The 136,829-nt window shown below is 39.8% G+C and overlaps 1 protein-coding gene across 1 annotated transcript; it reads left to right on the plus strand.

The window, feature by feature from the left end:
* Positions 1–25,595: 25,595 nt before the first annotated feature.
* SLC36A4 (solute carrier family 36 member 4) lies at positions 25,596–85,169 on the plus strand. Its single transcript, XM_045790758.2, has 11 exons — positions 25,596–25,768; positions 42,205–42,328; positions 43,455–43,545; positions 44,991–45,079; positions 46,140–46,235; positions 48,085–48,169; positions 52,975–53,202; positions 55,360–55,458; positions 60,891–61,060; positions 76,955–77,124; positions 82,110–85,169. The coding sequence occupies exons 1-11, from the start codon at positions 25,717–25,719 to the stop codon at positions 82,415–82,417; spliced, it is 1,512 nt and encodes a 503-aa protein (XP_045646714.1). The 5' UTR covers positions 25,596–25,716; the 3' UTR covers positions 82,418–85,169.
* The last annotated feature ends 51,660 nt before the right edge of the window (positions 85,170–136,829 follow it).

A 136,829-nucleotide genomic window follows, 5' to 3' on the forward strand; every position in this document is an offset into this window, starting at 1 on the left:
AACATTAAAGTAAATCAACAAGTTTGGAGAGAGAAGCCTAGAAGTGAATAAAGACAGTAACAAAACTAACAATATAGCAGGCAAAAAAGGAGAATGAATCCAAGTCAGCTGAAACATGGTACTCAGACATATATCCTGAATCTAAAGGGAAAAAGAAATACAAATGTTTTGATAGTGCTATGGGTGTAGCGATTCTGAAGCTATTTTGTGTATATTTTAGGATTGAGCACATGAACAAATATAATGATGCTTCTGGAATCCAGGTTTTTCACTGGGGGAAAAAGGTGATACAACTTACGGAATAAGGGGAAATAAGGAAGAACCTATGATATTTGCTTAGGATTAGAGGTATCAGTATGAAATCATGATTTTTTTTTTTAATTAAGAAGTAAGGGCACCTGGTGGCTCAGTTAGTTAAGTGTCTGACTCTTGATCTCAGCTCATGTCTTGATCTCTCAGGATCATGCGTTCAAGCCCTGCATTGGGCTCCATGTTGGAATGTATTTGAAAAAAATTTAAAAAGTAATATATGTGCATGTGTATCTATTCCCTAGCTCTGTATGCTGAAAGTGTCCTAGAGTAACGCTACCCCAGCAGCAATTGAACAACCTAGCCCTAGATCTTCGTGTGTAAATATCACTCCCCGTTTAAAAAAAAAAACAAAAAAAAAAAGCTGATTTTAAAGTACCAGATAAGACTAGAACCTTTTTTGTGCTAGAAAATAATGAAAAGCTTTAAGAAAAGAAGGTGGGACAGGTCAAAAAGGCAGGAAAAATATTTGAAGGGATTTCTACTAGCCAAATTACCGACAATTTGAGCAAAATAATAATAAAGAATAATGACAGAAATGAATTATGGCACTGGAGGGGGAAAAAAAACAAGAATCCACAAGTCCTTAATGATACTGAAAAGGGGGAAAAACAAAGAAATGAATAAGGATGACAGGATAGCTTTTCTTTATAATAGAACATGAACTAATAAATGTAGAAGGAATAATAGAGTCAGAAAATCCTCATCTTTAAACCATCATAGTAATATTTGGTTCAGATAAGAATTATCAAGGAATTTACTGAAACCATTAGGTGAACGTTTGTTGGGGATGAGCATAGTTAGACTCTGAAAATTGTTCCTCCTAGATGCTTTTTAAAAAAATTTTATTTATTTAATTGTCAGAGAGAAAGCACAAGTAGAGGGAGTGGCAGTCAGAGGGAGAAGCAGTCTCCCTGCTGAGCAAGGAGCTCAATGCAGGACTCAATCCCAGGACCCTCAGATCATGACCCGAGCTGAAGGCAGATGCTTAACTGACTGAGCCACCCAGGTATCGCTATCCTAGATTCTTAGCTCCGAGGAAAGAAAGTTCTTTTACAGCAGACAACATTGTAGCTAAGTGATCGCTGACCAACTGATAACATGTTTCCTGAGAAGATATACTGAAAAGGACACAACACCACTGATGTAACATTCTTGCCAAAAATGTATTACCTGAATCTACAGAGTTTACGAACTGGTCTGGGCTTTTCAAAAATACCAATGAGAGACCAGACAAAGAGAGGCTGGGGGAGCCATTACAGATTAAAGGACATTAGAGCTAAATGCAAAGCATAATTCTCTAATGGTTGCTCAATTAGGAAAGAAAAACCCAACAGAGCTAACAAAGATATTATTGGGACAACAGAAAAAATGTAAATGGACTATATATTACATAATACTATTATATCGCCATTTAATTTTCTAAATGATGATTGCTCCCTGTAAAAGAATGTCTCTTTACTTAAAAAATAGACGCTGAAGTATTTAGGAGTGAATGGACATGATGTCTGCAACTTGTTCCAAATGATAGCAAAAATAACAACCGTAACATAGTTGTATATGGAGAGAGAAGCAGCAAATGTGGCAAAATATTAGCAATTGGCGAATCTCAGCGAAGGCTATACACAGTCCAGTGTTCGAATTTTGCAACTTTTTTATAAGTTTGAAATTTTTGCAAATTAAATATGTGAAACAAAGTTTTTAAGTCTGTAGGTAAATTTCTCTTCCTAACTAGCCAGCATAAAAAATTTTTTTCTCCCTTTAAAATCAGTTTTTTGTTTTGTTTTGTTACTATTACCTTTTTCTGTTAATAATAACTTTTAGTTCTGTGGCTTGGGCAGCCCAGATGAGTAGCAGGATAGAAATGGGTACAATTTGGAATCAGTGCACCTGAGGAGTCTCAGGGAGGTCCTGAGTCTCAGGGAGCTCAGAGGAGAGGTCTAGGCCAAGAAATGGAATTGTCAGGTGGTGTTACTCCCTTGAGAGTTCTGAAAGGAGCATGGAAAATAAGAGTGATACTGAGAGTGAATAGTGGGAGAACCTGGAGAAGCCATGTCCTGGGAGAACCTGGGGTCAGAGGCAGAAGCGGTGGAAGGACAGCATTTCAGTATGCATGCCATGGTCAAGCCATGGGTGTGAAATGCCCCAAGGAGTAAAGCAGACACCTGCAAAGTCTACTGATTCGGCAAAGAGGTGGTCCTTGGTGACCTGAGCAACAGCAATTTCCAGGGGGAGGGGAGCAGGGTCAGTGATAAAACCACGCTGTGCTGCGAGAAAGGGTAATTAGTGGGGAATTAAATGTGCTGAGTCCACTCTTCTGATAAAGTCTATTTTAAAGAATAGGAGAAAATGTAATAGCATCCGTAGCAACAGTTGGGTGAAGGCAGTGCTTTAATTTAGATTTTTTAAAAAGATTTATTTATTTATGAAAGAGAGAGGGTGGGGGAGGGGCAGAGGGACAGAATCTTCAAGCAGACTCCCTGCTGCATGTGGAGCCCCCTTTGGGGCTTGATCTCAGCACCCTGAGATCATGACCTGAGCTGAAACCAAGAATCCCATGCTTAACCGACTGAGCCACCTAAGTGCCCCTAATTTTCATTTTTAAAGCTGTGAGTGATTTGCCTGAGGAGAGGTGGAGGTAGGAGAAGAAGAAAAGGGAGATGCTTGGATTGGCAAGAGCCCAGACGAGCTAGTGAGCCTCGGATCTGGACACGGTGGTGGGCCCAGGCCTAGGACGGGGAAGAATGTCTCCTCCCACCCAGTGGCCTGCAGAACCTTGCTTCAGTGGTCTTTCCTTCCCTACAGAGCTCCCCTCTCCCCAGAAACAAACCAGAATGTTCCCCCTCCTTCCTACAATCTCCCTTGATGAGCCACCACAGGACGGACCCTGCAAAGCAGAGAACTGATGTGGGTAGAGCTCAGAATTTAGACAGGACAGCTTTGATTGCGGGTGTGCGGTGGGGGTTTTTTGTTTTGTTTTTTGCTTTGTTTTGTTTTGCCTTGTTTTGTTTGCTTGACTTCCTGATGTTATCTTTTCCAAGCAGCAATTTTCTCATCTTTAAAATGGGAAGATGTGCCCTATATTTCACAGGTCTTTCTGAGACTAAATTAAGGTAATCTATGAAAACATTTGAACAACTAAAAGGAAACGTGATTAGGTAGCTTTTGTTTTTCATTTTGCTGTTGTCGTGGTCGTGGTGTGTGGGTTTGTTTGTTTTGGCCCGTTTGTAACTACTGTGGCTAGGATTCATTCAGCCGTTAGTCATCAAGACCTACCATGTGCCAGATCCTCCGCTCTGACCGTCTGGCGAGGTTCCAGGGGCCAGGACACCTGACGGTTGCCAAGGATGTTCTCTACAGCTGCGGTTTCGGGCTGGGCAGCTACACAGGACCACGTGCTGTTTGCTGTTTGGGGGGAGGGGCGGGGAGAGGGGTGGAAGCACATCAACACAGGCATCCTGGACTCTGGCTGCGTTTGGAATTGTGATGAATTACACAACGCGAGTCAATGGCAGTCAGTTGGCAATGTTCACAGGGAGGTCATTATTGACAACAGTTTTATCAGAATCTAAATTTCCACTAGGTGACAGCAGAGCCCATAGCATTATCTTAATCATTGTTCCTCTAGAACAAATTGTGTTTGTGAACCTTCTGAAAGAAGACCCCGCCTTTCTGGAGAGAGTACTTATTGCTAAAACTAAGATACGTGGCCTTGAGATGTCATTGTTGCTCTCTCGAGATAACTAAATCCCAGATTTTTAAAATGGATTTTAGTTTTTGACATACTGAGTCACTTGAATTTATAGAAACAACTACAACAATATCAAAAAGAGCTAACATTTATTAAGCATTTACTATGTTCTGGCCCTGTTATAAATATGCAGGGCCCCTGAGACACCCTGCTTCTTACAGACGTCCTTCAGCGAAGGGCTAAGCCTTCCCCAGGCCAGCTCCTGTCACCGTAGCACTAACTACGGCTTAACCGCCCTGCCCAGGACAGAAGCAAGTTGATAAACTATGTTCATAGTTTAGTCAAGGGCCTTTGACAAGGTTTTATAAACAATTTTCAGTTCTAATTGGCCTTTCTCAGAGGATTTATCTTCTTTTGTAAAAACTTTTTTCTTTTCAGACTCATGTCAGTCTTTGTTTGGGTCTCCTGTGGATGGTTCCCTTATCTTGGGAACATCTCGTGAGTTTCTGGGTGACCCAGTCGAGTCTTTTTTCAGGGCCCATGGCTGAGAAGCCAGGCCGAATGAGTTTGATCCTCATGGTACAAAGCCTTAACCATCAGAGGGCAGTGGGCCTCCGGCTCTGTCCCCAGGCCCCCTGAAGGCTTGCCTTGGTCCTGAGCAGAGCAAAACCTGAGGAATAAAACCACAGAGCTGTCTGCAACATGCTGATATATAAGCATGTCTGCTTTGGGTTTTTTCTGTCACAATGTTACATAGAAAACAGAGAGCTATTCCCGCTGGTTCCCACGCAGCGACCTACACAGCTTTGTAAATTGTTAAATTATTCCTATTTCTGAAAGAAGGCTACAAGAACATAGACAAAATTTCAAAAGGGCATAAAGTTAAAAAGTAAGGTTTCCCAGGCACCTGGCTGGCTCAGTGGGTTGAGCGTCTGCCTTCAGCTCAGGTCATGATCCCAGAGTCATGAAATCGAGTCCCACATCGGGCTCCCTGCTCAGCAAGGAGCCTCTACCCCTCTACCCTCTACCCCTCCCCCTGATCATGATCTCTCTCTCTCTCACTCTCTCTCTCTCAAATAAATAAATCTTTTTTTTTTTTTAAGTAAGGGTTCCCTCCTACACCTGTCTGCCATAGGAATCCACTGTAACCACAGTTACCAGTTTCCAGTGCTGCCCAGCTTTGATACCCTGTGTTATCAGAGGGATACTGAGTGCACTGAGTATACTCTGCTGTGCTTGGTGGAATGTCCATAAAGATGTTGGCTCCTGACACAGCAGCTGGGGTAGCTTGGTTAGGGGAGTTTGTTAAGCATGTGAGACCTCTTGATGATTCTCAGGGGCTAGGAAATCAGACCATGTGGGAAAACGAGCCATGGAAAATTGGAAATTAATGACAAGGTGTTCTTATTGGTGGTACCCATAGACCAGGGCAGCCCAGGGAAATTCACAGTACTAATATTCTAGAAATGGCATATGTTCTCAGCTGGAAGTTTAAAAATACAGGTAAGTATATCTCCTTCGGTAAGTACATAGATGTGCACGTATCCATATATATATGTGAACGTATCCATATATATATATATATATATTTGATACAGTTTTTCTTCCTTGCAATATGGAGCCCAAACTCCAGTCTGCAAGTCTTACAGCAACCCAAGCACTAGCAAACAACGTCTCCATGAGAGAGAAGCGGAGACTCCTAAAGTCCCCCAGAATCGTAGCCCACTATGTCAGCTGGGACCACAAGAAGGAGCAACCATTGCCATGGCAGCCAGCTTCGGGCAGCATACCCCGGGCCCTGGCACTGGCCCAAAGTGCATTCACAAGAGTGAGCACGCATGCTGCTTGACCCAGAAGGTCTGAGCTGACACCTGCTGTAATTATTAACAGTCCCATTCCAGTCTCAAAAAAGGTGCCACGTTTGTCAATAAATTATATCGTCATGCTAAATACAGTTCCTCTGTGCTTCAGCGCCCCTCGCACAGCTCCTTCAGGGTGTTCGAACAATTATAGACCTCAGAGCCTGGGTGGGTTTTCTCACCCTGGGGCCTCTTCTGGACCTAGAAATCCCCTGTTTCTGGGGCCATTGACCACAAAAGGACCATTTCACCTGAGGTCCAGACAAAGGAACTCCTTGGCCTCCCTTCTAAGATTGGCGGCCCTCAATCCCTATATTCCTTTTCTTCAAGCAAGATCTGCACTAGGTGGCACAAAGGCAAGTTACCGCTGGGAAAGGTAACTTCTCAGGATAGTTATTTCGGCCCCTCCCTAACCCCTAGCATGTCATCTGCCACACAAGAAAAACAAGAAAATGAAACTCCCTCATAATCCCCAGTGAGAAATTCCCAGTAGTTACTATTGTTAAAGCATATCTTCTGGATATAGATGTAAAATCTTTTACTAGAGCGAGCAGTTTTCCATTTGATTTTCATAGCTTTTCTGGGGGAGACAGCCAGGGTTTGCAACTAAATAATTATGTTGACACTTTTCCAATATTTATTTATTTAATATTTTAAATATTCTTATTTTAGACTCTAAAACTTCTAGGATGAAATTGAATAATAACAGTGACAACGAGCTTGTCTTCTTCCTGATTTAGTGGAACACCTTGAGTAGTTTACTATAAAAAATGATGTGTTCTGTTGACTTAGGATAGGAATTTGGGTGAAGGGAGTATCCTTCTAAATTTACCAGAATAATTGTCTGGTTGTATTTATAGCAGACATTGTCAGTTTCTTGATTTTCACTTTGTCCAGATAAATGGCAGTGGAACTTGACTTCTCCGAAACACTCAACTTTTTCATCTCTTTCTCTTTTCACCTAACATAAAATATTAACTCCATAAATAATAAAAAGAATGGGGTTTGGAATCAAACATACCAGACTTTCATCCTGGCTGTGGGACTTTGTTAACTCCTCTGGATTTCTGTACCTGAAAATGGGAATACTGACCCTGATTTCACAGCATTGCTGCATTAGTTTATCACATTGCCTAGAATGTAGCAATTACTCAATAAATGTGTTAGTATAGCTGTTGTTAATAATGATTATTATCGTATCCTTCAGTGGATTACAGAATGGAAGATTTCTTTAGAAAAGACTTGAATGAATAAAAATGTTAATTCCAAGACTATCTAATGATAATTCTAAGATCACTCTCTTTTCTTTTGAGGTGGTAGGGTGACCCACTGTCCCCAGTTGCCCACGATTGAGGGTCTTCTCAAGATAAGGAACTTCCAGTACTGCAGGTGGGGAAGTCCTGGGCAAATCAAGACAAGTTAGTCACCCTTACTCATGGTGTTATTGGTTCCTTGCCTGTTTTCTTCTGATCAGTCAGGCTTCTCCAGAAGACAAAAAACACATTCAAAGAAAATCATTAAAGCCCTGCTGATTGAATAGACATCACCATCATCCTCACCCTCATCTTAACCACAACAACAATAATAATAAAAAAAAACATATTTAGAAGGGAACTGCATTTCTCTAAAGAACTTCCTAGCAAATCAAGGAAAACACTACTGGAATGGTTTTAACAGAAAAATCAGAGCACTAAGGATTAGCATCTGGAAGCTGGCTGTTCCAGTGGGGAAGGAGGTGGGAAAGAGAAGCTGGGCTGCTTGACATACTCCAGGTAGTACAAACCTGGTGCTGCTGATCCCCAGAGAAGAGTGTGGTGGCCAGCCCCACAGCTGTGAAAGGAACAAAAAGGCTGTAGAAGGGTTGGGGCAAGCGTGGAGGGGCTACTGGCTTCAGGGGCTGCAGTCAGGACACTTGGTGCCCACCTGTGCCCAGCCTGGACCCAGATGAGTCATCCCCAGACCACTCTGATGGGTGGGAGTAACCACGGTTGAGGAGATTCAGAAAGGTCAGGGTCAGACCTGTATTCCTGGGCTGTGGACCTGCTGGGAATGGACGGTGAGCAGCTAAGATCAGGAGCACCGTAGACATACAGGTCACAGCTGCGTAAACCCAAAGGGTTTAAGACACAGACTGTTGACATGGCCAACGTACCGAAGCTTATTCTTACCGGGTACCAGACACGTTGTGGCACGAGTCAATTAGATAATGCAAATAAATGAATACTATTGTCCATGGCACACAGTTATAACTTAATATATGGGAGCTATTTTTAGTTTTTTGTACCTTGAAAATTGAACAATTAATTTCCCTTGGGACAGAAGGAGGAGCATAAACATCAAGGATTTCTTTACTCATGTTTGTGTTGTGTTCGTCCCACCATTTTCCATCCATCCAAACAGGCAGTCTGGAAAGATAAGCACTTGTGCCCACAGTGGCTATTGCAGAGAACAGGCAATGATGTCAAGAGCATGTCTGCCAGGAAAAGCCACTAATGACCCTTTACAGGCCTCCCAAGGTGGGATCATGACCTCAGTACACCCACACAGATCAAAAACCCTAATTTTGTCCATCCACAGAGAGTTTATCTCTAAGAATTAGTTCCCTACATTAGTCAGACTTACTAGAGAGATACACAAACCAGTGTATCTTCTATCTGCAGCTTTTAATTTTAATTATTTTTATTTGTCAATGGTGTAATAAAACGAATAAATAAAAGAGGGCCAAAAAAAAAAAAAAAAAAAAAAGAGGGCCAAGCATGGAGCAATGGTGACAGTCTGTCACTAAATGAGGCTATTGCAGAAGAAATTAGCCATGTCTCCTCCAACAGGGTGCTCATTAATTTCTGATGAGAAATTACTATAAGAAGGCTGGGGTCCTTATGATTAGTAGCAAATTCCATGAAGTGTCCTATCAAAATCAGAAGCCTGTTAGTCCACTCACAAGAAAGGATTACTGCATAGGGACAGAAGGCAAAGTTCCATTACCAACACAGACTTCTTAAGACAGAAGCTTAGACATAATAAAAAAAAAAAGTTTGTTTCAAATGCAGAGCAATAGGAACTAAGAGGGAAGTTGACATCGGGTCAACGGCAATGGATGAAGAGTGCCTCACACACAGAACCAGAAATACTGGCCAGGTCACTGCCTCTCTTGTACAGGCTGAGATCAGTGTTGCTAATATCTGTCTTAGTGACTTTTTCTGTTTTTTTTGTCTACACTTTGCTAGCTCACAAAATCTCTTTCTCACACGTGCATTCTCTGTTTAGCCAAGTTAATATATTCATTCCTGTGACAGACAAGTTTTGCAAGCCCACAGGTCTGTTTGCCCTTGAAACAGCTGTGTAGCATGGGGCTGTTTCCCTATCCTGTATTCTTACCTTTTTTTGTTTGCTTAACCTAACTTTTATTGGTGATATTTGTTTAGCACAGCTCTCCAACTGTTTCTGAGCACTGTAAAGAGGAAACAGTTCACTGGGTGACAACAGCAGGTACTCAAGTCTTCCTCTGAGCATTCAGGAGCAGAGCTGTTGTGCAGGGTAGAATCTAAGACTTATGTGTTAGCAGTGCTCTCTGAAAATACAGTGCACTGTTAAAACTAAAAGTATCCAGATAATTTGCCATTATTATCAGCCAGGTGTTTGTTTAAATGGTTTTATTTTTTTATTTTTTATTTTTTTAAAGATTGTATTTATTTATTTGACAGAGAGAGAGACAGCCAGTGAGAGAGGGAACACAAGCAGGGGGAGTGGAAGAGGGAGAAGCAGGCTCCTAGCAGAGGAGCCTGATGTGGGGCTCGATCCCAGAATGCTGGGATCACGCCCTGAGCCAAAGGCAGACGCTTAACGACTGCACCACCCAGGCGCCCCTGTTTAAATGGTTTTAGAAAGACGGTGAATTTCAAAGAGCAGCAGCCTTACCAGATCCACGACTCCTCCAAAATGTGAGGGTACCGGCTCATGGCATTATATCCCCATGAACAGTACCAGAGATGTGGATCTGCTTTGCTGGAATAAGGGACAAGAATGTCTCTCTGGGCACAAGCTCCCATGTTGGAAGGAAACCAGCTCTATGAGTAGGGTGGCCATATGATCTACTGTTCAAACTGGGACACCTGAAACAAGAGTCAATTGGGACTATCTCTGGCAAACTAGGACCTCACCTATTAGAGCACGGATCACACCCCTGGGAATGAAGTCAGCAACAGATACTTCTTTTGACTCCAGATGAGTGACAAAAGAGAAGGAGTGAGTGCTGAGAGCAAGTACAGAGATACTCTGATGGGCTAAATTAATCCTGAAGTGACTGATTGGGATGAATCCAACAGATCCCTGAACTAAGATTGATTTTAAGAGCAGACTTCTCAGTTAGAAGAGCAAGTCGTGCTTTCCATTGACTGAGAGTCAGGCCTCTCCTGTAAATACTGCGCTGTGATGATGGGTAGGCATAGCTCTGCCTGAACTGGGACCGATAGCTGACTTGGAAGTCCATTGAATGCATCCAACATTTTCTTGGCTTTCCAGCCAAGGGGTTATCCCAGGGCCTCTCCAAATCCTGCCTTATCATCAAGGCTCGCTCAGATGAGCTGCTTTGTGAAGTTGTCACACTGTCCTCCAAACCCCATTGCTTTCTCCTTCCTCAGAACTACTGCTCAGCCTCCTCTAATACGATTTTGAGATTTGAGCTGAAATTCATCAGCAGCCCAAGTAGAAGGTATCTCTACTCATTTTTAACCCCTGTAGCATTGAGAAGTTGTTCAATCCAGTTAGCCTTTGGCATGTATGGCTTTACATCGTTCTTTTACAGGGACTGTTTTGTTTTCCCAAATTCAGTGGACATGCAAGTCATATATGATTGTCCCTCTTCCCATCCACATGATTCAATTATCAGTGAATACTTACTGATTTTTGAAAGGCTTATTTTACATGTAGAACTGTTCTGGTTTTGTTCCAAAGGGAAGAGCTATTTACTTTAGCAAAACTTACCTGGGCTTCACCCTCATTTCTGAATATATTAGCAGCCTCCTCCCCCAAAAAAACCTTTGTGCTAACCTGGATAGGGGTATTCAGTCAATATTTTAGCCCACAGGCTGACACTGAAAGCCTTAAGTACGCAGTGGAAATTTTAGAACGAGTAGAAGCTTTGAAATCCATCAAATCAGAGTTGGGGTCCTGGGTCTGGTTCTTACTGACTATGGGGCTTTGAGATTCATTTGCTCTCTGAGCCTTGGTTTATTTGTAAAATATTGATAGCAATATCTATTTCGCTGGGCTAGTGTGAGGATTAAATGAGATAACATAGAAGAAAGTACATAACACAATGCCTAGAACAGAGTAAGTGCTCATAAATGTTAGATAATTCTCAAGCTGAATGGGCCACTGATGTAGTTTTACAGGATGCCAAATCCTGTAATTCTAGGACCGAAGGACAGGAGTAGCTGTGCGGCAAAGAGGAATACAGGATCTTAGTGACTATACGTGATGCCAGATGCCTGGGAAGGAGTGTCGTAAAGAAATAATGATTCTGAAGTTTGAGTTGGCTTCTCTGGAAACTTTCAGGTTTAATGTAACAAATCACAAACTGTATCCTCAGCCTGAAATTATTTCAGTGATTTTGGGAAAGTATGAAAGAGCATTTCCCAAAGTTTGGTCCATTGAACAGTAGTCCTAAGAGCTAATTCATGAAAATGTCAAGTAAGTTTGTGAAATGCTGCATCTATGTCACCCTCTTGGAGACAGCCACGCATATTTACATGTTATAGACTGAGAAACTGCATTTTAAACCGTTTTAACTTGGCGTTTCTCAAACTTGTTTGACCACAGAACCTTTTTCACATAAAATCTGTCTACAGAGACCTTACTCTTTCAAAAAATAAGTTGCAGGAAATACTGCCTTAAAACAGCAACGTGCATCAGAACCGCCGAGGAGGGCTTGTTAGTGCACAATTGCGGGGACACATCCTCACTGTTTCTGAGTCAATAGGCCTGCATTAGGGCCCAAGAATTCGTCTTCCTTTTTTTAATTATTATTTTTCAGATTGAAGTATAGTTGACATATATATTAGTTTCAGCTGTACAACATAGTGGTTTGACAATTATATACGTTACAAAATGCTCCCCATGATAAGTATAGTTACCATCTGTCCCCATACAAAGTTATTACAATATTATTGTCTATATTCCCAGCATAGTGTATGCTGTACTTTTCATCCCTGTGACTTACTTATTTTATAATTGGAAGTTTGTACCTCTTAATCCTTTTTTTACTTATTTCACCCATGCCCTCAACCTGCTTTCTGGCAACCACCAATTTATTCTCTATATTTATGAATCTGTTTCAATTTTGTTGTTGCTATTTGCTCATTTGTTTTGTTTTTTTGATTATGCATATAAGTGAAATTATGTAGTTTTTGTCTTTCTCTGTCTGGCTTATTTCACTCAGCAGCATACTCTCTAGGTCCATTCACGATGTAAATGGCAAAATTTTATTCCTTTTTATGGCTTCTAGTGTGTGTTCGTGTATGTGTGTGTGTGTGTGTGTGTGTGTATACATATTACATCTTCTTTATAAATAATGCTGCAATAAACATAGAGGTGCATATATCTTTTCAAATTAGTGTATTTGTTTTCTTTGGATAATTTCCACCCAGAAATGGAATTACTGGACTCTATAGTACTTTTATTTTCAGTTTTGTGAGCAACCTCCATACTGTTTTCCAGAATGGCTGCACCAATTTATACTTCCACCAACAGTACACAAGGATTCCTCTTTTTCCACATCCTTGCCAACAATTTTTATTTCTCATCTTTTTGATACTAGCCATGCTGACTGGTATAAGGTGATATCTCATCATGGTTTTGATTTGCATTTCCCTGATGATTTTTAACGTAGAACATCTTTTCGTATGTCTGTTGGCCATCTGGATGTATTCTTTGGCAAAATGTCTATTCAGATCATCTGCCCCTTTTAAAATCAGATAATTTGGTGTGTGTGTGTGTGTGTGTGTGTGTGTGTGTGTGTGTGTGCGCTGAGTTGCATGAGTTCTTTATGTATTTTGGATATTAACCCCTTATCAGATATATCACTTGCAAATATCTTCTCCCATTCTGTAGGTTGTCTTTTGGGTTTTTTTTTGGTTGTTTCCTTTGCTGGGCAAAAGCTTTGTAGTTTGTTGTAGTCCCAACTGTGTATTTTTTGTTTTGTTTCCCTTGCCTGGGGACATATCCAGAAAAATATTGCTAAAGCCAAAGTGTATGAGTTTACTTTCCATGTTTTCGTTTAGGAGTTTTATAGTTTCAGGTCTCACATTGAAGTCTTTAATACATTTATGAGTTTATTTCATGCATAAAACAGTCATTCAGTTTCATTATTTTCCATGTAACTGTCCAGTTTCCCAACACCATTTGTTGAAGAGACTTTTTCTCCCCATTGCTGTTCTTGCCTCCTTTGTCATAGATTAATTGATCATATAAGTATGGGTTTATTTCTAGGCTTTCAATATTGTTTCATTGATACATGTGTCTATTTTTATGCCAATATTATACTGCTTTCATTACTATGGCTTTGTAGTGCAGTTTGAAATCTGGGATTTCCAGCTTTTTCCTTTCTCAAGATTGACTTGGCCATTTGAGGTCTTTTGTAGATCCATACAAATTTTAGGATTTTTTTGTTCTAGTTATGTGAAAAATACTATTGGAGTTTTGATAGGGTCTGCATTGATTCTGCAGATTGCTTTGATAGCATAGACATTTTAACAATATTAATTCTTCTGATCCATGATCATGGAATATCTTTCCATTTGTTTGTGTCATCTTCTATTTCTTTCATCAATGTCTTCTAGTTTTCAGAGTACAGGTCTTTCACTAAATTCCACTTGGCCAAATTTACTCCTAGGTATTTTATTCTTTTGATGCAATTGTAAATAAAATTGCTCTCTTAATTTCCCTTTATGCTATTTCATTATTAGTGTGTAGAAACACAATGGATTTCTGTATGTTGATTTTGTATCCTGCAAGTTTACTGAATTCATTTATTAGTTTTATAGTTTTTTTTTGGTGGAGTCTTTAGGGTTTTCTGTATATAGTATCGTGTCTTCTGCAAATAGTGGTAGTTTTACTTCTTCCTCACCAATTTGGAAACTCTTATTTCTTCTTCTGGTCTGATTGTTGTGGCTGGACTTCCAAACTACATTGAATAAAAGTGATAAGAACAGACATTCTTGTCTTGTTCCTGATATTAGAGGAAACGTTTTCAGCTTTTCACCATTGAGTATGATGTTAGCTGGAGAAGAATTTGTATTCCTAACAAGTTTTCAGCTGATGCTGATGCTGCTGATCTGGCGACCACACTGTGAGAACTACTGTTACAGAATATAGAAATTCCACCACGCTCTTTCATATTATCTCCTATAACAATGCTTTTTGAATATTAATGTGCACACTGAGTTTTTTTTTTAAGATTTTGTCTATTTATTTATTTATTTATTTATTTAGACAGAACGTGAGTTGGGGGAGGGGCAGAGGGACAGGGAGAGAATCTCCAGCAGACTCCACACTGAGCATGAAGCCTGACATGGGGCTCGACCCCACGACCCTGAGATCATGACCTGAGCCAAAAGCAAGAGTTGGACACTCAATGGACTGAGCCACCCAGTTGTCCTCCTGGTGTTCTTCTTAAAATAGAAATTCTGATTTAGTAGATGTGGTGTGGGTTCTGAGATCTGCCGTTTGAAAAGATAAGGATGCCCTTGGTCCATGGATCTGACTTTGAGAAGTGAGTTAATAGAATGTGATACTGCCTAAGCTCTTTTACTGTCAAGTAAGGAGGCATCTGCCTAGGAAGAATTCTGGTAAGTGTCATTGTAAATTCAGAGTTTGCTAGGAAAGTAAACTGATTTCCTTTGTAGATCTGGATGAGCACATATAAAATTTCACACAGGATTTGTGTGGAGGAAGGTTTGTTTCTGCTGACATTTTCTGTTAGACTAACACAGACTTGAGTAAGAGTCTGTAATCTTTTCTTCATGTGACTTAGCCTAAACCTTAGCCTACATCTTTTCTTCATATGATTTAGCCTAAACTTTATAGTCATCTGAATGATACTTGTATTCCTTAGCTGTGTGTGACAGAGAGCCAAAACACAATGACTTAAACAAGATTTGTCTCTCATATAAAAGTCCAGCTTTACTCTAGGAAATCATCAAGGGCCCAGGTTCCTTCTGTTCTGTTGACTCACCATCCCTGGAGTGTTGCGTTTATTTCCATGGTTACAAGGACAAGACTCATATGTTGCACATATTCTTTGATCATATCTCATTGACCAGAGTCTAGTCAGATAGCAGAGATGACTAGGCCGTCATGTGTACAGCTAAAAGTTGTATTTCAATCAAAGAAGGAAAGAGACAATGAATAGTCTTTTTTACAGCAGAAATGCTGATAACACCAATTCCTGAAAGGAGAGGGAAAATGGGGGTATGGGAACAGCAATTTGCTTGAGGAACAATCACGCAAGGCATAAGGATATGGTTGTGTGTTACTCTAGACATGGTGGAAAGTTCTGTTGTAAAGCACCCCATTTCCTGGTTTCTATTTCTTTCTCAAAGGTAACAGAAGATAACTACAAGGATGATAGATGTTTCAGCAACAAATTATTATAAACACAGTTAAAGAGGTTTCAAGAGTCCTGCAAGGAAGGAGCCAATCCCTGTGAATAGCAGAAGCTAACAATATCCTCTTCTATTGTTTTGAATCCCAGGATATAGGAGGGCAGCCTTTTTTGTTGTTGCTGTTGTTGAAATCTTTGATCACTTAGTTAAACAATCTGGAATTCAGCCCAATTTTCACTAGAGGCTTCATTTATTCCAGGACATACCCAAAGAAATCAAGCTGTGGAACATCCATAGCAACTGAGTGGCACTATTTAGTGCAGCATGTGGCTGTCATTCATGGTCAACTCCAGGAAGCACCCTCTTATGTGTGGAAAACCTATCTCCCCCATGAACGGAAAGTCCATTCTGTCTCCATCCCTACTGTACTCGTCCACGTCCAGAAGGTATCAGGCCAAGTAAATTTTACCCGTGGAGCTCCGTATTTCAGAATCAAGTTTTGGTAATTAAGATGAAAATAAAGACATAAATTAGAGCTTTATTTAAAAGATCTTAAATGTTGTGATATAAATAACTTCGTTTTTTATTTCCTTAACGAGCCACATTTGAATGATCTCCAGTGAAGATAAGGTCAAATTCATTAGATGATAGACAGTCTCTTGCACAACCAGTGGAGGTTCAAAGAGCTGACTGGAGGATGAATTAGGAAACATTTATATTATGCATAGTGAACGCTTCCTTGGTCAATCTCTCACTTCTCTGACTTAATGTAATGGCCCATCTTCGAGTAGTCAATCAATGATCAAATTTATTATAAAATGGATGCAGTCTATTGAGAAAATCAGGTCAAAGTGCTCAGCTGTTTTCATGAGAGAAAAATCAGACGATGAACAATTATGTGTTATTATGACTGAAAAACAAAACTGACGGGAACATACCATATAAATGGAGCATGATGTGATTGTCTACCAGCCTGGCCTTAAAGGAAACAGGTTGGTGACACTTCCTTTTTAAAATGGTACCTTTTCCCAAGGACTTCTTGTCTTAAAAACTTCTGAGTACATGAGCTGGCATGTGATCTTCTAGTTGGAACTTCTCTTTTCTCCTGAGTGGAACATTATAACTTCCATGTCACTTTTGTTTATTACCAGAAAGTAGGCTATATGGCTTTTGTTTACTTTCTCTAATGAGGTCCGCTGGGGATTGGCACCTCTTAGGCAGATTTCTTTAATAAGGAATGGTTCTATTCCTCCCCAGTGTGGCTGGTATCACTCAACAGTGTCATTCAGTTGTGAGCAAGTTCCTTAAATCATGTGGAAAGGGTTCCAGGTAGCAGGAATTCTAGGATTCCTCATGCATGACCTGTGTCTCAGGTGACCTACTTACTATAAGCAAGTCTTTCACACATTCTCTTTCAACCGTGATGAAAAGTAGGCTATACAAAAGCCAACAGGTACAGCCTGTCAGATTAAATCCCAAACCAACCTTGATGTGAAAAGCCTGAAACAGAGAGGACTTATCAAGTTAAACTTACATGTGAGGATCATGAATTCTTAGTGTCCAGAGAAAACTAGACTTTTATACTCGGCATGACAATAGTTTCATTAGAAGACGAGTCAAGTTGAATAATTTCCATGTAGGTTAATGTCTCACCAATACATAATACTTAAAATGGAAAGAAGCAAATTTTTGAAATCACTCTTTTTCTTTTGAGACTGTAGAAATACACTTGGAATTTATTTAAGCACAAGCTTTAAAGCCTTTTTTACCACTGATGTTAAATAACAAGAGGAATAAATAACATGTGGGAAAATACCGTGCACTTCTCAGCACTAGCCATGAATCACTTTTTTTCTATCGCCCTTCAAAGAGTAATATTTTCAGAGGACAATGTTAAATGTGTTGGTAGTGACATTTATGGCAGAGTTAAGGCCCAAAAGAGAAGCTCAATTACCTGATTTCATGATGATTTTCGTAATCTTTGATTAGCTCTATGAGAATGGATGGGCAGGCACGTGCAATGCTCTCATGACTAAATCACACCGCCAGCCAGTGGTCAGCAGTACGCAATGGCCCCCACACCTGCCAGCTCAGGAGCTCAGGCCAAGCGGTTGTGAGGCGGAGTGGTGTAGAGCGTATGTATACCCAAGAGTCAGGAGTGAGCCTGACTACTAGCTGTTGGCCTGTGGGCACGTTGCTTAGTCTATCTAAGCCTGTTTTCTTGACTAAAAAATGAAGTGGGTGCAGCTGGGTGGCTCAGCTGGTTAAGTGTCCGCCTTCAGCTCAGGTCATGATCTCGGGGTCCTGGGATCCAGTCCCATGTCAGGCTCCCCGCTCAGCAGGGAGTCTGCTTCTCCCTCTGCCTCTGCCACCACCACCCCCCCCCCACCGCTCGTGCTCTCTCTCTATATATATCACTCTCTCTTTCAAATAAATAAATGAAATCTTTTTAAAAAGTGAAGTAATATAACACGTACCTCACAGGGTTGTTGTGCAGGAGAAATGAGGTGTTTCTGCACTGCACTTAGCATGGGGACTGGTTCGATGAAAGTTAGATTTTCTTGTTATTATATTGATTACTATTACTACTTTTAACAAAATTAACTAGACCATTGTGATGTGAAAACTCTATCTCCTTACCTTTTCTGTATGACTAACAAGAAAAGGTGAAAAACAAGAGTCCAGTTGACTAATCTGAACTAAATTAATTCTGCTCTTACCATTTTGCTGTGTTTTTAACCCTCATCCTTGCCTCACTGCCAAATGGGAAGAAAAATGGAGCCTCGATGGTTAATTTTTTTCAGATAATTTACAATCTGATGGCCCAGCCCTACGAAGTATATCCTCAGTAGAGCCCTCCTGGGACTGGAGTGGGGTAAGGGAAGATGAGGGGGAGAAGGATTACCAAAACTTCTGTTCCCGATCAGACCTGAAGGAAAGGAGTGGGGCTGGAGATGAAAGATGGCTACACAGGGTAAGGTGACATAAGACAGGGGCCCCTCTGTTGGCACCCATGTACCTCTTCATTCGGCATGCTTTATTCTTTTGTCAGAGGTCTTAGTCTTTGGCCAGAATCAAGGCAACAGCTGCTTCAGTAACTGCTGTCCTCCTGACTGACAATTATTGGCCTGTGTAAATAACCAACCCCAACAAAAGTTATTGAGGTGGTAATGGAAGCCCGTAGGACTCTACGACTGGAGAACTTCGTGGGATGGGAATGTGATTTCCCATTGCCTGAATAAATGTTTCTGGACACAGTGCCATCCGGTCTTTAGCAACTAATCTAGATTTCTTCATTTGTGAAATGAAGATACGACTTGAAGTTTGGTTTTATCTTTTAGAGAGATAAATGAGATGAGGTATGTGCATTTATAAGGGTCTCCCTAGGAAATGGCACACACACTCACACAAATTGTTAATTGAGGAGGGCCAAGTAGAGGAACTATTTATAGTGGGATGGGCAGATTTTTAGGAAAACCGACAGGGATGATGTAGTGCCCTCGAGCAGGCAGTGGGAGAAACATTCCTGCCTCTAGGTCCGGGCAGGCAATAGGAAGAAGTGTTTACAGGAACCCTAGGGAGGACTGCCGGATGGAAGCTGTGGCTTTCATAGAGGGATACAGCCAACTTGTAGTGGCTCAGTAAGGAAGGCACCAGAGGAATGGATTTCTTACCAATCTGACCTCTTCTGATGTCCTTCCTCTACCTCCAATCACCAAACCTAATTGGAGGCCAGAGCTCAGGAAGCCCACGGAAGCATTCTGTACAGGGTAGTTTTCCAGAGCCCAGAGCAAAATGGAAAAGAAGGGAAAGTAGATCTGGAGGGTAAAATGGAAGGCGACGGAGAGCATTATCAGGTACACAGTATTTTGCCTGGCGCAGAGAGTAATTATAATTACTGCAATACGAAAGAATACACAGACCAGGTTTCAGATTTTAGTTCCATATTTGGGGGTTGAGGAGCCAATAATTCCAGAGTTTTTTAGAAATATTCAAAGTTTATAAGTATAAACTTTCTAAACATTTCATAAATATGTTTCAGTCTGCTTATTGTCAAGAGGATTTTTTCAATAACACTGTAATATGTTGCAAATAGAAGTTTAATAGTATTGCTCCAAATTAGTGGGGACAAAGAAAACATTAAGTGTGACAAGTCTGGGAATAAATATAATTCTGTCAACCAGTTCTTCAGTTTGGAACTTCCTTTTCCTCTGGAGTGTCACACTTCTCTAGAGACCCTTCCTCAGGTCAGTTAGTAAAACAAATAGCATTTTAATTTAATGCTTTTTAAAAAATATTTTATTTATTTATTTGAGACCGAGAGAGATTGAGCACAAGCAGGGGGAGTGGCAGGCAGAGGGAGAAGCAGACTCCCCACTAAGCAGGGAGCCCGATATGGGACTCGATCCCGGGATCCTGGGATCATGACCTGAGCCGAAGGCAGATGCTTAACCAACTGAGCCACCCTGGCACCCCATCCATGCTTTTAATAAAAGCCACATTGAGTGGAGAATTTAGCTTTTCCTAATCCAAATGAAAAAAAGACTTATGATTTATCATTGGTGACAAAATTTTGCACATAAATAATTTTAAAGAGGGATGGAGTGGTGGTTGGGTAAATTAATGTGTTTTAAACCTATTTCTTGTGGGTCAGGAATCCTTAATGAGAAGGTTCCTTCTTATTTTGACTATAAAACTTCAAAGGACTTTTTAGAAAATCTGCTTCATTCACAGTCTTTCCCAGTCATTAAAAATTTAGGTTCTGCAACTGTTGTCTCTCTAGTCATAGGGCTGATTGGCCTTAAAAACAGCTACACAAAGGGACACCTGGGTGGCTCAGTTGGTTAAGCATCTGACTCTTGATTTTGGCTCAGGTCATGATCTCAGGGTCATGGGATCCAGCCCTGAGTTGGGCTCTGTGCTCAGCACATAGTCTGCTTGTCCGTCTCCCTCCGTTCCTCCCCTTGCTCTTCCTATCTTACTCTAAAATAAATGAATAAAATCTTTAAAAAGGGGGCGCCTGGGTGGCTCAGTCGTTATGTGTCTGCCTTCAGCTCAGGGCATGATCCCAGAGGTCTGGGATCGAGCCCCACATCAGGCTCCTCTGTTGGAAGCCTGCTTCTTCCTCTCCCACTCCCCCTGCTTGTGTTCCCTCTCTCGCTGGCTGTCTCTCTCTCTCTGTCAAATAAGTAAATAAAATCTTTAAAAAAAAATCTTTAAAAAGAAAGTCCAGCTACACATGGGGGGAACATAGGAATATAGAGATAATATACTTCACATTAGAGATGACTTTTGGGATACTTGACTTAATAAAAATTAGTAACTGGCAGTGACCAGTTTTAAGATATATGGGGGCTTGAAAGAGGTTTATATGAGCTCTATACAAAGAGTTTTGTTCACTTCTCATGTTCCTTCCCTTAGCTGTAGAGGAATGCTCTATCAAAATTAAGGAGTAAACCTAGAAAAAAGGAGACTTGGGATCCAAGAAACCAGGGATTTAACATAGGAGAGTGGAATCCCAAGAGGATGCCAAAGGGAAGTTCCAGTATCACAGCTGTCCTGAAGGCCAAGGAGAACAATTAGTCCAAATTGGAACAGGAGGACGAAGGTACCAGGAAGGAATACACAAAAAAACCCAAAAAACAAAAAAAACAAAACAAAAAAACCCAACAGCCCCCCCCCAAAACACTGATTAAAGAAACAGAGATATAGTGTACCATTTTCCTTGGCAGTGAAAAATACGTGCAAGCCATAATACTAAAAAAGCAAAATAAGATTTTAATGGAGAATGTGTAATGACTCTGTTTGAAGATGTGGTTGGAATGCGGAGAAATATTCCGTAAGAAGTCAATGCAAAAGACTAAATTCTCACTTTCATATTTGAGAAACCATAGTTTCTGAAACTGAAAAATTAATAGTGCTATAAGTATGTTATTTAGAAATATGGAGGTGAATACCAAAAGAAACTACCAAAAAAGTTCAAAGTGGTTGCCTCTTGAAAAGGGGGACAGGGGCGCCTGGGTGGCACAGCGGTTAAGCGTCTGCCTTCGGCTCAGGGCGTGATCCCGGCGTTATGGGATCGAGCCCCACATCAGGCTCCTCTGCTATGAGCCTGCTTCTTCCTCTCCCACTCCCCCTGCTTGTGTTCCCTCTCTCGCTGGCTGTCTCTATCTCTGTCAAGTAAATAAATAAATAAATCTTTAAAAAAAAGAAAAGAAAAGGGGGACAGAACTTGTCTCTTGTTATAAGTCTTATTTGATTCTTTAAACACACAATTAAAATAAATACTAAATTTAAAAAAAGAAAAAGGCTTTTCACTTGATTGACACTTTGTCTAGATACAGAATTCTAAGTTGGACATGTTTTCCTTCAGATGTTGTAATGCTCCATTATCCTTTAGCTTCTGATGTTGCTACTGAATTTCAGTATCAAATTGAATGTGAGCCCCCTCCCTTTTATTTTTTTTCATTTCAGGATGATTTTAGGATATTCCTATTATTCTCAGTGTTCTAAAATTTTATGATGGTACATCTTGGCATAGGTCTGTTTTCATCTGTTGTATTGGTCATTCGGTGGATCCTTCTAATCTGGAAACAAATGTCCTTCAATTTTGAGAATTTCTGTTGTATTATTACTTTGATTTTTTTCCCCTTCTTTCTGTTAGCCCTTAAATTTCTGAATTAAGATCTTAGATCTGCTGGATGGGTCCTTTAATTTTCTTATTTTTTCTATTTTCCTTTCTTTTTGTCTCTTTGTTGTACTTTCCATTCCCTAAACATTTCTTTTTCTATGGCATTCTATTCTTGTTTTATGTTTATTCATGTTTATGTCATCATATTTCCTAAGCTCATTAACAGAATAGAGAAGTCATTTAAGCAGATATTATTTAAAAGATGGTGAGAAGCTTGTCTCCATATCCATTGAAAACATAAGGGAGTAAAACAGCCTTAAGATACATAATGAGTAATATTTTACATAGAGGGGAATCAAAGTAGGGTGGACACCCAGGATTTGGTCTGCTCAGCCTCTCCTCTTAAAAAGTTCCCCTTTCCACATGGTTCCATCCACATGGTTCTATCAGTCCCTACCATGATGTATGACTTTCTCCACCATTCACTTGACTAGTCTGGTGTAAGGACCTGAGCCAAGGTGATTCAATCACAATTTTTCTCTGGGAAAATTTTGTCTTGGAACTGAGAAAAAGAGACCAGTATTTTTCTGGGCACCTAAACCAGAGGATATAGAAATTGACAGTTCTTAGGAACCATGTTTCCTGCCAGGTGAACCTGAGAAGCAGTGGAATTCCACAGGAAAAACTAGCACAGATGCACAAGCAGCTGCACAGAGGAAGGCAATTAGTGGAGAAGGAGATAGAGTCTCAGAGGCATCAGGATCCGAGGTTCCTGAGCAAAGTCACCTCTCTGTCCTAGGGATCTCAATAGCCTCATTAAATTCTCCTTTTTGCTTAAGCTAGTTCGAGTTGGCCTCTCTCTCCATGGTAACAAAACCTTCCTAATTAATACGCTCAGTTTATTTGATGCTTTCTATGAACTAGGCAATGTATTAACGCTTTATATTCTTTATCTCATTGAATCTTCACAACAACCTGTGAGGTTGGTAAAATTATTTTACACAGGAAGAAACTTTATAAATCCAACTGCTGTATAATAGACGCCACTATCTAGATGTTCCCTGGTGTAAATCAGCATGTCAAAAACACACCACTTCTCCATCTATAAAATGGGTAAAGCTGTTCTCACTGCCTGAACTGCTCTTTCCCCTACATACACCTAGCTGAGTCCTTCTTACCTTGAGGTGCCAGCTTAAATGTTCTCGGAGGAGACTATACTGCCTCCCCAATCTAAAGTAGGTTCCTCAATAACACCTTATTTCCTTCTCCAACAATGTAATTACACGGTTAGTATTTTGTTTAGTTGTTTTCATTTGCACTCTCCTGTGCTTGACTATGAAGTCCGGGATAGCAGCCTTGTTTGCCATTATAGCCCCTGCATCTAGCACCGTCCCTGGCACATGGAAATTGCTCCATAAATGTGTTTGGAGACATCAAATATTTCTAAATATTTTCTTTTATGTATCAACTTTCAATGACTTTCAACACCTGTTCTTAAGGGAGTAGTAACATGCAGGGCACTCTGCCAGGGCCTAACTCAGCCAAAGACACAGACAAAGATATGACTTCTCTCCTGAAGGGGTTCACAGTATAGCGTAAGACTCAAGTAATTATAATACAAGGGGAGAAGTTTTATAACAGAGATATAAACAAAGTACCATGGTTACAAAGGGAGGAAATAATCGAGACAGAATCCAGGAAGTTAAAGTGAGGGAAGGAAAGAAAGGAACTGCCAGGGTTGCCATTCAAATGGTTAGATTCTTTATGTCTCTATCTTGATACAGTTTTTCCCCATAACCCCTTCCAATTTATAAGACCTGGAGCAGAAGTGACAGTAAGTATCTTCTCAAGTTGTGGTATATGAAAACCATAATTTTCTTGAAACTTAGAATCATCCATATCATTGGCTTATCTCCATATCACTCTGCAAAGACACTGAGTCTAGCTGTCTGCCTAGGCCCCCGGTTCTTCAAAGAAGCCCAGGCCTGTATTATGGGTCAGGCCATCCTCCCCTCCCCCACCCCACTGCCAGATCTGCTTTTCTGATGCTGAGATTAGAGGACAATGGCTTTGATCCCTTTTAACACTCAAAGAATAATGCTCCTCTGTCACAACACTGTCCCAAGTATTCTCATTACAATGGCTGGTTTCATGGACAATTACCTGTCTGAGGCCTGTTTTCTCTCCCACTCATCTCTAACCTAGTGCTCCATCAATGCAGATTAGGGACTATTCCTCTAGCCATGATCTGGAATAGAATTCTTTCTCTAGCTCCCCTACATCTATGTTACTTGTCAGGACATTTCAAATCAAACCTTTCTTTGGGGTTTGCATGTGGATGTGTGTGAGTGATTGGGGTTGATGTGAGGGAAAACAAATAGTTTTGGCAAATTATCATTATCACTAGTAAAACCTACAAAGGATGCAACAGGAGGGAAAAATGTAGATATTATGTAACTGTGTACCTTTTTAATCTCAGAATTTTAAATATTTAACACCATTATCACGTAGTTACATCAGTAGTTCTAGAAATTAGACACCCACCCTGAAAGACTTTCCTAAAAAGACCCCACTGAAATGGAACAGACCAATAGAAAAAGTGTTGTCTAGTGTCCCAACTTTAAAGAACTATGAAATGACAAAAAGAAAAAAAAAAGCATTTTCAAAATTAAAATATTTTCCTTTCAAACCAAAAGCTTGCTTCATCTATTGATTCATCAAATATTAATTGATACACACCTGAGAGGTCAGCTTTGTATATTGGTTGAGAGCCCCAGCTCTGGCTGCAGACAGAATTCCATCTTTGCCATTTATTAATTCACTGTCCTTGGGCAAGTTACTTAGCTTTGTGTGCCTTAGTTCCCTCATCTGTAAAATGGATATGAATATTAGAATTATCTCATAGGACTGTCATTAGAATTATGTATAGTGCTTAAGAATATTTGACACCACATCAGTATAATTATTCTTAACCTTCATTTTCTTTCAGCCATGAGGTCAATGTGAAATATTTTTGGAGGGCACTGAAAAATCCTTAAAGTGAAACTATTTTATTAAATTAAATCCTAAACGTGAGGGCATCCTATATCTCTCTAAACAGGGGCACAGGAAGATGGATAACCAAGGTACAGTCAGAACTCCAACACGGATAGGGGACAACCCCCTCCTCCTCTGAGTTCTCCCGGGTGCCTTACAGATGCTAAAGCCTTGCAAATAGATGGGCTCCTCAAATTTAAGTTCGTGGTCACCTTTAAAGTGCTCCAGGGAACTACAGGTCTGGGGCCCCGCCAGCTCTAAGCTCTCATCCGGCGATCTCCAAGGCGCCCCCTCTCTCCGGTTATCCCGCCCTCCTCCGCCCCGCCTTCCCTCACTCGGGTCTCCTGCCCCAGTGCTGCTGGCCCGCAGCGCCCCGCGAGCCCCAGGGGGGCCCCTCGCGCGCCAGCACCGCGGCGGGCCGGGCCGCGTCACTGCGCATGCTCCTCGCCGCGCGGGTGGGGTGCCCGGGGCCGGGAGGCGGGCGCTGGGCGTGGGTCGCGCTCGGCTGGAAGGCCTCCGCCTGTCGCGGGCCACGCAGCGGCGGGAGAGCGCGCTCCGGGGCGGCGGCGTCCTGGAGACCCCGGAGAGATGGAAGCGGCGGCGCCGGCGGCGGCCGAGGCGGCGGGGCGCGAGGAGCTCGGTGGGTGCTGCGTGCCGGCAGAGGCGCGGGGCCGCGTGCCAGCGGGATGCGCCCGGGCTCCGGGCCGCCGCTCGGCCTCGGCCGGGGAGGCGGGTGCTGGCGCCGGGCCGCCGCCCCTCCCCACGCGCGGGGCCCGGCCGCATCCGGGTCCGAGTGGCGGGTCGCCGGACCCGGACAGTCGCGGGGGGCTTTCCCGCGGCCACTGGCTGTTTCTCGTCGAGGCTCTTGGGGTTGTGGGTCTGGCACGGGTTTGAACTAAAAACTCAGCGGAGCAAACCTCCCCGGAACGTGGGGGGAGCAGAGGCTCGGGAGGTGACTGACCTCGGGACCGCACCCGAGCAGGAACCCGCTGACCAGAGAGCTGGGCTGGCGACAAGCGGGGCCTACAAAGGGCATCGGATGGGCGCGCGCGCGCGGGTGTGTGTGTGTGTGTGTGTGTGTGTGTGTGTGTATGTGTGTGTGTTGGGGGTTGGGGTGCGTTGTGTATACACCTCAAAGGCAAGAGAAAGCCTGCGCTGTGACTCTCGCCGTTTTCTCCAGTGATGCTTGAAGGCTTTCAAACGCCGCAGCCCCGTTCGGAGCCCCGGGTGAATCCTTCATTCACCCTGTGCCACCCCCGGAGTGGCGAGCGCGACGTGCTGACCAGACCGCACCGGAGATACCTGTAGCTAGCTCACATGCCCAAGTTTGTTTTCCTGCGGTCCTCTGGTCTTACCTGGTCTTATCTTCCTGGTGACTGGGAATGCAAAACATTGTTTATGGTTTCCTGATGTCAAGAGGAAAACAAAGCAAGGATCAGGATAGTAATGTCATTGTTCCGCCCAGTTATATGCGTTGTATTTAGGAATATTTTTAATTCGACGCTGAATGATAAAATGATTTTTTTTTTTTTAAAGTTGAGCTTTAAAGCAACACTTCATTATAGTCACTAATAGGTTGGCGTTCCTGTAATAATGGGCAGGGCACTTTGCAGGTAATTTCTTTCAAGTCATAATAATGGTAGAAATAAACCTAGCATTTTATTGATTGTTTACTGTGTGTCAAGCAGCGGGCTAAGTGCTTTACATATGCATTGTTTCCTTTAATCTTTAACACAATTGGTGAGGTAGATGCTATTATTATCCCCATTACAGTAATTTTAAGCAAATTAATGGCAGAACCCATGATCTGTTTATCTGTTTTAAATTTATCTGTTTTATCTGTTTTAAATTTATCTGTTTATCTGTTTTAAATTCACTAACAACACATCTTAGGACGTGGAGAAACGTGCATTCTTATGCGTTGCTGGTTAAAGCAGTGTAATGTATTTATCCTTAAAAATGCACATATCCTTTGACCCAGCAGCTTTACTTCTAGAAATATTTCCCAAGGAAATAAGCCATGTAACAAGTACTTACATCGAGAAATGTTCACTACTTTATTTGTAGTTGAGAAAATCTGGTAACTTTCTAAATGTCCAATTAAAGGAAAATGTTTAGGTAAATTGTGATATAGCCTTATAGTCGTGTACTGAATACCCATTAAAAGTAGTATGGGAAGATGTTTACCATACACATGTTTATTAACCAAGAAAAGGTTCCAAATTATTTTTTAAAAGTTACGTCTGCTCATTCAGCACATACTCAACAAGCTTCTCCTCTATGCCCGACACTGTGTTAGGCACTTGGGATACATCTGAACAACACAGATCAAGATTGCTGTTCTTCTAGGGCTTGTATTCTAGTAAGAGGAAGCAGACAGGAAACAGTAAAGATAATAATCAACTAGCTATATATTATGTTGAGTGAAAAGTGCTGTGGAAAAAAGGGCAGAGTACAAGAAATCAGAAGTCAGGGTCGGGGCTGGACAGTTAAAGTATCTTATAAAATGGTCAGGATGGATCATATTGAAGAGGTGAGGTTTGTGTAAAGACCTGGAGGGGATGAGGGAACTAGTCAAGTGGGTATCTGGGCAAAGACATTGCAGGTAGAAAAAACAGGTAGAATAAAGACAAATAGCAAGCAAGGAGGCTAAGGTGGCTGAAACACAGTGATGGAGATGGTGACGCGGCTAGGTTACGTAGGGTCTTGGCGGTTATGTGAAGACTTTGGCTTTTATGCTGAGAGAATGGGGAGCCAGTGCAGGGTTTCAGCAGGGTTTCAGCAGAGAAGGGACATGATCTGACTTAAGGATTACACTGGCTGCTATGTGAAGAACAGACTGTAAGGGGCAGAAGTAGAAGCAGATGGGTATTTCTGAAAGGCAAGAAAGAGATGTACATGTTCCTCACAGAAGTATGGTTGTAGCAGTGGGAGTGGAGAGAGATGGTTAGACTCTGGTTGTACTTGCAAGTAGAACCAGCATGATTTCCTAACAGACTGGATAGGGGTTTAGTGAAACAGGAAACGAAGATGATTCCAAGGACCCGAATATCCAGAAGAATGAAATTACATTGCCATTAAATAGGATGTTACGGTGGTTTTATAGAATGTCTACAGTTTTTTTGATGTTTGTCTCTTTAAGAGGAAGAACTTAATTTTCTTTCTTTGGAGTGTGGCCTGGATTTAGTAACTTGCTTCTAATGGATAGATGATGGTAAAGTGTTAATGTGTGACTTCAAAGCCAGATCCTAAAAGACATTGTGCCTTGTTCCCTCTTTTTTGGATCACTCCCACTTGGGGGGAAGCCAGCTGCCATGTTGGGAGGATACTCAAACAGATGTTGAGTAGGCAATTAGATTTATTTCTAGAGTTAGCGAGAGGTCTGGTCTAGAGATATAAATTTGGCAGTCATCAGCATGTAGATAGTATTTAAAGCCGTGAGACTGAATGAGAAACATATAGGAGTAATGTATTTGTGTATACTCTAAAATGTTACCAGTGGTTATTTCTGGGTGGTGAGGTAATTTTAATTTCAAAAATGTTGCTTATTTATATATATTCTGATTTTCTACAATGACCAAATATTATTTAATTTTAAAAAGATTTTTAAAAATTGATATCTATGTAAAATGCACTGGTAGAGATGTTAAGATACAGGTTTCCTTAAGCTGTACAAATAGCCTTTTGTATAGCTTAAGAACTACACTTTATTCCATAGGCAGTGGGGACCTCTGGAAGGATTCTTGCAGTGCGTGTTTTTACCACTTCAGAAATGAATAAGATAGTTACTGTTTCCATCTTACATATATAGTAGTTTGTAGATTTAGATAGCTACATTATGTTGTGTTAAAAAAAGAAATTATTTCTACTTTTAGTTTGTCCATTGTCAAAATGTAAGTGATTTGCTTTATTTTGCTATTATAAAAGTAATACGTTTATTACTTTCTTCTTTTTTTTTTTGCATTTTCCAGAGAAAGACAGTAAAAGATACTCATGATCCCATTGCACATCTCTATCCTTGTTAACTTATTCCCATTTTTTAAAAAATTTATTTATTTATTTTAGAGAGAGAAAGAAAGAGTTAGCAGGGGGAGGGGCAGAGGGAGAGGGAGAGACTCTCAAGTCAACTGGACGCTGAGTGTGGAGACTGACACAGGCTCACTCTCATGACCCTGAGATCATGACCCGAGCTAAAATCAAGAATTGGGTGCTTAACTGACTGAGCCACCCAGGCGCCCCTTATTCCCATTTTTGATCTATTTCCTTGCTTCCGTTTTAAATTAACTTTTTAAAACATTGGATTTGTATTGTGATTATCCAGCTTTTTCACACTCAGCATGATATACTTTTCCCTGTTTTACTAAGACTTCAAAACTGTAATTCAGTGTCAGTGTAATACTTTATAAAGTGGAGGTCCTGTAGTTAATTTAGCAATTTCCTGATTGTTGCGCATTTAGGTTGTTTCCAAATTTTCAACGCAAATGTTTCAATCAACATCTTTGTGCAGAAATCCTTTTTTCTATATACTGGCTTGTCAGAAGTGGAATTACTAGGAGAAACATTTTTAAAATTTCAAGACATATTGCTAAATTAATGTGATTTACTTTAATTCTAACTACAATTAGAAATTTAGGTTGATTTTAGGTTAGGAGATTGAGGTTGAGACAATTGTCTGGGCAGTGTAAGAGATCATACAAGTACTGCCTAATTTAAGAATGTTCCAGTTTTATGCACCATTCATGTATATGTATGGCATATCATGTATGGTATATAATATTGAATGAAGCTTGTGTCTCTTCTTCATATATAATTTTTCCATTTATAAATAGAAATAACTGTGTTCAGGTAGTTTGATATCCATTGCTTAGTAGTATTTTATCTTATAAGGCGTTGTTAATTCTTACCTATGGTAATCACAAACACTTTTTAGAATTGCCAGTTTAGTACTTGGCCAAAAATTACAGCAAGACTTTGACAAATAATAGACTTTGTATATAATGTAAATTGTATTTTCTTTTTTTTTTTTTTTTTTTTTAAGATTTTATTTATTCGGCAGAGAGAGAGACAGCCAGTGAGAGAGGGAACACAAGCAGGGGGAGTGGGAGAGGAAGAAGCAGGCTCATAGCAGAGGAGCCTGATGTGGGGCTGGATCCCGTAACGCCGGGATCACGCCCTGAGCCGAAGGCAGACGCTGAACCGCTGTGCCACCCAGGCGCCCCGTAAATTGTATTTTCTAACTTCTAATTATGTTGCACAAGTGTTCTGATTTTATTCCTTCTTAACTTTGTTAAAGCTTTTACCATGTTAGGTTTTTAAGTGTTTGTGGCTTCCTCTAGTCTCTATTTCCTTCTGGCTGGCATAACGTATTTTGCCTGCTTGGTATTATAGCACAGTTTGTAGCTCATAAATGCTCACAATTATTGATTATTGGTAGTAAGTTAACTAATTTCTTGCCAAAGATTTACATTTAAAATCCTATGCAGCATAATTTGCTTCTAATATATCATCGTGGGGGCTCCTGGGTAATGCAGTTGGTTAAACACCTGACTCTTGGTTTCAGCTCAGGTCATGATCTCAGGGTCATGAGATTGAGCCCTGCTGAGCACAGAGTCTGCCTAAGATTCTCTTTCCCTCTTCCCCTTCTCCCCACACCCCGTGCACGTGTGTGCACTGTCTCTCAAGTAAGAATAAATAAATAAATCTTTTAAAAAAATTATCTCTCGAGGCGCTGGGTGGCTCAGTAGGTTAAGTGTCCGCCTTCGGCTCTGGTCATGATCTCAGGGTCCTGGGGTTGTGCGGTGTCAGGCGCCCTGCTTAGCAGGGAGTCTACTTCTCCGTTTCTCTTTGCCCCTCCTCACTGCTTGTGTGCTCTCTCTGCTCTCTCTCTCTCTCTCAAATAAAAAAAAAAAATCTTAAAAATCTATCATTGTGTAGGAAGGGGAAGAAAACTAGTATTTATTGATGACTTACTGCCAAGGACTAGGCCTGGCTTCCTCAATGTTATCTCATTTCATTACCATAAAACCCCTGTGAGGTAGAAGTTACTACTCTCATTTTACACATGAGCAGGTAGGCCCTGGTTAAAATACAAATCAGATCATATCACTCCTCTGCACAAAACTCTCTATTGCTGTGTTGTCTAATGCAATCGTCTTTAGCCCTATGTGCATTTGAAATGCAGTTTGTCTGAATTAAAATCTGCTGTAAATGTAATACACACTGGATATCTAAGACTTAGTATGAAAATAGAATGTAAAATATTTGGTTAGTAATTTTTTATGTTGATTGCATTTTGAAATGATAATATTTTGGGGGTTCCTGGGTGGCTCAGTCACTAAGTGTCTGCTTTGGCTCAGGGCGTGATCCCAGAGTCTTGGGATCGAGCCCCACATCAGGCTCCTCCACTGGGAGTCTGCTTCTTCCTCTCCCACTCGCCCTGCTTGTGTTCCCTTTCTCTGTCAAATAAATAAATAAAATCTTTGAAATGATAATATTTTGGATCTATTGAGTTGCATAAGGTATGTTATTAAATTAATTTTACCTATTGCTTTTCCCTCTTTTTAAAAATGTGAATATTAGAAAAAGTTAAATTAGTGGCTCACGTTACCTTTCTGTCGTACAACACTGCTGTAGGGCTTTCCTGTCACTCAGGGTGGTCTGCAAAGCGGAGTAGCATCTGTTCTCTGTTACCTCTGATCTCCTCTCCTCTCCTCTTTGTTCCCTCCCCTCTGGTTACTCTGGCCTCCTCCTCCTTGAACACACCAGGCTCTCTGCATCCTCAGAGCCTTTGCCTTTTTTGTTCCCACTTCCCGATTGCTGTTCCCCCAGATATCTGCAGTATTTACCACCCCCTCCTCCTTCGGGCGTGTTTTAAAATCCTTCTTTCTGCATGAGGCCTAATTTGTCTGTCCTAACTAAAACTACAGGCTTTCCCTCCTTATTTTCCTTCTGAGTATTTAACACTAGGAATGCTCCCTATGTTACTTACTTATTGTCTCTTCCCTTTACTAGAATTTGAGCTCCATGAGGGCAGGAATTTCTGTCAGTTGTAGGGATTGCTTTATTCCCAGCATTTTATAGTGCCTGACACATATTGAGTGTTAACATTTGTGAAACTGAATGGAAAAGGATGGCAAGCTCTTGCATGACTACATTCCGTCAGAAGGCACAGACCTTTGGAATGGGGGGGGGGGTGCTCCTGGCAGTAGATGTTAGGAGAGGCCATGACAGTCCATTTGTAGAGGCTCTTGACAAGTCTGTGGTGGACTCATGCCTCTACACGGCCTCTGGCGTGTGCTCTGCGGGCAGTGCTCACGTGCACAAAGCTGTCTTCGTTACTCGCCACTGCTCTCTTGTCTAGCAAGTCAAAAGGCAAGCCATCAGAATTTATTGTGCCAAGAAGGGCAACTCTTGTGTCTTACTCAGCTCAGGCTTTTAGAACAAAATACCCTCAGTTGGGTGACTTAAGCCACAGACATTTCTTTCTCGTGGTTCTGAAGGTGGGGGAAGTCCGAGAACAAATGCCAGCTGATTCAGTTCCTGGTGAGAGCCTTCTTCCTGGTTTACCAATTGGCCGTCTTCTTGCTGTGTCCTCACATGGTAAGAAGTGTCCTCTTCTTAGAAGGACAATAATCCCATCATACGGCTCTGCCCTTAGGACTTTATCTAACCCCCATTACATGCCAAAGGCCCTATCTCCCAACACTATCCCATTGGGGGATAGGGTTTTAATGCATGAATTTTAGGGAGACACAAACATTCAGTCCAAAACCTCCTACTAACTACTTCCATATACACATCTTTCTGGTTTTCTACAATGGAATGGTTCCAGGAGAGACGATGGAACACAATTCTTCCCGCCTCTACCTGTCCAACAAGGAGTGAACATTCAGAGGAGTGAGCAGTGGAAAGAGTAGTAGGAGATGAGATCAGAGAGGTTACGGTGACATGACAGTGTGAAATAACCCAGGGGAGGACGTGGTGAGTGGTGCTGCCTTCCTTGAACCTGAGCCAGAAACTGTTCACCAGAAAGGGATTGTGGTTCTTGACAAGACTGATTTGAAAACTTCAATCTTTTACTTACAATTTTAGATGTCTGTTGTACCAGACTCAGTGGAGGCTTTGATCATTCCTTTTCAGTTACTTTTGTCAACTTTTTACTTGAATTTAAAATGTTAGTGGATCTCTGTTATTCTTTCTTCAGCTCTATTCTTCTCCATACAATCTCTGAGTGACTTCATCCTGCCTTTTGATCCCAGTTATTTATTACCTGCATTCTGATGTAATTCTCAAGTCTTTCTATTTAGCCCCAAATTTTCTCCTTACTTCTAGACCCTGCTTCTAACTGCTCATTCAGGATATAATTTCAGGTAGCATGATTTAAAAATTAAAACTTGTATTTTCTCCCTAACATGCTGCTTTCTCTTTTATGCATTTATTTCTTCATTTGTTGAGCACCTACTATGTTACAAATATTAAGGACACACTAGCAGACAAGTCAGACATCATTGCTGTCACTTCATGGAGAATGCAGACGAATAGAATGGGCCATTACAATACAGTATATTACAGGAGGATTGTAGGGTGCTGTGGGAACACCTGGGGGAGAGACTTAAGCCAGACTTGGGGCTAAGGAAGCTACTGGGAAGAAGTGGCGTCTAAACTGAGACCTGAAAGATGAGCAAGGAATAGTTAGACAAAGTAGTCAAAGCTGGAAGGGAAGAACAGGGAATGGGAGAATAGAGTATGATTCAGGAGGGAACAGCATATGTGAAGGCCAGAAGCAAGAGAAAAAAGGCCACTAAGGGAAGAGAAGTCATTCCCTATGGCAGAATTAAAGTCACCAGACTAGCTCTGATTCCCAGAACTAGTACTGGTAGGATTGGGATTCAACCCAGGCTTTTACATTTGTGATCAGGGGCTCTGGACCACACGCCACTGTCTCCCTGTGTTTCCTTTCTCAGGGATCTCAGCATCCGTTCAGTTTGCTCCGCGACAGTCCCCTAGGAAGCATCCTCTACTCCGTTATCTTCCACATCTAGTTGGTTAATGAGTCTTATTGTTTCTTTCCTCTAAATAATCATTCCTTTCTCTTCAACCAAACTTACTTAACTCAAGCCCTTACCAATCTCTAGCCTGCGCTGTGTTCTGATTGGTCTCTCCGATTTTAATGCTGCCGTTTTTCCAGTTGATCCTTGACACTACTGCCAAGGTGATGCTACCCACATGCAGGTCTGATCATTTCAACCTGAATTCTTTCTCCGGCTTTCACAGCTATAAGATCAAGTCCAGAGTCCTTAGCACGGTCCAGAAAATCTTTTCAAGCTTTCCAGCTAACCTTCTGCCATATACATATGCATTAAATAACTCTAAAGATAATCACAGCGGTACATACTCTCCAATCTGGAATGTCCCACTCATTCTCATGGCTTATGCCAATGCTAAAACCTTTCCTAAAGAATTCAAGAGTTAAATATAAGAAAACAATAATTACTGCATTTTCCTACACTGTATGCCAAACTTTGGAACAAAAATACAGTTTCTTATTTTGTATTTAAGTATTACCTGGAGCTTCTAAAAGTTATAAGTGACTGGTCAACTCTATTTTTCAATAAACCTCATCCTCAGAAATCTAGGCTTCAGTGGGCTCTTACGATTTAAAGATGCAACTTTTTAAGTATATGAGTATATCACTTTCCCAGATATTTGTAGTTAGGTGTCTTTTAATGTATTCTTTAGATTCAATAACTATTTTGTATCATTCAAGCTAATATAATCAGCCCTAAAACCTGATTTCTTCACCTACTCTTAGTTTACTTCATTTAACAGATACATATTTCTTAGTATGTAATGTTACTGAAATAATATAGGCCAGACTGCAGAGAAAGTCTTAGAGAGTTATTTCTTTAAATGTAGTTTTTAAAAATACATTTATGCATATACTTAGAACTTAGCTGCTAATGTGTCACAACGCTTTAATGGTAGATTTGAGGGGTGCCTAGGTGGCTCAGTCTGTTAAGTGTCTGCCTTTGGCTCAGGTCATGATCCCAGGGTCCTAGGATTGAGTCCCACATTGGGCTCCCTGCTCAGCAGGGAGTCTGCTTCTTCCTCTCCCTCTGCCTCTCTCCCCAGCTTGCACTCTCTCTCTCAAATAGGTAAATAAAATCTTTAAAAAAAAAATGGTCAATTCAAACAGTTTATAAATATGTACTTCTTAAATTCCTAACATTAAGAGTTATTTTTATTTCAAATAGTTTCAACTTTAAAAAACTGACTCTTTAATTTCATTGTTATAGTTCAAGAAGCTTCCTGGAATTATTAAATTTTTATGAAGGTTTTAAAGGTGAGGGGTGAGACAAATGGACTTAGACCAAAGAAATATATGTGAAAAGTTATTTTTCATGTAAGTCATATTTAATGTTTCCTAAACCACATAAAATTGAGAAATAATGAATTTAAGAAGTAGGGAAGAATTTAAACCATAAGACATTACACTGTTAAAATTAAGACAGTTGCTACTCAGTGTAAATTGTGAAGACTGACTGAGAGCCCAGCTAACTTTTGGTTGGGAATTTCAGTGTACCTTGTAATTCTATTTTAAAAACTTGATTCTTTGAATTATAGAAGTAGTAGAACTAGTACTTATAGATTATTTTAACACTTCTAGATATTCAGGTTTAACTAAAAAATATTTAAAATGAATTATCTGGTGATGCCATTAAAAGTAAACTTATCCTTCAGACTTCATATTTTTTTAAGTTGTGAGAAAACTTTTTTTCTGACTTCCCGTTCCTGCTGTGATCTCTTGGGAGGTATGCTTCAAATAATAGGTGGTTCAATTTTTTGAAATATTGGTAGTGATAACTATCTTTATGGAGAACTTAAATAGTGTGCTTAGTAATGCACAAAACATCCTGTACATCCTCTGGCAGAAAGAAATTAGAGAGTTCAAATAATTTGACAATTTGAGTAGCTGAATGAATAAAAAATGCAAATGAACTCAAGAGTCAGCAAGGGCAATGGAATAAGTTTTGGAATGAAAATATTAACACATTTCTGTTTAAAGAGATGCAACGAAGAGTGATGATTGTTACCGATTAAATTCATATTGAAGTCCTAACCTTTGGTCCCTAAGTGAGCTTATTTGACAATAGAATCATTGTAGATATAATTAGTTAAGATAAGGCCACACTGGAGTGGCATGGGCCACTAATCCACTATGACTTGTGTCCTTATAATAAGGGGAAATTAAGACATAGACACACATACGGGGAGAATGCCCTGTGAACTTGAAGACAGCCATCTGTAAGCCAAGGAGGAAAGCCTGGAACTGATCCTTCTCTCCGAGGTCTCAGAAGGAACCAGCCATGCCACCATCTTCATTTTGGACTTCTAGCCTCCAGAACTGCTTGATAATAAATTTCTGTTGTTTAAGCCACCCACTTTGTAGTACCTTGTTATGGCAGGCCTAGCAAACTAATATAGTGGTTTTACAAGGTAAAGTATCAATTTTCTTTGTATAGAGTAGAACAGAAAAGGTTGTAGAATCTGTTTAAACAAAAGATGAACATGATCTGTAATATTAATAGATGCTAGAATAAATGTGGTATAGTAGATATCCCAGTATTAGCTCTCTAGTACTGAGAAACACTTAATTTTCACTGTGCACAGGTTGAGGCTGAGCCACTCTTGATACTGAAGCAAAAGAAACTAGGAAATCCTGCAAAATAGTCTGTGGAGAATGTTCTGCAGATCAAAAGGTTAGAAAACCTACCCAAAGGCAAAGTTAGGGGACTTGAATCATAGAAAATCCTCATTAATTTAGACTCTAGGCATTTGGAACTTTTGATAATTCATTGAATTTTACTTTACACATATTAGTAACATTATTAGAGGAAGATGATATTTTTAAAGAGATTTATTTATTTGCTTTAGAGAGAGAGTGTGGGAGTAAGTGGGGGAGGGGCAGAGGGAAAGGAAGAGAGAATCTTAAGTAGACTTGCCACTGAGTGTAGAGCCTGATGTGGGGCTCCATCCCAGGAGCCCGAGATCATGACTTGAGTCAAAATCAAGAGTCGGCCAAAATCAAGAGTTGGGTGCTTAACCAACTGAGCCACCCAGGTGCCCCTAGAGGAAGAATATTTAGATGACATAAGAATAGACTATTTCCAAGCATTTTTTCCAGTGTCTTGCTTTTTAAATTGTAGTATGAACACTTATCATGAGATCTGGCCTCTTAACAGGTATTCAGTGTACAATACAGTATCGTCGTCCCTAGGCACAATGTTGTATGTCAGATCTCTAGAACTTACTCATCTTGCATCACTGAAATTTCATACATATTGATTAGCAACTCTCTGTTCTCCCCTCCCCACTGGCAACCACCACACTAATCTTTGCTTCTATGAGTTTGACTATTTTAGATTCCTCATATAGGTGGAATTGTGGTATTTGAACTTACATGATTAGCCGATTTCATTTAGCATAATGTCTTCAAGGTTCACCCATGTTGTTGCATATTGCAGAATTTCTTTTTAAAGGCTAAATAATATTCCACTGTATGTATACATCCTCTTTTATTTATCTGTCAGTGCACATTGTTTCTACATGCTGGCTATTGTGATTAGCACTAAACTGAGCATGGGAGCACTAGCATCTCTTCAGGTTCCTGATTTCAGTGCTGTTGGATAAATACTCAGAAGTGGAACTGTGGGGTCATATGGTAATTCTGCTTTTAATTTTTTGAGGAATCTCTCTACTGTTTTCCTTCACAGCTGCAATATTTTGCTTTCCCACTAACTGTGTACAAGGGTTCCAATTTTGCCACATCCTCACCAATACTTGTGGCCTGTTGTTTTTTAATAATGGCCACCCTAACATGTATGAAGTGATATTTTATTGTGGTTTTAATTTGCATTTCTCTGATGCTTAGTGACATTGAACAACTTTTCTTAAACCCGTTGACCATTTGTATATCTTCTTTGGAGAAATATCTGTTCAAATCTTTAACCAATTTTTTAATTGGATCTCTAGGGTTTTTTGCTCTTGAGTTGTAGGAGTTTCTTATGTATTTTGGAAATTAACCCTTTATCAAATATATAGTTTGCAAATATTCTCTCCCATTCTGTAGGTTGGCTTTTCACTATGTTGATTGTTTTGTTGTGCAGAAGCTTTTTAGTTTGACGTAGTCCCACTTGCCTATTTTGCTTTTGTTGCCTGTGCTTTTGGTGTCATATCCATGAAATCATTGCCAAAACTAATGTCTGAAGGTTTTTCAAGTATTTAAGTCTTTCCTACATTACGGTAGATTTTTGTGTATGGTATAAGATAAAGATCCACTTTCATTCTTGTGCATGTGGATTTTCAGTTTTTCTGGGACCATTTGTTAAAGAGACTTTTTCCCAACTGTGTATTCCTGGCACCCTTGTCAAAGATCAGTTGACCATATGTGCATAGATTGATTTCTGGGCTCTGTATTCTGTTTCATTGGTCTATATGTCTATCTTTATGCCAGTATCATACTGTTTTAATTACAAAAGACCCCAAATACCTAAAACAAACTTGAAAAAGAAGAACAAAGCTGATCATACTTCCTGATTTCAAAATGCATTACAAAAATATATATTATGAAGCTAAAACATCTTCCAGTATCTTAAAGCATAACTTTACTTTTATGAAAAACTGTTATCATGAGTTCTAGTTATCATTGGGTTAATGGAGGTGACCTAAATCCTAATCTTTTTATGTGTCCTCCGCCCAAAGCCTGTTAATTGAAAAAGGAGCACAAGTAAACCATTCATGAAGTTGTTCTTTTAGCATTAGTAGGAGACCAAGATACTACAAACCTCACATTATCTATAAGTAGAAAAATAAACAGCAAATTTCAGAGTTCCTTTTGCTCCTGCAAGAACTCTCTAAAGAGGCATCTTTAGAATCTCTGGAAAAGAGGAGAGGGGATTAGGAGGTGTAGAAGTACAGTAGCCTTGGCAAAACATTGCTTCTGGAGGAGAAGGAAATAAAAGGTGTAGTTGAGATGTCCCTCTGATACCTGGAGGTGAAGAGAAAGAAGGAAGTAAGGGGTGAGGGGTAGGGTGTGGGTAGAGAATTGAATATCCTGCAGAAATGAAAGAGAACCAGAGACATACCAATTACTCCCTGTAACCCCAGTAAGTCAGCATCATCCCTTACAGAAACTGAACTTTCCTATGCCAACAGAAGGCACTACTCTCAAATTAGAATCCCTGTCCATGAACTGCCTAGCAGTAGGAAAAATCATAAATAAATAATAAAGTACAAGGTGTTCAAGGGAGAACATATTGAAATGAAAATTTAATAGACTCATTTAATTTCAAAGGAGAATTTAAATGAGGTAAAGGAAGACATCAAAAGGGTCAAAGAGAAAGTGGTTGAAATGGAAGACAGGCAAAGGAGATCTGACATATAATTGGAATCTCTAAAGAAGAAAAACAAAATATTTGAACTAAACAAATATTCAGAGCTATAATCCAAGAAAAATTTCCAGAAATGAGAGAAAACCTAAATCTACATATCAACCAGGCCCACTGTGTCCCTGGGAAAATTGACTCAGAATGCTTAAACCCAAGACATATCATAGTAAAACCATTAGATCTTAAAGAAAAATTCCTCAGGATCTCAAGCAAAAAGGACACAGTATGTTATGGCTGAGAAAATTAGTTTGGCATCAGACTTCTCAAGAGTAGCTTATATATCAAGGCAAGAGTGGAACAGCATTTTCAAGAAACTCAAGGATAGAGGGTGTGAGTCAAAGGTGTTCTGTCTAGCTGTCCTTCATATCGAGGCTATGGAAAAACAGTTTAAAGCATGTGAGAACTTAGGGAGGTTCTGTGCCCATAAGCCCATCCTCAAGAATCTACTAGAGCAGTAGTTCTCAAAGTGTGGTTCCCCGACCAGCAACGTCAGAATCACCTGAGAACTCAGAAATGCATATTCTCAGGCCCAGCACAGGCCTGTTGAATCAGAGGCTTCGGGGCGAGGTACATCAGTTTGTATTTCATCAAGTCCTACAGGTCATTGTGATGCATAGTCCACAAGAGAATGAACTTCTTCCAGCCAAGGGATGACTGAGAACACTTTGGCAGAGGACTGATAGCAAGTATTTAATATACTGATTGTAGATATAAGTCGAAGACCTGGGTGGAGACATGATTGGAATAACAGTGTGTAAAGCATCATGTATATTGCCAGAATAAAGCACAACTAAAAAATCTGAGAGAGTAGAAGAAAGGCATTTCTTGGGGGTGGGGAACAGTGTGGTTTTCTGGGAAATAAATAAATAAATGGCAAAAGTAGAATAAGACCATTAATTAGTATATACTAGTAGGTGGAATTCAGAGGATACCATTTTTTAAAAGATTTATTTTTTTTATTTTAGAGATGGGGGAGGGGCCAAGGGAAAGAGGGAATCTCAAAACAGACTCCCTGCTGAGCATGGATCCCAACGCGGGGCTCGATCTCATGACATTGAGATCATGACCTGAGCTGAAATCAAGAGTTGAACGCTTAACCAACTGAGCCACCGAGGTGCCCCCAGAGGATATCTGACAAAACTGACAAACAAGATAGTAAAAGATTAAGGAAGAAAAAAAGGAGGATTAAGGGCATCATAAAAGATACAATGGCAAGGGTCACCAGTAGAATAACTCAACTAAATCCAATAAATGAGCCTGTGCTGAAAACAATTTCTGAGAGAACTTTGTTGGTACAATTGATGATATTAGAATACAGAACATAGATTAACATATTGCATCAACATTAAACTGAGTTTGTTGACTGTGATATGAATATTCAAGAACTTCTTGTTCTTAGAGAGTATATGCCGACTATAGGGTAAAGTGGTATGATACATGTAACCTACTCTCAGATAGTACAGAAAGTGATACACATTTGAGAGAGAAAAGGCAAACATGGCAAAATGTTCAAAATTGCTAAGTCTGTAAAGGATACATAGGAATTTTTTTGTACTCTTCTTACAAATTTAATATAAATTTATAATTATTCCAAAATAAAAAGTTTTAAGAAATTATATGTCAATCAGTCATTCCTAACTATTTAGGTTACCCCAGTTGTCTGGTTCGTAGGTTTATTGTATGTATTTGAACGGAACAATCTTTCACTTCTTTAAGATATCCTGTACTTCAAACCTTGCTAATGCATGTCGGTCATCTCAATAAATTTGACTTTAGTGAATTTTACTAGAACGAGGCAGACAGTAATGACTAATGTCATTGTCAATCTTGCTAAAAACTGTTAGATATAAGAATACATTTTGGGGGGGGGTGCCTAGATGGCTTGTTGATTAAGCATCTGACACTTGATTTCAGCTCCTGTCATAATCTCAGGGTCATGAGATCGAGCCCTGTGTTGGGCTCCATGTTGGGCGTGGAGCCTGCTTAAGATTCTCTCTCTCCCTCTCCCTCTGCCCCTCCCCTCACCCCTGCTATAATTTTCTTAAAGTATTTAAAAATATGATTACTATTTATGTATACAGTATGATTGAAGCTAAAAGAGGTAAAAAATTCATTTGATTATTCACATTTTAAAAAAGATTTTATTGATTTATTTGACAGAGAGAGAGCGAGAGCACAAGCAGGGGGAGTGGCAGGCAGAGGGAGAGGGAGAATTAGGCGCCCTGCTGAGCAAGGAGCCCGATGTGGGCTCAATCCTAGAACCCTGGAATCATGACCCCAGCCAAAGGCAGACGCTTAACCGACTGAGCCAACCAGGTGCCCCAATTATTCACATTTTTTATCTCATAACTCTGTGATCATATGCCAAAACCTCATGTAGACAAAACAAAAAGTTTTCCATTGAATACTTAAGCTTTGCACTTTGCACTGCTTTGTCCAAACAAAATAACCAGCAAGTAAGTCTAGTTGGTTTTTAAATACACTAGAACTCAGAGTATTAATGTGAATTACCTTAGAGTGGAGATAGTAAAGGTAAGTACAAGTGGTATGTTCTTCTTTTAAAAAATTCATTTATACCAGCTTTAACTCAGCGTTAAAAATCATAGTGAAGTACTTTTTCTTTTTGAAGATATGGATGTAATGAGGCCCTTAATAAATGAGCAGAATTTTGATGGGACATCAGATGAAGAGCATGAGCAAGAGCTGCTTCCTGCTCAGAAGCATTACCAGCTCGATGATCAAGAGGGCATTTCGTAAGTGTTACGGGTTATATGTCTCCTTTTCATTTAGTTATATTTTGTAATCTTCTGTAGGTAAAGCACTTTTCTAGATACTTCAGAAGACACACAGATGAGTAAGACATTGTCCCTACCCTCAAGGTATTTATAGTCCATCTGGGAAAGAAAAAATGCATCTAAAATAGAGAGCAGCGTGTGGGAATTGCTGCAGTGATGGTCCCGTGCTGGGGATCTGGCAAGAAGGGAGATCTGATTGAAAAGAATAGAAATTTTAAGAGCTGTGGCTTCTGAAATGGTTAGGAGGTAGACAGTGGGAGGTAGTAAACACTTCTTGATGCTGAGTGAATGGTATGAAACAAAGTCATGGTGGTGGGAAGGTAATGGACCCTTGTAGAACCGTTTTTGTTATTTTGTCATCATTAATAGATTTGAATACATTCTTACTCTAATAGTAACTTAACAGTTAAGCAAAGTTACATTTTAGTTGATCAGAAAAGAATAGTATAAACTAAAAAACTTAGGCAAGCATGTTTCATAAGTTTAAAATTTGGGCTATTCTTCCTAGTTTAATTTATTTTTCCTTGGTCAGGAGACTGCCTTCAAATGCCTCTTGGAAACTTAGGTGAAATTCCTTAAGGAGTACATGATGTCTAAACATTAATTAGTATTTATCTTACCTGTTGATACATGTAGTTATAGAACTTGTGTGCTTTTTCTTTTAATTAACTTCCTGTTAGGTTGATAATCATAGATCAAATGTGTTTAGTACCATGATTACATAGACAGGGTCAATAAATTGCTCTGTCTTAACAGCCGTATATAATCTTCAACATTCTTCTGAATGTCATAGCAGCCAGGGATTTTATGAGAAAATTACCTTTTCTGTATTTCTTTAGTATGTACAAAAATACTTTCACTTAATATCTCATTTAATCTCCGTAATAATCCTCTATATTCTCCTTTTAAGGCAAAAGTAGCACATGAACCAATATGACCTCTGGCCTATTCCAACTTCGGTTGAGTGGAAATGTTATCTGATTCCTTGCCTAGATTAATTTTCAGTTCCCTTCTAATGCTAAAACCATGATCATGTGATTTTTATTAGCTTTTTTCCTAAAATCTTGCAACTTTTACTTTTCAGATTTGTGCAAACTCTTATGCATCTTCTTAAAGGAAATATTGGAACTGGCCTTTTAGGACTTCCACTGGCAATAAAAAATGCAGGCATAGTGGTAAGTCTTATCTTTGTGAACTCTAGCTAAATTACAGTTACAGTCTTAATTATAGCAAAAATTACAAGCTAACATCTGGCCTAGTCACATATAACCTGACCAGGTGACAATGAGATTGTACTGATAAGATTGTGTGAACAATGATAGTAACATTTAACAAAAATGAGAATTAATTACTCTTTTCATTTCTGTTTAATTACTTAACTTTCTTTTTAATTACTTCACTTTCAAATACTTTGCAGAAAGTTATTTGACAGAAAGATCCTAAAATAGTATTCAATTTTTCCAAGTATGGTTATATCTGATTATTCTTCTGGATTTTCAGGGATGTAAGCAATGTACTCATATCAACAAATATATTTATAGAGTAGATTATTTGTATTGGTGAAATTTTATGGTTTTTTAGATTCAGAATAAAATATGTGGTTTTCAGATTTAAAAAGTAGTAGTGAAGAAAAGGACTAACAATATCGTTTGAAAACAAATGTGCAAAATGTTGTTAGAACCAGTTACTGTCATTACAGAGAATCTCGGTAAGGGAGAATTCACTTATGAAGTAATGAAATTATATTTAACCTTTTTTATTTTTTTACTTTTTGAAAAGATTCTATTTATTTGAGAGAGAGAGCGAGAGAGAGCACGAGTGGAGGGAGAGGCAGAGGAGAGGGAAAAGCAGACTCCGCTGAGCAGGGAGCTGAATGTGGGGCTTAATCCCAGGACCCTGAGGTCATGACCTGAGCCAAAGATAGATGTTTAACTGACTGAGCTACCCAGGCACCCCTATTTAACCTTTTATTAGAGGTTTAAAACCTTATCAGTTTTCTAAGAACAGTTTTAACTACCCTCTTTCTCTGCATTTGACTTGCCCACCCTAATTTAGAGAAACGTAAACATTTCTGATTATAGTAATAAATTTTGACAATATTTTGTCTGGGTCTGAATAATCCAGGCATTACTTTAATTTTAGCAAACAAATACTTGAAAGTTTTTATGTACCACTTTTTCGAATCATCTTTTTCTAGGCATACTTCCACATACATAGCAAGTGCTCAACAATCACAGTCTCAGATTAGTATAGTGCTTTTTAGTCATTCAGATAATGATTCATAGTTGCATTTAATTATCATGGTGGGACACTGATAGTCATAGACTTGCCATCCGATGTTAAATGTGATGTATTCTGTCCTGTCTTATTGCACGGCTATACTCTATGTTCATAGGTTTGGCTTAGCAAGCCGATGAGATGGAGTCCCGTGTGCTTAAGTATTGCTGAAATTCTTTCAGTATCAAGTTTATGAATCTTTCTGTGTGCAAATGACTAATCATTTTGTCCATTTGTCCAGTTTGATTCACACAAATGAGTAGTCCATTGTCTCATTGCTTATAAGACAACTTAATTTTTGTTGAACTTAAATATTTAATCCTATACGTTTTTCCCTCCACAGCTTGGACCAATCAGCCTTGTGTTTATAGGAATTATTTCTGTTCACTGTATGCACATTTTGGTACGGTGCAGTCACTTTCTGTGTCAGAGGTAAATGAGGATTTGTTAAGTGTATTCGGTTTATTTTAAAGTTACGTATTTATTTAAAGCATCAGATAGTCTTAACTGTGTTTTGCAACTAACAATTTTATTTCCTCTAATTTGTTATATAGGCAAGTCTAAAATAATGAATATGGAAAAAGATAATATTTCCTGTGATTGAAATCTGGTCAGAATATATTTACTTCTTTTAAAATATAGCCCTATTAGTGAAAGATGGTTTCTTTCCATGTAAATTTAAAAAATCAGGAAAGAAAGAAATGGGGGGAAATGGAGGCCACAGCACGACTTTTAGTTATAGAGTAACAGTCTTCAGTTTGTTAGGAATTCATTTTAGGGGATGATGCCTTTGGTGTTTTTTGCTAATAGGTGGGTTGTCAGTAAAATAGTAAATAGTAAAGTAGTATTCTTTTTCCATGTGTATCAGAAATGTTTCTACTGCACAGTGGACTATTTAAAAAAGAAATATTGCCTATTCTAGTAAACTAATATTCTAATCTTAACTGCATTTGTTATTGTTGTTAAATGTTCTTAAAACTTTGGGCAAGTCATTTATGATCTTTAAATACCAATGATACTTGAAAAAAAAGTGGGAAAGAGAACAAGGGGAAATAATGCCTATCTCATGTGGCTGAGTATTAGGTAAGATAGTTTATGTGTAAATATGCTGTAAAGCCCTGTGCAGATGTAAAAAATAATGCCCTTCTAAGAATAAATAATTTAGGCATGAAAAATATAGTTGATGTTTTTCAGAATTGAAATATTTACATATTTAAATCAGTGAAGCACAAACATTATATCATATCACTTCTACAAATATGTAAACTTTAACAGTAGGTAAAAACTAATATGTTGGAAAAAGAACAGATTTAAAATTGCATGAGACGTATCTTAAGAGTATGCAGATCTTGAAATTTCAGGAACTCCTCTGTCAGTGTGTAGCCTTGCGTTTATTAATTCCTATTTATTTGATGTTCTTTTTAAGGGTTGGATTTATGGACCAGCTTCACAATTTTCCTTTTTCATATGCATGTATGTCCTTGAATTACAGGTTTAAAAAGTCAACATTAGGTTATAGTGACACTGTGAGTTTTGCTATGGAAGTAAGTCCTTGGAGCTGTCTTCAGAAGCAAGCAGCGTGGGGACGGTAAGCACTTGCTGTGTTATTAATATTTGATTACAGAAATCACATTTCTTTTTAAGTATTTTAATTTGACAAGATACATGAGTAGAAGTATGATAAAGCTGGGGGAATAAACATAATCTTTAGAGTTACACAGACTTGGATTCAAATCTCAACTCTACCATTTTTCAGTTTTATGACCTGAGTCAAAAGATTAAGCATTTTGTTTTAATTTTCTCACCATCAGATGAGTTTATGGTGATACTTACTTCACAGGATTACTATAGTAGTTGAAATAAAATGATATTTATAAAGCATCTGGGTAACCTATGATGTTATTATGTTAATATTTAAGGAAAGGAGAAAAAGCAAGAAAAATGTTGCAATCTCATTACTTTAGACAAAATTGTGGTGTTTAGCTACATGCTCATAGAATATATGGAGTGCGTATTTTAATACAATCTTAATTTTGTTAACTTATTGTTTAAATGTAACTTTATCATTGGTAGCCATGACTGATCAAAGCCAGATGAATACAGGACTGGAAAAATAAGCATAGGTAATCAACAAAATGCTCACTCTGGTACAAGTGATATGTGCAGTGGAAATTAAAAGAAGAAAAAAAAACAGTGCTAGTAGAGTTTATGGTTAAATATGGCTTTCCTGGGGATTTGTAAGAAGTTAGATTTGTTTATGAGCTGCTCAGAGTTCCTGATATGCCAAGTAGGAGAAGGAAGAGAGCAGCCTACTGCCCTGGGATTTGCCCCAGAACCCTATGTTCTTCCTCCATCTACCCCAGAGTAGAGGCAGCTTCGTTGATTTTTTTCTATCAAGAAGAATGACTTTTGGGTAGATGTGGCTGGAATGATTATTGGTAGGGTACTAAAATTCAAGGTGGATGAAAAGATCTTCAGGGAATACTTAAACGTAATTCTTCAGAGAGAAGAGACTGAATTCATTGCAGGGTACCAAGATTATTTACAGGTGAGATCCCTGAAGAGCTATGAGAGCTATAGTTATGACGAGAATGGAGATAGGCAAGGGCCCTTCCAATTTCAGATGAGAGAAGGAGGGTGTGTAGATTTGTAGACCAGGTTGTTGGACAGCTGACGTCGATGGTCAAATAAAAACTATAAAAACTAAAAACTATAATGAATTAGTAGGTGCATGCTGTTGTAATCACTCACTGTTTTCCAAACAAAATAGAGAAATATGGGCTGCATATTAATAACATGTAGGCAGATCTATAACCTGATTAACTACCATACCCAAACTACGCTAATTTGGTGACATCACCTTTCCACTTCTGTACACTGTTTTATGTAGCTAGAATTTTCTTAAGTATCTTATTAGACGATAAGAACAGAGCTAAACTACTGGAGGGGTCTTTGGTCTTATAATTTAGGGCTATGTCCCCAGTCCTCTCCCATTTCATGTTATTAGTGATTTGAATAGTGGAGGGCATGCTCACTCATCATATTTGCAAATGACATGAAGCCAGGAGGGCTGGAAAATACACTGGGTTAATCAGAAAAAGATCTCGAGATGTAGGAGAGATGGGCTTAATCTAAAAGAGGACATGTTTTCATGATATTGTTTTATAAGCAGATACTCAGAATTTCAGAAGTAAGTGATAGGGAAATTTTGGGCTTTTAACTTAATGGAACATCTTTTTGCTCAATAATAATTCTAGTGACATGCTGATCATAAATGTGTGCTGTTTGTAGAAAATACACATTTTGTTTATTTCTTATTTTAAGGAAGTGAAAAGAATATAAGCTATAATTAAATGTTTTAAAATAGTTTAAAAAGAAAAATATATTGATATATTAGCACCTCTTATCAGTACTTACTTGTGGGTATCTCTTTTCAGGAGTGTGGTTGACTTTTTTCTGGTGATAACACAGCTGGGATTCTGTAGTGTTTATATTGTCTTCTTAGCTGAAAATGTAAAACAAGTAAGTATTTTTTCTGCAGTTATTGAGATCAGTTTCTTCCACTTCCATAGTTATGGGATCGTTATCTCCTCTGAACGAGCCATGGTTGAACATGGAAATGTGTTCCTTTCCTAAAACATGTTCCTTTGTAAATTTTCCTTTAGTCTTCTTTTTTGTAAGTTGGATTTTCTGCTACTATTGTTGGTTTTACTTTTCTTGCCATATAAATCAGTAATGTTTGTTCTGTCAGATCTGAACTGGACATAATTTAACTGTCTCTTAGGTACTTGAAATTTAGGTCTCAAAAGCAGAAACACAGATGTTTGGGGAGCATATTTTTAAACTGATTTTTCATAAATAAATGTATAAGGCTTTAGCCAGCAACCTAAAAAGTGAAGTAAAAAGTGGTTATTACTAAAATCCAGTAATTATTGCTATTGTCTAAAAAGATACTGTGTCCAAAAATGTGCAGTGTTCTGTAATTCTCTCCATACTTTAAGGATTTGCTTTAACAGGAAGTGGTTTGCAGTCTTGGTAGAGACTGACTGTCAATTTGAACAAACATGCAAAGCACTGAAATAAAAAAGCTCTCCTATCAAAGCAACGCTGAAACATTTCTTTATGCGCTCTGGCTTGTAACTAGTACATTACGCCCTGTTCTTCTTTAATCATTATTTTAATCAATAACATTTATTAACTATCCACATGTGCATTGTGCAATAATAGACATTTTGCATAGTAATATATAGTACTTGTAGGTATTTTAATGCAAAATGATGTGAATATGTTTTCTAAAGAATCTATATGTAGATCTATAAGTATATATTTGGCTCACTTTTTCAAGTATAAAAGTATGCTTTATTTTATATTTAGACCAGGAATGGCAAACTTTTTCTGGAAAGGGCCAGATAATAAATATTTTCAGTTTTGCAGGCCCTATGGTCTTCTTCCCAACTTAGCCATAGATAATAATATATTAACAAATATATATGGTAATAATATTCCAATAAAATTATATTTGCATAATTAGGTGGTAGGCTGAATTTGGTGTATGGGCCATAATTTGCTAAGGCCCCTAGCTTAGAATTTTTAATGTTGGAAATGCTCATTGAGTCAACCCTTCTTTATAAATAAGAGAGTTGATGCTTTCATTAGCATTACTCAGTATAGATATATGCTTTTGATTTACAAGTATTTAATCCACAAATTGCATATTCTTTGGACTATTAACTCAGTCAAGGGGCTATCTGTTATTAAGAACTGATAAGACACACCATTTTACCAGTCATTTATGTAGAAGACAGTGGAAATGATTCCTTTTTAGGATTATACAACTTGGTAGTAATGTATCTTTTCTAATATCTCCTAAGAGAGCTACCAAAAAGTTTGATTTGAGTTTATGGATAATGCTAATAATGCCTTATAATCTTACGTTAGTAAAGCATGACATTTTTCATTTAGTCTTTTCAACTGCTCTGTAATGTACAACGCTCATTTTTTGAATGTGTAAATTGACTCTCACAAAGCATGAGCAGTGTGCCCTAAGTCATGTGAATTAAGCTGAGACCTAGGTCCGTGACCCAGCTGCCACCCAGTATATAAATTAATTGCTTATCACTGGACAGGATCTTGTCTAATTTTAGCTGTGTGTGTGCGTATGACATAATAGATGTCTATAAGCTTAGGGTGGATGACTTTTTCCTGCAAAATATTATCAGTTGCTTCCAAAGTTGATTGGAAGAATGTAACTTATTTGCACATATTCTAAGAAGACCAGGGAGAAAAAGTCACTTTCTGGGAGGTAAAGAGAGTGCCTGCTGTAGATAGAAGGATGAAAGTCTTTTTGAGGTATAAAACGCCAACATGGAAAAAGATACTCAGACTTGAGGAAAGTTGAAAGCAATACTGAACACCTCACCTCGGCAGAGCAGACAGATGGGCAGTGAAACGGCAGGGTCAGAGATGTTCACTCCCACATTTTATAGCAGTCTCCAATGGTAGACACACTGATTATACCTTGCCAATTACTACTACTGCTAGAGTTAAAAACTTTAAGTTTATTACCACATTAATCTATATAAAATCAAAGGTGCAATATTTTATTAAATCAAAGAAGTAGGGTTTAGTTGCCGCTCAGATGTGTAAACCTCCTGCCCTGTAACTGCCAAGGGCTGTTCGTGGTCCCATTAAGTCATTGTGAGCATTAGGCCGGGGCAAACGGATGCGTAGTGCCTCCAAGGATTCTAGCCCATCGTGGTTATAGTAGCTCCTTTCTGTTCTTACTCTAATTACTCTAGAAAATTTCAGATGGATAAAATGGTATATATGGGCATGGAGAGTGGGGAAGGGATATTACATTAACAGGAAAAAATATATGCTGATACCTAAGACCATAGATTTTAGAGACAGAAGATCCAATTTCAAATCCCTACTCTCAGTTTTAAATCACACATTGGACAAAATCTTCTTATCCCTGGTCAAGCCTCAGTTTCCTTATTTATAAAATGGGAATAGCAACAAAATCTCCCATTGTACCTCCTAAACTTACTCTGAGTCTCAGCTGAGAAAAGGTTTGTGAAAGCCTTTGCAAAATGTAAAGTAGTATACAAATATAGGGTGTTAAGGCTTTAATTCTGCATTTATTTTAGCTTTGCTAAAGAACACAATCTGCCTTTGGACTTTTAACCATTAGATTACTGAATCATTGAAAACTAATAAGTAGTAGATGTTAGTAAATATAAGTTTTAAATGGAAACAACTGAATTTAGTAATTTTATTTTATAATATTTATTTCAGTGTTTTGCATTTTGGTAAACATGTGAGATCATAGGAAGTCCTATTAGATAGCCAATATCTGTCTCTAGAGGGCACCAAAGGACTCAAATGTTTACCTGAATCTTGCTCTGGGTATGTATCCGCACTTTATTTTATTTTTTAATCCTGACAATTTTTATAACCATCTTTCTGCCAAAGAATACTAAATTATTATAGATATTTGTGGTAGAATTAATTTCATATTCCCAACCATCTCACCATTCAAACTACCCATTTTAAAATTGGTAATGTAACTGATTTTCTCTTGCCAGGTATCCTTGTTAGACCTTAATTTTGATCATTGTCTAATCTGATTATTGGCGGTACTTCTTGGATGCAGAAGCATTTGGCTATAAATAAATTTTGTTACTGGGAAAATTGAGTCAACAATATATATATATTTTTAAAAACCAAGTAACGTGAATTACCAATCTTGCTTCTATTTCAAGTTATAAAATATAAAATATAAAGTTGTGATGGCCAGTTATAAGAGAAACGTGAGGTATGCATTTCTTAAATGGTTTGTGGTGTAACCTGAGCATTTGTTAATCCAGTATGAGTTACAAATTGCCTATGTAGCTTAAAACTAGTAGATATATTCTCTATAGTTTAGGATGATGTGTACATTTATAGTGACACTAGCCATTGCTTATCATAAGTTATAAGCATAAAATCAAAAGAAACATTTGAATTGTTAATCATACTATAATTTTGTTCTAAAGTTCTGACTTGTGGGTCTCTTAATACTTACTATATTTAGAGAGAGAGATGTCAGCGTAGAGGCCAGGGGGCTCCTGGGGTAGGGCCCCCTCCCAGATTGGGGTATTTTGTCAGGTTATAACATGCAGCTGTCACAGGCTAAATTCTAGTCTCACACCTGGGCTGGAATCCTAGAACTACCATTTACTGACTTGATACTATGTAAGTTTTTTTAACCCTCTCTAACCCTCAGTTTTCTCAACTATAAATTAAAATTAATACTACTACCCACCTCAAAGAGTTGTTTTGAGGATAAGATGCGATGTTGTGCATCACATATTTAGTTCAGTCCTCAAAAAATGCTTCCTGTTACTACTATAGGGTCTGGTTCTTAAGAATTGGTGTTACCCAGAGACTTGATCATGTTACTGTGCTTGTGGGGCAGGGAGGGGGGCTCAGGGGCAAATAGATTTTCACTAGTATTTAAATTATAATATTATCTGCCTCTGCTGTGAGATTTTAAGAGTGTTCTTTCCTGTGTAAATTTCATTTCTATTTTAGTAAATTGAATTATGTGATTAATTGAATAAGAGACAGTTTTTAATATATGGAACCTATAAACTACTGTATCTCTCTTGAACACTGAATATTGGTTTATAGAAGTGGCTGAATAAATTTTAAGGTAAAACTGATTTATTGAAGTTTTTTGCTCTAGCAAAAATTTATCTACATCTATCACATGGCCATGAATGAATTTCGTGGATTCTTAATAAGTATCTATTGATAGTGACAATAATTTATAAAGTTGTTTTATAAAACAGTTTTAAAGTTAGACTATGATGTCTAAACTTTATTTTGACAACTGTACATTTCTAAGAGGTACTTAGGGCTTGTTTCCTCCTCTGAAGAAAATAAGTCGGAGTAGGATATCCAGAGTAGAACATGGTCATTCTTGACAAGTATGCATCCACTTTTGATTGTCTCAAAAACAAATTGAACCTTTGCAGGGATCATGAGCACAAAGCTTCAAAATAAATTAGTAAATTCATCTTCATAATTTTCTAGTGAACTTTCTTTTTACAGTTTGATAAAAGAAGTTATTTTGCAAAGATTATCCTATTTTAATTATCATTAAATTTGATAAATATATATTTATAGGAAGCTAGAATATCTTGAAAAAATATAAATGATTTATTGTAAAGGAATTTATCATAGAGTATGTAGATAATAATTTTCTTTATATTTTTTTATTTATAAGTTGATGGAAAATTTCCCCCCCCCCTCTTTCTTATTCTCCTGGTAATCCTATATAGGTTCATGAAGGATTCCTGGAGAGTAAAGTGTTTCTTTTGAATAGTACCAATTCATCAAACCCTTGTGAAAGAAGAAGTATTGACCTAAGGATATATATGCTTTGCTTTCTTCCATTCATAATTCTTTTGGTCTTCATTCGTGAGCTAAAGAATCTATTTGTGCTTTCATTCCTTGCCAACATTTCCATGGCTGTCAGCCTTGTGATAATTTATCAGTATGTCGTTAGGGTAAGTATGATGTGTTTTTAACTCAGTGTCATATATTTCTTAATAAGTAAATTCTTTGTTTACTTTGGGTAAAAGTAATGGTATGTAAAGACCCCTACTTCATTATGTGGCACACAGGAGATAATCAGCCAACTTTGGTCTCCTTTTGGGGGATACTGATCAGCTGGAAAGGTGTGTGACATAGAGCACAAGCTTTGTATTCAGGTCTGGTTTTAAATCTTGGTAAATATGTTTCTGATCTTTATGACAATGCTGCAGAAGAGTAATACCCACCCTAGTAAGCTGGGAGATTTAGAATCATGCCTCAGTACACTGTGTAATGTGAAACAAAGATCTCATTAGTGTTTTGTTGACTCTTTTAAGATTTGAACCAGTCTCCAAATGGGAGTATAGGTATAATTTTATAATTTTCTTTTACTTCTGAACGTTTGTTTGCTGCCACCTCTTCAGTTCACTGCCACTATCCTAGTCTGTAACCTCTTCATTAGAAATACGCAACCTCAACTGATTTCATTGTCCATCGTCTGGGTAGCCTAACCATAAAAGAAGTATTCCCCTCACCCCCAAAAAGATTGATGGGATTCAGGGGGTCTGCAAATCCATTAAAAATATTTTTAAGATTTGATGTTTCTGTATGTATGTATGCATTCTTTTTTTTTTTTTTTAAGATTTTATTTATTTATTCGACAGAGATAGAGACAGCCAGCGAGAGAGGGAACACAAGCAGGGGGAGTGGGAGAGGAAGAAGCAGGCTCCTAGCAGAGGAGCCTGATGTGGGGCTCGATCCCGTAACGCCAGGATCACGCCCTGAGCCGAAGGCAGATGCTTAACCGTTGTGCCACCCAGGTGCCCCAGTATGTATGCATTCTTCTACTGAAGAGTGGATAGCTTTCATTTCTCAAAGGGGCCAATGACTCAGAAAAGGTCAAGCATCCCTGTTCTATTCTTTCCTGATCCAATCCATTTTATATATTATGCTGCAATTGTTCTAAAATCTCCACTGGCAATTTATTACAAACTCTGTTTCACACCTGCGCCGCCCCCCAGCCAAATTCCAAAACCTGTACACATTTTCTTATTGCACCTAAGAATAGAAGGGCACAGGCAGGGAGGTCTCATAAGGCTTTCTGTAGTTCAAGACCCCTTAGCTGAACATGTAAGAGTTAGTGGAGTAGGAAAGGAGGTTCCTTAGGTAGAGGGAACAGTGTGAGTCTTGAGTAACAGTTGGTGTTATCAAATGACTCAAAAACTTACTACCCTTTTCATTTTGATCATAGCTTGTGTTTTCTGTCATGTATCACCATTATATAACACAAATCTCCCTCTGCTTCAGATATTCTAGACCTCTCTATTTCCCAAATTATCCACGTGCTTTCATACTTCAGTTTCTTTTTTTATCCTCTTTCCTTGGCATTGAATTCCACTTCCAGTTAGATAAGGCAGAGAACACAGGATGGTGAGCAGAGTGGGAACTAGTCTTGGGGTAGCTGGAAGATGTAGCCAGTGTAGAACCAGAGATCTTGAACAAGATGTACATTTGTGAGTGTCCAGATAGCAAAAGTTAGAACAAGGTTATGCGTCAAGACTGAGTAATCAAAGCCAGAGTCAAGGAGTATGTACAAATAATAAGGGTAATGGCAACTGTCTAGGTAAAGAGTAAGACCCTGAGACAAGGAGACCTGTACTGGGAAGCAGCAGAGTTATGACATAAAAATCCAAAGTCAGGAACCAGGTACCTTGGAGACTGAAAAAGCAATGAAAACAGAGTAGAAAATAGATTTCATTGGACACCATGAGCAGTGATCGATACTGTGGCTCTCAGCTCAGACTGAGTATGCTTATGTATTTCCTGTTGTGCCAGGAGCCATACCCAGGGTGAACAGCCCAGGACTTGAAGGTGGAAGCAGGTAATCAGGAACATTTTAGCCCAGATGGAATGTGTGGGCACGAGGGAAACAATGGCTTTTGACAGTGAAGTCCTAACAGCTTGGCTACATTTAACATAGGATGCTTAAAGTGTTTATTGAAAGAATTATCCACTTTTATAACATACATTTGCTATTGTGAAGCTCAGAAGTATATGATTTTGCTCTTTATTTTAAATTCTTTAAAATCAGTGAAGATGTAACTTCTCTTATTTTTTCTCTCTTTCTCCAGAATATGCCAAATCCCCACAACCTTCCAATAGTGGCTGGTTGGAAAAAATACCCACTCTTTTTTGGTACTGCTGTGTTTGCTTTTGAAGGCATAGGAGTGGTAAGGATTTACTCTTTATTATTATTTTTAAAAATTTTAAGTCAACACAAAGATTTATGTAGTCAAACTGCATTTAAAAATGCATTTTTCTTTTTTGTTTTCATTTTTGTCATGCCAGAACACTATTTGTGGTTTGGTAGGTTAGACTTGAATTATAGTTTAGTTTAGATGATTTTAAACATTTTATTATGGAAAATTTCAAGCCTAAGACAAAATAGAGAATAGTATGATGAACTCTTGTGTAAGCATCACACGGCTTCAAAAATCGACTCATGGCCAATTTTGTTTTATCTGTCTTCTATCTACTCCGCCGAGCCCAGGTTGTATTCAGACAGACCCCAGACGTCATATTTTATAGACTAGATGATTTGAACTGAATTGAAATTTTTATGAAGTTACTATTACATGAAAGAATCAAATATAAATTCTCCCTTTAGATTTATACATATCATATTTGTTTTGAGAAATGATGTAATCATAAAGCTAATACCAAGAAATACAAGCACCCTGAGGATTCTAAGATCTTAAATATTTCCCTTTAAGATGCTTCCAGTTTATTTAAAGCCTGGAATGTGTAGATTTGGGGAAAATAGAATATTGCTCTCTGCTCTATAGCTTATGTTTCATTGTCTGATGGTTTGGTAGGGAGGGAAACCACTTATACATATCTATACGAACCACAGATGAAATAAGACCTAGAAGACAATTTTATACCATTTTACTTGGGTTCTTGCTGTCTCTGAATTCTCCTTAGGAGAATTCTCACAAATTCCTACAGTTCTGTTTATTACTGTTGTAGACAGTAATACTGCAGATTTTCATTTCTGTCTTTAACCAGTATGTTCTAGTTAAGTATTGGACATTTCCAGTTAAGTTGTTCCTCTAACATCTCAAGTTTAGCAGCTTCGAAGTCTGACACAGACTTTCTTAATCCAAAACCAGCTTCACTTTCTCATTTCCCTGTTTCTTTTAGTTTTATTTTCAGTCACTCAAGCTTGAAACATTGGAGCATTTCCTTTCACTTTGTCCCTGGTTCCCCCATTCCATCAGTAATTAAGGCATGTTTATTTTTCTTTCATATTTCCCCATAAATGAAATTACATTTAAAACTCCCGAAGTGCTGCTAGCCACAGAGGGAGCCTACATAAGTGTGAATTTCCTTCCTTTCCTCCTTTTCTAGCTGCACTGGCACCATTATAGTTATAACCCCTTATTTCAGGTCTGGATTATCTCTAGAGCATCCAGATGGTTCTCTCTTCTATTAATCAGGTAATATTTCCACATGGACCTGACACACCTAAGAAGTAGAGATATTACTAGAGTTCTTATCCCATCGGGTTGTTGTGAGGACTACGTGAGATGCTGCGGGGTGGTCCAAGATGGCAGTAGGGGAAGATCCTGAACTCACCTTCTCCCGTGGGCACACTACATCTACAGCTACATATGGAATAATTGCCTCTGAGAAGGAACTGAAAACTAGCTGAACAGCTGCTCCACAATAAAAAGGGCCACCTTAAGACAGATAGGGGAGACAGAGATGTGGTCTCACCAAAAACGCTACCCCCAGTGTAGCAGGGGTAACCCAACATAGGGAGGGATCTTACAAGCCCGGAGCTTTTCCCTGAGGAGCAAGGGCTTTGTGCCCCACATCTGACATCCCAGCCCTTCATACCTGCACTGGAGAGACTAGCCCCCAGTGGTGCTTACATTCATAGGCTCCAAAGGGCTGTTGGAATCTGAGAAACTCCTTTTAAAGGGATTGCATATGGATTCACTTGCCCAGAACCTAGCATAAAAGCTGCAGTTTGACAAGTGCCTAGACTATACATGAAGGGGATTCGTTTGCTAATCTTAAAGCATCTGCTGGAGGGGCAGGGACAAATTGGGACTTTCTCCAGGGATGGGGGCACTGGTGAGCACCATATCTGTATTCTCCCTCGAGGATGCTGGCTCAGGTGGACACTCACAAGCACACTCTCCCACTGCCTTGCTAACACTGGTGGGCGTGCCCCGCCCCCAGCGTTCTTCCCCTGCCTGGCCCTCGTGGCTAGGAGGGCTTGTGTTCCAGGGCCCCATGGGACTTTAACAATGGGAAAGGCAGTTCTTGGCAGCCTGCCACACTGAGGGCACTGCACAGACAGCAGACTGAAATGTACCCCAAGTCGGCCAGTGAAAAAGTCCTATTTACCGGTGTTGAAACTTTAACCTGAGGGACAGGCTTCATGTTTGCCACATATCTCGAGGCTATGGAAGCACTCTCAGGGAATGTAGACAGGGAAATACCATCTCATGCCCTCCTTTGGCCTTGCTACAGCTTGCTGGTACCCCCCAGAAAGGGGCTTACACAGTTATCTGAAGCCTTGACTTTTGCAACCATTCCCCCAGGGGACCCCTCCAGATCTCCTGGTCTAGAGGCCAGCAGCATTTACAATTATGGTCCCATGGACTGTGTATTTCCATACTTTAAAAGCTGCTGCCTGAGGATCTGACTTCCAATCATCCTGAAACTTGGTACTGACTAAGATGCCTACATTGGAACACTGGCAGGTCTTAGGACACCTTCAACACCTGAAACTTATCAAGAATAAATCAGGCTACTTACACAATCACAAAGGGCCAAGAGACAACCAAGAGCTAGGGCAAGGTTGAATAATAGAGTTCATCTCCTACACAAGGTCATTCCTTCAAGACTGGGAGATGTAGCTGTTTCAGCTAATACATAGAAACAAACACAGAAAAAACTTCCAACCAAGAATACTCTACCTGGCAAGGTTATCATTTGGAATTGAAGGAGCACTTAACCTGAATAAAAGTGCGAGCGTGGCATCCTTGACTTGTTCCTGATCATAGAGGAAAAGCTCTCAACTTTTCATTGTTCAGTTGATGCTAGCTGTGGGCCTGTCGTATATGGCCTTTATTATGTTGAGAATGTTCCCTGAATACACACTTCATTGAGTGTTTTTATCAGGAACAGATACTGAATTTTGTAAGTGCTTTTTCTGCATCTATGGGGATGATCATATGATTTTTATCCTTCCTTTTGTTAATTTGATGTATCATGTTGATTCATTTGTAGATGCTGAACCATTCTTGCATCCCTGGAATAAATCCCACTTGATCATGATATATGATCCTTTTAATGTATTGTTGAATTTGGTTTACTCATATTTTGTTGAGAATTTTTGCATCTGTGTTCATCGGGAATATTCCTTACAGTTTCCTTGCTCCCTCCCTCCCTCCTTCCCTCCTTTCCTTCCCATCTTCTCCTTCTCCTCCTTCTTCTTCTTCTTTGATGTCCTTGCCTAGTTTTGGTATCAGGGTAATGCTGGCCTTGTAAATGAGTTTGGAAGCGTTCCCTCCTCTTCAGTTTTCTGGAAGTATCTGAGAAGGATAGATATTTAATTATTTAAGTGTTTGGTAGAATTTGCTTGTGAAGTCATCTGGTCCTGGACTTTTGTTTGTTAGGAGTTTTTTTTTAATTACTGATTCAATTTCCTTACTAGTAATCTTTTTGTTCTTATTTTCTATTTCTTCATGATTGAGTCTTGGAAGATTGTATATTTCAAGGAATTTATAAATCTCTTCCAGGTTGCTCAATTTTTTGGCATATAATTATCTATAGTAGTCTCTTGTGAACCTTTGTATTTCTGTAGTATCAGTTGTACCTTCTCTTTCATTTCTGATTTTATTTATTTGAGCCCTTTCTCCTTTTTAGTTGGTGAGTCCAGCTAAGGGTTTGCCAATTTTGCATGGCAACTTTAGGCAATAATACTTTATTGCATATTTGAAAGTTGCCAAGGGAGTGAATCTTTAAAGTTCTCATTACAGAAAAAGAATTTGTAATTTGGTATGGTGACTAGACTTATTTTGGTGATCACTTTGCAGTGTATACAAATATCAAACCCTTATGTTTATACCTGAAACTAATGTTATATTCCGATTTTATCTCAATTAAAAAAGAAAAATACCTGGCACATTGTAAGTGTGCTTGTTGCTGCTATTTTTTCTTGCTGCTATTATTTCTTAGTATCTTTCACTGTATGGTCAAATCATATGGCCAAAACCTCTGAAGATTTTGCCTAAAAAAACTCTTCAATTAGGCTTTTTTCCTTTTCTTTAAAGGTTTTTTTTTTTCACATAATAAAAATAACTTTTTCATCTCACTAAATTGACAGACAACAGACAGATACAGATGGCTGGATATAGAAGCAATCACAGACATGAATATAGCCGGGTTAGTGTGCACACGTCTATTTCCTAGCTCGTCAGCTGAGGGATACATAGTAGCTTCAGGCACACCCAGCACACACATCTTAACTTCTAAATACCGTTCTACAACAAAAGAACCAAAGTTCTTTGGAAAATGTCTGATTCTAGGGCTGAAACAAGGAAATTCAGGAGCATCTTATAGTACGCAAAAGTATGGAAATGCTCAAAAAAACCAAAAGAACAGAGGCAGGCAAAGGAATACAGGAAGCAACCTGATGGAATTCACGATGCCAAAGCTGGAACAATGTGAGCAACAAAATAAATAAATGTTGTGGGTTCATACTCTTAGTATAAAACAAATATGCACGAATGCATACTAATGTAAATAAGTGATTAAATAAATACATATATGGGGGGATTCCCAAATAATTTATGTAGGTACATCCCCTCCAGGAGGTGTGGCTGAATCTCTCCAGTCCCTGAAGTATGGGCTGCATTTAGTGACTTGGCTTCCAATGAACAGAATATGATGAAAAAGAAGAAAAGACCTTTATAAACAGAGAAACCTGGCAAACATGGCCTTAAAACAAGCGATCAAAGTTGATCAAATCATGTTGATAACATGTGTGATGAGAAGGGCATTTCACCTCTATGGTATCTTGTTCTAAAATCTATAATCCCAGTGTACAAACATCAGACAACATCAGACAAACCCCAGCAGAGAGACGTTATACCAAAACCAGTACTCCTCAAAACTGTCAAGATAATGAACAATGAGGAAGAACTGCGAAGCCATCACAGATCAGAGAAGAACAAGGAGATATGGTGACAAAATGCACTGTAGCATCCTGGAAGGGACCTTGGAACAGAAAAGGGACATTAGTAGAAAAACTAATGAAATCCAAATAAAATGTGGAATTCATTAAATTTATCTTTGCAACCTTTCTGTAAATCTAAAATTATTCCAAAATGAAAAGTTTATTTAAAAAAATCTGACCGGTTTGCCTGCTAAGAGCTAACTTCAGATCTTTTTATTTTAAGGATTTGAAAGTCTGTAGTGTAAAAAATATATAAAACATCAAGGAAAATATTCAGCAATTTTAAGTATTATTTTAAAGGAAATAAAATTTGCATGTAAATTATAGAAAGATTAATTTGTGTGTATAGAAGATGGGATATTAGGTTGTTTTAAATTACTTGTATTACCTGCATTCTCTTCTTAGGTTCTTCCACTGGAAAATCAAATGAAAGAATCAAAACGCTTCCCCCAAGCATTGAATATTGGCATGGGAATTGTTACAACCTTGTATGTGACATTAGCTACCTTGGGATATATGTGTTTTCGGGATGAAATCAAAGGCAGCATAACTTTAAATCTTCCCCAGGATGTATGGTAGGTAGATACGAGTTTGTTAATCCTACTTCGTATACTTCATAGATAAAGCTTACCAATATTTGATGATAAAGGTGTATTTTTGGATATATGGTTTAAACATTTAAAATTTTTATTGTGATTTCTTATTTGTGTAACCTAGAATTTTTTCATAATCTTCAGAGGAGACCATCTATGATTTTACAGATTCATATGGGATTCTTTAAAAAAGATTAAAAATTGTAGGATATTCCAAATTTGAGACAATATGAAAGTAAAGTATGGATTCTTTTAATATGGACTCACTGTAATAAAAGATGTAATACTTATACTTGCTGCCAAAAAATCCAACACTCTGGATTCCTGATAAAATAATAAAACCCATCACTACGACCCTCACTAATTTACTGGTCAGCCTTAATATTGTACGTACTCCAGATCCTTTCAGAACACAGATAGGGCACATTATTTAAAAAATATGGTGCATCTTAATATTCTCTTAATATTAGAACCATATTCTGCAAAATGAAGCAATAAAGAGGGGTTTTCCTTCTTCCAGAGATTGGTCTCTGAAGATTTTAAAAAGGTATTGGCAGTGAGTACCAGGTAGACTTGCTCCCTTATTTATAAAAGGGAAGGTAACTCCTTAGTTTTGAGAAGTACACAGAATAAATGTTAAATTGCTGATTTAATTAATGTCCCACTGCTCCTTTAGCTGCTTGGATAGAAGTCTGTGAAAACTTTAATGTTTTTAAGTATTACGTGTTCTGACTGGCTTCCTATTGGTAGCTTGGGAGTTTGTCTGCCACTCAGTAGTCATCTGATCCCTGGGTTTTTATTGGAGTAGAAATGTTGTAAGAACAAATGCATATAGGAAGCCATTTGTGATAGAATGTACCTAGAATAGTTTCCAGGCTGCACAAGGAGCACATGTGCAGTACGTTCATTGTTTTTAAATTATAGTTCTACTTTAGCTATGACACAGTTTATAAAATGTATTTCACGGTGGAAACGTCAAATGTTATACCTTTGTTTCAGACTAGAGACATGACTATGAACAAAATATATATTTTTAAGCATTTGTTTCATTAACTTATGTTACAGTTGATTATATAATTTTGTTTCCTCCAAATATGCCTCTTTTTGTAATAGTTTAATACAGGCTAGAAGCTTAAACAGCTCAATGTAAGAGAATCAAGGCTAAAAATTATGGTAGTGTAGGGAGAGGTAAGATGGCGGAGGAGTAGGGGACCCCTTTTCCAGCCTGTCCCCTGAGTTGAGCTGGATAGGTACCAGACCAGCCTAAACAACCATGGAATCAGCCTGAGACACAGGAAGATACATCTGGATCTCTACAAATGAACATCTCCAGTGCTGAGTATTAAGGTACGAAGAGGGGAGCCGTGAAACCGCACAGATATCGGAAGATAAACGGAAGGGGGAGGGAGCTGCCGCTTTCGGGCACCGGGAAGTGGCAGCCACCTGCACGGGGGAGCGGGCGGACTCAGGGACAGCACCCGTGAGAGAGCGGGCTGAGACCGGTGAGCTGGGAGCTCACGCCACCAGGCATCTCACGGAACACCGGAATCCCGGTGTGCTCACTGGATCCAGACTGAGACCGGGAGCTCCCGCAGCGCGCGCGGGGCGGCTGGCGGCTGGCGGGCCACCTGCACGGGGGAGCGGGCGGACTCGCGGTTGGCACCCGCGAAACAGCAGACTGAGACCCTGAACCGGGTGCGCGCGCCACCAGGCTTCTCACGGAACTCCGGAATCCCGGCGTGCTCACCGGAACTAGACTGAGACCGGGAGATCCGGGAGCGCGCGGGGGGTGGCTGGCGGCTGGCGGCGTTAGAAACACAAAGGACAGAGACGCGCCGGCCCTGGAAGTGAGGGCTGGGACGCCGGGTGTGGGGCACACATCCCGGGACGCTGCAGGGTTGAGCAGCACCAACAGTAACGGAGTTAAAGTGGCCAGAACATCAGTGGAGAATGGGCCACGATCCCTCTGTTCTGAGACAGAGGCTGAGATTTGGCCGCTGCTGCTCTGACTCTCAGAAGAGGCACAGCAAACAGAAGAGGCCAGGGAAAGCCGCCAGAGAACAAAAGCCTGGAAATACCGGCTCACAGCGTGCCCATCCCCATCCCCCCTCGCAGGGGACACGGAGACTCTACCCAAACAGGGTGGCCTGAGTATCGGTGCGGCAGGCCCCTCCCCCAGGACATAGAAGGCAGGCTGAAAAATCAAGAAGCCCACAACCTGGGGCGCCTGGGTGGCGCAGTCATTGAGCGCCTGTCTTCGGCTTAGGGCGTGATCCCGGCGTTCCGGAAAGGAGTCCCTCATCGGGCTCCTCTGCTGGGAGCCTGCTTCTTCCTCTCCCACTCCCCTGCGTCTGTTCCCGTTCTTGCTGACTGTCTGGCTCTCTCTCTCAGATAAATAAATAAATAAATAAAATCTTTAAAGAAAAAGCCCACATCCCCAAGATCCCTATAAAACAAGGGGCACGGCCTGGGACCCAGTCAATAATTTGGGCTCTGGACAACCCCACAACCTCTCCTCATCAGAATGACAAGAAGGAGAAGCCCCACCCCAGCAAAGAAAAGACAGTGAGTCTGTGGCCTCTGCCACAGAAATAATGGATATGGATGTAACCAAATTATCAGAAATGGAATTCAGAGTAACAATGGTCAAAATGATGAGTAGAATTGAAAAAAGTATTAACGAAAAGGTTACTGAGAATATAGAATCCCTAAGGACAGAAATGAGAGCGAATCTGACAGAAATTAAAAATTCTATGAGCCAAATGCCGGCAAAACTAGAGGCTCTGACGGCCAGGGTCACCGAAGCAGAGGAACGTGTTAGTGAATTGGAGGATGGGTTAATAGAGGAAAAAACGAAAATAGAAGCTGGTCTTAAAAAAGTCCACACCCACGAAGGTAGGTTACAGGAGATTACTGACTCAATGAAACGGTCCAATGTTAGAATCATCGGCATCCCCAAGGGGGTGGAGAAAAACAGAGGTCTAGAAGAGATATTTGAACAAATTGTAGCTGAAAACTTCCCTAATCTAGCGAGGGAAACAAACATTTGTGTCCAAGAGGCAGAGAGGACCCCTCCCAAGCTCAACCACGACAAACCTATGCCACGTCACGTCATAGTGCATTTCGCAAATATTAGATCCAAGGATACAGTATTGAAAGCGGCCAGGGCAAAGAAATTTCTCACGTACCAAGGCAAAGGCATCAGAATTACGTCAGACCTGTCTACACAGACCTGGAATGAGAGAAAGGGTTGGGGGGGGGGGCATTTTTAAAGCTCTTTCAGAGAAAAACATGCAGCCAAGGATCCTTTATCCAGCAAGGCTGTCATTCAGAATTGATGGAGAAATAAAGACATTTCAGAATCACCAGTCATTAACCAATTTTGTAACCATGAAACCAGCCCTACAGGAGATATTAAGGGGGGTTCTATAAAGGTAAAAAGGCCCCAAGAGTGATACAGAAAAGAAAGTCACAACCAATACAAACAAAGACTTTACTGGCAACATGGCATCATTAAAATCATATCTCTCAGTATTCAGTCTCAATGTGAATGGCTTAAATGCTCCCATAAAAGGCCACAGGGTTGCAGATTGGATAAAAAGAAATGACCCATCCATTTGCTGTCTACAAGAGACTCATTTCGAACCCAAAGATGCATTCAGACTGAGAGTAAGGGGATGGAGTACCATCTTTCACGCAAATGGACCTCAAAAGAAAGCTGGGGGTAGCAATTCTCATATCAGATAGATTGGATTTTAAACTAGAGACTATAGTTAGAGACGCAGAAGGGCACTATATTATTCTTAAAGGAAGTATTCAACAAGTGGATATGACAATTATAAATATATATGCCCCCAGCAGGGGAGCAGCAAGATACACAAGCCAACTCTTAACCAGAATAAAGAGACATATAAATAAAAATACATTAATAGTAGGGGACCTCAACACTCCACTATCAGAAATAGACAGAACACCCTGGCAAAAACTAAGCAAAGAATCAAAGGCTTTGAATGCTATACTCGACGAGTTGGACCTCATAGATATATATAGAACACTACACCCCAGAACCAAAGAATACTCATTCTATTCTAATGCCCATGGAACATTCTCAAGAATAGACCATGTTCTGGGACACAAAACAGGTCTCAGCTGATACCAAAAGATTGAAATTATCCCCTGCATATTCTCAGACCACAACGCTCTGAAATTAGAACTCAACCACAAGGAAAAATTTGGAAGAAACTCAAACACTTGGAGACTAAGAGCCATCCTGCTCAGGAATGACTCAATAAACCAGGAAATCAAAAATCAACTTAAACAATTTATGGAGACAAACGAGAATGAAAACACAACGGTCCAAAACCTATGGGATACTGCAAAGGCAGTCCTAAGGGGGAAATACATAGCCATCCAAGCCTCACTCAAAAGAATAGAAAAATCTAAAATGCAGTTTTTATATTCTCTCCTCAAGAAGCTGGAACAGCAACAGAGGGACAGGCCTAATCCACTCATGAGGAAGCAGTTGACCAAAATTAGAGCAGAAATCAATCAATCAGAAACCAGAAGTACAGTAGAGCAGATCAACAGGACTAGAAGCTGGTTTTTTGAGAGAATCAATAAAATTGACAGACCACTGGCAAGACTTATCCAAAAGAAAAGAGAAAGGACCCAAATTATTAAAATTATGAATGAAAAAGGAGAGGTCACGATCAACACCATTGAAATTGGAAGGACTATTAGAAATTTTTATCAACAGCTATATGCCAATAAACTAAGCAATCTGGAAGAGATGGAATCCTTCCTGGAAACCTATAAACTACCAAGATTGAAACAGGAAGAAATTGATTTCTTAAACAGGCCAATTAATTATGAAGAAATTGAGTCAGTGATAAACAACCTTCCAAATAACAAAACTCCAGGCCCAGACGGTTTTCCTGGGGAATTCTACCAAACATTCAAAGAAGAAATAATACCTATTCTCCTAAAGCTATTTCAAAAAATAGAAACAGAAGGAAAGCTACCAAACTCATTCTATGAGGCCAATATTACTTTGATCCCCAAACCAGGCAAAGACCCCCTCAAAAAGGAGAATTACAGACCGATTTCCCTAATGAATATGGACGCCAAAATCCTCAACAAGATCCTGGCTAATAGAATCCAACAGTACATTAAAAGGATTATCCATCATGACCAAGTGGGATTCATACCTGGGATGCAAGCGTGGTTCAATATTTGCAAATCAATCAGTGTGATACATCATATCAACAAGAAAAGACTCAGGAACCATATGATCCTCTCAATTGATGCAGAAAAATCATTTGACAAAATACAGCATCCTTTCCTGATTAAAACCCTTCAGAGTGTAGGAATAGAGGGTACATTTCTCAATCTCATAAAAGCCATCATTGAAAAGCCTACTGCAAATATTATTCTCAATGGGGAAAAGCTGGAAGCCTTTCCCTTAAGATCAGGAACACGACAAGGATGCCCACTCTCGTCACTATTATTCAACATAGTACTAGAAGTCCTTGCAACAGCAATCAGACGACAAAAAGGGATCAAAGGTATCCAAATCAGCAAAGAAGAAGTCAAAATGTCTCTCTTTGCAGATGACATGATACTCTATATGGAAAACCCAAAGAATCCACTCCCAAACTATTAGAAGTTATAGAGCAATTCAGTAATGTGGCGGGATACAAAATCAATGCTCAGAAATCAGTTGCATTTCTGTACACGAATAACGAGACCGAAGAAAGAGAAATTAGGGAATCCATCCCATTTACAATAGCACCAAAAACCATACGTTACCTTGGAATTAACTTAACCAGAGACGTAAAGGACCTATATTCTAGAAACTATAAATCACTCTTGAAAGACATTGAGGAAGACATAAAAAGATGGAAAGATATTCCATGCTCATGGATCGGAAGAATTAATATAGTTAAAATGTCCATGCTACCCAGAGCAATCTACACTTTCAGTGCTATCCCGATCAAAATACTGAGGACATTTTTCAAAGAACTGGAACAAATAGTCCTCAAATTTGTATGGAAACAGAAAAGGCCCCGAATCTCCAAGGAACTGTTGAAAAGGAAAAACAAAGCTGGGGGCATCACAATGCCGGATTTCGAGCTGTACTACAAAGCTGTGATCACAAAGACAGCATGGTACTGGCACAAAAACAGACACATAGACCAATGGAACAGAATAGAGAACCCAGAAATAGACCCTCGGCTCTTTGGGCAACTAATATTTGATAAAGCAGGAAAAAACATCCGGTGGAAAAAAGACAGTCTCTTCAATAAATGGTGCTGGGAAAATTGGACAGCTACATGCAAAAGAATGAAACTTGACCACTATCTCACACCATATACAAAAATAAACTCCAAATGGATGAAAGACCTCGATGTGAGGCAGGAATCCATCAAAATTCTAGAGGAGAACATAGGCAGCAACCTCTACGACATCGGCCAAAGCAACCTTTTTCATGACACATCCCCAAAGGCAAGAGAAACAAAAGATAAATTGAACTTATGGTACTTCATCAAGATCAAAAGTTTCTGCACAGCCAAGGAAACAGTCAAGAAAACTAAGAGGCAGCCCACGGAATGGGAGAATATATTTGCAAATGACACTACAGATAAAGGACTGGTATCCAAGATCTACAAAGAACTTCTCAAACTCAATACACGAGAAACCAATAAACAAATCAAAAAATGGGCAGAAGATATGAACAGACACTTTTCCAATGAAGACATACAAATGGCTAACAGACACATGAAAAAATGTTCAAAATCATTAGCCATCAGGGAAATTCAAATCAAAACCACACTGAGATACCACCTTACGCCAGTTAGAATGGCAAAAATAGACAAGGCAAGAAACAACAATTGTTGGAGAGGATGTGGAGAAAGGGGATCCCTCCTACATTATTGGTGGGAATGCAAGTTGGTACAGCCACTCTGGAAAACAGTGTGGAGGTCCCTTAAAAAGTTAAAAATTGAGCTACCCTATGATCCAGCCATTGCACTACTGGGTGTTTACCCCAAAGATACAGACATAGTAAAGAGAAGGGCCATATGCACCCCAATGTTCATAGCAGCAATGTCCACAATAGCTAAATCGTGGAAGGAGCCGAGATGCCCTTCAACAGATGACTGGATTAAGAAGTTGTGGTCCATATATACAATGGAATATTACTCAGCTATCAGAAAGAATGAGTTCTCAACATTTGCTGCAACATGGATGGGACTGGAGGAGATAATGCTAAGTGAAATAAGTCAAGCAGAGAAAGACAACTATCATATGATCTCTCTCATCTATGGAACATAAGAACTAGGATGATCAGTAGGGGAAGAAAGGGATAAAGAAAGGGGGGGTAATCAGAAGGGGGAATGAAACATGAGAAACTATGGACTCTGAGAAACAAACTGAGGGCCTCAGAGGGAAGGAGGGTGGGGGAATGGGATAGACCGGTGATGGGTAGTAAGGAGGGCACGTATTGCATGGTGCACTGCGTGTTATACGCAACTAATGAATCATCGAGCCTTACATCGGAAACCGGGGATGTACTGTATGGTGACTAACATAATGTAATAAAAAATCATTAAAAAAAATTATGGCAGTGTAATTCTTTTTTAAAAAAAATACTATATGATGTCTAGAAAATAATATTTTTCACCACTTAGTATAATATTTTAAATAAATCTTAAGAATAATTTTATAAATAAAATTGACAGGTACCTTTTTTTTTTTAAGATTTTATTTATTTATTTGACAGAAAGCCAGTGAGAGAGGGAACACAAGCAGGGGGAGTGGGAGCGGAAGAAGCAGGCTCCCAGCTGAGGAGCCTGATGTGGGGCTCGATCCCAAGGACCTGGGATCACACCCTGAGCCAAAGGCAGACGCTCAACGACTGAGCCACCCAAGCACCGCAATTGACAAGTACTTTTAATGTCAAATATAAAATGTAGGGGAAACCATGTCAGAATTGTTCCCTATTCTTCTTCACAAAAATATTTAAAGAGAGAAGGGGCCAAAAGGGGAGTATGCATACATGTCAAGTTCAGATGTTCCAGTCCCCAGAGAGTTAAGAGCATGGCGAAGAACAGTTGAGAGACAAGTAGGGAGTGCTTTCGGTGTCCACAGCTGAGTCTTAAGGGAGCCATACTGCCCCTGCAGTCGTTCTGTGTAATCCTTGCCTTTTTCTGCATCCCCTTCCTGCCTCTCACCTTATCCCTCATTGCTGTGGCTTCACACTTAGAACAGAACTAGTTGCAAGTCTTGATTAGAAAGGAACCATCACATCATCGTGTCTGTTCAGGAAAGCCTGGCTAGTCACCTGCTTTTCATTTAGAGGAAAGGATAGTACACGTATCCTAAGAAACAAAAATCTGGAATAAAACGGAAAGTAAGATACATAATTCTCCTTCAGAGAACGTGTTGGCTAATTCCTTTTTCTTGTGGAGATGAGCCTTCTGTGGCCTGCTGTCCATTTCTTTATGGTCTCTGCATCTGGGACAGTTAAAATAACAGCCATGACTGAGCAATACTGCAGGAGATGCTTGTCTTTATATAGTGATAGTCTTCTGTAAAATGAGAAGTTTGGGATTATATCTAAGATTTCTTTCTCAATGTACTATGTATGAGTTTCTTCTTCCTTTCCCTCCCTGTGCTTCAGACAACAGTGTAGGAAGTCAGAGAACGTACAGTGTACTGGTTATTGTCGGTATAAAAGCCGATGGCTGTCACCAGAGCCTGGGGAACTCATAGCAGCTAGCGATGGGAAGCTGTAAAGGGCGTTTGATGCCATGTGACTTACATTCTCAGAATTCATAAGGGGTATTCCTACAAGAAAATGCTGAATTAGAAGGCAACACCAAGATAAAGCAAGTATGTATTAGAGGGGCTCCAAGTTATTAACTATTTATTGATTGAGGTGTCCTCTTTTAAAACTAGTTATGAATAGTTTTATTCAGTGTATCACATTTAGATTTTGAAGCGAAGAATGTATTTTAAAGATGATAATGAAGTAAAACCGCAACTCTGAGCTAGGACATTAGCACTTTGAGAGCAGAAACCCTGCGTCTTCTAGGTTTAGGATGTGTTTCCATGATCTAGCATGTCACTGAGCACTTATGAGGCCCTTGGTAAATGTTTGCTACGTAAGATTCTAGGTTTGAAAGTATTTCCCTTGTTACCTGATAATAGAACCAAGGCATTGCTACTAGTACTAGTTGAGTAATGTTTCAGCTGCGTTTTTCCAAGACTTCCACTAACAGAACCCAAATAGCAGCAGAGGAGGAAAAAAAAAAGTGTTCTCTTGGGAGTCTTGAGAATAGACCTGTCCTAATAGCCTGCCTCAAGCATAGCATCAGCTCATATGTTTTAAAAAGTACACCTTTTACATAATCATAATCTCGATGTTGCTTTTTATATAAAAAAGATTCCCAGGGCACCTGGGTGGCACAGTCGTTAAGTGTCTGCCTTCGGCTCAGGGCGTGATCCCAGGGTCCTGGGATCGAGCCCCGTGTCAGGCTTCCTGCTCCACTGGGAGCCTGCTTCTTCCTCTCCCACTCCCCCTGCTTGTGTTCCCTCTCTTGCTGGCTGGCTATCTCTCTCTGTCAAATAAATAAAATCTTAAAAGAAAAAATGATTCCCCCTAAAAAAAAACTTTGAGAGAAATCGGTGCTTCAGAGCACTCCACCATGTTTAGCCTATCCTCTGAGAGCCCCCGCCCACCGCCACTCTCCGGGGGAACATGTTCTCTGAGTGAAGAGCAGAGGTGCAGTGAGTGCAGTTGCAAGTGAAAGAACCAAGACTTTTAAAAAATCTATGCAAATAAAGTCAGGAGAGTAACATAACACGGACCATTAAATGGTGTTTCTTTTTGTCTGGATTGACGTGAAGAATTTTTCGTATCACTTTACGTAGATTCTGATCTTTCACACAGTGGTCTCAGGTTTTGACATTAAGTTACTATGTACTACTTTAATTTCTAGACTCTCCTTCCCATCAAGGAGGTCCTAAATAGGAAGCATTTGCATTGAGTTAGTCTGAAGGAAAAACTGGAACGTGGAGTTAGGCAGACAGATGAACAGCATTTGTGTTGGGGCATGAATGCCACGTCCTCGGAAAATCTTCCAGGCGACTATTTAGATTACGCGTCTCTCCAACTCCTCTAATAGCAATTTTGGGGATTAAAGCCGTAAGATAAAGGTTTCTTACGGTGTCATTGTCATAAGGGAAGGCTGAAGGAATGGAGAGTTAAGGGTAATTATTGAGTGTTAATGATGGTATAACAAGTTCACAAGAGGACTTAAAATAGCAAATAGCATTTATTTGGGTTCTATCTTACTCTGTCTTACTGAGTGACGGTGTGTACATCGTAGGAACAAACATCTTTCTTTTTGTTGTGGTTTCCTTTGTTCAGTTTTGTTGTGGTTTCCTTTGTTCAGTTTTGTTGCGTTGCTGACTTTTTACCAGTCTGAAACACAAGGTCTGCTCCATACCCCTTCGCCTTTTCCCCATCACATTTACCATGCCTTCTTATGTCGTTCCGCTTAGTGGCTTTTTAACTTTTAACTTTTTTAACTTTTTAACTTCTTAAACTACAACGCATAGTAGTTATAGAAAAACTACAACCCATAGTTTTTATAGAAAAACCCTTCTAGAAATAAGTGTATGTGTGTCTATGTGTATGTGTTTTTGTAGTACATACCACCCACACACATATAAGTAACTGAAATAAGTAAAAGGTTAAATAAAAATCCGTATTTTCTACATACAGTGTCCCCTGATATTCTCTATTCCAGTCTTATCTTAGGGAAAAAAAAAAAAACTTTACAACTCACTCAGTTGATATCATAACCCACTAGTGGGTCATGATTCGTTTGAAAAATACTGGCCTGGAATAAATTCACATGTTACTCATTCAGTCAGCACACATAGCCCTTCTGCTAAGAACTGTCAGGGGTACTAGGTTTTCACACACACAAATACTGAGAAGCAGTATGGTGCTTCTGCTCCCTGACATGTGGTATTCTTTTCTGTGAAGCATGTATTAGATAGGAGAAATTCCGTTAAAAAAATAGAAAACCATCTAAGAACAGGGAAGGGAAAAGGTAGGCTTTTTAATTTATTAAGACAATTGAACTGGTCCTTCATTTTCCCCCCAAAACAGAACAAACCCCAAGTCTACGCCCATGTTTGTAGCATACAGGAGCTAGGAGCCCGAATATTCTGGGAAATAAAGCTGACGAGTAATGCCAGGTCATCAAGCTATGCCTTAATTGATCCTGCTAGGCAGTCAAGGGGTTGACGTCTGAGGAGCTCGTTACCTAAATGAAAACATTTAGGTGACAACAGACTCACCAAGAAGCACAGTAAAGAAGCAGTAAGAGAAATAAATAAATAAATAAATAAATAAATAAATAAATAAATAAATAAATAAATAAATTTAAGGAAACTGGAAAAAGAAGGTTCCTATCTCCTGGACTATTCAGTCTATCCTCTCCCCCACAAATTCTGGCTTCTTTGTTTGTTTTTGTTTTTTTTCTCATTAAACTTTTGTTTCAATGGGTCTCAAAATTCGATGACAGATTTAATCATCTCCTTCCAATATTAAAGTTGCCTGTGCCTGGGAATCCTGGGCCAAACTGCCTCTGACTCTTCTCATCAGAATGACTGTTCTTAATTACATTAAATTCAAAATGAAGGGCACCGAACAGATATTTATTGTATGCCTTTTATGTGCTAGCTCCAGGCACTAGAGAGACAGCAGCAAGCAGATAAAGATCTCTTTCCCACAGTACTTAACAGTCTAGTGAACGTGCTATGGTTCGCAGCATTCAGTCTAGTTCTGAATACCAGATAACCCTTGTGATAGTTTTCAGCTCAGAATGAGGTGAGCTTCTTGGTCAGGATCGTCGCTACGCCTCAAACAGACTTCTTTTCTTCTTAACGGAACTAAGCTCAAGATTTTTAACCTGAGGGGCGCCTGGGTGGCACAGCGGTTAAGCGTCTGCCTTCGGCTCAGGGCCTGATCCTGGTGTTATGGGATCGAGCCCCACATCAGGCTCCTCTGCTATGAGCCTGCTTCTTCCTCTCCCACTTCCCCTGCTTGTGTTCCCTCTCTCGCTGGCTGTCTCTCTCTCTGTCAAAAAAATAAATAAAATCTTTAAAAAAAAAAAAAAAGATTTTTAACCTGAGTATCACGAAGGGTCGAAGAGGGAAAGTGAGTTATTAGTCTTTCCAAGAATAGCTTCTGTATGCAACCTTGAGACAAGGAGAATCAGTCAACAGCTAATTTCTCAGGCTGGCTTTAAAAAAATTTGTAAGATATTCCTATCTGTACATATAGGTTAAGTATTGTTTTATGGGGGGGCACCCGGATGGCTCAGTCACTTAAGCGTCTAACTCTTGGTTTCAGCTCAGGTCATGATCTCAGAGTCCAGAGTTTGAGCTCCATGTCCAGCTCTGCACTCAGCATGGAGTCTGCTCCCTCTTTCTCCCTCTCACTCCTCCTCTGCCCCATCCCACCTAAAATAAATACATAAATAAAATCTAAAAAAAAAAAGTATAGGGAATGCCTGGAAAGCTCAGTTGGTTAAGCATCTGCCTTCGGCTCAGGTCATGATACCAGGGTCCTGGGATCGAGCCCCATATTGGGCTCCCTGCTCAGTGGGAAGCCTGCTTTTCCCTCTCCCTCTGCCATTACCTCTGCTTATGCTCTCTGGCTTTGTCTCTCTGTCAAATAAATAAATAAAATCTTAAAAAAACAAAACAAAACAAAAAAAACCTTTGGCAGTGAATTTTAAATTACTTTTTAATGTGCATTAAATATTATTTGAAAGTTGTTTATGTTCTGTATCTTCAAAACAAATTCTTGTAACTTTAAGAAAGTTTTTTGTCTTTTGGAGAGAGTTTACAGGGTAGATTCTTCTTTCAACTCTTCATTTCTAAAACTGAGTACTTTCTAAAACTGCCTGCTTAAAACCAAAATGAGAACAAAGGTTGATAATACTATAGAAAAGTTGATTAGAGAAAAATAGAGTGAAAATGTAGAGGCCAAACATAGAAACTGGTAGATTCTTAAAACAGAAGAGAAGTCAGAATTGAACAATTGATTTCAGAAGACTGCAGTGCTTTCCTTAAACATCTTTATTACTCTTCTTTGGTTGATAAATAGCATGTATATTAGCTTTTAAAAGACTCATACCATTTTATTTCTCGTTAGTACTCTGTGTAATACCTAATTAATCTTACTGACTTGCGTTAGTAATAACCAGATTCTTAGCCTGCATAACTTGTTTTAAATCATTAGAAAAGTAATTACACCTATATGCATAATGATGTATTTTTAAATATATTGTTAACCCTATTTAAAAACGTATGTTAAAAGATAATTAGAACAAAAGGAATGTTCTAGTAATAAACTGATAAGGATATTCATTTAATTGTCTACAATTACATATCAGAGTATATGAAGCAGGAGTCTTTCAGTTTTTCTGTGCATTGCAGTAACTTGACCATTTATATTTTAACTTTAAGCCTCAAGCTGAGAAATATATCTGGAAATCATTTTAAAATTAAGATTTTATTGTTGCTAGCCCTAAGGAGTTCCTTCTTTCTTAATTATGTTTGTAGTATTTTCTAATCTGTTTCTACTCGGCTTTTTTCCTTTCTCTTACTCACTTCTATGATGCATATATTATATTATAGAATTACTTCCTGCGTGGCCACAGGTTAGGGAACTGTTTATAATCTTTGTTACTTTAAATCTTAAGACATCAGAAATAAGCTTAAAGTCTAATTAATGTTGAGGCCTTTCTTTACGAAAAGTGGAATATTTCATATCCCTTTAAAAGGGTTGCATTTTTTCCTAAGAAAGAAACACTCTTCCCTTCATAGGCCTTGCAGGTGGGAAAGCAGGACTCTTAAGGGAAGATTGGGACTATCAAGGATGTTTCTGCCTAAAGAGGACGTGTGTTAACCACAACCCCTAATGCTGCGGCACTTTCGATCCATGCTCCCCTCCTCAGTTGTTTTCTTAAAGGATACAAGAGCACTTGGGTTTTTTGTTTTAACTGTTGTAAAATATTTAAAATTTCAAAAAACACAACATAATTTTATTATCTGTAACCCAAGAGAGCAGGTCCTATAATGTTCTGAGTCCTATGATTCTACATTTTCTCTGTGCCTTTGTCAGCATTTCAGAAGTGTTCTTTGCCAGACAAAAGGAAGTTAACCAAAGTCTCTGTCCAGACATGCATACTGATTTAGACAAGAGACTATCTACAACGTAGAAATCTAAAGATATTTATGAAACTGAACATTGCTGTGCTGTTTTGAAGCACTAGGCATCAATCCAACTTAACAAATTTTATTTCCCTATTAATGTACCTTTAATGTAGGTGGAATTCCTACAGAATCTGGAGAACTTTTTAAGTTGAAACTATTTAGGGGGTCCTGGGTGGCCCAGTCAGTTAACCGTCTGCCTTCGACTCAGGTCATGATGCCAAGGTCCTGGGATCGAGCCCCGCCTTGGGCTCCCTGCTCAGCGGAAAACCTGCTTCTCCCTCTCCCGCTCCTCCTGCTTGTGCTCTCTTTCTCTTTCTGTGTCAAATAAATAAATAAAATCATTAAAAAAAAAAAATTTAGACACCCTCCTTTTGGACCTAAGAATGATGACATTTCTGCAACTAATGACATACATACCAAGATTTTTAAGCAAGGAGAACTGTAATTCAGAGTTCAATGTGAAGTTTTCTTCTCTATACAGATCAGTAAGTTATCAAAGACGTAACAGTATGCTCAGTTTTTAAAAGAGAGTTGAGAAAACATTAACTCTTCATGGGACACAGTCTAGCCTTTAGAACATTGGCTTAGCCTAAAGTGAAATATTTCCAGCAATATTCTCAAACCTTTGCATTGCCACAGTCAAGCTCTCTAGGCTTGTCAGAATGAACGGTCCACCAGTCATCTAGAAATTTAGTAGAGATCAGCTGGCTTTTTTTTTTTTTTTTAATAAACAGGCATTTAATTAGATATTGGCCTAAGTTTATGTTGGATTTCTTGCCTATCTTAACATTAAAGATAAAAAGAAGAAAGCCAGATTCATGTTAAGGCAACAGAGTAGATGAACCTGGAAGGCATTGTGTTGAGTGAAATAAGCCAGGCAAAGAAAGAAAGACAAATACTGTGTGGTATTACTCATAGGTGGAATCTAAAAATACATATATAGCGGCACCTGGGTGGTTCAGTCGGTTAAGCAGCTGGCTCTTGTTTTCAGGTCAGGTCATGATCTCAGGGTCCTGGGATCGAGCCCTGCCTCAGGCTCTGCACTCAGCAGGGAGTCTGCTTGAGGATTCCCTCACTCTCTCGGCCCCTCCCCTTGCTCACATGCACTTGCTCTCTCTCTCTCTCTCTAACATAAATAAATACATAATTTTAAAAATTAATTAAAAAATATATGTATATCAAGCTCACATAAACAGAGTAGATTAACAGTTGCCAGGAGGCTGGTGGATGGGGAAAAAGAGGAGGGTTTGATAGAAGGTTACAAACTTTTAGTTGTAAGAAGAAGAAGTTCTAAGGACCTAATGTATAACGTGGTGACTATAGTTGGTAACAGTGTAGTGTATACCTGAAATTTCCTGAGTAGAACAAAGTGTTCTCACCAAAAAGAGAGGAAAACAAATGGCAGATATGTGACATGATGGGTGTGTTAGTTAACTCGATAGTGGGAATCCTTTCACGGTGTATACTTCTATCAACTCGTGTTTTACGATTTACCTATATTACAGTTTTGTCAGTTATACCTCAGTAAATCTGGGGAAAAAAGAATGACCGAATTTTGAAATATTTTTTTAACAGGTTGTATCAATCAGTGAAAATTCTATATTCCTTTGGCATCTTTGTGACGTATTCAATTCAGTTCTATGTCCCGGCAGAGATCATCATCCCTGTGATCACATCCAAATTTCATGCTAAATGGAAACAAATCTGTGAATTTGCAATAAGGTCCTTCTTGGTTGCTATTACATGTAAGTATTACTACGCATTTATATCATCGTAATTTTTTCTTGTTGAATTTTGTGTGATGAAGCTACTTAAAGTATATGTCAAAGTATATTTTTTAAAAACAATTTATTTACATAGCGGAGATACTTTTGGGGTTAAAATTCCATTATTCTACTGTTGTATAAGAAAAACGTAAACCAGATCCTATTACACTTAAAAGAACTAATCAAATTATCATTTTGAAAACTACATCAGTGGTGATTAAAATATAAGTATTTTTAGATCAGATGCATAACGGACTCCTTATATTGTTGCTACACATTTTATTTTGGTTTTAGTTTTCCTCGGGTTTTTTATTTCTGCTAACTTTTGTATATTTAACAGTTTAACTCTCCATGACTACCTATACAAATGGGTTTGGTTTTGTTTTGGTCTTTAATAATTTCAGTGGCTAATTTTACTCATTATTCGGAGGAATGTGTGTAATCTCGTCTCAAGGTTTCATAGTATAAAATGCCTCCACCAGGGAGCACTAATTATGGAGACCTGTGGAGAAGAAGCTTGATTTTGGTACAGTGGAAACAGTGTGAGTTTTGGGGTCACACTGACCTCACGGTTCAAACCTACCGCTCACCTGCTGGTATCTTTGGACAAGTTCCACACCATCTGTAAGCCCCTCTTTCTTCAACTGTGAAATGAAGAAAGAGTTCCTTAATGGCGTTCTTGTAGGGTTTAAGAATATTAACAAAGTAGCCAGAAGTTATAATTGTCACCATTATTGTTGTAACCACAAATATAAGATGACTGTAACTCTGAACCAAGATTACCTAGAATGATACCAGGGCCCATTGGAAATGGGTCAGCTTTCTGTGGAAGATAGGAGTAACCATCTTGGCCCAGTCAAGGCGAGAGAATGAGAGAGCTAGAAATTCGGGACAACTGTAATTTCAGTGAGCAGCTTGGGGTGGAGCTTATGCCTACAGGTCTAAAGAAAAAGCAAAGCTGGGAAAAGTAAATGAAACCTTTTTTCCAAAGTAATCATTTGAATAAATTATAGCCATAATAAGGTAAATCGTATTGAAGAGTGAAGTCAGTAAGCCCATATGCTGATGACTAATAAAACGTTCAGTAGGAAAAAGTTATTTTAAGACATTTTGAAATATTTCTTACATATTGTTTTTATTGATATTTTGACAACTGTACTAAATGAAAAGGCTGATTTCAGTACAAGTCCCTTTTATCATAGGTGTAAGACTTCTATTCTGAAAGCGTATCTCCTTTTAGAATTAGTTACTGAAGGAGCTTGAAGGAGCTTGTTAGGAAATGTTAAAGGGATTTAATAACTTCTGATAGTTCGGTAACTTCACCCATTTCTGCACATTGGCCGCCATTGTTATGTCCAAGCGACCTGTCTGCACACCCGCTCCCGGGAGTCTATTCCCAGAAGCCAGGGGCTCTCCTCAGGAGCTGCGTTCATGACACACAGAATGGCCGGTGTTTCTTTGCTGCTCCTCTCTTGGGTAAAAATAGTTAAAGCTACTCAGCGGTAATTGAGGGTTATAGTTATAGTTACAGCATGCTTCGGCCAAAGAGAACGCACACCAGGTAGTATTGCCTTCCACTTCACCGGGACACATCATCAGACGCTGAGCTTCGCTGGAGTCTTTGGCACATGCTTCCAAATTAAAGTAAAAGCCAGCTGATATGCATGACGGGACTGTTTTTCCTCTGCTCTGTAAAGCACTTGACAAGCTTTGGGGGCACGCTCCACAGGGATGAGTGTGTGGGCAGCCGATGGGGCCCTGTGACGTCCACAGAGCAGACTGCGACACGAGCAGTGAGAGTGGAGGCGCAGCTGGCTGTGCTTTGAAAATTGGGTCTCTTTCAGTGTTCTGTAATCCTTTCCAAGTACCGAGCCCAAGTTTGTAATACTGGTCTCAAAGTAGTGAGTTTACCAGCTTGGATTATATTGGTTACTCCCAAATCTCTATTTCGCATTTGAATCATCATGTCAAAGTATCTTCTTAGTGCAACTCAAAAGCTTGGAAAGATGGGTCAGACTCTTTCTACCTGTTTCCCGTCGGCATTTACTGGCTATAGAGGCATCGCACAGGTGAGGGGGAAGCGTGACTAGAAGCTGGCCAACGGCCACCATCAACTACAATAAATACCTTTTATTTTACAAGCAAACCTGTAGAGAGAACTGTTAAACTTTGAATTAAAATGAACACTGAGACCAGTATTTTAATTCCATGCTTGAATTGAATCTGTGAAATACTATTTCTTTCTATTATTGTCCAATTCATTGATCTTTCTACTATTTCTAATTTGAAAACTTTTTGGCTTTGGGAGTTTGCTTTCTGGTCTTAGGAGACTATGACTACAAAGCACCAAAAAATATAAACCTTAGTAGTTTTTAGAATACTAGAGAAGATACACTAAAATCCTTCATTTCAGTTGCCACTTCAGGTGAGGAAAGCTGTATCCCCTCATATTCTATCTAAGAGTCAGGAGGTATGTGGGGAGTACTGTTAATTATTTGTGTAATTAAAATTTATGTGCTGGAGTGTTCCTCACAGTTTTGTTGTTGATGTTATAATATCAAGTATTTTGTTTTTTTTCTCTATATTTTCTTCTCTGTGTTTTCATCCTGTAGATGCAAAGAATGGACTTAAAATAGGCTTTTTATTTTTTTTAATGAGAGGAAAATTCATGCTTTAAGGATACATTCTTTTTCTCTATAATATAGTTTTGGGAAATACTGAATAAACTTAATTAGTATTTAATAGATCTAGTCATAACACCTGTCTGTAAATGATATAGGACAGCCTATTTACAGTAATCCTATAGTAAATATTTGTAATGAATAAATCCTCTGTATCCCAGACTATCCTTTGACTTCCTGTTTTTGGAGGTTTTTATATATCAAATTTCCCTAAAATGTATATATTTGTCTTCCTTATCGACTAATAGCATTACCAAATAATACTTCAAGCCATTTTTTACTAGCAGATATCTACTGATTATATAAGGTTTAAAGGATGACTTCAGCTAATTGATAAATTTAATGATTTAAAGGTGTTTGATAAGGGACACCTGGGGGGCTCAGTCAGTTAAGTATCTGCCTTTGGCTTCTGGCATGATCCCAGGGTTCTCAGATCAAGCCCCACATCGGGCTCCCTGCTCAGTGGGGAATCTGTTTCTCCCTCTGCCTTCTGTTCCCCATTCTGTGCTGTGTGTGTGTGTGTGTGTGTGTGTGTGTGTGTCTCAAATAAACAAATAAAATCTTTAAAAAAAATTAAAAAATGAAAGTGTTTGATAAACGGAATTTTAGTCTGAATGAACAAATTCTAAAAAACCTATAGTGTGGGGCGCCTGGGTAGCACAGTCGTTAAGCGTCTGCCTTCAGCTCAGAGCATGATCCCGGTGTTCCGGGATCAAGTCCCACATCAGGCTCCTCCGCTGGGAGCCTGCTTCTTCCTCTCCCACTCCCCTGCTGTGTTCCCTCTCTCGCTGGCTGTCTCTCTGTCACATAAATAAATAAAATCTTAAAAAAAAAAAAAAAAACCTATAGTGTTCCTCCACATGGTTTTCCAACCATATTTCACTTGATTTTTACTAATAACAGCTGGATTATAGAAAAACACGAATGAGGAAAAATGAATTCCAAAATGAAAAGCTCTTCAGATGGCAATGTTCTAGTCCTGCTTGTCTGGCCTTCCTTCTGTACTGCCATCTAGTATAAGTAGGTAGAAGTGTGTCCTCATGAAATGGATGTTGTCAATGAAATTTGAAAGGTCCTAATTATGTTTGGGAGTTATTATAGTTCCATGGAGAAACATGTTAAAAGAATGTAGCAAGCATCTATTCAACAGGGAGCCCACGTTATCAAGCATTTCTAGGTTAGAGCTGCAACTTCTTCAAAGTCTTATTTAGGAAAGTTTGCCACACTTCAGTCCTCTAGGTATGAGGCTAGGTTTATAATTTCCAAATCATTTTTAGGGTTTTAGCTTTCAAAAGAAATTAAATAGGAAATAACAAATATTTCCACGAAACCTGGTAGTTCCAAATTAATACCATAACCTCCTGAAAAGCATTGAGAACCACAAAGAGAACAGGGGAAGGAAAAAAACCCGTAACCTAAAAATTAAGAAGTGGAGAAACCAGTAGGCTGCAAACTGAAGACTTAATTACAGAGCCCAAGTTAAATTATATATACACCAAGAAAGTTCAGCAAGAGACAAAGAGGCTAGAACTGAGAAACACAAAAGTATGTAAACTTAGTGTTAAAAAGAGAGGGATAGGGCTGTCTGGGGGTCTCAGTCGGTTGAGCGCCTGACTTTTGATTTCGGCTCAGGTCATGATCTCAGGGTCATGAGATCAAGTCCTGCATTGGACTCCATGCTCAGTGGAGAGCCTGCTTGAGTTTCTCTCCTTCTACCCCTCCCCCTGCTCTCTCTCTCTAAAAATAAAAATCTTAAAAAGAGAGAGAGGGATAAAAAAAAAGATTAGAAGGAAGATGGTAGCTTTAGGAGACAAGTTAGGAAGAGCCAACTCATGCATCAGTGGAGTCCTCAAAGCCAGAACTGTGGTGACGGAATCCTCGTTGGTGACAGGCAGGGGTGACGTAGCCCCCATAGCTGGCATATGAGCAGACTCAGTTGTTATTTCTGGTGGCCGCTCCACACCCCCAGCAAGTCGTTCGGTGAGCCGGTTTAGGACATTTGAGAAAGGAATATGAGTCTTGGTTTTTACAGACCCTCTGTTGATACCTTCGGCAAGAGAAGGGTAAGTAGGATCAAGAAAGTGCCAGATCAAGGCTTTTCAGAAAGCTTGCCAGCAGTTTGGAAGAAAATCTGGTCAATAGTACTGGTACATTATTTTTTTTTTAACTTTTCATTTTGAAATAATTCAGAAAAGTTATAAAAGAAAGTAGAGTTACCTACATTTAGTACTCATGTAAGTATTCAGTATTTAAATAAGGAGAGTATGTATTTTCATTTTCTAGGTGCTGGCGCAGTTCTGATTCCTCGTTTGGATATTGTGATTTCCTTCGTTGGAGCTGTGAGCAGCAGCACGTTGGCCCTGATCCTACCACCCTTGGTTGAAATTCTTACGTTTTCTAAGGAACACTACAATATATGGATGATCCTGAAAAATATTTCTATAGCGTTCACTGGAGTTGTTGGTTTCCTTTTGGGTACATATGTAACTGTTGAAGAAATTATTTATCCTACTCCCACAGTTATAGCTGGCACTCCACAAAATCCTTCTCTGAATTTGAATTCAACATGCTTTACATCTGGTTTGAAATAGTGGAAGCAGAATTATGAGTCTTCTCCTTTTGTCTCAGTTCTGAAAATGATGAAAATAAGAACTAGTAGAATACATTGCCATGTGCTTAAAACTAGAACCAAATTCTCTTTTCTTTTGGCGCAATAAGGGTATTTTAGTAGTAAACTGTAATTCTTTACCGATCGTGGTAAACTATGACAGATTATTGGTTTAAATATCAGCAATAATTTCAACAAATGTCCTGAAAATTTTTTTAATTAAAATTAAGAAATTAAAATGTAGAAAAATTAAAGAATAAAAAGACTTCCACTATTCTTCAATCAATCAGAAATACTCCAACCAAGATTCTCTTTTACACCGATGCTCCTCTTTCCCCACCCAGTTGAGGAGAGAACACGGTTCTAATAATAAGAGAATCAAAGAAGGACATAGTTAACAAAAATCTTCTCACTATCTCGGTGAATATCAAAGTGGACTTGGTGTTTAATGTAAAAATGTCTTAATCATGTTTTTACTAGAGAGCCAAATACTTAATGATTCATCCCTGGAAGGATAGAAAACTCATTAGCCCTAATGTAAACATCAGAAATCCCTACAACCAGAATTATTCTACACTGTTCTCTGATGGTAGTTGATCTGCCCAGTGAAAACTCTGAGGCACTGTGTGAGATCCTGACTTTGTGACTCAGTAAAATTTAAATAGACTTCAAGGGTTATCCAACACAATTCCCTTATTTTTTACCTAAGAAAATTCATGCCCAGAAAGGTTAAGTAACTTGGTTAAGACCACGCAGCTTTGAGACCAAGCAAGAGAACCTGATCTTTTGACCCCCAGTCCAGGACTTTTTATTTTTCACATCACATCCAGGAAAAAGAATAAATTATGTCCAGTTTAGCCTGTAGCATTGCATCTATTTAATTATTTTAATACTTGGAAAGCCAGTGATCTTTGAATCGTATATGTGACCTGACCATAAAGATCAGAGAACTCTAAAAACCGTGCATTACAGCCATATAAACCCCAACAAGAGAAAGAAGTTTTCTGTTGTTTTGTTTTGGTTTATTTTAAAGAATAGAAACTACATGCTGTTTTAACTGCTGGCTAGTAAAAGGTACCCAGCTACTCTGTTTATGGCTCAAACTCTCCTTACTAGTTCTTCCCTTTTTGGGTTTTGTAGGCACCATCTTTCTCAATGGCAGAAAATGGGTATCTGACAAAATACAGGACTTGTGTATTCCTTCCAGCCCTGTGGCTTTATTATAGCCTTTTAGTGATCTGAAGGGGCAGGCTAAAAAAAAAAAAAACCATAAAGAAATTTATGTTGAGGAAAAATCAAGGCAATAATAGACTACTAAATCTTGAGACACTCCCGGTTTCTTCCAGAGAAATACCTTTTATTACTTCATATTCGTCAAGCCCATTTATTAACCAAAACAATCTCAGTTGACAAGAAAAATGAAAAATTTTAGGTTTAAAACATTAAGAATCTTGACTTTTTAAAAAGTTCATGCTTCAAAACATGTTGAACTTTTTAATCAGGCTGACGGTACCCTGATTTGTAACACTGTGTCATCCAGATCACTGTTGTGTATGTAGTCTGTGTTTTTATACATGAATGTTAACTTAGTTCAAGTATCTTTTGCTTTGCATCATTGAGTCATCAAATACAATTCTAACAAAGTATCAGAAGCTTTATTTTTGTACAAATTCATAAGAGTCAAACTTTTTTTAAACATTTACATTAGATATCACCAATAATTGTTTGTGATACTTTTATATCAAATCTGTTCTGGTGAGCTTTTAGTCATACTGAGAGAACGTGGAAGAAGTTATAGGAAATGTAGTCATCATTGAAACTGTTATATAATCATGTGTCTAAGAATAAATTAGGGTTTTTTTTTAAATGTGTAACTTGGTATAAAATGACTTGAAAACCATTATTTAATAGAAAGCACTATTATTTTGTCAGCCGTCTTCAGATATTTCTAGTCTATGCATGAAATTTTGTTTATACTTTGACCTGTTTATTTTCCTTATTAATTAATCAAATTCAATAAATTTTGAATATTTGATCATAGCAATAAATAAATTTTAGATTCAGCTTGAACAAAATGTCGAGCGCATTATCAACCAGGCTTCCTTATGCAGCGACTGCTGAATCGACAGCCACTAAATCATCGATACTTTAAGTACAAGAGAAAAGTTGAAATGTTGAAAGAAGCGGCTAAAAGGGAGAGACTAGTTTTAATCCCTAACAAGAAACTGTTTAGATGTAAAGCATAAATGCACCCTTACTTAAGGATTTTTGATGATGTATTTTATTTGCAAAAAAAATCAGTGGCAATGTTTTTCCTCTGAAAATTTAGTTTTAATGAGTCACAACATTTTCTAAAGATTTTTAGAGAAGATGTTTTGATGAGACCAGCTGTTGCTTTTATTTTCGGGCCTGGAAAAATGAGAGCAATCGCACCTGTCAAATTGTGCATCCGGTGTCTTGGTCCCTTACGCCATGGCTCAGACGACTGCCGCATTTCCTCTGCCACAATAAAGAGCCTCTTTGAAAGCGAATCAGGTGCCTGAGAGCCCTTTCTAAACCACAGACGTGGGGGAGGGACAGGAGAGCTTCATTCACCTCTGCTGACTTCAGTTCTAAGTTGGTTATCACTCGTCCTTTACCTTCAAAAGCGTGTCGCCAGTTTCAGAGTCAACTTGTCAAAACACTGGTTTTCAGATATATATATATATATATATATATAATTTTTTTTTTTTCAATCAGAGGAGCTTCTTTTCCCCACATGGTCAGATTTCTCCACAATTTAATAAGAACTAGGGTTTTTTCCTCGGTTAAAGACCAATTTGTATGATGTTATCAAATAAAAAAGTATACTGGATCAGCAAATGCCACATTATGTTTTAATTCTGTCCTTGCTGGATTCTCCTTTCTTAAAACCATTTCTGCCTCTCATCTAGGCAGCGTACTTAACGTTTTTACAAGCATTTAATGCAATGTGCATGTTGTAAATTTCCTAACAGGGCCTAATTTCATTCAGTATTTTCAGAATAGTTACAGGAAAGCTGTCTAACTGCAAAGCACTATAAAAATATTAATGGAACTCTGAATTAGAGCTCCGTGTTAGTGCCATTTCTAGCTGTGGCAAAGCACAGGTCTTAGCGGAGCTTACCGGCGGCATTCTTCACTAGATGTCCGCCCCGACAGCATCTGAGGAGTGCGTTTGTTTACAGTAGGTTTCAACCTCAGTTCTCCTTTCTTGGTTTAAAACAGAGACGATGCAGAGTAGAGATAATGGAAATCATAAATAAAAATTTAAAAATTATGCCAGTGGCCCAATGAATATTTTCTGTTGGGGAATAAGATTTGGTAAAAATACAGACCATTGATCATGTAAAATGAGTGTGTTTTTTTTAAATGAATCAATTTTGTCCATTTTGGCTGATCTAGCTTCCCCCTTCATAAGAAAATTTGAGAACTTCGATCTAAAAGGTGTGACAAGGTACTTCCTAACGTTAAGTGGCTGACCGCAATAGTTAACACTCCGGCAGTGTTATGGGTAATCTTATTCATGCCCCTAGTGCTTACTCGGTTAAACGCCTTAATGAAAGTGGTTGGTTTTCACCTAGGAGATAAGAAAACATGCTTAAGAAATGACTGGAAATGCTATTTATTACCCTATGATAAATGAGATGAAGACTTACTCTCATTCTTAAAATGTCATATTAAAATTAGCTACTTCTTATGCACGCATTCCATGTGAATTAGATACTGATATGAACAACCATTTAAATTGGGTCCAGAAGGATGATGTGTTGAAAGATCACTCCAAAAATTATTCCATTAGAGTTTTCCTGATAACAAATAGGAAAGCAAATGCTTATACAGTGAATAAATTAAGCTGTGGATTTTTGTGTTTTTCAAAATGGTTTTGTCAGTTTGAAAACTAAATGTTATTGCACTTGAGTCAGTCCTTTTTCTTTTAACTTATTTTTCTTTACAATATTAAAAAAAACCCTGTCTTAAAGTACTGTAACTCTTCTGAATTTTCAATAAAATATAATTATTTTGCTTGCAAATGCCTTTTTACATGAATTTGTCTTCTATAAGGTTAAATGATATTGACAGATGTCATAAGCTGAAAACGGCACTAGTATATTCTCACCATACATTTTAATCAGTCTTTGTGGTTAATTCTTTGTCATGTGATCTTCAACCTTGGAAGTTGATACTATGTACCTCTAAGATTTAAGAGCTGAAATTGATTAAAAATGAAGGGACATACTCTAAACCGTGACCTGACCCTCCTACAGAGTCAATGCAGAATGAGCAGTCTGCAGATGCTACGTCTGTGATGTAATTTACCACTCCTTTAGGTCAAGAATAGGTATCAGTTACACTTTAATACATTTTGCTTGCGTTGTGCCAACTCCACAAATCAAAGACCATAAACATATTTAAACTTTACATCAAGAATGCTGCTCTCGTGACCCTAACCTAAGGGCACACTGTAGTTCATCAGGAGAGAAACACTCTCTTCCTAAAGAAGCATCAGCAGCATTTTCGTAGTGAAAAATTGGAAACAACCTAAGTGTTCAGCAATAAGGAAATCATAAATTGTGATTATTAACCTACAATACAATGAAGATTTATTCATTACACTGTCATTACACTCAAGGTTAATAATTTGGGAAAGAATAAATACATAAAATTGTTAATTGCAACTCTGTAAAAATAATGCTTTTGAGCCAGCACAAGGTACACAGAGAGTGGAACCATAGTGTTAGGGAAAAGATGGGTTTGGGGCAACCTGGGTGACGCAGTCAGGTGAGCATCTGACTCTTGGTTTTGGCTCAGGTCATGATCTCGTGGGTGGTGAGAGCAAGCCCCACGTTAGGCTCCATGCTCAGCGGGGAGTCTGCTTGAGGATTCTCTCCCTCTGCTCCTTACCCCACTCATGTTCGTGTGCTCTCTCTCTGAAACAAATAAATAAATCTTTTAAAAAAGAATGGACTTTACAATTTTTAAATGAATAGTAAAGGGAGGACTGCAAGAGAAAATAAAGGGGAATAAAGTTATAAAGCTTTAGTAGGACTACATGCTCTTCCAAGCCACAGAAGGAATGGAAAGACAAAAACAATAAATGAACCAACAGAGTAGGGATAGAACTAGGGACAGAGAGAGAGAGAGAAATGCAATGAAAAGACCCACAGAATACTTGCTGAAGGAAAACAAATACATCCACTTTGTAAAATTAATTTTAGGGTTTTTTTTACGCAAAAGAGTCGTGGTTCTAACATATGCCCGTGTTCTCACAATTTTGCACTTAGGTTGGTGGGATTCACACGTTAAAGAACTGGCTTGATCTGAAGTTTCCTTTTAAGGGTAGATTTGTTCGAAGGCTTAAAATGGTAGGAGGGATTCAGGTCTTTTGGTCTTCAAAGTTTTCTGGTGCCACGAAGCACAGGACCACTTGGTCCCAGATGATAGAATGCTTCTCAAACTAAAGCTAAAACACGAGTCTTGCCAAGGAATTGGGGAGTAATTTCATTCTCCTCCATGCTGGATCTTGAGCTGTGCTAAGGATGAGGACTGGACACAGGGACACCCCCCACCCGGCTAACCTGCTCTCAGCAGAGAGGAAAGGAGTGTTGAGCGTGGATCAGACTGAGCAGGCCTAGAGCAGGACGAGAACGTAGCCCAAAGCTCTGGGCAGTGCAGAAGGAATACCTTCAGAGCAGAGACCCACAGGGTCTTACGTATCTTTGTATTTCCAGCTCCTTACGGCGCTCCAGAAGGGCAAAGAACAAGGCATAGTGAATCTGTTATCATCACTCTCCTGTCTTAAGTCTTCTCTCCTTCCCCAATGTCAGCTGTATAAAGACCACGCTCCTTAATGTGGTTCACTGGCAGGCCTCACCCCTTTGCTTCCCCTACAAGTGACAGAAAGTGCTCGTTACCAAACAAATATACAGCATATGGTCTGTTTTTCACCTGCAGGACTCCATGTCATGTTGACACGATCTCCTTCTACTTCCGCCCCTGTTTTCTTTAGCCAATCCTTAGCTCTTGGTGAAACTCAGCCTGATTCTCTTCTAGCAGGAAGCCTTCCCAGCCATCCTCTCCCCTATTCAGAGTGAGTTGTGTCTTCTTTCATGCTATCAGATGACCCTGGATTTATGGTCACACTTTCCACATGGTCTGTGTCCGTCTTTCTGCTACATTGGGAGTTCTGGAAGCATACTACATGCATTCATTGTTTGGTTTCTTCTCTGTCTACCCTTCGAGAATGTAAGCTCCACGGTGGAGGCAATTTTGTCGGCTATCTTCACTACTGAAAACCCAGTGCTTAGAGCAGGTTGGGTACATAGTAGATGCCTGAAAAATATTTGTTGAATGAATGTACAAATTGAAAAAAATAACAAGGAAAAGCCCATATTAGAGCTCTGGCACGTATTAAAAACTTCAAGCATAGGGGCAAAGTCATGCTTTTTATATAAACCTCCACTCCCCAAGCCTATTTGTTTAATGGCTGGAGCCAGCCCTCTTCCGTGTGCTAACCCTGGAGGCTGTGATACTGTAAAGCAAGGACCACCATGTCGAGTGTCTTGTAAAAAAAATCCAAGAATCAGTCAAACCTTAATGCCATATTCAGGAGCTCCTGGTAGTTCATGGGAAGTCTAATAAAAAGGAAAAAATGGAAAACCCTTTCTCACAAGCCTTCATGTCTTCATGTCGTACATGAGCAGATTAAGTTTTGTAGAAAAAAAAGTCAGAGGGTATACTTTCTACCCATTGTTTAAAAAATTACATACGACCTAGAATGCAAGTAGTCCATTTCTGTCTAAAAAGTATAAAAAGAAGTATCTGTCTAAAGTGTGACATCTAGCCCTGATGTCTGAGAATACTCAGAATTTTTGATGCCTAAACATTCCTTGCTTGTGAAAGAGTCATACATTCAGCAGTTTGGGGGAACCCTCTCACGAAGGAGAGTATTCTCTGGCTGTTCTGAGAAGCTACCTATGGTCAAAGTGCATCACAGTATATGCCATAAATGGACCCCAGTAACAATCAAGAATGGGAATCTATCACTGTTGGGAAAAGTGACTGTCAAGATGAGCATTTTGCAGAACTAGCTAGAAATGAAAAGGGAAAATAAGAATAGCAATCGATATCTGGAAATTGGCATTAATTTAATGGAAGAACCCTTGCTCCATACATTGTCTTTCATGAGACCTCCTCCCAGTGTGTTATCTGCTGGGTGTGCTCTAGGACCAACCACGGTCATAGTTTTCACTATAAAATAGATGAATTTTGCAACTCGGGGAAGACAAGACCCCTCAAGATTACATTCCTCATGTCGTCCAGGTCACCTTCTTTAGGATGTGCTTGTACTAGTAGTCACCCACTGTTAATGACTGCTCGATAGCTGTATTAAAAGATAGCGTCAGATAATGAATCATGGAACACTACATCGAAAACTAAGGATGTACTGTATGGTGACTAACATAACATAACAAAAAGTTATTATAAAAAAAAAGATAGTGTCAGAAACCACATAGTACTGGTGCTATATGATGTGGAAGATATTCACAAACTTTGCACGTGGGGAGCAATTCTACCTTTCAGCTAATGCTGTGTAGTGCATATATGAAGGATGTGCTCGATGATTTTCGGTTATCGTAATACAGACAACGCATAACCGAAGGGATTATTAAATTATTCTGGGGGACACCTGGGTGGCTTAGTCGGTTAAGCATCTGTCTTCAGCTTGGGTCGTGATTACAGGGTCCTGGGATCAAGTCCCACGTGGGGCTCCCTGCTCAGCAGAGAGCCTGCTTCTCCCTCTGCCCTGCTGCTCCCCCTGCTTGTGCTTGCTCTCTCTCTGACAAATAAATAATATCTTTAAAACTAATTAATTAATTAATTTTTGAGTCATTATATAGACTGGAGACGTGTTGTGCTCAATTCTGGCAGAGGCCCAGATTCTTACAAGAATAGCAGAGTAGCCCCCAAATGCAAATCCACACACTTGCTTGGTTTTCAGAGATTAATTAGCCATCTACCATGGTGCCTCCTGATTGCAATTTTATGTTTAGGGAAATAGTGAAAATTATACTATGGTCAACTTGCAGTTATTGCGTGTAGACATTGTAAGCACGTTCTGTCAAGAAGTGGGCAGTGGATGTAAGACCCTGCTTTTCCCCGCTGACAAATGCTGGTTGGCAGAGGGAAATGTGCTCTCAGGAGCTGTGAAATAGGGACAGAGAAATCCCTCCATGACATTGATAATGCCAATAAAGACCACTCCTATCATTTCAAGTGTGGGGGCATCTCAGCAATACCCTCAATTATCTTGACAAGCCTGAATTTATCACTGCAGGGATGAACTATTGCCAGTTTTCAATGGTGAAGAGAAGGTGTGAGGATTAAAACAAAGCAAAACCAGCTGTGGTCCAAATGCCTTGGTCACTAGGAATTGGACTCATTCCCAGTATTTGATGACTTTCTTTCTCATTAGGAAAAACAAAGCAGAGAAATCACGGGTATGTTTAAAAGCCACATCAAGATGCTGCAATGAGACATGAAGAATTGTTCAACAGAACGCAATGCAATCAAAGAGCAGATTAAGAATTTGTCTGTCACTACCCCTAACTAGACCCAGTCAAACCACCAGGTTTCAATTCCTTTGTGGACTTGAGAGTTTTCAAGGTCCTTATTCATTAAATCTCTCCATTAAGTTCTTTTTTTTTTTTTAAGATTTTTTATTTATTTATGTGACAGAGAGACAGCCAGCGAGAGAGGGAACACAGCAGGGGAGTGGGAGAGGAAGAAGCAGGCTCATAGCAGAGGAGCCTGATGTGGGACTCAATCCCGGAACGCCGGGATCACGCCCTGAGCCGAAGGCAGACGCTTAACGACTGCGCTACCCAGGCGCCCCTCTCCATTAAGTTCTTGATCCATGTTTGACCTGAACATCTAGAATTATCAGATGGAGCCATCAAACACTTGTTGAAATTCTCAATCATCTATAATTTTAATTTTAATCCTTCAATTTGGCAGCAAAAAAGAGGCAGGGAAGAAACATACCGCATGTAGAAGCTAGTGTTTGAATTATTGAGCCAAAGCTTAGTGAAAGGTTAGCAGTGAGATCATCCCTCTTCCACTGACATGAAACAATTATTTTTACCATGAATATCATGTTCCACTTTTATAATTTGAATACTTAGCATGTCTCTTTCTATTCACTTTGAATTAATGGTCTAAGAGTACACTGAGTTCAAGCCATTAAGTAGTTTGGGGATAACGAAAATTTGAGAAATGCTGGTGAGAGATTGTTGGTGAAATGAGTGGCTGAGGGAATTGTCTAGGATACACAAAGCCTGAAAATGGCAAAAGAGAGACCTCAAGGGTTTCTTTCCTGTTGTGGCCATAGAAAATTGGGAATAAATATTGAGAACTGGTGTAAGGGAGGGAGTGTTACAAATCCTAGGATTTGCATTTGACGAAGACAATAAATATGGAGATGATTGACTCTTTCAAGACTCTTAAAATACAGTAGTTCCCCCACCCCCACTTAGCCATGGAGGATATGTTCCAAGAACCCCAGGGGATGCCTGAAACCATGGAATATGGTTTATTCCATACCATGTTTTTTTCCTATGCTTGCATACATATGATGAAGTTTAATTTATAAGTTAGGCACAGTAAGAGATGAACAACAGTAATTAATGATAAAATGGAATAACAATATACTGTAATAAAAGTTATATGAATGTATTTTCTCTCTCTCTCTCAAAATATCTTACTGTACTGTAGTCACCCTGCTTCTGATGATGCGGGATGGTAACATGCCTTCAGGATGGATGAAGTGGCGTGAATGATGTAGGTATTGTCATGTAGCATGAGGCTACTCTGACCTCTGACCATGTGTCAGAAAGAGAATCATCTGCTTCCAGGCCGTGGTAGAGAGCAGGTAACTGAAATGCTGGAAAGTGAACCCATGGACAAGAGGGACAGCTCTGTAAAGGATGGAAACGATCACATTAGTGTAAAATAAATTGCATCATTGGTCATCCCCTTTCAATAAAAAAATGAGACACTAACAGGATGACAACAGGTCAGAAACGCTTTAAATCTGCCAAATGATGTATGCAATGTATCCTCTTGGCCAATCTGTCATGATTACCCTAATAGAACTCACTGAACTTTGGGGGAAAAGAAAGAACTAAAAGAACAACAATTTTTGGTATCCACGTATTTTTGTGAGCTTGAGGTCTGGAAGAATTATAACAGCAAGAAAGAAGAAGGAGATGGCCTAGATACTAAATCTGATAATGCTGTCATTCTTCGATTTAGTCCATTTTCAAAATTAACTCCATGAAACTGCACCTTGGTGAGAACAGCTGGCAGGAAAATATTGTCCTCCTGGTGCATTAGTCAGAACAAGTACGATAGCTGCTAACAAACCACTCCCAGTCGTGTATGGAGTTTTACGGCCAGACCTCGAAGAGGGTTACATCCCTGCCACCCACACCCCATTGCCTGGAACCTGATCAATTGGCCCTATGTCACTAATTGCAAGAAAGGCTGAGAAATCGAGAATTTCTATATGCCCAGGAAAAGGAAATGGGATTGGTAAATATCTAGCATGTCTCAGCTAGAGATGGTAACTAAAAATACTATTTCATACTGAAAAAAAAAAAAGATAAAAAACCATGTGAATTTTTAAAATATAGTACAATACCTTCAGGAAATTTTGAGTTTAAGGATCTCAAATTGGGTTAAACTACAGACCCCTGAGAAAACACACTCACACCCTGCTGTCCCCACAGGTGTCTTGGTAAAGAAGCTGGAGAAATCGGTAGCCATGTTTTCAGACTGAGCTATCAACACATTGTCATTTTCAGCTCAGCGATCGACGTCAGAGAAAATCAGATACACAATCTGCACATTCTGGATAAAACTTCTTCTCACACATCCCTCCCATTCCCTTAATGGAGGTACTTGGCTCCTACAAGAGGCCAAGGAGCTGAGTTGCTGATCTGATTAGCACTGTGCTCAGAACCAACAGGTCCCAACATGGGAACGTAAAAGGAGACAATGATTGAGGATTAACTGCTGTTATAAAAAGGTGAAAGGAATCCAGTCCGTTCAGCTGTTAACATTAAACAAGGAGAGGAGACACATCAGCAATGGGGAGAATATGGAATGATATTTCACCTCTGAAATTTGCATGGACTTTTTCTCAGTCAGAATCAAGCAAGCTTCATGCTCGGAATGCAGCCACTGAACTAAATTTGAAAGTCCTTTCTGAACACAAATGTTTCTTAGCATGTGATGGATTGAGGAACAGCTGTAAAGAATGATATTGCTGTACTGACAGCTCCCGAATATAGCACCCTATCATTTTTCATTAAAAAGATAAAGTCAGTAATTAAACTCGTGAAAGGAGAATTAATTTCCTGAAATGACGATAGCATTAATATGTAATTATGATTTGATTATAAGTAAATAGTTACCAAAGCTTCATATTTTTAGGTAAAAAGTATAGTTTTGTACAATATAAGAATAAAAGCCTCTGGACATAATAGATAAAAACAAAAAAGCTACCAAACCTTCATTAACAGAGAGCAGACCTCACCAAATCACAGATTAACCCTGTGTGGTTTGCACAGATGTTTCCCCTAGACTGTACGTTGTTTTTTCATCCTTTTAACAGGGTGTTTTGCAGCGGGAAGTTTTTATTTTGATGAGGTCCAATTTATAAATTTTTTCTTTCATAGATCATGTTTTTGGTTTCAAGTCCAAGCAATCCTTGCCTAGACCTAAATCCTAAGGACTTTCTCCTAGTTTTTAAAAAAGTTTAAAAATAAATAAATAAATAAAAAGTAAAGACGTTTTCTATTTTTCTATCTTACATTTAAGTCCATGATCCTTTTTGAGTTAACTTTTGTTTAAGGTGTGACACTTAGGTCAAGATTCATTTTCCCCCTATGGCTGCTCAATTACTCTGGCATTTAATGAAAGGGCTATCTTTCCTCCATTGACTTGTTTTTGCATCTTTGTTAAACATCATTTGGGGGTATCTGTGGGTCTATTTCTGGGTTCTCTATTCTGTTCCACTAGTCTATGTGTCTCTTCATCCACTAACACCCACACTGCCCTGATTATTGTAGCTATGGAATATGCTGTGAAATCTGGTATATTAACTTCTACCACTTTATTTTCTTGTACAAAATTGTTTTAGCTATTTTAGTACCTTTACTTTCCTATACAAATTTTAGAATAATATTGTCTGTGTCTCCTAAAAATCTTTTAGTAGACTTTTTAGCTCGGTCGTCTGTTCACAATTTCAGACACAACAAATGTAAGAGGTTATTGTATAATTATTTTGTTTATGACAATTATGCTCCCTTATTTCTGGAGGCTTCCAGTTTTATCCTCTGGTTTCCAAGCTGAGTAGCTGGAGCTGAGATGTCCTTCAACAGATGACTGGATTAAGAAGATGTGGTCCATATATACAATGGAATATTACTCAGCCATCAGAAAGAACGATTACCCAACATTTGCAGCAACATGGACGGGACTAGAGGAGATTATGCTAAGTGAAATAAGTCAAGAAGAGAAAGACAATTATCATATGTTTCACTCATTTATGGAACATAAGAAATAGCAGGAAGATCGGTAGGAGAAGGAAGGGAAGAATGAAGGGGGGTAAACAGAAGGGGGAATGAACCATGAGAGACTATGGACTCTGGGAAACAAACTGAGGCTTCAGAGGGGAGGGAGGTGGGGAATGGGATAGGCTGGTGATGGGTATTAAGGAGGGCACGTATTACATGGAGCACTGGGTGTTATACGCAAATAACGAGTCATGGAACATTGCATCAAAAACTAAGGATGTACTGTATGGTGGCTAACATAACATAATAAAAAATTATTATAAAAATAAATAAAATTACAGCCACAAAAAAATAAAAATAATAAAAAAGAACGTAAGCAGCCCATCTCTGTGAGAACACAGAGTGGTACCAGCAGAAAGAGATGGAAGTCCTCATTCTTGCTTCCAACGGCCTCTCACCCCCAAGAACTTGCCTCCTTTGGCAGCTTGACTGCAGTGCTGTCTCATCCCTTGGATTTATAGCTTGCTTGCTATTCTATACTTGCTTACTATTTCTATACTTGCCTTCTATTCTACACTTGCCTCTCTGCTAGTCTCCATCAATGGACATCCAATGCAGAGAAAAAAAATTCTAAAATTATTCCAATTAATTCTGATAGCTGCTTTGCCAGCAGTAGCTGACAGTTGCCATCCACCAAGCATCATTGTCTGAAGATCTTTCACAATGAGGTTCAGCAAGACTTAAGGTCACTTGACTTCTGTGAAATGAGCAGAGCCAGAAGTAATTGAGAATAAAAATTGCTTAAAGTTTGGGGCACCTGGGTAGTTCAGTCAGTTAAACATCTGCCTTAGGCTCGGGTCATGATCCCAGAGTCCCAGGATCGAGGCCCACATTGGGCTCACTACTCAGTGGGGAGTCTGTTTCTCCCTCTGGCCCTCCCCCGTCTCATGCTCTCTCTCTCTCTCTCTCTCTCTCTTGCTCACTCTCTCTCAAATAAATAAAATCTTTTTAAAAAATAGCTTAAGATTTATAAAGACATTCAATGTATCCTCTCTTCTTCTGGACTTAAATATTCAAAAAATAAATAAATAAACAAAATCCCCATCATTACTTTCAAATTTGGCCACATGGAGTAATGAAAATGACAAATTTTCTCTTAGATGATTCAAAAAGATAATTATCTCTTACATAATATCTCATAGCTCAGCTTTAATAAAATAGGTCTACTATAGTTAATAAACAATAAAAACCAATAGTTATGGGGCACCTAATATGTGTGGGGCCCTTTTTATAGGCTGTATCTTGTTTAAATCTCACAGCCACACAAGGGAGGCAACATTATTATTCCACTTCACAAAAGAGGAAACTGAGTCATAAGAAAGTTAAGCAAAGTACCTCAGGAGACATAGCTAGCAAGCGGTGAAGCCAGGATGGAGACTCAGGTCTGACCAACATGAAACCCCATGCTCCTAACCAATATAGTACATATTATATTTGATTGCTTCTTTGTGGAGGGAAATGACACTGAACAGTTAAGGATCAAATTAATTATCATCCCATGACATTATTCAACTTTGATGATAATAGCTCTTGGCACTTTTCAAAAGTCAGACAATGAAGTAGTAACTTCTTTAGGTAATTATGTGAATGCTTGCAGGCTGTTCTACTCTCCTTAAAAATGTCAGGAGACAAAAGAAAGGAGACAAGCTCAAAGTGGAACAGGTCAGATGTAAAAAAGAAATTCCCAATAGTGTAATAGGTATGGGAATGTTTTACTGAGAGAGGAAGTGCATAATCTTAAGATGTCCACAAAAGGTTTAAAGATTTAGCCCAGAGCAAGAGGAATTGAGTTAATTACTTCTGAAAATCTTAAAGGGCTTTCATTACTAAGGACATTCTGAACCAAAGTTCTGATCTTTCAAAACATATGCTTAAAAACTTTTTGGTTGTTTATTTTTAAAGATTTATTTTATTTATTTATTTTAGAGAGAGAGAGAGAAAGAGAGAGCACGAGCAGGGGGAGGGGTGGAAGGAGAGAGAGAGATCCTTAAGCAGACTCACCATGGAGCACAAAGCCAAATGTGGGGCTTGATCCCAGGACCCTGAGATCATGACCTGAGCCAAAATCAAAAGTCAGACACTCAGCCTACTGAGCCACCCAGAGGCCTCTCTTTTAGGTTATAATAAGGGAAGACCAAACAGTCCCAAATCTTTCTGAATTTGAGGCTTATTTAGACAATTAAGATTTTGGTAACACTTTATTACTAATTAAGACCTCCAAAGAAGAGTAAAAAGTCAGTTTTGCAATAAGAATATCTTTTTTTTAACACTTCCATCTTAATGAAAGAAGATATTAGTTGAAAGAAACTTTCTACACAATGTTGTTTCAAAGAGTTAAGCATGTGGCCCTTCATGCAATGTTAATTCAATATGGCTTACAACATCTTGGATTCACACACACAGAAAGAAAGACAGAGAAAGAATTACCTTAAATAAATTGAAGGAACTTCCTGGAAAGAAAAATGCAGCTTCAGTGTAGCCCTCTTCATCCTGGTACTTGGTAAGCAAGCCAAATAGCCAGATCCTTGCCGAAGAACCTAAAAGTCAATCTTCTCAGATTATTGCCCTTCTCAGATGGCCAGCCCACATACACAGAGCTCCCAGATAGTCGTCCCATTCAAGGGAGACACTTATTAGAAAAATGGATCTCCTATACAATGGCAAATAAATTCACACCATCTACCTCCAACAATTGTTCTTAAATAGGAGTGGACAACCAAGAGTCATCAGACAAATGAGGAAAACATCAAGATGGGAGGAAAAGGCCAACATAAGTAAAAGAGGGAAAAAAATAAACCTAGGAAACATAGACATAATTCTGAGAAGAGATTATACTTAAAAAAAAATCTAGTCAGTGTTCTTTAGAAAGATTTGATAAAATACTGCTGCCACAAATTGAGAACAGGATGTTATGAAAGACGACAAAGAAAAAAAATAAATTAAAAATGATTGTCAAAATAAAATAATTTATCAGAAGGACTGCTAAAGTCCAGTAAATCTCCCTGACATGAAGCAAAAGAGGATAAGAAGATTGGAAATACAAGAGAAAAAATAAAGGACATAAAAGAATTTACCCAAGGACACTCAGCTTTCCCCACCAGGGAACCTGAGACTGAGCAAGGCAGGTGATGCAGAGCTGGTTGGCATTCTCCATCCTTCCATCCCCACCCCCATCAGAGAGGCCCAGTGGGGAGCAGAACTTCCACCCTCCCCCGAAGGCAATGAGGCAGTGAGAGTCAAGGGTTCCGTTTCACCAGGAGGTGTCAGGGGGCCAAACAGGGAGCTGAACTTCCAGCCCCACCTAGACCTATGCGCTACACCTGAATGAGATGAGTGCTTGCAAAGGGGTGAATAGGATCCAGGATCTCACAACATAACATCAAACTGTCTAGGGTACAATCAAATCACTTGTCAAACCAAGAACCATCTCAACTTGAATTGGAGAAGACAAGAAATGCCACACTGAGATGATACAGAAGTTGGCATTAGCTAAGAAGGGTCATTGAGCAGCTACTATAAAATGAACAATTACAGCCATGCTTGAAACAAAAGATAAAACTGCCTCAGCAAGGAAATAGAAGGTATGAGGAGAACAAAATGGAAGTTTTAGAACAGAAAAATATAATAACTGACATTTGAAAAACTCACTGGATGGACTGAGTAGCAGAATGAATATGATAGAGGAAAGAATCCATGAACTTGAAGACAAGAACTGAAATGATGGAACCTGAACAAAGGAGAGGAAGTAGATGGAAAACAAGTGAACAGAACCTCAGGGGCCCATAGAACAAGAGAGTTAACATTTGTATAACAGAGACCCAGAAGGAGAGAAGGAAGAGTGGGGCTCAGAAGAGTTGAAGAAAGAGTAATAATTCAGACTTTTTTGAGTAAGACATTCCTCTTTTAAAGCATCATAAATTTTCAGAGGCCACCTCCTTATAGTTGCCATACTTCTTTTATCCATAGGAAAAATACAACAGCAAAAAGCTACAATAATTTCAGTCCTTTTAAGTATGTTCATACTGTGTTATCACAACTACCCTAGAAATTAGCAGATGTGGGTAGATGTGTGAAACACTTAGCCTTCCAAACCCTAGTCAATGCCCACCATGGCTTGCAGATCCTATGACATAACTGACTTCAGAGGATGGTCACTGGTTTGTTCACTCATTCTTCATTCTACAAGTGCTTCCTGTTCCCTTATTCTGGGAAGTACTGTGCTATAGCAAGATTTCTGCATTGACTCTTGCTGTTTGGCAACCTACTCAGTGTGTTCTGCTCTTCTAGAAAATGTCTCCTCTTGGCTCTGACCAGTCTCAGTACATCAGAGTATAGCTTGCTGTACCTCTGGGGAGAACCTACTTAGCCTTTTGTGTTTTTGTTTTTGGAAGTGCTATAAATCTTTCTGTATGGTAAGAGACATTTTTCTATGTGCTATTTAATGTTTTGTAACCAAGCGTAGCTTACAGTTGGTTTTATCTTTTTTATTTAATTTAAAATTTTTTTGGTAGTCTTATACTTATTGAACACCCCCCTCCCCCAAATCTCAGTCTCATTCTGAACGGCTTTTGTCACATAAGCTTTTTCTAGCTCCCTATGACAACTGCCGCCTACTTAGTTATTACCATCACTAGATGGTACCGTAGGCTTAACAGACAAGCCCTTGAATTACTATCAAACAAATTGGAAATTTGGGTGAAAGGAACTTGTCACTACTTGGGCTGGATTGTAGGCCACCATCTTCCAGCTTTCAAGTTCTAAATATTTTGTGCCTGTCTTGCTACGCCAACCAAAATGGCAAATTTTACTCATTACTGAATTCACAATTCAGTATAATTACTAGTTAACTGCAAATCTGTGCAAACTAAATGTAATGTCAAAGGGTAATTTTCTTTTCTTTTCTTTTTTTTAAGATTTTATTTATTTATTTGACAGAGAAAGAGACAGCCAGTGAGAGAGGGAACACAAGCAGGGGGAGTGGGAGAGGAAGAAGCAGGCTCATAGCAGAGGAGCCTGATGTGGGGCTCGATCCCAGAACGCCGGGATCACGCCCTGAGCCGAAGGCAGACGCTTAACCACTGTGCCACCCAGGCGCCCCTAATTTTCAAAAATTGATTAGAATCATGGCTTTCAGATATAAGACGAACATGTGTCAAAGATTTTAATTCATTGTATGCACACATTACAATGCAGTACATACATGTTGAGATGAGTTTGCAAAACTTGTTCTGTGCAGAGAGCAACAGTCAACTTTATTCCAATGGGGCACGTCTAATTTATGTTCTTATAGACAAGAACCGTTTGCATTGCTGTCAGTCTGCTACTAAGTTAACTTCTACCTCTCCAGGGTTGTAAAATAGCCTTGTCAGAGTCACTTCCATTTGGAATTAAATAATTCTGGGGCCTTCAGCCTTCCATTAAAAGGACATTCAGGATAGTCTCTCGTTCATTCCAAAATCCTAAGTTTTTCTCTAGAGTGATAAAAACTATAATGCTGTCATAGCAGTTATGGAAAGCAGAATAAAGACCATATTTGCTGAAAGTACACAGAAAGAAATCACATCTTTTTTTTTAATTTTAATTCCAGTATAGTTAACACACAATGTTCTATTAGTCTCAAGTATACAATATAGTGATTCAACAATTCCATGCATCACCCTGTGCTCATCACAAGTATACTCCTTAAACCCCATCACCTATTTCACCCATCCCTCCACCCACCTCCCCCTGGGAAATCACATCTCCTTTATAGCTTGTGGTTAGCTTTTTTTTTTTTTTTAACACATAAACAGAATAAAACAAAGAAATGTTAATAATCATGAGCAGGATATTGTAAATATCACTCCACCTTGGTTATCTAAAATAACAAATAGAAATGTAGTAACTATTAACGAAATGTAAAATGGAAACATGGTAAATATCATACAAAGGGCATACATCTAGCAAATGAAAATAGGGATTTTTTAAAAAAATACGAATTATTCCCATCAACTATTTCCCCCATCATGAAAAATGTGCTGTCCCATGTCAATGTAAGTAGTTTAATGTAAGTAGCCTAAGGACGACATTCAGTGGCATCTGAGAAGCAATTTCCTTAAACTGTTGACATGCAGTTGACTTACTTGCTTTAGGATGAATTTATTCCTTTGTCTGCAATACGAGTCCAGTGCATTTTAATTTTCAAACAGTAGTTTGTCCGGCAAGCATCTATTTATGTCCTTACCGCCATGCTAACCAGTATTATCTTTTATCATTCAGTAGTCTAAAAAATCCTAGTATTAAATCCAAGCGGAACTCCTTAGACTTCAAGCATGAATGGAGCGGGAGGCTGCAAGAGCAAAGACAGAAGCGCAGTGTTTTACCTTAGCTGGTGGGAGAGCCAAGTGGGTGAGGCAGGGCTGGGAAATGCTTACTTCTTGGACTCTGATTTCCAAACAAGCATCAAAATCTAAGCAGTTCCGCCTTTCCTGCTATCCCGACTGAATTGTTTTGAGGGCAACATTTGCATCTTGCACCTACATAAGCCCCTATGTATATTCTTAGCACCTAGAGCACCTCAGCATGTGGTCAGTACTCACAATGCTTGTTGACCGAAGGGTGAAAAGAAGAAAGAAGAAATTGAAAAAAAATAAACAATTAGGGATTTTTCTGTGTTATTAAATATCTTTCATAAAGACTCAAACCTCTTGGAAAGAATTAGAAGTTCATCAATGACTGATCCCTAACTGATTCTTTTCTAACACCTGGGTAAAATCAAGAAGACACTGGACGTTTTGAGGGAAAAGCCTGGAGAAGGATAGTGATGTGATTTCCGAGCTGGGGGCAGGAAGGAAAAGATATCCTGAGAGGAGAGGGGGTGTGGGGGGGAGAGGGACAGAGAGGGAGAGAGAGATGGGAAACTTTTGCGAAACAATCTCCTTTCCTTCATAGCTCTGCCACTTACCTACCTGCCAGGGAGCTGGTGGGGAGCCATTTCGACTTTGGACACCTGTGGCCAGCACTAATGAAAGAAAGCTCCACTGTTACTCATCAGCCCCATCACCCAACCTAGGAGGGCCAAGGAGGCCAGTGCAAAGACCAGACTGTTGCAGTCTGCATGAGGAACTGATTCTCTGGTCCCTTCTGCTCCCATGGTTTCTGTCACCTGCCGTGGGGTGGGGGTGGGGGGATGTCATCTACTAGGAAGAGCGAGGATCAGCTATGCTGGAAAAGGAGCCCCCTGAGTTGTGGGCTTGTATCTCGCAGGCAGGCTTGCCTCTGACTTCACTGACAACACGGAGATACCACGTGGGAACTCGCTTGGGGTCCCTCTCCTTCCTTCTTAACGCTCCTCACAACAGCATCCAGCTGCGTTTCTTTCTCTCCTGGGTGCGCACGAGTTCTAGATATGGCCAATGCTGAATCTTGCAACTAAGATGTCCTTCAGGAGGTGACTGGGTAAATAAACTGGTACATCCAGACAAGGAGATAGTCTTCGGCACTAAAAAGAAATGAGCTGGGAAGCTAGGAAAAGACACTGAGAAACTTTAAATGCATGTTACTAAGGGAAAGAGGCCAGTCTGAAAAGGCTGCCTCCTGTATGATTCCAACCATGGGACATTCTGGAAAAGGCAAAGCGACGGAGACAGTAAAAAGATCAGTGGTTGCCAGGGTTTGGGGGTTAGGGGAGAAGTCTCGTGGGAGCTGTATCAAGCAGGTTTCTGTATGACACCGTCAGGATGGCTACACGTCAGGGCACATTTGCAAAACCCATAGAATGCACAATGCCCAGAGTGAGCATCAGTGTAAACGTGATTCTAGGTGACGATGATGTGTCAACGCAGGTTCAGCGATTGTTGAGATGGGGAGGCTAGGCCTGTGTGGGGCTCTCGGAGCAGAGGGTGCAAAGCACAAAGGGTGCCCCAGTGGGGTGGCTGGAACTGAGGAGCCCACAGGCCAGGGTTTCCCAGGGCGCTTTGCACAGAGGGCACCCCATGCAGGGCGGCTGGAGCCCAAGGGGTGTGGGCTTGGAGTGTTCCAGATGCTCTGCCCCTGCCCCCTTGGTGCAACTGCTGGAGCTGTAGTAGCGAGTACTGACCAGGGGTGTCCTGGCGGGCACTGCACCGCAGCCACGTTGGTGGGATGGTGAGCTGGTGTGGGCTAGGGGCCCCGGGGCTCACTGGGGCAGCAGGCGGGCTACGGTGCCTGGAACCCTGCTCCTGCCCACGCTATCAGGGTGGAAGGGGATCATAAACCATGGTGCTTGCCAGAGCCTCCACCCCACAGAGAGTTCTAGCAACGCCTCAGCCATCGGCAAGGTTCTAGGGCGAGTTCCTCTATATTCTAGTTGCTCTTTCTCTGTGCCGCAGGGGGTCAGGGCTGGTGTGGGAGAGGGGCCCTTGAACCCGGCTCCCATTCATGTTGTGAAAGGTGAGGGGGAGCAGAAACCACGGCACTGGCCAGCCCTTCCAGCCCTGGAGAGAGTTCTAGCAGGCTCTCTACTGTTTGGTGGGGGGCTGGTTCCTTTACATTCTATTTGCGCTTTTAAACCTCAGCTTTTTTCTGTGTCCCAGGGCAGAGGACTCTAATCCCTTTCCAGTGCAGTTAGCAGTGTCTGGGTGGGCATTCTCCTGACCTGGCCTGTCTCTTTTTCCCTTCTGATGTTTTGTTGCCCAGAAGCTGTTTGGTCAGGCCTCAGTTCGCTATAAATAGGTGTAGACGGGTATGTCTGGGGAGCAGCTGGCTTCAGCGCCTTCCCACGCCTCCATCTTGGAGTGGAACCCTTCTGGATCCTTGCATCTCAAACTGTGGTCCCAGGACCAGCGGCATTACCTGAGAGCCTCTTAGAAATGCAGAATCTCAGGTTCCACCTTGTACCTACTGAACTGGAATCTTCTCTTTAACAAGATTTCCAGGGGAAGGGTGTTAGACGTCAAAGTCGATTAAAGGTTTTGCCAGCTTTGGTAAAATGGGATTGAAAATAAAAATTAATGTCAGTTTTACAGACATTAAGGGCATCATGGTCCTTGGTACCTTGTAACTTTTGTTACTATTTGTTATTATTTTATTATACATCTGTTACTATTTCATAGGTATTACCTGATTAAATCCTTATAATGACCTATTTCTTGGGCTTTTATGGATGAGAAAAGGAAGACTCAGAGAGGCACAGGCCAGCGTTGGTCCCACAGAAGCTGTTCTTTGTCCTCCATTTGCTCACTTATGAAATAGTGGCAAACGGTGGTGGACAACATAGCTCACTCTTCTCTTCCCAATAGCACCGAAGTTCAAGTTCAAATGTCCATCTTTAACTTATCTCAGAGGCCTGTGAAAAATGCCAACAGGAAAGGAAAACTTACGTCCGCACAAAAACTTATACATGAGTGTTTGTTCATAACAGCATTATTTAAAAGAGGCCCAAAGTGCGGGGCGCCTGGGTGGCTTGGTCATTAAGCATCTGCCTTTGGCTCAAGGCATGATCCCAGAGTCCTGGGATCGAGCCCCATATCAGGCTCCTCCGCTGGGAGCCTGCTTCTTCCTCTCCCACTCCCCCTGCTTGTGTTCCCTCTCTCACTGGCTGTCTTTCTCTGCCAAATAAATAAATAAAATCTTTTAAAATAATAAATAAATAATAAAATAAAAGAGGCCCAAAGTGGAAACGACCTACACGTCCATCAACTCAGGATTGGATACGTGAACTGTGGTGCAGCCTGGCAGTGGGATATTATCTGGCAACAAAGAGAAGGGAAGTACATGGTACATGTAAGCCTGGGTCTTGAACACGTGATGCTAATTGAAAGCAGTCACAAGAAGTCACCTGTTGTACGATTGCGCTTGCATGAAGTGTCCAGAAGGCAAGCTACAGAAAAGAAAGTAAATTAGCGGTTGCCTCGATCTTTGGGCGTGGAGGAGCCGGCGGATGATGATGAAGGTACGAGAGGTTTCTTTCAGGGGAAATGCAAATGTTCTAAAATTCTCTGAAGGGATGGTTGTGCCAGTCCGTGACTATACTGAAAGCCTCGCAGTCCTGTGCTGTAAGGGATGAGGTAGGGGGTATGTGAGTTCTAACTCAACAAAGCTGTCGGGGGAAATGCCCGTGGGAGGCCTCCTTAACACCTTCGTGCTGGCCTGCAGTGGCTGGGAGGTCCCAGGATGTGAGGCCTTCCGGGGAACCCTGCTGGGCACATCCGGCCCTATCCGGATGCTTGTAAGACCTCGGACAAGCTCCTTCGCTTCTCTGGCTGTGATATGGGGGTGGTATGATACTTCCCCATTGTGAGATAGCGCACGACCTTCGCACAGTGCCTGGCGGATGGAAAGGTTTGGATAGATGTGGGCTGGCATGATTAGAGGTGAAATGAAGATAATGATGACAAAACGAGTTAATGTCAGGAAATAACTGTGCCTGGCACATAGACAGTGATCAATAAAAGGTGGGTCAGAGGAGAAGCTATCGTTAGAGTTGATCGGTTTATTTTTTTCACGGGCTTTAGGAACAGGGAGTGTGCGGGGAGAAGGAGTTCCAAAATTTCAGTCCTCACGCACATACACAAAATCTGTGTGAACGGTCCCAACGAAGAACCATGGTTGTCTGTAGCTTTAAATTAGGGCCCTGGCATCATGTTGCCCCCAGACTCATGGCCTGTGGTGAGTGCTCCCGGCTGTCCCGCAGAAGGGTCGGGAGCCACAGTATGAGGCTGCTTCCTTCTTTAGTGGTTGTTGGGTGGGAACAGGGAGGTGAAAGCTGGCCCTCACCTGGCTCCCATTGCCCAGCCCAGATGAGCAGAGCGGCCCACAGACCAAGGAGTCAGAGCGCCCTCACAAAGCCCTCGAGTGACCTTGACCTTGACCTTGACCAAGCAGTTCTCCAAGGTGAGGTAGCCTGGCTTCCCCTCCTGAAGCTGTTCAGCTGTGTTGGTTTGGAGGGTTTGTTTTGGCTTTTATTCTCCCTTCCTCTGCTTATACCACTTAAAAACCCAATTACTTAGTGAATTATTTATTAGAAAAAAACAAAAGATTCTTTTTCTGCCTCTTGTTCCTGAATCTTCATTTTCTCCTCTGTTTCTGCTCCTCTCCCACGGGGAGGAGGCTCAGGCTGCTCCGAGCTGCTGGAGGGGGGGTACTGAGAAGCGTCTGTGGAGCTGGGGCCACGAGAAGCCCAGCCTTCTCTTCCAGCCCCTGGTACACGGGGTCTCTGCGAGGCCTCTTACAAACCCAGGGCACAGGCACGGCAGGGTTGGAAAGGTCTGGGGAGATGAGCCTCCCCTCCCTCCAGAAGTCCTGCTTCTCTCTAAGTCTGGCCCCATCTCCATTTGCTTTTATTTTGGTCCCTATACCCATTGCATATGCAGTTCCTATTAGCTCCACTTAGAAACACGGCCCCCGTGTGGTTGCCTCTCAGCCACTGCTGTCCCACCAACCCACACCACCGTCCCTACTCACTTGGATTTTAAAAATAGACTCATGAGGGGCACCTGGGTGGCTCCATCTAAGTGTCTGACTCTTGGTTTCAGCTCAGGTCATGATCAAAGGGTCCTGAGATTGAGCCCCACGTCAGGCTCCGTGCTGAGTGTGGAGCCTGCTTAAGACTTTCTCTCTCCCTCTTCTCCTACCCGTCCCCACGTTCACGTGCACTAAATAAATTAATTATTTAATTAAATAAAAATAGTCTCTTGAATCTCCCAGGATCAATCTTGTCCTCCAATAGTTAATCATCCATTTACCAGAGCATTTTTAAAAATTTGTATTACATTAGGGGACACCTGGGTGGCTCAGTCAGTTAAGCATCTGCCTTGGACTCAGGTCATGATCCTGGGGTCCTGGGATTGAGCCCTGCATGGGGCCCCCTGCTCAGTGGGGAGTCTACTTCTCCCTCTGCCTCTGCTCCCCCCTTGTGCTCTCTCTCCCTCCCTCTCTCTCAAGTAAATTAATAAAATCTTTTTAAAAATTTTGTATTATATTTTTTAAAAATTTGTATTATAGAGGCCCCTGGGTGGCTCAGTTGGTTAAGAGGCCAGCTCTTGATTTCAGCCAGGTCAGATCTCAGGGTCCTGGGATCAAGCCCCACATCGGGTTCTGTGCTCAGTGGGGAGTCTGCTTGAGGATTCGTGCTCTCCCTCTCCCTCTGCACCTCCTCCCCAACTTGTACTCTCTCTCTTTAAAATGAATAAATAAATCTCTAAAAATTTGTATTATATATGATTTAAAGAATAATAATAAACTGAATACCTCATTGATACCACCCAGCTTAAAAAACAGAATAACCAACATTCTAGATGGCCCCTGTGTTCCCTCACAAACTGCCTTCCCCCATCCCCTTCAAGGTAACCTGCAGCCTAAATTTTATGTTAATCATTTCTTTGCTTTTCATTTTATTTTTTAAAATAAAATTGCTTCTCTAAATAATAGACCCAGAGTATTGTTTTTTAATTAATTAATTAATTAACTTATTTATTAGAGAGGGCACGAAAGAGAGAGCACAAGTGGAGAGAGGGAGAGAAGGAAAAGCAGCCTCCCTGCCGAGCAAGGAGCCTGATACAGGGCGCGATCCCAGGACCTTGAGATCATGACCTGAGCCGAAGAAGATGCTTCACTGACTAAGCCACCCAGGTGCCCCTGTATTGTTTGTGTTGGACTCATTAATTCTTCCCTGACTTGCTTCTTTTTCAACATAGTGTTTTTGAGATTCATCCATGTTTTTGCATTTAAAGCTTTAATCAGATTGTGTTATTCACCTACTCAAAACTCGTCAATGGCTGCCCACCACACTTAGGAATTAAGTCCAATCTCCATTCTCATGCCAGAAGGCTGTGCGTGATGACTGACCGTTGCTTCTCTTGCCTTATTTCCTATACTCACCCCCTCACTTGTTCTGTTCCCGCTCCACTGACTTTCTTGTTTCTCAAACATGCCAACCTTGTTCCCGCCGCAGGGTTTTTGCACTGGCTGTTCGCTTTGCCTGGGACACCCCTCCCTATTTCATATGACTTGCTCCCTTTCTTCATTCAGCTGTCTTTTCAAATGTCATCTCTCAGAGGGTCCCTATTTAATTTATTCTACTTGCATGCTGCCTGCCACTTTCTGTACTATTTATCTCCTTACCTTGATTTATTTTTATTTATAATATGTCACCATTTGTGCTTATTTATATATTAATTTGTTTATGATTAAAAGTTTGCTTGTTTATGATTAAAAGTTTGAGGGCAATTACCTTGTCTTGTTTCTTATCTATTAGGACCTTGCATATATTAGGCATTCAATATAATTTTGTATGAAATGATTAAATGACTGAATGGGGGGGCATAATCTCTATTAGTCCACACCTCAAATCATCCAAATATAAGCAATCTAAATGTAGATATTGTGTTTGCTTTGTAAATGCAGCTTTAACATAGACACCTGCTCCTACCCCAGGGCCCACCCAGTGTCACCATGCGTATACACTAGCAATTTTGGAATGGCCATCGTCTCATTATTCACTAGCATATTTGCTAGTTGTTTCACATTTGTATTTTGCATTCATGTGTCTTTAGTTGCGCATATCAGAAAACGCAATCCAAACTAGGATCAATAAGAAAGGGAATTTGTTGGTCTGTGTCTCTGGAAAGTCCAGCAGAAGAACTGGCATCAGGCTGACGGATCCAGCAACTCAACAAGGTTATTGCACTTTCTTTGCACTTCTTTCTGCTCTGCCACTAGGCGTGCTAGCTCCATTTACGAGGGGATCACAAAGGCTTAGAAGCTAACTCAAGACTTGAAGTAGGAAAGGCACCGCTTCTGCCCCAGCATTCCAGCAGGAATCCTGATTGATCTAGAGTGGACCATGTGCAAAGTCTCAAGAAAATTAGCATGGCGAACACGGTCTCACGGGTGCCTGTGCTGCTCTGCCCCGGTTACCCAGGCTCACCGCGTCCTGGAGGCTAGTCTCCCCAAGTGTTGAGTCTGCAAGGGGACGTGGTACTGTAAGCAAGAAGGAAGGTGTAGGGGGAGTGTCTACAACAGGTGCTGGGTGGACCTCTGTAAATGTCCACTGAGTCACCTGTGTGGAAACTGAGAGGTTGAGGGAGATCGTAGATCTGGAAGTGAGTGAAGGAAGCAGTGAGTATAAACGGGATGATGCTGGCTATGAGTTTCGTGAGCATTTCTCCCTGGAGCCAAGGGCACCACTAGCGTGAGAGCCTGTTTATTTTCAGTTCGAGAGCAAAATCTTCGTTTTTAGGAGTCAGAGCTGAAATCGTGCCTTCGCTGAGTATGAATATTTCTCCTGGTGGGGTAGTTTCCTCCCGGGCTTTACATACCTCAGATAAACGTGGGAGGAAAAAGAGCAGTGTGCTCTCAGGGCTTTGATGCCATCTGTTGGCTGATTTGCATTCCTGGGACAGATCCTGGCTCTTTGTAGCGAAGAAGCTAAGGAGACCTCAGCAGTCAGAGACGTGCCTGTGCTGTGTCCCGACCTGGGAAAAGAAGCTGCGACCTGACCTTGGAGAAGGTATTTTTTCAAGAAGCTCAGGGCTCCTCCACCTGGTACCCACCTTTCTGTTTTGGGCCCCTTAGTGTCCTGAGAAGGACTCCACCCTGTCAAGACTTCTGGGTTTCCTCATCGTCCTTTACTAATACATGAGAAGTTGCTGCAGGGGAGGGATATTAACAAATCTGAAGAAAAGAAGAAGAAAGCATGGTTGGAGTGTGTGCTGGCATGTGCCCCATGTTTGTGTAGGTGTGTGTCTGTGCCATTGTGCATGTGTACGTGCGTTACACTGGTGTGTGTGTTGTGTATGCGTGCGTGCATGTGTATACGCATGCATGTGGGACCGTGTATGGGTGTGATTGAACCAATAGAGGGATATGGATAAATGACTTCTCTGCATCTACTTCTGGCATATTCCAGAAAGTTCTCTGACCCTTTGTGTTTCTTTGGACCTCTTCCATCTGTCTGAAGAATCTGGTCTGACTATCTGAGTCCCCTGAACTTTATTTATTTATTTATTTATTATTTATTTATTTTTTTAGGATGAGAGATTTATTTATTTATTTATTTATTTATTTTTAATGATTTTTTATTATATTATGTTAGTCACCATACAGTACATCCCGGTTTCCGATGTAAGGCTCGATGATTCATTAGTTGTGTATAACACCCAGTGCACCATGCAATACGTGCCCTCCTTACTACCCATCACCGGTCTATCCCATTCCCCCACCCCCCTCCCCTCTGAAGTCCTCAGTTTGTTTCTCATAGTCCATAGTCTCTCATGTTTCATTCCCCCTTCTGATTACCCCCTTTCTTTATCCCTTTCTTCCCCTACCGATCATCCTAGTTCTTATGTTCCATAGATGAGAGAAATCATATGATAGTTGTCTTTCTCTGCTTGACTTATTTCACTTAGCATTATCTCCTCCAGTGCTGTCCATGTTGTAGCAAATGTTGAGAACTCGTTCTTTCTGATAGCTGAGTAATATTCCATCGTATATATGGACCACAACTTCTTAATCCAGTCATCTGTTGAAGGGCATCTCGGCTCCTTCCACAATTTAGCTATTGTGGACATTGCTGCTATGAACATGGGGGTGCACATGGCCCTTCTCTTCACTACGTCTGTCTCTTTGGGGTAAATACCCAGTAGTGCAATGGCTGGGTCATAGGGTAGCTCAATTTTTAACTTTTTAAGGGACCTCCACACTGTTTTCCAGAGTGGCTGTACCAACTTGCATTCCCACCAACAATGTAGGAGGGATCCCCTTTCTCCACATCCTCTCCAACAATTGTTGTTTCTTGCCTTGTCTATTTTTGCCATTCTAACCGGCGTAAGGTGGTATCTCAGTGTGGTTTTGATTTGAATTTCCCTGATGGCTAATGATTTTGAACATTTTTTCATGTGTCTGTTAGCCATTTGTATGTCTTCATTGGAAAAGTGTCTGTTCATATCTTCTGCCCATTTTTTGATTTGTTTATTTGTTTCTCGTGTATTGAGTTTGAGAAGTTCTTTGTAGATCTTGGATACCAGTCCTTTATCTGTAGTGTCATTTGCAAATATATTCTCCCATTCCGTGGGCTGCCTCTTAGTTTTTCTGACTGTTTCCTTGGCTGTGCAGAAACTTTTAATCTTGATGAAGTCCCATAAATTCATTTTATCTTTTGTTTCTCTTGCCTTTGGGAACTTTAAGTTTCTAGAAGGGTGAACAGGAAGGAAGCAGCTGTGGTACACCCCGTGGTGTCCACATGCACACAGTGCCTACTGTGCACGATCACAAAGCCCGTGGAGGCTCCAGCCTTTTGGACCCAGCCAGAAAGCTGAGCCACGCCACCAGCCATGAACTCCCACAATGCAGGGAGGAGGCTTAGTCAGGACTCGGCTTATAAGGAGCAGCAACTCTCTCAAGTTTGCATAAATAAAGAGGAATCTTCTGGACCCTAGCGTAACATACACATCTGTGCGTTGTGGGGTCTGGAAGTTGCTGGGCAGCTGTGCTCTCCGCCTCGCTCTCTGTGACCTCGCGACCTCTTACCTTGAGTTTGCTCTGCACTTCTGCTCCTCTCTGCAAACAGCGTTTTCTGCCCTCCCATAAATTCAGCTCGTAGATGGTTTGGTGAACCACGGTGCTGCTTCTGATCCCGGTTCCGATGCTCAAGACACTTTGCCCACACTTCCTGCGCCGTTAGTTAGTTAGTTAGTTAGTTAGTTAGTTAGTTAGTTATAGAAAGCAAGAGAACGCGCACCCATGTGGCCTTGGTGGAGTCTCTTTGCACAAATGTGGCCACTTTGGCCATCTTTTCAGTACGGACTATGAGAATAAGGTCGTCATGCAATATTTGGGGGCATACTTGTACTGAAAACTAACTCCTTATTTCCCTGAAATCCAAATTAGATGGGGTGATCTATATATTTCTTTGCCAAGTCTGACCGCGCTGTCTGGGGGCATTCTGAAGGAGTCCACTCTGGGGGCCAAGGAAGTGATAATGATTAATCAGAGCTTTTTTTGTCTTTCGGTCCAGCCCTCAAATACAAGCTGTGCCCTTCATAGCAAGTGTGAATCGTGTAATCTTCTGAATGTAAATTTCCAAATGAGACTCATTATCTTATTAATTTAAAACAATTAGAGAAGATTATTATTTACATCCTGCTTTGTTCCAAAATAAAATATGAAATGGAGTAGAAAATAAAGCTAGGGTGACTGTGCCGAGAATTCGTGATCCAGAGGCCAGACTGAAGATTATAGCAGGTAAAGTACGTCAGGCTCTGGACCAAAGGTGGAGACTTGACGATTTTTGGTTCCGTGAAGGCTTCACCTTCCCCCTTTGTTAATCCACCCTGTAGAAGGAACAATTCTCATGGCTCTGATAAGTATCTACCGCTTTTTTGGGGGGAGGGGGCTTCTAACCAGTAACTTGAGAAATGCTAATTCATTGTAAAGCGCAGTTAATGTGTCTATGGAATGATGGCTACCATGTTTTGAAAACTATTTGTAGGAATTACAAAGAAGATGCAAGAACTATTAAGGTAATGGGATCATGAGGGATTTCTTTTCTTTATAATTTCATTTGTGGTGCATATAATGTCATATGTGCCATACATGTGGATTATAAAATGCCTTTCCAGGAGCATTGTATAAGGCAGGAGTGTTTATTCAAAATAAACAAACAAAAAACCAGCAAAGGCACTGTGTGCTCTCAGGAAAGGTTTCCAGCAGTTTCTGCCAGTCAGTAGCAGCTAGTTTGACAGATAGAAATGCAGAAATTGGCAGGCAATACCATTACTTATAAAAAAGACAGACCCTGCAGTTGTAAGACCCAGAGCTGGAACAAGGGACATGAGGAGGTCAGGCGGCTTATACATGTGAGCAAACACAAGGCTGCAAGATAGGAACCTTCCTGTCAATCTCTCTGACTTTTATAGGAAGGGCAGGGATCTGGCGAGGCACTGGAAACATCCGGAGCCAGGCACTCAAATAACAGGACTTGCTGTCTTTGTCTCAAGGCTGTGGTAGAATAAATGAGCTGATGTATGTAGTGCTTTAAACAGACAAGTGTGTAGTAAGCACTGTGTAAGTATTAGCTATTCTTAAGATTACTGTGCTGTGGACTTCATGTCAACCCTCATTTTCTGGTGAGAACTGTATTTTCTACCTGGCGGGGAATACTGCTACTGATAGTTCTTCCGTTTTATCTCTTATTATCTCACTGGAAGGGATTTGTGTCAAGTTCTGAATCCAGTTAGGAAAATTCCACAAGTATAAGAATCAGAAAGAGGTAAACCAACCCTCGCAGAGGTTGAACACCAAATGCAAACCAACTGGATGACAAAGATATATTCATCTATGGAACTGGATTACGATGATCATGATTATTAATGTCACTTGACAGCTGGCAGAAGCGAACAAAATTCCTCTCTGGAGGAAGATGACATAATTCTAGGCTTTCAAGACCACGAGATGATGAAAACAAACACCAGCTTACCAGCAGACAATAGAGACAGGCAGTGACTCCAGGCACGAGAGTTACTTGATGCAAATGTTAAATCATGCTTACCACGTTCACAAAGATAAAGGACAAGTTCGAAAGTTTCAGCCAAGAGCTGGAAACTACAAAAAGTGACATAACCATGTAAAAAGGACCTTTGGGGCCCCTGGGTGGCTCGGTTGGTTGAGCGTTCAACTCTTAGTTTCAGCCCAGGTCATGATCTCAGGGTTGTTGAATCAAGCCCCAAGTAGGGCTCCATGCTCAACAGGGAGTCTGCTTGGGATTCTCTCTCTCCCTCTCCCTCTGCCCCTTCCCCTTTTTGCTTCTCTTTCTCTCTCTCAAATAAATAAATAAATCTTAAAAAAATACAAATAAAAAGGACCTCTACGTTTAGGTGGAATGAAATAACTACAGTAAACCAGCAGCCCCATCCAGAGCTAGGAAACAAAGGTAGAATTCAAAAATCATCTCCCGAAAGCAATGGGGAGCTGTGAAAGCAGAGAATTGGTGGGCCTAAGACTGAAGGTTGACTTCTCAAAAAAGCATTGAAAGTCAAAATAGGGAATTGGCAGAAAGAAAAGCTGTCAGCCTAGCATTCTATACCTAACAAATTTCCTTCAAGAATGAAAGCAAAATAAAGGCATTTCAGATATACAAAATGGAAAGAAGTAATCACCAGCAGACTCTAAAGGCAAAAAGAATATCATCCCTGAAAGAAGTTTACAAATACTAGAATAAAAATGAGGATTGGGAATAGGCAAATACATCAGTAAATCTAAATGAATATTGTTTGTATAAAGTAATAATAATAATAATGATACATTGTGACATATATCTATGTTTTAGAGAGTAGAGAAGAAGGCTAAAAGGGAAGGAAGGGAAGAGAGAGGAGAAGGAGGATAGATAGAAAAAAATTTAAACATACAATAGCATATCCACCAACAAAAGCACAGAAGTTGGGAGAGGGTAAATAAAGTTAAATGATTTTAAGCTTTTGCTTTGTTGGGGAAAAAAATAACTATTAATTAACATCTGATTTTGATAATTCAAGGATTCATAGTATAGTTTCTGAAAGACTAGTAAGAATATATATCTTCTAAAAGAACACAGAAAAACAAAGGAATTATAAAAAATAATGAATTTTTAAAAAGGAAAAAGGGGAACAAAGGAAGTAACATTGAATAGGCAGGACAAATAGAAAATACATGCATATGCGTGTACATTAAATATTTATGGGATAGATAGGAATTGAATATATCAGTAAGTACATTTAGTGTAAGTAGCCTAACCTCTACTAAAGGCAAAAAATTCAGACATTAAAGAAAAAATTCAAAACATGCTGCTTACCAGTGGCATAACTGAAAACATAGATACAGAAGGTTGAATGTAAAAAACAAACAAACAAAAAACAAAAAAAGATGTGGCTATACTAAGATCAGACAAAATTGATTTTAAGGCTGCAAGCATTACTAGCGATGAAAGAGACATTTCATGATGATAGAAGGTTCAACTCACCAGAATATAGCAATTCTAAATTTGTATGGATGAAATAACGTGGTCTCAAAATATACAAAGCAAACACTGATAGAACTACAAGCAGAAATTGGTAAATTAACAACTATAATGGAAGATTTAGAATACCTCTCTCAGTAACAGGACAGATAGATGCTGATTATTAAGGCTATCAAAGATTTGAACATGATAACCAACTTAATGGACCTATCTAGAACATTGCACATGACAGCTGCAGATAGACCTTCTAATGGGTAGTATAGCAAGTTGCAAAAAAACTTTAGAAAGTGGACATCATACCGCAATTCTTCCTCCTCCATTCCAAGGAACCCTGCTTCCAAAGCCCTGCGAATTTCCTAAGTGTTGCGAGTGTCTTTTGTTATGTTATCGAGGTGACTTTTGGAAAGTACCTAAGAATGGGGGCTTCTTGCCAGTGGAGCCAACCATAGGATTAGAAGATTAGAATTTTCAGCCTGATCTGTGACCTCCAGGGGAGGGGAGAAAGGCTGGAGATTGAGTTCATCCACCTGTGGTCTATGATTTAATCATCATGCCCATATAAAAAGTCCTGCATAAAAAGCCTAAAAAGACAGGGTTCAGAGAGCTTCTGGGTTGGTGAACACGTAGAGACGCAGGGAGAGTGGTGTGCCTGGAGACGGCATGAAAATTCTACATTGATTCCCTAAACTGTGCTCTACACATTCCTTCATCGGGCTGTTCCCACGTTATATACTTTATAATAAACTGGTGACCTAATAAGTAAACACTTTTTCTGAGTTTTCTCATTCTAGCAAATTAATCAAGCCCAAGGAGGAGGTTTGGGGAAGCTCTGATTTATAGCCAGTTGGTCAGAAGTATGGCTAACAACCTGGGTTTGTAGGACTGAACCCTTAACTTGTGTAACCTGATGCTATCTCCAGGTAGCGAGTGTCAGAATGGCGCTGAATTGTAAGACACCCAGCTGGGGTTCAGAGAATCGCTTGCTGCTGTAGAGGGAACCTCACCACCATACACACATACATGTCAGAACTAATCCCAGAATCAAAAGATAGATACTGTATTTTCCGATCACAATGCAATCAAGCTAAAAATCAATAACAAAATGTAACTAGAAAATTCTTTTCCAAACATGTAAGAAGTCGAATGATACATTAGGAATATTTTGAACTGCATAATAAAAATAGTACATATTGATAAAAAATCATTAAAAAAATAGTACATATTGAAGCATGGGACGATAGCTAAAGCAATGCTTAAAGAAAAATGTTTCTTAAATGCATATATTTGCAACGAAGAAAAGTTGAAAATCAGTGAGCTCAGGATTCATCTAAAAAAGTCGGGGAAAGAACTGCAAATTAAAATGAAAGAAATGCAAGAAAAGAAATAACGATGAGAATGGAAATTCATGAAACAGAAAAAAAGTACTCCAGATCAGCAAAACCAGCAGGGTTTATGACAGCCCAGGGGAAAGGGACCAAAATATGCTACTTGCCTGTTACGTGCTTTATCATCTGTAGGGTCTTTAAAAAGGCTATTTAATTTTATTCTTTTTAATAGCCTTATTAAGATATAATTCACATACCATAAAGTTCTTCTACTTAAAGGATACAATCCAGTGATTTTAGTATATTCACAGAGTCTCACAACCCTAATGCCCACGTAATTGTAGAACATTTTGGTCCTTACATAAAGAAACCCCATTCTTTTGAGCAGTCGCTCCCCAATCTTTTTCCTATTCCCGTCCCCCAACAAGGTTGGCTACCAGTAATCGACTTTTTTCTTTATGAATTGGCCTTTTGCTGACATTTCCTATAAATGAAATCTTACAATATGTGGTCTTTTGCGTCTGGCTCCTTTCACTTAGCATAATGTTTCCAAGTTTCATTCATGTCGTTGCATGGATCAGTACTCCACTCCTTTTTATGGTTGGATCATATTCTATTATCTGGATGTGCCACATCTTGTATATCTTTTCATCAGCTGAATGACATTTGCTTGTTTTCACTTCCTGGCTCTTACAAATAACGCTGCCGTAGACCCTCACGTACAAGTGTTTGTGGATGTGTGTTTTCATTTCTTGAGTTGAAAAGATTCTTCATATATCCTGGGTACATGTCCCTTATTAGATGAATGATTTGCAAATATTTTTTCCAGTTCTGTGAGGTTTTTTGTTTTTGTTTTTTTTTTTACTTTCTGGACAGTATTGTTTATAAAACAGAAGTTTTTAATTTTGACATAGTCCTAAGAATTGTTTAGTTCATTTTGTGTATAATGTAATGTTTACATCAGCTGTGTAAGATGAGTACCATTATAGTCACTTCATATGAAAACTAACTGTGACTCAGAGTCTAAATGAATTCCCCAAGATCAAACCAATATGCATTGAAACTGGGATTTAGATGTCAATTTCAGACCCAATCCAGACACAAATTTTACTTTATCGCAAAGCCTGCCTCGCATTTTTATCACATGAAATCTCAGTCACTTTTGAAGCTGGAATTTTATTCAACAGTATACTCATTTAATGAAATGCTGTTTCATTAGGTATTTAGATTTGGAAAAAAAAATAGTTTGGCAAACATCTTCTGGGGCTGGAGTTCATTAAAAAGACATGTATTATGAGATGAAAATACATAACAGAAGACCAGCTACACTCTCTAGAGCAAGTTTAACAAGTCTCATAAACCACGTTCCATTACATTTTGTCTCTTAATTAAATGCTACATAAACTATTAAAATACAGCATCTCTACTGAATAGCTAGCAATATCACTAATATCAAAGGAGAGTAAATAGATCTCTTAAGCCAGCTTCCTCGTGGCATCAAGTTGCTGATGTTTTCTCTGAGTGAAGAAAACTCAAATGGAGCAAAATGAATAATAGTTACCAGCAGAAAGAAGAAAAATAAGTGGAGGAGAAAAGAGTAATCGTTTATTTTTGAAGGCAAATGACCTAAACAATGCTTGTTTACAAAACTGTCAATCTGAAATGAGAGTCAAATGAGCTGGCCATTTGGGGATATACATTTTGCTGGAAAGTTTCACGGTTCAGAACAAAGTATGCGAAATGGTTAGTGTGTGGCTTCCCGGGAAGACGGCAGAGTGGGAGGACCCTAGCCTCACTTCGTCCCATGGATACACCTAGATAACACTCACATCAGTGTCAATAACCCAAAAAATGACCTGGAGACTGGCAGAATAATATCCCCAACTGAATGTGGAGAAGAAGACACACTGAAGAGAGTAGGGAGGGCAGAAACTTGGTTGGCAGCTAGAAGGACTCATGCGACTGTTGGAAGGAGGGAGAGACCCTGGGGGCATGGAGAGGGGAGAGAAATAAACCCCACGCTGGGGAGCCTCCACAAGGAAGATGAATCTCCATAACATGTGTCTTTGAAAACCAAATTTTGTGACTTTCTACAACTAGGGGGATGTAAAACCCAGAATTTTAAAAATCAGAAGCTCAGCTCTGGGAGAGCTGGTGGGCTGGAGAAAACGGAGTCCCCATCCTTAAAGAGACAGCACAACAAACAGCCCACAGAGACACGGCATCAAACAGCAGTTTGAAAGGTGCCTGGGGCATACTGGTGGAGGAGTTGTTTACTGAACTGCAAGCAGAGCCTCAGCTAATCTCAGAGCTGAGTGTGTCCTGGACGGAAAGAAGTCACTGGGGAACTCCTCCAGGAACAAAGGAACTGGCAGGCACTGTTTCTCTCCCATACCACCCCCAGCATAAACACACAGCCACTTGCAGGACTCACTACCTAACTTGCTAGCAGTACCACCCTGCCCACCACACTGTGCTTTCACTGACCCACACCTCTGGGTAGCCCACCTCAGTGGCAGGGCTTAAGAGCCCCTCCTGCAGAGGAATAGCCGTGTTCAAAGCCAGCTAGCACCATTGCCCTGATGCTCCACCCCCATGCTTCAAATAAATTTTCTGCCCCCATTTCTTTCTCTTCTCCTTTTAGGATCCTTATATTGCAAATGTTACTACGTTTGATAGTGTTGCTGGACTCTCCAAGTATATTGTTATTCTGCATAATTTCTTTTTCTCTCACCAGCTCAGCTGGAGTACTTTCCATGACTCTGTCCTCCAGGTCACTGATTTGTTCTTCTGCTTCATCTAGTCTACTATGTTCCATCTAGTGTATTTTTAATTTCATTTATTGTGGTCTTCATCTCTGATTGGTTCTTTTTTATCTCATTGTTAAGGGTAAGTCCAGTGAGTTTCTTTATGATCATTATTTTAAATTCTCTATCAGGAATGTTACTTATCTTCGTTTCGCTTAGGTCTTTTGCTATGATTTCGTCCTTTCATATGGGACATATTCCTCTGTCCTTCACGTTGTCTAACTCTCTGTGTCTGTTTCTCTGTGTTAGGAGACACAACTACATCTCCTGCACTTGAAAGTGTTAGCCTTCTGAAGAAGTCCTGCCGTGCCCTGCTGTGCAGTGTCCCCTGTTCACCACAGTCTGGAACTTCAGGGGTGTCTCCTGTGTTTGTTGCACGTTCCCTGCTATTGTGGTTGAGCTATTTTTTCCTTCAGTCATTTGCAAGGGCTCTATTTGCCTGTCGTGGGCCGTGTTGGGTACCTATGGTGTTAGTGGGCCAGCTTGGGTCTGCCTTGGGCTTGAGTTGAGTCAGACCAGGCATTTGCCAGAGACGCAGAAGCTCCAGACCACAGGACACTTTCCCCGTGTTATCCCCTGAGAAGCTTTCATTGTTGGGCAGGGCCTGGAGTCAGACCAGTTCTCTGCCTCCAGCCCACAGATGGGGCCTCCATCTAACTTGCGTGTGTGGTTATCTTTCCCTTTCTTCATAACAGGAGTCATTTTGGGGCGGTACTGGCCACTGCAGGGGAGGCTTGCACCCTGCCAGGTTTGTGGCACCCCCCTCTGTGTGCTCTGGCCAAGAGATTATTGGACAGGGTGGATCCACTGAAATATAGCAGAAATAATAGCAGTAAACTTCCCAAATCTGAGGAAGGGAACAGAAATCCAGATCCGAGAGGCACAGAGATCCCCCAACAAAATCAACCAAGGAGGTCCACACCAAGACACATAGTAATTAAGATGGCAATAAACTAGTGATAGAGAATTTTAAAAGCAGCAAGAGAAAAGAAAGCAGTCAGATACAAGGGAAACCCCATAAAGCTGTAAGTGGATTTTTCAGCAGATACTTTGCAGGCTAGAAGGCAGTAGCATGATAAAGTCAAAATGCTGAAAGGAAAAAGTCTTCAGCCAAGAATACTCTATCCAGCAAGGCTATCATTCAGAATAGAAGGAGAGCTAAATAGCTTCCCAGGCAAACAAAAGTTAAAAGAATTCATGACCACTAAACCAGCCTTATAAGAAATGTTAAAGCAGACTCTTTGAGTAGAAAAGAAAGGCCCCAAGCAAGAGTAAGGAAAGTGGGAAGCACAAAAACAGTAAAAATAAGTATACCTGTTAAAATCAGTCAAGAGAGTCACAAAATAAAAGGATGGAAAGTACAACACCATATACCTAAAATATGGGGAGGAGAGGAGTAAAGAATGGGTTCAAATTTAAGTGACCATCAATTTCATACACACTGCTATATACAGAAGATATTATATACACACTGCTATATACAGAAGATATTATATACACACTGCTATATACAGAAGACATTATATACACACTGCTATATACAGAAGATATTATATACACATTGCTATATACAGAAGACATTATATACACACTGCTATATACAGAAGATATTATATACACACTGCTATATACAGAAGACATTATATACACACTGCTATATACAGAAGATATTATATACACACTGCTATATACAGAAGATATTATATACACACTGCTATATACAGAAGACATTATATACACACTGCTATATACAGAAGATATTATATACACATTGCTATATACAGAAGATATTATATACACACTGCTATATACAGAAGATATTATATACACACTGCTATATACAGAAGACATTATATACACACTGCTATATACAGAAGATATTATATACACATTGCTATATACAGAAGACATTATATACACACTGCTATATACAGAAGATATTATATACACACTGCTATATACAGAAGACATTATATACACACTGCTATATACAGAAGATATTATATACACATTGCTATATACAGAAGATATTATATACACACTGCTATATACAGAAGATATTATATACACACTGCTATATACAGAAGACATTATATACACACTGCTATATACAGAAGATATTATATACACATTGCTATATACAGAAGACATTATATACACACTGCTATATACAGAAGATATTATATACACACTGCTATATACAGAAGATATTATATACACACTGCTATATACAGAAGATATTATATACAAACTAAATGGTAACCACAAAGCAAAAGCCAGTAATAGATATGCAAAGAATAATGAGAAAGGAATCCAAGTATATCACTAAAGAAAACCAGCTACTCATGAGAGAAGAGAGCAAGAGAAGAAAGGAATGGAGAATAACTACAAAAACAACCATAAAACAAGTAATAAAATGGCAATAAATGCATACCTATCAATAATTACTTTGAATGTAAATGGACTAAATGCTCCAGTCAAAAGACATAGGGTGATAGAATGGATTAAAAAAACAAGACCCATATATATGTTGCCTATAAGAGATAAGACTCATTTCAGATCTAAAGATGCATGCAGATTGAAAGTGAGGGGACAGAGAAACATTTATCACACAAATGGATGTGAAAAGAAAGCCAGGGTAGCAAGACTTATGTCAGACAAAATAGACTTTAAAACAAAGACTGTAAGAAGATGCAAAGAAGGACTATATAATCATTCAAGGGATAATCCGACAAGAAGCTATAACAACTGTATTTATGTACCCAACATGAGAGCACCCAAACACTTAAAGCAGTTAATAACAAACATAAAGGGTGCCATCAATAATAATACAATAATAGTAGGGGACTGGAACACCCCACTTCAATGGATAGATCATCCAAACAGATAATCAACAAGGAAACAGTGCCTTTGAATGACATATTGGACCAAATGGATTTAACAGATATATTCAGAACACCCCATCCTAAAAAAGGAGAATACACATTTTTGTCATGTGCACGTGGAACATTGTCCTAATAGATCACACATTAGGCCACAAAACCAGTCTCAACAAATTCAAAAAGACCAAAGTCATAACCATGCATTTTTTCTGACCACGATGCTATGAGACTAGAAATCAACAACAAGAAAAAGTCTGAAAAGAGCACAAATACGTGGAGGTTAAATAACAAACTAATAAACAATGAGTGAGTCAACCAAGAAATCAAGAGGAAAATAAAAAAATACATGGAGACAAATGAAAATGAAAACACGGTGTTTCAAAATCTTTGGGCTGCAGCAAAAGCTGTTCTAAGAGCAAAGTTTATAGCAATACAGGCCTACCTCAAGAAGCAAGAAAAATCTTAAATAAATAACCTAACTTTACACCTAAAGGAGCTAGAAAAAGAAGAACAAACAAAAACCAAACTCGTCAAAAGGAAGGAAATAATAAAGATTAGAGCAGAAATAAATGATACAGAAAATTTAAAAACCCAATAGAACAGATCAATGAAACCAGGAGCTGGTTCTTTGAAAAGAGCAACCAAATTGATAAAACTTCAGCCAGACACATTAAAAAAAGAGAGAGAGGACTCTAATAAACAAAATAAGAAATGAAGGAGGAGAAATAGCAACTGACACCACAGAAAGACAAAGGATTATAAGAGAGTATTATGAAAAATTACATGCCAACAAATTGGACAACCTAGAAAAAATGGATAAATTTCCAGAAACATATAACCTCCCAAAATTAAATCAGAAAGAAAGAGAAAATTTGAACAGACCTCTTATCAGCAATGAAATTGAACCAGTAATCCAAACACTCCCAACAAACTAAAGTCCAGGGACAGGTGTCTTCACAGGAGAAGTCTACCAAACGTTTCAAGAAGAGTTCATAGTCCTTCTCAAACTGTTCCACAACATAGAAGAGGAAGGAAAGCTTCCAAATTCAGTCTATGAAGCTTGCATTACCCTGATACCCAAACCAGAAAAAAGCACTAAAAAAAAAAAAAAGAGAGAGAGAGAGAGAGAAAGACAGAGGGAGAACTATAGGCCAAAATCTCTGATGAACATAGATGCAAAGCTCTTCAACAAAATGTCAGCAAATTGAGGGGCGCCTGGGTGGCACAGTCGTTAAGCGTCTGCCTTCGGCTCAGGGCGTGATCCCAGCATTCGGGGATCGAGCCCCACATCAGGCTCCTCCGCTGGGAGCCTGCTTCTTCCTCTCCCACTCCCCCTGCTTGTGTTCCCTCTCTCGCTGGCTGTCTCTATGTCAAATAAATAAATTAATAATCTTAAAAAAAAAATGTCAGCAAATTGAATCCAACAATACATTAAAAAATTCATACACCATGATCAAGTGAGATTTATTCCCTGGATGCAGGGGTGGTTCAATATTCATAAATCGATCAGTGTGATACATCACACTAACAAGAGAAATGATAAAAACTGTATGATTATCTGGGGTGCCTGGGTGGCTCAGTCTGTTAAGTGTCTGCCTTTGGCTCAGATCGTGATCCCAGAGTCCTGGGATTGAGCTCCACTAAGGCTCTCTGCTTGGCAGGGAGTCTGCTTCTCCCTCTCCCTTTGCCCTTCCCCACTCTTGCTTGCTCATGCATTCTCTGTCTCTCTCTCTCTCTCTTTCTCTCAAATAAATAAATAAATAAATAAATAAATAAATAAATAAAAATTTTAAAAAACTATGATTATCTCAATACATGCAGAAAAAGCATTCAAAACAATATAACATCCACCATGATTAAAAAAAAAAACCAAACCCTCCACAAAGAGAGTTTAGAAGAACGTAAGCATACTTCAATGCAATAAAGAGCATATATGAAAAACCCACAGCTAACATCATACCCAATGGTGAAAAATGGAGAGCTTTACAGGGATGTCCCCTCTCACCACTTTCATTCAACATAGTGCTGAAAGTCCTAGCCACAACAATTGAATAAGAAAAAGAAATAAAAGCCATCCAAATTGGTAAGGAAGAAAAAAAATGAAAGTAAATTTGCAGATGACATATTATATATAGAAAACCCAAACAACTCCCCTAAAAAACTACTAGAACTGATCAATGAATCCAGTAAAGTCACAGGATACAAAATCAACATACAGAAATTTGTTGCATTTCTATACACTAATAATGAAGCAACAGAAGAGAAATTAAGAAAGCAATCCCATTTACAATTGCACCAAAAATAATAAAATACCTAGGAATAAACTTAACCAAGTAGTGAAAGATCTATACTCTGAAAACTATAAAACTTTGATGAAAGAAACTGAAGACAACACAAACAACGAAGAGATATTCCGTGCTCATGAATTGGAAGAACATATATTATTAAAATGTCTTTACTACCCCAAGCAATCTACAGATTTAAAGGAATCTCTATAAAAAACCAATAGCATTTTTCATAGAATTGGGACAAATAATCCTAAAATTTGTATGGAATCACAAAAGACCCCAAATAACCAAAACAATCTTGAAAAAGAAAAACAAAGCTGGAAGTATCCAGATTTCAAGTTACACTACAAAGCTGCAATAAACAAAACAGTATGGTTCTGGTACAAAAATAGACACATAAATCAATGGAATAGGATAGAAAGCTCAGAAACAAACCCATGATTACACAGTCAATTAATCTTTGACAAAAGAGACAAGAAGATGCAATGGGAAAAAGACTGTTTCTTCAACAAATGGTGTTGGGAACACTGGACAGTTACATGCAAAAGAATGAAACCGGACCACTTCCTTTCACCATATACAAAAATAAACTCAGAATGGATTAAAGACCTAAATGTGAGTTGGGAAACCATACAAATCCTAGAAGAAAGCACAGGCAATAATTTCTCTGATATCAGCCATATTGCTATGGCTATTCCCATATCATTCTAGATATGTTTCCTGAGACAAGGCAAACAAAAGCAAAATCAAACTATTGGGACTACATCAAAATAAAAAGCTTCTGCACGGCAAAGGAAACAATGAACAAAACTAAAAGACAACCTACTGAATGGAAGAAGGTATTTATAAATGACATATCTGATAAATGGTTAGTATCCAAAATATATAAAGAATTTATACAACTCAGTACCAAAAACACAAATAATCCGATTTAAAAATGGGCAGAAGACATGAACAGATGTTTCTCCAAAGAAGACATACAGAGGCCATTAGCACATGAAAAGATGCCCGACCTCACCCATCATCAGGGAAATGCAAATCAAAACTACAATGAGATATCACCTCGCACTGGTGAGAATGGCTAGATTCAAAAACACAAGAAACAGCAGGTATTGGCAAAGATGTGGAGAAAAAGGAACCCTCATGCACTGTTGGTGGGAATGCAAAGTGGTGCAGCCACTGTGGAAAACAGCGTGGAGTGTACTGAGAAAATTAAATGTAGGACTATGCTGTGATCCAGCAATCACACTACTGGGTATTTACTCAAAAAATACAAAAACACTAATTCAAAGGGTTACCTGCATCCCTATGTTTATAGCAGCACTGTTTATAATAGCCAAACTATGGAAGCAGCCCAAGTGTCCATCAATTGATGAATGATTAAAGAACAGGTGGTATACACACACACACACACACACATACACATATACACAATGAAATATTATTGAGCCCTAAAAAAGAATGAAATCTTGCCATTTGGAACAACATGGATGGAACTACAGTGTGTTATGCTAAGCGAAATAAGTCAGAAAAAGACAAATATCATCTGATTTCACTCATGTGGAATTTAAGAAACAAAACAAATGAACAAAGAGGAAAGAAATAGACAAACCAAGAAATAGACTCTTAACCATGGAGAACAAGCTGATGGTTACCAGAGGGAAGGTAGGCAGGAGGATGGGTGAAATAGACGAGGGGATTAAGGCACGCACAGGGTGATACATGGAAGTGTTGAATCACTATAGTGTACTCCTGAAACTAACACAACAGTATTTGTTAACTATATTGGAATTAAACATAATAAAAAATTTTTAAAGATTTTTTTTTCTGTACTTGAGAGTGCTCAAGAGAGCATGAGTGGGGGGAAGGGCAGAGGGAGAACCAGGCTCGCCACTGAGCAGGGAGCCTGATGTGGGCCTCAATCTCAGGACTCCTGGGAAGATGACCTGATGCCACGGCAGATGCCTACCGACTGAGCCACCCAGGTGCCACCATAATAAAATATCTTTAAAAGGTCAGTACAAAGAACTAAGAAAGAAAAAGAGATAGAGACAGAGAAACAGAGAGAAACAGAGAAGTTCATAGGTGATGACTGTTTTCCTTGGTATAGAAAATTCAGCTACTAAATCGCTGTTCCCTGAATTGGAGGTGGCCCGTAACAGGGCCCTCTTACGGCTCTCCCAAGAGATTAACTAGACTGAGAAATTGGCAAGGATAGAAGAAATGCACCAGGCTTTCTGTGTTGACATTGTGAATGCTTTAACAAGGACACTGCAGGAGAACTCGGCTTTGGGATTATTGTCTTCGTTCAGGCTATTGGAACAAAATACCATAGATTGGGTGGCTTAATCAACGAGCATTTATTTCTCACTGTTCTGAAGGTTGCAGAGTCCAAGATGAAGGTAGCAGCAGGTTTGGTTCCTGGCCAGAGCTCTCTTCCTGGTTTGCAGAGCAGGTGTCCTCTTGCTGTGTCTTCACAGGGTGGAGAGATATCACCTCTCTTGTGTCTCTTCTTTTCAGGGCACTAATTCCATTCACAAGGCCCCCATCTAATTGCCTCCCAAAGGCCCCATCTCCAAATACCATCACACTAGGGAATAGGGCTTTAACATAAGAATCGGGGGGAGACACTAATCTTCAGTTTATAGCTCTTACTAATACACGAACAGTATAATATAAGGAGAAACATAGGACAAATTGATGTAGTTTTTGGAATAGTGTTGTTGGGGTCTGGAGCTGATGCCCAAGAATTCTCGAGACCTCTTGGGTGCAAAAAGGTGGTTTTATTAAAGTACAGGGACAGGACCTGTGGGCAGAAAGGCTGGCTGCCTCCAAGGCTGCTTGCTGCCCCAAGAGCGTGAGGAGCAACTGATAATATTCCTTGGGAAGTAAAGATAAGAGAAGCTCCAAAAGGACTTTCATATGCTAAAGAAGACTCCCAGGATCCCCGAGGCTTTGCTATTTTCCCTCTAGCAAAATATTCACAGTAAGACCATTGGGAGTTTCCTGGAGGAAAGTTACACTCTGCCCACCAAGTATTTGTCAATGGGCTGCAGGTTAGAAGGACATTTAATTTTATTTACATTTCCTCCTGCCTTTGTTTCCCACATCAAAATTACCTAAGAAGAACTTGCTGAGCTCCCTGCAGGTGTCCTAGAGCAGCGGCTGCCAAGAGATGTTTTGTTGTTGGCTTAGCAGCAAACCTCCAGATTTTCTGATAAAATCTTTCAGGCTTTCCCAGAACTCCCACCCTGTAGGTGAAATAAATAAACGCAACGCCTATCTGGTCTCAGTGGAGACGATGGCCCACAGCCCGTCTGGCTCTGCCTCCCCCCACCAAGGCCAGATGCTTTTTGTAAAGCATATTGCCAAAACTGATGCTGCTCCGAGCAATAAAATTTTAAAGCATTAAATACATTTTATTTTTTTAAAGATTTTATTCATTTGACAGAGAGAGCACAAGCAGTCAGAGCGGCAGGCAGAGGGAGAGGGAGAACCAGGTTCCCCACTGAGCAGGGAGCCCAACGTGGGCTTCATCCCAGGACCACTCCAGCCGAAGCCAGATGCTTAACCGACTGAGCCACCCAGGTGCAGTCTGGGTTTAAAACATTTAAATATGTTTTAAACAAAATGATGGAATTAATAGCTAAGTTATTTTTTATTTCAGACTTGGCTTGGCAAAAATGAAGACAAAAACTGGCAACTTTACATCAGTTTCTCAGATTAAAACAATGAAAAACAAAAACTATCCAATTGTTATGGGTCGAGGTATGTCACCCAGCCCCCCCCCACCCCCGCCCCCTGCCAACGATGCTGGAGTCTTAAGCTCTAGGACCTCAGAACGTGACCTTATGTGGAAATAGGGCCTTAGGGAGGTAATCAAATTTAAGTGAGATTATTAGGGTGGGTACTAAGCCAATACGACTGTCCTTATAAAAAGGACAAGGGATGCCTAAGGCTAGGACTGGCATGCACCAGATCTCCCTCCGAGCCGTCCGAAGAAACCAACCTGCCAAGGCCTTGAGTCCAGACTTCCCGCCTCCAGGCCCGTGAGACAAGGGACGCCTGCCTGGTACAAGTCTCCCAGTCTGCGGCACTCTGCTATGGCAGCCCTGGGAAACTAGGTCACAAAGAAGAAACTATTGACGCTTGAAGTCTCAAAGTCCAGGGGATACTGGAGAAGCAGATTCAGAAGAAAAATAAGACACTGCATTTTTCAAAGTAGGAAGACGAGTAACCTCTGTGTAGTCCCTGCCAGGTACCAGGCACTGGGCAAGTTTGGTTTGACCTGTTAGCTCATCTAATTCTCACGGCAGGACTAAGACATTGGCTATTGATCTATGTATGGACGAGGAAATTAAAGTTCCGAGAGAATCATTTGACCTTGTCAAAGGTGGTACTAGGTGGCGAGTCTGATTCCCAAAAATTATGATAGCTAATGTAATTGAGTACTTCATATGTCTGGGAAGCTAAAAGGCTTCACATGTATTAACTCATTCAATCTTTTTTTTTTTTTAAGATATTATTTATTTATTTGACAGAGAAAGAGCGCAAGCAGGGGAATGGCAGAGGGAGAGGGAGAAGCAGGCTCCCCGCTAAGCAGGGAGCCCGATGTGGGGCTTGATCCCAAGACCCTGAGATCATGACCTGAGCTGAAGGCAGACACTTAACCGACTGAGCCACCCAGGTGCCCCTAATTCATTCAGTCTTCACAACAACCCTGTAAGGTAGTGCCCATGAACGTGAACGATTTCTCATTTTAGTCATTTTTAAGGTTCTTAAAAAACAATTATCTTAACTTTTCTCTATAGTTATAATACTTGGATCAATTCCTCTGAACAATAGCTATGTTACTGTTATAACATTTTCCAGTTGGTTATTGCAGGTAGAAATGAATTGTTGTACATTACATAACACCGTGGTTAGAGTCTGGGCTCTAAATCTACCCTCTCCGCAGCTTACCCTTTGCTCTGTGACCTTGGGCAAGGTATTGACTCTCAGCTTTGTGCATTAGGCACTTTAACTGTATAATGGGGATAATAATAACACCTATCTCATGGGGTGGATGTGAGAATTCAATGAACTAATGTATTTAGATCATTAAAACAGGTCTAACGTATAATAAGTATTAGCTCTCAACATTGTTATTTATTGTGATGATCCCATTTTACAAGATGATAAATTTTGTAAAATGGAGGCTTTGCTTTTTTGGCCAGAAACATAGGTTTTCAAGTCAGGCTAATCTGGGTTTGAATTGCAAATCTCACCTACTATGTGACTTTCTCAAAATTTCTCTCCAGGCCTTGGTTTCCTCGATTGGGTAATTTTAACTCTGTTTAAGAATAAGCAAGATTTTGCACTGCCTTAGATTTTTACAGATTTCCAGAGCAGAAATAACCAAATGGCTCTTATCTAAAATACCAGAATTATTTTGAGTTCCTTATGATTTTAAAGAACACTCAGTTCAGCTTAGGCAGGAGATGGAAGAGAAAAATAGAAAGACAGAGAAAAGAAAGCCCAATAAATTCAGTTTAAGTTCAGTTACATCTAAAGGGATTGATAATATATACAACTTATTAATGACTTCCTACAGCTATTAAAAAGTATTCTACGGGGCGCCTGGGTGGCACAACGGTTAAGCATCTGCCTTCGGCTCAGGGCGTGATCCCAGCGTTCTGGGATCAAGCCCCACATCAGGCTCTTCCACTATGAGCCTGCTCTTCCTCTCCCACTCCCCCTGCTTGTGTTCCCTCTCTCGCTGGCTGTCTCTCTCTCTGTCGAATGAATAAATAAAATCTTAAAAAAAAAAAGTGTTCTACGATTCTTGACATCTAGTCAAACATAGATCAGGGCAGATTTTTTTTTAATAAAACCATTTCAAGCTTTGCATTGACCACGAGGAGAGCACGAGGGTCAAATGTTGCATTGAAGGAAGGAGTGTGTAGCCAGTTCAGTCCTACTTGGGATCAGCAAATGGGTTCTGGATCTCCAGCTTTGATTCAGCTGCTTGCCCGCACTCAGTGATGCTGTTAGAGAGCAGACAGAATTATTTTCCTCTATAGTTTTCCTTTATTTATTTATTCAAAGATTTTCTGTATTTATTTGAGAGAGAGAGAGAGAGAGAGCACAAGCAGGGGGAGGGGCAGAGGCAGAGGGAGAAGCAGGCTCTCCACTGAGCAGGGAGCCCGATGCGGGACTCAATCCCAAGACCCTGGGATCATGACCTGAGCCAAAGGCAAGACAGTTAACTGACTGAGCCACCCAGGCGCCCCTAGTTTTCCTTTATTTAAAGCTGATTCCTTTCATAAAGGAACATTGCTATCTGAGAGTGCACATTTTCCTTCCTCAAAGAGAGGTCTTATTTTACTCTAACACTTTATGGACTTGTTATAAGGATTAAATGAGATAAGTGTTTGCAAGGTTCTTAGCACAATGGCTGGCAATGAAAAAACAATAAATCTCATAATCATTATACTTCTTTGGAAACCAAACTATTAACTTTCTGTGAGAAGAAACACAAATATGATTTTGTATTAGCACCCAGTAGCACCTACTAGCTTCTTGGGCAAATATGTCCTTCTATTTCTTTACCTTTCTTTCTTTTTTTTTTTTTAAAGATTTTATTTATTTATTTGACAGAGATAGAGACAGCCAGCGAGAGAGGGAACACAAGCAGGGGGAGTGGGAGAGGAAGAAGCAGGCTCATAGCGGAGGAGCCTGATGTGGGGCTTGATCCCAGAACGCCGGGATCATGCCCTGAGCTGAAGGCAGATGCTTAACCACTGTGCCACCCAGGCACCCCTATTTCTCTACCTTTCTAACTATGAGCTTTAAAGCTTTTTTTTTTTTTCCTATGGCTATGACAAGGCTCTTAGAGATTTTCAAAGCTTGAATTTTCATAGTCTTATTTCCAAATATAAAACAGGGAATAAAAAAAGAAAACATAGAAGAAGCTGAAAGATATTTGAAACAGTATTTGACAGTTTGATCATCAAAAACAGCAATGTGTTTGATTCATTTCTGAGTTGGGAACATGAATGCCATTTATTGATGTTAGTATAGACTTGTTCTCTAGAAAAATCACATAAAAAATCTCAGTGCTCAACTCTGCAGGGAGCAACCCCACCACCTCAGTTCATCACTTCTGGAGAAGTTTGCGACACTGTCTCCTGAATGACAAACATGAAAGAACAGATGGCATAAAAAGGAAGTTTCACAGAGTCATAAGAACAGCCCTTCTAAAAGAACGGCTGTCACCTCAAATTATTATGCAATTGTAACCAAACTCTGTATGAAAACATGTAGTTATACTCCACCTTTTTCCTCGAAGGATTTTAAGGTAGCGCATACTAGAGGACTTTCAAAAAGAAGAATAAAATGGGAATAGGAAAAAATTAATGATATAGGGAAAAAACTATCACCAATTCTCAGGAAATAGCATCGTTAATGTAATAAGCATAAAATTTTGTTCTAAATTTCTTGGAAGCCAGGACAAAAATGGAGCCTCATTTCAGAAAAAAAGAAAAAAACAAAACACAAAGACCCGTTGCGAGGCTGTTAGAATCCAAGAATGGAAGACACAGAAGCTGCTGATGGTTGCACGGCGCCCTGGCTGGACCCTCTCATCTGTTCGTCAGTCCTGGAAGGTCAAATACAATCCCTGGGTGCCCACTCACAACCAACCACACAACATGGCCAAACACTGAGATAAAAAGGTGTGTATAGCTGCTCAGTGCAGTGCTCACACAACAAATTTGTTTTGTCCATTTAGTTGATGGGGTTTTTGTTGGGCTGAACTGAATAGACCAATTCATTTGATACGGTCAGAACCATATTCTTATTTTTGCTGGTACGTCTGCTTGCATGTAACAGGAACACAACTTAATCAACTAGTCTTATCCCCTCTCCATTAAAAAAGATTAATTAAAAAAAGAAAGGAAAAAGAAGTTTTTGTTTAGTGTTTTTGCACAAAAAGGAACTTGGAGCTGGGAAAAGTGTGAGTTGGGCAGCTTCATGACAACGTGAATCAGCTCTTTCCACCTTCTGGTTCCACTGTCGTTAGTGTGTGGTTTGTTTCCTCGTCTTGGAAAGAGGGTATGTGTCTATGTTCCAGGCAGGAGGAAGTGGAGAGGACAAAGGGTTAAAGATTAAAAGCAAGAGATGCATGAACTTTGTAAGGAGCGTTCCAAGAGCCTTACATTCCTCCCGGTCTCATCAGCCAGAACTTGGTCTCATGGATACTCCTAGAGGCAAGGGAGCCTGGAGAAATGAGTATTTCTAATTGGGTATCTTGACATCCCAAACAAAACCACGGATTTGTTGGTAAAGAAGGAAGAAAGAAAGGATATTGGGTGCATAATTAACAATAATTGTTCATTAAAGTCATAGGGCTTTAACCTCTTTAACTCAATACCAGAAAAAAGACACATCCACTTCCTTATTCTTACACCTTCACTGAAGTTCAGGACAGTAGGATTTGTGTGTGTGTGCGGGTGGTTTCTGATTCTTTCATACTATTTAAAGAGGCTTTTTTTTTTTTTACTACAGTTTTAGATTTATGGAAAAATTGAAAAGAGCACAGAGAGTTCCTATATACACCCTTATCCAATTTCCCCTAACATCTTACAGTATGGCACATTTGTCACAATTAATGAAATAATATTGATACTGTATTGCTAACTGAAGTGCAGTTTATTCATACTTCCTTTGTTTTATGTGTTGTCTTTTCTGTTCTAGGATCCCACCCAGGACACCACAGAACATTTATTTGTCATGTCTCCTTAGGTTCCTCTTGGCTGCGAGTTTCTTAAACTGCTTGTTTTTGATGACCTTGACAGTTTTGGGGAGTACTGCTACTCAAATACTTTTTCAGAACTTGTCTGGTATTTCCCTCATGATTAGACTGGGGTTATTCATTCTTGGGAGGAAGATGATGGAGGTAAATTGCCATTTGCATCCCATAGTATAAGGGGTACATACTATCAACATGATTTATCACTGTTGATACTGAGCTTGACATTGACTGATGTGGAGTTTGTCAGGTTTTCCACTGCAAAGTTACTCTTTTTTTTTTTTTTTTAATCTCCCTTTCCTGATGGTACTCTGTGCAACCCACACTTGAGGGAGTTATACGCTCCATCCTGAGGGTGGAATATGGACATACATTATGTGGAATTCTTATGCAAGGGAGATCAGTCTCTTCTCCCTTATTTGTTTATTCAATCATTTATTTATATCATTATGGACTCATGGATATTTATGTTATACTTTGGGCTTATAATCCAATACTACTTTATTTTGTTGCTCAAACTCATTGGGAATTCTTTCGGTTGGTTCCTATGTCCCTTTGACATATCCCAACGATGCAGTTGTTTGCTGGTTGGTTGGTTTGTCTTAGTACTTTCTCATTTTCTGATACTACAAAATGTTACAAGCTCATTTTATTTCCTGCTCCAGGTCTACAGTCAGCCATTTCTCCAAGGAAGGAGGGTAGGACTTTTAAGATATCATTTCTCCCACTTTACAACAGGTAATTGAGGCAGATTACGTAGCTCACTGAAGTTTCCAGAACTCACTGGCAATAGTATTAGTAAAAGAACCCCGGGCGCTTTCCTCTAGACCATGATTTTATCCATTTATTTAATAAATCTTATTAGAATCTCTGTAGGAATTTCAAGTAAACACAGATTTCCACAGACTTTTGTCCTTTGTGTAAAACCCCCGAGAATTGTCAAGTTGTAAACACTGAAACCTAGTGAATGTCACACTCTAAAGGAAAAGAAGAAATATTGTGGGACTATTGAGAAGACGTGGGGGGAAAGCTTGCCTAATCCACCAAGAAGTTGTCCTTTTTCAGAGACAAGATCTCTGGGCGGCTGAGTAGTTGTTGGGGCTGCAAAGGGCCCCTGATGGGAAGGCTGTCTCTGCCAAGGCTGCAGGGATCCTGAGACGCGAGTCAGAGGGGCTGCGGTCCCCCCTCAGGAAGCCGGCTCTCTGTGTCAGCGCAGGTCCTCCTATACGGCTTTCTTAGTCCTACAAGGAGCTTCTGGAAACCCTTGAGAGCGGCTAACATAAAAATAGCTCAAGAAAATTTATGATGTTTGGGGCATGAGTTTAGCCTTTTGAATCAAGTTGGGGATTATTACAAAAAACTGTGTGATTGAAGCCCTCAGAACTTTGGGAGACATAGCACAGTACCTGGAAAAGATATTAAAACTGCCACACTGGGGATATAAGCGTGAAGTGTGCTCTTTCCGTGACTAAAACTCATTAATGTTCACATCCCATCACTGGGGGGAGAAAGCATTTGTTAATCAAAATGGACTGGCGGGATTTATCATCCTAGACTTTTCCCCATTGATTTCTTAAAGAAATTCCCTAGTGTGCTGATCCAAAGTTCCCCCAAGGAACTCCCATTCTCCTATTTCAATTTAATTTCCTGCCAGTCATTTATTGCTAGACTAAATGTACCTTTTTTTTTTAAGCTCATTTCATACAGACTCAGCTGCCCTCCTCAGTGTGCTGTTTGCTCGCTGCCTGCATCTTCAGACACCCCGCTTGAAAAGTGGGATGAAATTAGATGATAAATCATTTCCATCATTGCTTGTACTGTAGCCTCTATTATCGTTCCCTCCGTGATTTCACTATACACAAAAAATCAGATATGTAAACATTCTTGATAAATGTTACAATTCCAGGAGGCACATTCAAAGCTCTGAATGCATGTGATAATCATCTGAGTTATGTAGGATAAATATGCTCTGTTCTGCCTTTTCCTCCGGGGGTATTTAGCGATGAACTTTGTTAAGTACTGGGAAGCAGCTGTATTGATCAGGGTCCAGCTGAGACAAAGAAACCACACCAGTTACATTTTACAATAGAATTTTATATAAAGGATTGCTAGCTAGGCATCAAGAGCTTTTTTTTTGTTTTCATTTTTAAGATCTTATTTGTTAGAGTGAGAGAGAGAGCACAAGCAGGGGGAGCGGCAGGCAGAAGGAGAAGCAGACTCCCCGTGGAGCAAGGAGCCCCATGAAGGACTCGATCCCAGGGCCCTGGGATCATGACCTGAGCCGAAGGCAGCCCCTTAGCTGACTGAGCCACCCAGGCGCCCCTCGGCACCGAGAGTTGTTAACCAGGTAACTAAGAAGTCAGAAAGAGAACAATGAGGTATCGGAGGGAGTAAACGCAGAAAGCAGCTACACCTTGGCTGGGGAGCAAAGGGAAAAGGGAGGGATTCTTAAAATTTAGAAGCTGGAGGAAGAGCTCCTGCAAAACCATAACTCAGCTGGCCCTGGCATTCCTGAGCTTAGCAGCGCGGCCACGGATCTGAGACCCACACCTCGGAGGAGCGGGCACTGGCAGGCTGATGCTAGAAGCTGAGGGGGTACAATAAGGTGACTCTGGGAGTGTTGGAAAAGCTGCTGCTTCTGGAAAAAAGTGCCTCTGCCAGGGACAAGAACACCCGTGGCTAGGGGACACTGGCAAGAAGGGAGACCAAGCCGTGTAGAATGGAGGTTATAAGCAACTGCCCTAACGTCAGAATGACAGGTTTTGCATCCCCGCTCCACCATTTTTTAGCTCTGTGACCTTGGGTGACTTAGCCTCAATGTTTCCATACATAAAATGGGGCTATATTCTTTATCTGGTATTCCCTGAGGATCAAGAGTGACCCTCTATGTAAAGTGCTTGGCAAAGTGCCTAGTACATAAACTCCCAATGCACTATTGCTGCTATTGCTATGAATAAATGTATGGGTGTTTATTTTATTTATTTATTTTTAAAGATTTTATTTTAAGGAATCTCTACACACAACATGGGGCTCAAACTCACAACCCTGAGATCAAGAGTCGCACACTCTATTGATGGAGCCAGCCAGGCGCCCCAGTGTACAAGAGTTTAAATCAGTGCTTCTCAATCCAGGGTGATTTTGTTTCCCAAGGGACATTCAGCAATGCCTGGAAATACTTTTGATTGTCATGACTTGGAAGCAGTGCTCTGGCATCTAGTGGATAGAGGTCAAGGATCCTGCTGGATCCCCTACAATGCACAGGACAGCAAAGAACTATGTGGCCCAAATAGTGAACGGTGCTGAGGTTAAGAAAACTTGTTTTAATAAAAAACAAAAGCTATGTTCCAAGAACTATGAAGGAACAGTAATTCAGAGGGAGGAATGCTCAGCGAAGACCAGAGTAGTCTGAGCACACTATGGAGAAGAAGGCCCTTGAAGGATGATAAATTTGGCTCAAAGAGTAGAGAAAGGAGGGCATTCTAAAGCAGAGGAATCACACAAGAAAGTGCTTGACAGTGAGACCTTCTCTTCTTCTTTTTTTTAAAAGATTTTATTTTCTTTTAAGTAATCTCTACACCCAATGGAGGGCTCAAACTCACAGCCACACACTCCACTGACTGAGCCAGGCAGGTGCCCCAGGACCTTGTCGTCTTCTCTACCTTTATTGCTAAGTGTCACAGAGATGGTGTAAATCA

The sequence above is a fragment of the Ursus americanus genome, chromosome 16, assembly GCF_024610735.1.
Source record: "Ursus americanus isolate L20-20 chromosome 16, mUrsAme1.1.p, whole genome shotgun sequence".
Taxonomy (NCBI): Eukaryota; Metazoa; Chordata; class Mammalia; order Carnivora; family Ursidae; genus Ursus; species Ursus americanus.

Excerpts from the sequence above, each read along its gene's own strand:
- SLC36A4 (XM_045790758.2), top strand. The coding sequence starts at position 25,717 with ATGGAAGCGGCGGCGCCGGCGGCGGCCGAGGCGGCGGGGCGCGAGGAG. Across the intron at positions 42,329-43,454 it reads GATGATCAAGAGGGCATTTC|ATTTGTGCAAACTCTTATGC; the intron begins GTAAGTGTTACG and ends TTTACTTTTCAG. Across the intron at positions 61,061-76,954 it reads AATCTTCCCCAGGATGTATG|GTTGTATCAATCAGTGAAAA; the intron begins GTAGGTAGATAC and ends TTTTTTTAACAG.